We start from the raw sequence: 144179 nt of genomic DNA on the forward strand, positions 1-144179 counted from the left end.
AAATCTTCACAGGAAATCACAACAGGAAAAGGACTGAAATTCTGTCAGATGAAAGAGAATTGTGAGGAATGTGTTCAGAGATGCCAGTGCTGATTGAGTAAGCGCAGCTGCTGCCTTCTAGATTAGTCATCTATACAACTCTCAATATGTTGTTTGTCAGATTGCCAAGTTACGACTCCAGTGAACGAAACTTTTCCTTTGTAGGAGAGGCACATAGTTGGAGACAAGAATAAAATCTGTGCACTATGCCCTTTAAATTGAACCTTATGAACAAACAATTATTCTGTTGCCGAAGTATTTTCCATAATTTTGTACAATAAATCAACACCCCAAAATACAACTCAAAGCACCTGTAGTCACACATGAGAATTTAGATCCAGAAGCTCTTGTGTGATTGCAGTTATCCCTTAATTTGGATACTTAGGCAAACTGAAACTGGAAAACAAAGAAAATTCCTTTCTTTCAAAAAAAACCCCCACACCAACCCCAAAACCACAACCAAACAACACCCCCCTCGCTCTTCTGTTTAGCCTTGTATACAGTGCAATAAGTCAGACTGCGCAGCAGACATCAAAGAAAAAATTGTTGAAATCAAAGAAATGAACACATTTTTCCTTAGCAGTAGGAATCACTCTTTAGGTTATACATGCAAAATGAGTGAGGTTTCACAATCCCTTTCAGCAGCATTTCCTGCTGACAGTCAGAGGTGGGAGAAGAGGCTTCCACAAAGCACTGCAGCTGAGTCCCTGCAGGTAAAGGCAGCAGCAGGCTAACAGGGCTGGCTGCTGAACCTGCTGGGTAAAGGGCATTCAAAAGACACCAGGAAAGGCAGAGGGCAAGGGAACCATGGGTAATGGAGATTTGAAAAAAATTGTTTAAGGTAAATCCTAAACACAGGTTGGTATAAATAGTGAAACAATACGCTTGGTATGATAATTTATAAGAGCATTTTGTGCTGGAAGAGAAATTCAGGTGCTAAAAACAGAAATATTTTAGCTCTAGAATGGATAGTGAAAGAGACTTCAAAGTTTTCCACTTACTCTTTGTTCACTATTGTGCAATTAACAAGAAATTAACCTTTTGCTCCTGCTAAGGCAAGGCTTCCAAACACTGTCAGATTAATAAATAGGGATTTATTTCTGAAGACACCTTGTTTGTAAAGTTCACATATCAACTCTCTTATGGCTGAGTTTCACAGATCATGGGTTTGAGATAGTAATTTCCCATCTTGCAAGCCTTCATACCACTGAAAAAATGGCCTTTCCTTTGTTAATGAGTCTTCAGATGAATCTCTAGATACTATTTTTGCCATAATGTCTATCATTTAAATATGCTGGTTTAATTTGTACTATTAATGGGAGATCAGTAAAAACACAAGGTAGAGCAATGCTCCAGCTGTCTGGCATTCTGCAGACATTAACACCTGTATGCAATGGATAGATACCTTGTATTGTATTAGCTTCAGCTTTTAGCTGCAAAACTATAATTACTTTGGTATGACATAGCAGACTATGTTGGTGATAACATACTGTGAGAAGTGACATTACACAGATGGATACTAAGTGGTATGTCCCAGCTAGATACCACTTGAAAGTCACAACAGCTCCTTTCTCAGAAAGCAATACAATTCTTTTTCAAAACTTAGAAAACTGAGTTTTGTTGTAGGACTAATGCACATAGTTACAATACAGCTCAAGGATAAAATATATTATGAGCTCAGCTGAAAGAGAACTTATTCACTGCCTTGAAACAAAAATGTTAATGCTTTGTGCCATCACTGTTAAATCTAGCTCCTGTCCTTAATAGTTATTAAGATGGGAGGGAAAAACCTTCCTATCAAAGTCTGTAATGTCCCAGATTTTATATCAGATCACTAATAAATCCTTCAAATTAAACCAGCATTATAGACTTCCCTTCTTTTCCAGAATGTATAATTAAATATATATGTTTTGGAATGTGTATATATACATATATATATATTCTTAAACAATTACAGTCCTTTATGGTTGTACTTCAGTATCATTTGTGCAAGATAAAAAAAGAAAAAAATATCGCATGGCCATTGAGAAACTGCAAGAAGTAGATTTCTTCCCCAAAGTGAAGCCATGATTGAAAGGCAAATGATTCCGGTGTGTTTGTCTGCAACTTATTGTATTCAGGAAGTGGATAGACACACACCTAAATTACACATAAATATACAACTTGTGATGTTTTAGACAGCAGAAGGACACATTAAGCAGACGGCATTATTTTTAAGCACAAATGATGAAAGCATTTTTACTTGATAGAACTTCTTCAAGAAAGTAAATATACACTTTATTCCAGACAGTTTTGAAGTAAAAACATAATTAAGACTTACAGCTTTTGATGCATGGTAGTCTCTTCTGTCTCTTTTAAAATAAAACTTGTTTTGGCACTTCTACACATACACTTCATTGGTCACAAAAATGCACAATTTACCTGCTTTTATTACGTAAGTAAACGTAGCAGCTTGAAGTCTCTACTCAAATGAAAGCTGAAATGTCTGAGTATTACTAAAAAAAAAGAACAAGGGTGAAATTAGCATTAGAGCAATCATAATTTCATACTTAAATGGGGCTTGCAAAGGATATTGAGAAGTCCAGCTGAGTTATAGCAACACTACAATACAATCCTATAGTACCTTTCACAAAGAATCCCTAGGTGCTCTTGAACTTAGCACAATTCAAAACACCTTTAAGTAAAATTTTTCTTGGCAGTTCTATTTTGAAATAGCTTTCTGAAAGATGGTAAGACAGAGACTTTTGAATATAAAAATTTAATTCCTTCTGCAGAACAGCAATATTCACTAAAAACTCTAACTCCAAGATGTCCATGGTAGACCCCAAGCAATGAAAAAAATGTTTCCTTTAACAAAGGTTAATTAATAAGCTGAAGATAAGTAGATTGTTTTAGGTAGTAGATAGAATACCTGTAAGAAAAAAACATAATTTCATGAAGAACCAGTGAAAACTGGGAAGAAAAAAAATGTTCCAAGAAACATAGAGCAAGAAGAAGCAAGTGCAGCACTGAGTGTCAGCCTTGATCCCCAAGAACATTATGATGGCAGAAAAGACAACATTGAACTGCAGTAAGAAACACCTGGATTTTTATAACTACTAAAGAACCCTGAGTTTTCTTACTCTCCATTTATTTCCACAATCTGACTGGATATGATGCAGAATAGCAAATAAATCATTTTGGTTTGAAAAGCTCCTACAGCTCAAACAACCTGTAAGCAGTGGTCGGAATTATTGCAGAGATGTCACCAATCAGTTCCTTTCTTCACCCCATTAGTGCTCAGCTTTTGTTGCTCTTAGGTCTTTGTACCTTCCGGCCACCTTTAGCACATTTCTACATTGGCATTGAGGTGAAATATTACCCTGTTCTGCTTCAGTTAGTACCATTATAGCACCACCTCTCTTGAGAGCAGTCTCATTCAGAGGAGGAAAAAGGTAGAAAGACCAGGGTTTTCACCATAATTTTCAGTTCAACCATTTCTACATACAATCTCTGCTCTAGTAGTGCCTTGATAACAGAGGATGGGAAGGTGAATGCCTTTCTTCTTTTTAAAGAAGACCAGAAGATATCCAGCAAGTCATAGGCTGTTAATCCTGGTGTTGGCACTTGATAGAAAACACACTGGAAAATAAAATCAGTGGCCACATAAAGATAACAGTGTGGGAAGGAGCTAACATAGTTTTTTGAGAGGAAAATACTGCCTCAGGTCCCACTGTAATTTTCTAACAAAATCAAGAATCACGTAAGGAAAGGTGGTTGGGCTGACATTGCCTACCCAGATATAAAATGAAGTAAAGTAGTATAACTGTCTTTTTTGTAAAAGAATGAAATACATCCAAAATCATGAATATCTATAATAGGATAGTTTTTTATATTGAAAAATAAAACAATGTTTTTTGAGAACATAAGAAATGAATATTTCTAAATTTTTCATGTGTCTCTGTTTTGTTTGTATTTGGATGCAAGTCAGAATTAAGTAAGTAAAACAAAGGTGTGAAGAATAACACACTTGCATTTCTCAACCTTCAAGTTGAACACTAGAAATAAACTGATGAGAATTCATTACAATAAAAATTGATTCTAGTTTCTCAAAAGTGTCCTTTTATGCATGGACCAACACATTACAATGTGACATTTCTAATGGAAAAAAAAAAGGCACAGAATATTTTGGAAGATTAAATGTTACATCTTTGAGGCCATCTCTGACAACATAAGGAAACAAAGGGTACAGTTCCCATTTTGCTTGCATTTCAAAGGTCAGAAAAGTAAAACATTTTTTGCTAACTTGGAAACAATGAGACAAAGGTCCACAAGATGTGCATAACACCTTTGGAGACCTCTACAAATTGATGGCAAGCACTGCTGTCCAACTCTACTTTCATAAAAGAATGAGTGGCATTGTTTCGCAATAGATATCAAATGCTGCAGAATTAAAAAGAGTAAAGGTATACCATGCCCTTGGAAAGTGCTCTAAAGCACATTCTAAAGAAAGACGTTTTTGCGAAATCAGCAATATGTTTAAAGAGAATAATTATCAGAAGAAATAGGGAAAATTTGCTTTATTCCAGAAAGCAGTGGAATTATCAGTAGCATTACAAACAGCAAAAAATCTAGAAAACTCAATAATTCAGTTAGAAAAAAAGTAGATGAAAACAGCTTAGGCCCTTGCAGAGCATTTTCTGACACGAAGGTTGGATTTACAATTTATTTGTAAATTTAAGCTGGCAACATCACAGTAAGTAAAAGCAGATAAAGAAACAAAGCTTTGAATAGGAGACTCCAGATAAGCCACTCAAAAATGTTTGTCAAACACTGAAGCAAAATGACTTTTACCCTAATGGTGAAGGAACAGACAATAAACTAATTTCAGCTCTTCATCTTGTATGGAGAACGTAAAGTGACCAAACACAGGGTTGTTAAGCTTTGAAAAATAAGTACCTCTCATATTTAGAACCTGTGTAGGAATACAAACATTGAATTTGTGGAATCAGTCTGGAAAGCAAAATTTCTAGGAACAAAATGTCTATCGAGGACTTTCTTGGGTTGTTTAAAGGGAAGTTTTAAAAGAAATTTACAGCCATTACCAGGAGAGGTACCTACAGAAGCCCATATCAAAACAGTCTTTCTCAATTGCAATTTTTGCACCACTCAGAAAAAGCTAAATAGTCATTTATAATACAATAATCCAATGATCACTGGTGAATGTCACTACTTATTTCATCAAAAAGGGAAAGATTTGTTGGTTGCAAAATACTTTTCAGTCTTGACCTCATAGGACATCTGTGTTTCAAGAAGTGGAAAATCAAACGTGTGGCTGTCTTCATTAAAGTTGCAGTGCTACGCAGTCTGGTTTAAACCAGGTACAGTTTGAAAAGGTTTGCTTGTTCATTTTCAGAGAAAACCAGATAAACACTTTTAGGCAGAGTAGTTTTGAAGAGATCAGCATAATCATCAACATTTCTGGAGTGGTGTACGAGATACTTCCTAAAGAATTAAGTACTGCCGAAAAGCTGTCTAACCAGGGCGCTGGAGTAATTGCTACTAGTCATATCACTTTTCATTAATTGCCAGTATTATAAATGTTATAATATACAAGCCATAGGAAATAAAATCTGAACTCTGAAGAGCTTACAGCCTTGAAGCAAGCCACCCTGCTGCAAACAAGTAATAAATGAATATAAAAATAGATATTAAGACTATATATATATTTAGGATAGAAGGCCCACATGTTCTTAGTGTTTTTTTCTATTTGCTGTATCTCTACCCTGAGGCTTCTGAAATATAGTATGCACATACTCTGAAAGATAGATTCCTTCTTCAACAATTTAACAATCAAAACGTGTTTTCTACAGTTCCTCAGCATCCTTCAGCTTGAGGCTAAATATGACAGACTATTTTGTATGGGACTAAACAATATGGATGCTAGCCTCATTTTCATTTCATGTGACAAAATTGACAGCATGCTGTAGAAATAAGATGATGCACAAGTATAAACACACATAAAAATTCAGTAGCTAGAAGATACAAAGCATGCCACATCAGCAAGTTTCTGCTGAGATATGAGAGCATATTTATCTGTCCACTTCCCATTTGCTCACTGCCTTCTACTTACGAGTCATAGTTAAACCTTACCATGGAAAAAGAAAAAAGAAAAAAAAAAAGAGGAATTACTTTGAGAGAGTTCAATTTTATCCAAGCTTATTCTTGTTAAGCGTGAGCACAGTCACACTTAAGGAAAATAGGAAAAAAGTTTCTTTCCCTTAATACCACAGCTAAATCCCATTCTATCCATCTCATTCTATTCCCAAACACATTAAGAAACAAAAACTAAACACGAAACTGGAAAATTAAGAAGAAAGGTAAATATAAAACTGGAGAATCCCCAAGAAAGGACACTTCTTTCGTTGTGGTGTAAGAGTTTCAAATTTTATTATCTACTCAATGATTTTAGAGGCAGTAAGGACCACAGACATCACATCTTCATAAAAAATCATTAACTGTCAGTCCATAACCATGTTTTGTTGTCTTGAAAGTAGAAAAACTGTAGAAAAAAACCACAATAGACTATCTGATATTGGATGTGCGATATACTGCAGGAGTGGAAAGTTATGACTACACAAGTTAATTTTGGTCTTCATATACTATATGAAGTACGTACTACATAAAAAATGTATTAGTCTGAGCAATCTGCAGCCTCATCCTGTTGGAAGGAACAAGTGGAAAACTGGAGAGCAGGGGTGATCCATCATTATCCTTAAATTATACTTCTAGCCAACGACATGGTACCAGTTCCACTTGCTAACAGAGAGTAGAAAGCTGAATAGACGGTGGGAGGACAATCTTTCTCACAGTTCCTATGGTCTTAAACATGAGAAAATGTGTAGACAAAGGAAGCCTGTCTCAGCAGTTACTACTGATAGTCAAAAGAACTCTTCATTTTCATGATTTTCTTTAACGTTAGGCTATTTTACATGGACCGTGAAACTTTCCATGTACTTCTTTACATGGAAACAACTGGAAGAGAATGGAGGAAGAAAGAAATAGTTGTTTTTTGGTAAAATTCAGTAAGAAAAAATCTGATTGGAAAGACTGGTACCAGTATGAGATTTTGCAATCACAGCTCGATGTTAGTTATACTGAAAAATTTAAAAGGAAAAAATGTAAACAAAAGAAAAAAATAGAAAATAAGTTTCCACTTAAACTCCTTAAAGATTAAATGCTTTGACAATTCAGGCATTGCTTTTTCTTCCCCCACTCCCCCCCATTAGCCTTGTGAGTATATATTACTGTCTCAAAATAATCTTGCTGATCAAAATCAAATGCTGAATTGAAAGATGTCTAAGGAACTCTGCTAACATGTGCAGGAGGACTGACTGGTTTGCACTTATTAAATTGGACCAGGCATCCCAGTGCCTTGAGAGCTAGTTTTGCATAACATGTTTTACGGGTTGACTGTACTTCACAAGTCTTATTTAACTTCCTTCTGTGGCATTATTTGGCATTATTTGCATAGAAACCATCTAGGTTTACATCCAAGGTAGACCCTTAACAAGGGTGAACAGGTTAGAATTTTCTTATAATCTGAAAAACATTACAATATAATGATGTATTTGCTATGAAATCATTGATATAATAAAAATAAAAGCTTTATTTGTTCATCACTTATCTGAAAATGTATATGACTAACACTTCTAATATCCAAAAGAAATATTAAGCCATAAGATAAATTTGCTAAACATACATATTCAAGAAAATACAAACAAAAAATCTACTATGAGGAATGTCCGCATAGTAAAATTGTCAGAAAGCATTGAAACAATGTTCAAAAAACTCTTGAATCCACATGAAGTCCAAGAATTAATTAGAAGAGGGATGGACAATTATTTGTTGGGAAGTACAGATACCCATTTCCTTTTATCCACATGAAAATAGTATTTACACTATTTTACTAAGAACAATATCTTCTCTTAATTATCAAAGTGAAAACATATGAAAGGGCATTTCTCACATCAGTATTTGTGGTCAGATTTCTCCATTAATAACATCACAGGACAAGCTATAAAATTTTCTTGTAAAGAACAGGTATATTTTTTCCTTTGCTGTTAGCTGTTCAGATAATTGTGTGCATGTAATTGTCAATAACAAACATATCCCTGATATCAAGTACTTTGAATACTCTCTACCAAATTGATTTAAAATTGAAGTATATCCTTTATGATTTCATTCAGGTTAAATTTACATTACTATTTCTTTGCATTAAAACTAAGCTTCTAGAATTAATGTTTGGAAACAGTTACAAACAAAAATGCACAACTTCAGGATGTAGTTTATAGAAGATGATGTTAGACTGAACTGAAAGCAATTTAATCTTAAATTCACTTTCAAATAGATTAAAGCGCATGGTTTATAACAGAATTTAAATGTTAAACAATTTTTAACATGTATAGGCACTAGAGCTTGAATTTAATTTCAAATTATTTTTTTTTTAATTCACATTTCATGTCGTGGACTTTTCATAACCAATAGAAAACATCTTTATTTATGTCAATCAGCATAAACTTTAGTATTTGAACAGCCTCAGAAAAAGACCACAGTAGCTGCGCAAGAACAGATTGTGGAGCCCATACCCTTCAGCATAGTGTGTCACAATTTCTAAAAGTGGCTTCTACTTGTGTGACCTCAGTTACAAAGAATAAAAATCTTACTATTATGAATTAAACTAACTTCATTGTCTGAATTTGTAACTTTAGTTTTGTTGTCCTGGTAACTACAAAAACAGCCTTGTCATTTAAGTGCTCTATTTTAAGTGGTTATCGTTTATGCCAGTGTGTGGAATATGGCTCATTTCCTACTGTGAGTCCTTCTTACAATGATTGGAGTTACCTGTATTTTAATGTTAGTCCCAAACTTTTATTTCAGTGAATATTTTGCACACACTTAAGTGATTTTACCAGAAAAACTTCGTAAATTTACTTAGCACAATTTAAAGCATTCAAAACAGATGGTATTCAACCGAATGTATATTTCAAAGCTGTCACTACATGACTGATCCTATAGCCTCCATATTTCACTAGACACATCATTTAGGCAATTTTATTTTTATTTCTGAACTGTGATAGCTCTGTTAGAGATGAATGAAGTTGATCCAGGATGAATCCAGAGATGAGCTGGCAGGAAATAAATTTATGTCATCAGGAATTAGTTGATTTTTGTTATGTATTTGACTTGTCATTGATTCCTAAATTTCCCCTATTAAGTCCCATCTTCACCTCTCACATACAGTATGGATTGACACGACAGCTTCTTGCCAGGATATTACTTGAAGTCTCATGCTAGCTTGCTGTTAGGAAAAAGAATGTCAACTTTTCCAACATTCTTCAATGAAGAAACTTATAATTTCTTTGCAAAATTGCAAATCCAAAGGAGATGAAGTAAACCAGAGATTTCTGATGTTCACATTGTGCCATACATTTTTAAGTGTCTAAATGTTGATCTTAAGCTAGATATCCCTTTAAAAACATCCTTATTTAGTCAGTATTGGATAAATATATTTTTAATCTTGCTTGGTTTGTTTCTCGAGGTGTACCCTTCATGTGACACCACAATGTCATTGTTGCTGGTCAAAAACCATTCTTCTTCCATCAGAAAAAGAAAACAGAAGGTAGGAGGAATACCTGCAGTTAGTGTCTTATTTGTAAAACTAAGATTAAACTTCTTTCTTGTCCCAAATGCCACCCGTTTCAAAACAAACATGCACATTTGCCTTGCTGTAAGGTCTGTTATACATGTATCTTACAATACTTCATAGTTATTTAATCATAAAGGATTTTCTGTATTCCTTTGAGAGAGGCACAGGGAAAAAAAAAAGAAAAAATAATTGCTACAGCCTGATACTGAATGATAGTTGGAACAGTGCCTAAGTTTCTGTTCCACTGCTATAGAGCTCTGATTAAAGATAACTACTAGAAAGAGAAAGAAGTTAAATATATATAGTTTTTGGAATCAGGCCCTTACCAAGTCCACATCTCTTCTCCATATCAAATGTCGGAATGCTCAGGCTGAAGTTCTAATACTGAGAATCAAAAACTGGCTGCTGTCAGAGACCCTATCTACTGTATAATGTTGGACATTTATAAAAATTGAGACATTTAAGATACAGAAAAGAAATACCTTTAAACAAATACATGAAAGTTGCAAAACTCTTTACATCAAACTGCTAATTAATTCATGACCACTTCAGTTAAACTGTGTTCTCTTGTGTGTCTACAGTGGGTTACAACAGCAAGACTCAGAAAAACAAACAGAAAGGCCTGCGATGAGCTACACAATAGCAAGTACTTAAGGAAATGGCACTGGCAGTGACTCTATAATGTCTGTTTTGGCAACCTTTGGAGTTAACAGAAGTGATTTTGACAGTGCCATATGCTCAGGAATGAAGGAACTCTCAGGGGATAACAGGTGACACTCTTTCTTAATCTGGAGAAGTTCATTCTTGAGAACTATTCAGTAAGACAGTTACCAAAAGGCTTTTCTGGAGTATCTGAAAAAGTTGGATTTGTGCAGGTGAACATTACAGAGTGGGGAGCATTAGGTAAGCTAGATATGAGATTTTAGAATTCTCCTTGAAAGTCTTTTAATTCACTATACTTGTGTTTCAGAAAGACTGTGAGGTTGCTATAGAATATTTGGTAAGATTTCCTAAAAGAGGGGCTTTGATTTGCTAAACCTAAGTACAGTAAATATCCTGGGCCCCAGTCTAAGGAATGAATAACTTTGAATCTAATGCCCTAATTATTAAGAGAAAGGGATGATTTAGCAATTATCCAGATGAACAACTGCACGAGGAATTATTTTAAATGATGCTAATATACTGGTGTCCTGTAAAAAACAGTCATAATAACATCAAACAAATACTTTAGATTCATTTTCAGCAACATTTCATCAACATTTGAGTAACTCTAGTCAGAGCTGTAAACGAAACTTTTTTCAGTCTGGATGGGAAAACTTGAATCAGTGAATCAATATTTTCATTTTATTTCCTGATATAAGAGAAACCGACAAATCTTTCCTGAAAAAGGTAGCAACCATTTCATATTTCTAAATGTAAAACACTAAGAGTACAATGCATAAGCAGTTGTGTTCGTATTATCACCACATTACTTGGTTTACAGAAGATTCTATAAAATACAATTAAGTTTCAGCAAAAAAATAACTTTTGACTTTATGGGGCAAAGAATCTAGTTCCAACTCAGACTTTACAAAAGGCCAAGCCACTTGAAGTTGAACATTTCAAGTCTCAATAGAAATTGTATCTTTGAACAAGACCAAAACTGAATTTCTATTTTTTGAAATTTAGACACTGTAAAATTCTCAAATGGGGGGGGAAGTTACCTTAAGTTAAATATTGTTGGGGTTTTTTTTTCCTTTAAATTATAGAGCAGGTTCTATCATTATAGCTACTAGAAAATGGCAACCCATATTTATAACAAATATAACAACAGGCATACATGAAAAGTACTTTTCATTTGTTACAAAAAAAAAAAAAAAGAACAATCTTTATTAAGTAAAGTAAATGCAACTGAGAAAACTAGTATACCAGGAACTTGAGGAAATCCTTGGGCATAAACTGAGAAAGGATGAGAGAACACTGAAGGAGCAGTGGAAAGATAACGTTGCTATAATCAAGATTAGGCAATACTTCAGTGAACAAAGCTCCTCACCTGAAATAAGAGGTTTTCTAGTTCTAGCCTACATTTTTTTCTAAGATAAAGATTTTAGCCTCTGCTATGTACACACCCAAATACTGTTCTAAGTGTTTCTACCCAAAGTTGACTTAGGATCTGAGAAATTTTATTTTTATCAGAATGTCTTTCTCCAAAAAGCTTCAGGTAATCTTGTCTGACCAATGTTCAAAGAACATCCTAACCAGCCCTTGTAGCTGGAATTGCTGAGTTACCTCAAAAATAACTCACTTTCACAGTGATAATTTATCTCAGCAGAGTGGTTGAATTAAAAAATATGGAGAAAACTGATTTCATTGAGCATTAACAACTAATCAAAAATGCTACAGTTATAAATGGACAGTCAAAATATGGGCCCACCATGCAAAATCAATCCATGATCACTATATGAATTCAAGTAAATTTCCTGTCAAATTCATTGTTTATAATTCATGTTGTGTATAATTCATATAATTCGTTCATGTATTCAAATACATGAATTCTTCCAGTAAAAAAAAAACCAACAAAACCTGTTCATTTTTGTGACATAAAATAGGTTATGAACAAATTAGCAAGGTTTATGAACCTGACACTTTATTTATGTTATTTTACATTTTTAAAATAACACCTGTATATAAACTAAAAAACCCTGTTACTGAAATGTTAAGATTCACTATCTCCCCACCTCAAAACATTCTGAAAAAGTTGTTTCAATGCTATATTAGTAACTTTCATATAATTTCCATTTTCAGTCACTACATTGTATATTTCTGATCTTTGAGGTAATAGGTTTATTTCTGTAATATGCTGCTGGGAAAGTGTGATCAAAGATTTCTTCTATTATACTACCTACTTTTCAGTTCTCAGAAACCATGGCTTCCTTTTACATAGTTCGATATTGATTATGAGGGTGTGATTTTGCAAAGTAAGCTCAGAACTGCACATTTAATATTTGCTCTTTTGTTTGTACAAGCAGACTTAGAGCACGTTCTTATGCATTCGTGTAAGAACTTCCTTTTGTGTCACCCTATTTGCACATACAATTCAGAAACTGCTAGCTCTATTATATATATTTTTTGGCAGCTGGGTCTATTGTAAATATATATACTGATATATTTATCTTTAAGATCTGTTATACTAATATTTATTATAAAGATTATACTCTCTCAGCCTATAGTCATGAACAAATGCAAGAGTTTGAAAGCACTTCTGAAAAATTCAAAGAAAGGTAAGATGCCATTCAAGTCCATGTGTTTGCACAACAGATAGTTTAAGCTTGCTGAGTCATTCTTAGACACCGTTACATGAAAAAGAACAATTTTCCTTCTTTCACATTCAAATACATCTAGTTCTTTTGGGACTCAGTCATCAAGAACTACACACAGCACAGCTAAACAAGCTATCTATAGGGGTTTTTTGAAGGTTAATCATAGTTTCCACATAGGGATGTTTATAATAATGAAATATGTACTGCATTAAAATCCAAGAAGTAGAAGAATAATGCAGTCTACAGAGTGAGAATAACACATTATTTAGAAAATATCACTGTATCTTATATCTGCATTTTTGGATGCCTACTGCTTACTTGAATATTTTTAAGAGGAGATGCAGAATCACTTGCACTAAATCAATAAAGATTTTTGAGTATTTCACCTCCTCCTGTGCAAGATATTGGATAGTTAGGACACCAGCCACGTAGAACTGCACTCTTTAGCAGTCAGACAGACCCAGTCCATTCCCAAGAGCCAGGTCTGGCAACAGCAGGACAGGGGATCTTAGATGGAAGCAACATACATTGCTTACTCTTCTTGGGATCAGAAATTTTGACCCTGCCACTTCTCTGTCAGGTGACTGCCCACTGAAATGACATCTCAGTCCCTCCAGAGACTGGTTGTGGGGAACAAAGGACTGAGATTTTACTTCATATGTTGTCAGTAAGCTGGAGAAATAGCGTAAGCTTAGCACAGGACTAGAACAACATTCAAAAGCTCTTCAGCACGTTAGTCATCTCAGATATATCACAGCCTACAGTCTGGCCACTTGGTTCTAATTTTCTTCCTACTGAAAACTTTACTACTGCTTCCTTGTTAGTTTCTGAATTTAAGACTTCAGAAGAAGGAAGTTCTCTTTCTTTAAAAGAGACATGAGAAATATGCAAGTCCATATGTCTGATGATGAAGTGGCAGACGGAAGCAGTGCATGGAACCCAGAATCAACAAAAAAGGACTACAAACTGTATGGAGTAAAGAAGGAGTGAACAACAGGAAACTCACGCAGAGCTTCTGCCGTTTCTTGTACATAAGTCTGGAATATTAGTCTCTCTGGAAAAAAAAAAAAGATCTGCCATAAGGCAGTTTGCTGTGCAGTGGCATTGAAAAGGCCAAGATATCCCAACAGGAAGCATCATGAAGTTTATTGGCAATATCTCAATGAGAGCACACACCAGCAAAAACACTTGAGCAACAGCACTGGCAGCTGCCTGCTGAGAGAGAATTCTGCTAACAGAACAGTTGGCTTGGAAAGGGAGAAGGAGGAAAAATAACTTCTGGGACTGGAAGCCAACCATCTCTTTCTCAGAATCAAGCTCACTGAGAGTCACAGTAAGTCAGCATGCTGGGAGACATCACAGAAAACGAAATAACTTGAGCAGCAACAGCAAGAATTTGGAAATTGCTCTTCAACAGGCATGTTAAAAGATCAACAAAGTATAGTGAAATATGGACAAATTTTATCTTCTGGAACTGCAGCCCATATAAGCCAAAGCCAAGAGAGTTACCTATTTTCAAAGTTATTGAAGAATTTAACTACTAAGGTTTTGTGGTTTTAACTGTAATAGTTAACTATATAAGTTTTCACTAGAAATTGTTAGAACCTTTCTTCATTATATATTTGCAGTAAGATAATTGAAGTAAGTTAAGCTTAACCACGAGTAGATAACTAATAATAATACTAAATTATTAATCAAATTAAGTATCTGGGGAGAGAGGAAGTTTACCTGTACTAGGACGTAGATGAGAAAGAAGTTGGGGATCAGCATCCGAAACCAACTAAGGAGTACTGTGTCTCGTCTCAGTCAAATACCAGAAAATATGTATTGCCTATTGCACATTGCCTACTATATCAAAAGAGAGACACAATGGGCTCTTGTTTGAGCTGTATTGCCCAAAAAGTGTACCAGAAGAGGATTAATTTCCCTCATATTCTGATATGGACTCTGGGCTGCATGTTTGAATTCTGAAGCTCACAGGAAGTGTGCCACAGTGGCAAAAAAGTGATAAATGAATGCTCACATCAATCTGTGAAAATAAAAAGTATTGTGCTTACAGAACACATTTATTTTATGTGGTAACTGTTCATGCACAAAGCTTCTCCTGGACCTACCAGAAAGTTATGAAAAACACTACACCATGGATATTGTCCTTGAAAAGAACATGTAGTCACATTGGAATAAAGTCAAGGATCTCTTTTCTATTAGTTCTAAGAGGACACTTGAAAAATTCCACTCTAATTTTTTCTGGCTAGTGAAAATGGAGTATTTTCATTCAGAGCTTTCCTGGGTACTATCACATCTTTTTATATATTTTGAGGTTAGAATATCAATCTTATTATTTTAAACCACAAGGAAAAATTATGACAGAAGGCATCACTACCACTGTGTAGATCATAACAGTAAATGACTTTTTTTTTCTGTTCTATGATTTGTGAATGAATGCACTTTCTCCTGGTTTGACCTCTTCTAGATGCATGTCACTTGGACTTGGGAAAAAATTGGAGATGTTTCCTAATTGTGACCTGGATAAAGGGGAGAGGAAGAAAATATAGTCCAGAGAGTGGCAAATTATTAAATAAGACAATATGCTTATAGGTAAATTTAAAGAGCAAGTCTAGTTTAATTAGTTTTATTGTCTTATTAAAATAATAAATGCCTCTCTTCAGTGAATACTACACAGACATAAATCATTTTTGTTAACTCAGATGTTGTTAACATTCCATGGATAGTAGCAGTTTATGCCACTCATTCCCCCAGGATTAGATTTCACTATGCTTATTCATAGCAGCTAGTGAGTTACTATGCATGAAGATTAAATTATTCTAATGATACCACTCATAAAGAAAAGAACAACCAAAATAAGTGAATGTGGTAGAATTTGACTTCTGATAATAATGGTCATAGTTTAATCCAGCACTTCAAAATTTTCCTCTGCTTGCATTCCATCCCCTTGCAAACTTAGATATCCACTACCATCTTTCGTAGAATCATAGAATCATTTAGGTTGGAAAAGAACTTTAAGATCATCAAGTGCAACCATTACCCTAATATTGCCAAGTCCACCACTAAGCAATGTCCCTAAGCACCACATCTACCTGTCTTTTAAATACCTCCAGGGGTGGTGACTCCACCACTTCCCTGGGCAGCCTGTTCCAATGCTTGATAACCCTGTCAGTGAAGAAATTTTTCCTAACATCCAATCTAAACCTCCTCTGGCACAACTTGAGGCCATTTCCTCTTGTCCTATCACTTGTTACTTGGGAAAAGAGACTGTCACCCACCTCACTACAACCTCCTTTCAGGTAGTTGTAGAGAGCAATAAGGTCTCCTCTAAGCCTCCTTTTCTCCAGACTAAACAACCCCAGTTCCCTCAGCCGCTCCTCATAAGACTTGTTCTCTAACATGAACTGTTCAGGTAGACTGCTTGTTCATTAGCAGTCTACCTTCTACTTGCTTTAATAGAAAATATTCAGACCACTATAAGACATTCTTAAAACAGACTAGAACTTTCTGCCTGAAAAGGAAAGTGTACAGATTTTGGAAGCAAGGACAGGCTACACAGGAGGACTACAGAGATGCTGTTTGCTATCGTAGGGAGAAAATTTATGTGTCCAAAGCTCGAACAGAGCTGGCCATTACTGTGAAGAACAACAAAAAGGGCTTTTTTAAATATGTTAACAGCAAAAGGAGGATCAGCGATAACATTGGTCTGTTACTTGATGAGGTCGGTCACCTCACAAATACAGACGAAGAAAAAGCAGAGAAGTTTAATGCCTTCTTTGCCTCTGTCTTCAACACCAACAATGGGCCCTGGGACCCCCAGAGCCCTGTGTTGGAAGACTGTGACTGAGGGGATGATAAACTCCTAGCTGACTCGGAAGTTGTTTGAGACTTGGTGCTCCAGCTGGATGCACATAAGACTATGGGGCCTGATGGGATTCATCCCAGGGTACTGAAAGAGCTCGCTGATGTTATCGCCGGACCTCTCTCCATTATTTTTCAATGGTCTTGGGAATCTGGAGAGGTCCCAGTCAACTGGAAGCTGGCAAATGCTTTCCCAATTGTCAAGAGGGTAAGAAGGAAGACCCTGGTAATTACAGGCCTGTCAGTCCCACTTCAGTGCTTGGTAAAATTATGGAGAAGGTTATTCTGGAAGTTATTGAAAAACACTTGAGAGACAATGCAGTCATTGGTCACAGCCAGCATGGGTTCATGAGGGGAAAGTCCTGTTTACTAACTGAATTTATTTTTATGACAAGGTCACACCCCTAGTCAACCAAGGGGAGCCAGTAGATGTGGGGGTTTTTTTTATTTTAGCAAAGCTTTTGCTACAGTTTCTCACAGTATCCTTCTGGACAAAATGTCCAGCTCAGAAGTCCATAATACGTTGGGTGAACAGTTGGCTGATGGGTTGGGCTCAAAGAGTTATAGTAAATGGGGTTACATCAGGGTGGCGGCCAGTCACCAGTAGGGTTCCCCAGGGCTCAATTTTAGGGCCAGTGCTCTTTAATGTTTTAATAAATTATCTGGATGCAGGAGTCGAATGTACATTAAGTAAGTTTGCTGATGCTACTAAATTAGGAGGAGCTGTGGACTCCCTCAAGGGTAGAGAGGCCTTACAGGGAGATCTGCATAGTCTAGAGAACTGGACAATCACCAACCATATGACATTTAACAAGAGCAAGTGCCAGATTCTGCACCTGGGATGGGGTAATCCTGGTTATACATACAAACTGGGGGAGAAGAGGCTGGAGAGCAGCCTCATGGAAAGAGGTCTGGGCGTTTGGGTTGATGGCAAGTTGAGTATGAATCAACAGTGTGCCCTGGCAGCCAAAAGGGCCAACTCTGTCCTGGGGTGCATGAAGCACAGCATAGCCAGCCAGTCGAGGGAAGTGGTTGTCCCACTCTACACTGCACTGGTGCGGCCCCACCTCAAGTATTGTGTGCAGTTTTGGACGCCTCAATATAAGGACATAAAACTATTAGAGTATGTCCAGAGGAGGGCAACCAAGGTAGTGAAAGGCCTCGAGGGCAAGACTTACAAGGACCAGCTGACGTCATTTGACTTGTTCAGCTTGGAGAAGAGAAGGCTGAGGGGTGACCTCATTGCAGTCTACAACTTCCTCAAGGGGGGCAGTGGAGGGGGAGGTGCTGATCTCCTCTCTCTGGTGGCCAGTGATAGGACATGAGGAAATGGCATGAAGCTGTGTCAGGTGAAGTTCAGATTGGGCATTAGGAAAAGGTTCTTCACTGAGGGTGGTTGCTCACTGGAACAGGCTCCCCAGGGAAGTGGTAACAGCACCAAGACTGTCAGATTTCAAGGAGTGTCTGGACAATGCTCTTAGTCATATGGTTTAGTTTTAGGTAGTCCTGCAAGGAGCAAGGAGTTGGACCTGATGATCCTTATGGGTTCCTTCTAACTCGAGATATTCTATGATTCACCTAAAACAAATATAGTAGACAAATACTGAAAAATATAGGCAAAAAAAATTGGGATGAAAGACTAGTACAGCTCTCTCATGAATACAGGACTAAATATTCCGGTATGAGAGCCATTTTCACAGTGAAGAAACTTTTACAATTATGCTAGCAAAAGAGCCTTCTGCTCTGGGTAGCAGTTAACTATAGTTCAAACTTAAGTGAGTTTCCTCAGTGCATATGTAAAATTTTTAAGTACATGCAATAATTTCTTTAGTCCCCATATACATGAAAGGCTCTCATTCGCACCAGCCCAGATATTTACACAGGTACCATATCTTCTTGTATAGGCAATGGACAGTGGCAAACTTGGTCTTGCTTGTTCAGTTTTCCCAGTAGCTCTCACTGCTCCTTTTTATAGTTTTCTACATTTAGCTCCCACCAACTGAGGCATTGTGAGCATCAAAACATTTTTGCTGTTGCTTTCCCTCTCTTTCCTTTTACAGATATAGAAAATGGGGCTGCTATATGTTTTATTCCTTTTTGGTTCACTTGTTATTTATGCAGTGCTTTCTTCTCAATAGGGAATAACTCAGTTTATAGTAGCTAGGACTGTGACTCCCAGCAGTATATTCTGGGCTTTTTTTGCAGATGTTGTTCTGCTTTCTTTTTACTCAGTTATTCTGTCTTTTTTCATGTCCAGTATTCTCTCTTTCCAGATTCATAATAGCCTCCATGCCCTGAAATAGCTAGTTTTTAAGCTTACAATATTCTGCTCATAAACTGGTTCACCTCTCTTGTTAACACCATCCTTTTTTTATTAACAGGTATTAATACGTTTACTTTTGTTTTGCCTTATTACCTGTACTAGCTGACAAAAGGTTTGAAGGGCAATCCATTTTCACCTATGGTCTTTCTCATAGGTACCAAGCTATTTTTCTGTAGCTCCTTTGGGTCTTTCATCTCAAATTCAAGTATTTCTTCAGCTATAGAAAAGTACTCTAAGCTTTCAAGCGTACTGGAATGAGTTGGACATTATACCCAAGTCACACTGCTAATACAGTAGCATGACTAAGATTGCTTTTTTATGGGAAGTAGAGGTGGCCTAATAGCTCACGGCTGTCAAAATGAAGAAATTTTCCTCACACTTCTCCCTCCTTCCCCTCACCTTGAACCATATTCTGCACATTTCTGGCCCTTCTGTAAGCTGCTTTAATATTATCTCAACAGAAAACAGTCCAAAATTTTTCCCCTACATAACAGTATATTAAAGCAGCCATGAAAGGATCTAAGATATGAAGAAGCTGGCACAAAGTACAGTAAGAATGCAGGGCTGTTGATAGAGAAAGACTAACTGAAACTCCTCCTTTAGAGCAGCAAGTTGTTAGATTACCTGTCTATAGTTTATGGAAGTGTATTCTCTGTCAAGCGAACTTTTCTTATCAAGGAAATGTACCTAAGGTAGTGTTTCCATAGCAAGATGGCAGACAGAATCTGTTCTATAAATGGCACATTACCTCACTGGATGTGTGACAAGGCTGATCCACCCACGTGGCCTTGAAACCCACAGAAACCTTCACAGGACCAGGAACAACAAAACGGGTTTTTTCCTTCCACAACCTAGAGTTGATATACATCAGCCACCTCTGCATCAACAGAAGTCACTGTCATATCAAGGGACATTACTATAGCGTGGGAACAAAACCTAAACTGTTCAGGTAGGTACATAGTCAGACTTAGTCAGAGAATTTGATTACTGTGAAGTTAGCTTATGCATAACGTAAGAACACGTGATAATGTTAGGAACAAATGTACAATAAAAATGTTTGCAATTAACCATTAAAGAAGTGATTGCTTCCATTTTCCCATTTATTGATTTGAACAAAGACTTTGTTCACAGCCTCTTGCCCTTCAAGAAAACAAATTATGGCCTTTCAATTTAATTTTTTTCTCTGAACATTCACAAATGTACAAATCGCATACTATCATCAGAAACCCCTTTATATTCCCTGTAACTTGATTCCTGTGTGCAGAGTGTCATTAAATTAACACTGGTTTAAAGAATTTTGCCAGTCACCTCTATCATACAATTAAAGTTCTGGCTTTTATTATCTTTTTATTATTATCTTTCAGTTCTTTCAGTCAAAAGTCTAAAACTACATACCAGGGGCATTTTTCTGATCTGACCTCTCTGTTCAGTTAATTGGCTATGCTATTTTTTCAGCATTTTATTCAAAAGCATAAGATGCTTTGTTTTATGATATGGTATGATATGATAAAAAGGTATAAAAATCCATATTTATGCATATTGTCTAATGACATTTTATTTTCTCTCTCAGTCTTTCAAAAACGTATGAAGAAGACAAAGCTGCTGCTGACTGTCTCCATAGAGACACCATGACAGTATCATGAGAAAACATTTTTATTTCAGCACCTAATGGATTTGCCTCCTGAGCAAAACCACTCAATAAGGAAAGTGCCAGGAGTAGAAAAGCCATTCATTACGGTGTGCAGCTCATTGTGATCTGCATTGGCTTGGTCTGTGATAAGTGATTTAGCACAGTGTTTAGAAATGTTGGAGAAATAGATTTTTTTCAGATTTGTTTATTTTGCTGGATTCAGACCTCATTTAAGTCCACTGTCTGGTTTAAATGACACAAAAGAGCAGCCTATTTCTCTCAATACAGGAAAATGAATATTTTGCTTGGCCCTGGAACTAAACTTGGTTAAAAAAAGGAAGATATTTATTTGAGGAGGCATTCTGTATAATTTAACTGATAACTATCAGAAGGCTTTTTTGATTCAGAAAGTAGAACTGGAAATATGTGATGACTGCTTGCAAGACTACCACTTCTAAACTGGAGTTTGCATGTGAAGTCAAGGCTATCCACAAGCTAATATGTCAGAGCTGCAATTTTACATTCTGAAAGACAGAGGCAATACAGAGTCTTAACTTCTTCCAGTACTTTAAATATACAAATGTTTAAAAGAAGTTCATCACCTCTAGATATCTTGCCTATTAAATATTTCTAATTCACCTCCAAAGTAGAGTGTGGAGATATATAGTGCGTATTAATATACAGTGGAGTTTTATAGTACATGTTAAACAAGTCAATTCATCATGTGAACAGAAAAAAAGACCAAAACAAAACAAAATAGACCCCCCTCCAGATAATTTAAGCATCTTAGACCAAAACTGATTCAGTAAGAATATATGCCATTTGGAAATTTTTAACTTCTTACAGTGTTCTAATTTACTTATGCATTTTTTAAAATGTGTAAAATGGATTTTAACTCACTAGATGAATTTTACATCTTCTGAGATATCAATTCATTGTTGCAAGGAATTTCAGGTAAAAAGGTATTTCAGACTGGTATTTCTGTAGTCATAATTTTATCAAGCAACAATGCCACCTGAGTGATCTGCAGCTCTCCTGTTTTTTAACTAAATATACAGTGATTTTGAAAGAGGATATTAACTTTAATTCTGCTGTTAGCACTGAGGTTACATATCACTCTTTTCACTCCCATTCCCTCTCGTGGATATGAACAGACTTCCAGAAACCTCTTACTAAAAAAACCCAACCCATACACCATCATCAATTTAGAAGTGCTGAGATTACTTCCTTACGTCAAGTTCCACTCCTTTTTATAATACTGTAAAATAAATCAGGTTTGGTCAAGATACCTCAGCTGGCAGCTCAAAGACAGAGAAAAAAATCCTCTCCGCACTTTTCCAATTGTTTTAGAATAAAGATAGTTTGCAACATCTACAAAAAATTAAAGCAGAGCACCAAGCATCGCAACCAGATTTCCAGTAGCACTGAACCATTTCTTAAACCTCTAAAAACAAAGAGTGCTGTTACTTGTCATTTTATTATGGTAACACTGGTAAACCCTACTGATTGCAGTATAATTATAAGTAGTCCCATTTATTTTAACAGGGTAAAGCCTCACAATTTGTTGTGAGATGGCAGTAGAAGAAATATTTAGGCTTGAAGCATTGGGTAGAAACTGCAATTTGCTCTGGGAGAAGGGAAGAAGTAAATGAAATATACTCCTGTTTCTTGTGGTATAAGCTAAATGGTTAACTACAGAATTCTTTAGTTGGCCAAGCAGGAGAAGAATAACTCTGTTGTTAGATTGATTCAGACCTGCTTGAGCAAATTATAATAAACTAACAATCCTACTGTTTTTGTGTTTCGAACTGAGTGCTTGGATTCTGAAATTTCCAAGGGACTGTATGAAGTAAGTTGGGTAAGAGTTTTGGGAGTGGACAAGAACAAAAATAAGCTAAGAAGACATACTAGTAGACTTAAAAGAGGAAAAAAGAACCAAAACAGACTGGGCAGGAACATGATAAATACTAGCCACTTAAATAACAAATTCAACTTCATTTCATTGCATTAACCTAATACTTTAGTTATATGGCAAGTTTAAAGGTAAATGGGTGAAACAAAGGTACTAATAATTGACTGAAAAAACATTGTGACAGTTCCATGTTTATCTTAAGTAAAGAAAAGAATGCAGAAGCTTTGAAGAACTACTCAAGAGGAAATGAGCAGTTTGTTTACGCTTACCTTTATTGTGCTGCAATCTGAAGCAGAGAAAGGAGAACACTTCAATAAATCAAGACTGAACTTGTTATAATGGCAAAAAGAAGATTATTTGACCTTGTATTTGGCTTAATGTAAAAACAAACAAACAAAAACTTAAAATGTTTTTTATAAACCCACCAGAACAGTGGACATTAACATATGAATAAACACCCTCCTTCCCTATTTCTTTCCACCAGTTGTTCATCAGCATAGAACCATCAGGAAGAGACTCAGATTCTCTTCTTACTGGTCATTAGTAAGCTTTTTGGATACTAATGGCCAGTAAGGAGAGAATCTGAGTTTCCAAAAGTACCAAAAAATATTATGCAAGACATGCAGAGTTTACTCCTTTTATCCACACATAAATGCGGAGCTGTGGGCTACGGTATGGACACAGAAGATGTAAGAGACCTCAAAACTTTTGACGGCAATGTTGATGACTGTCTTATAAACCATGTTCCAGGTTGGAAAATGGAGCTGCAGCAGCCTCACTTCCATTGGGCTGCTGGATTTGGCCCCTCCTAACATTCATTAAGGATTTGTCTGCATATCAAAGAAAATTTGCTTGCAAAATCGTTTCCTTTTGTCTTAGCTGAGAAAAAGGCTATTGAAAGTGATACTACTACTTAGAATTACAGGTGCTGTTGCCGAGATACCTATTGTCTATATTCTCTTGTGTCATCTATAGATATTCATCCCTTCATCCACCAAAAGTAGACTTTTAAGTTCTCATTTGTTAACTCCAGCAAATAGATGAGTTATGCTAAAGCAGTCCAGTATACCGTCTGGTGTAAACTACTTTTTATTAAATTCTTCCAGTTTATATATACCACTTTGTCTCTTTCATTAGTCCTATCATACATATAACATTGCAGAACATAGCTTTAAAGTACAAGCGATGGAGTTGGACAATAATATTACTATTTTAAGCTAAAAATAACAAGAAGCTATTATTGTCATCTCCCACAGCTCTCTGCGATACTCTCTGTTAAATGAAAAGCCACTACCAAGTTACACTTCAAGTCTGTTAGAAGAGCATCATCCCTATCAATTTATGTCAAAGGCCAAACAGGCATACTTATCTGAGAAATACTAAACAAAATGCAGTACTTGATTGCATTAAAGAGACACTTTTGTTGCTTGAGAGAGTCACTTAGAAATGCAACTATTTTATTTTCTCACAAAGTAGCTCAGATCATGTGCTTCTTTGTTATGCCTATTTTCCATGAAGTTGTCAAGTCAGTGACAGAGTATTTAATGACAATTTTTTATTTCATACTGCAAAATTCAAAACTAATTTGTCTAGTCAGGGAATTACCTTCAGGAACAGACACTTTTTGTCTTAGTTTTCTACATTATTTTTTCTGTATGTCTTTAATTTAAGAATACCTTTGATTTATCCTGTGGTGAGGAAATCTGCAATTCTCAAGTGATGGTACCATAGAAAATTATACAATGTAGTGGTCTAAGACATAAATTTTATAATACCTTACAAACATTTAGAAGGTAAAAACACTTCAGAATAGTACCGATACTGGAAGCAGGAACACTTAGCTCTAACACTTTGCATCAGTTAAGTGCTGCACAGTTACATTTGCAAAATACAATCTCCAACTGTATAACATGTGTTGACCTATATTCCATACTATGTAGTGAAAATATAAATCAAATACGAGGAAAATGCCTTTATCAGACAAGAGAACAATTTTGTAGAATTCCTTAAGGAAGATGTTAGGCATTCACCAGAACAAACTCATAGGTTATAGCTAAAGCTTTGTGATTACATAAAGTATAGAGTAAAAGGTATGAGTATTTCTCTATTCCTCACCAAAACTAAATCCAATAAAATTCAGGTTAGCATCTGCTCAGACATTCAGGTTTTTAATAAGAAGTCTGGCTTATAAATGTAGTCTCCAAGATTTCAAGGAAGAAAGGGGCAAGGGAGGAAAGAACTATTTCCCATTATAAGTTCCAAGTTTCCTTTTAAGAGAGTCAGATTAAGTTTGACCAGTGTTACCAGCTTGGCAAATTCAATGGCAAAGACTCAAACAGGTTTATTGCCTACATGGCATAATCTGAATATGTGCATTACAACAAAGTGTTAATGGAGGTATTCCAGTGGCAAGGCACTGGCACAACACTATGAGGACTCTAATGTTATAATAACAGAATGCTTATACATTTTTTAATTCCTTTTTAAACAGTAATCTACTTATTAAATGATGATCTGGATGCTCTGGATCTGGATGCTGATCCAGATATGGATATCCTGATCTGGATGATATCCTGATCTGGATGCTCATATTGCATACCTATCAGGCCATTTTGTGCTGAATGTCTCCCTTATTACTTTTACCTCTATGTTTTACTTCGCAGGACTGTTCATTTTCCACCATTGTCTCAACTTTATTAGTATATTTTTGTGTAGATAGTATATCTATTGGCCAGATTTTTAAATAGGACCTATTCTGGGTGATGCTTTAGCAAAGCTGTTATACCAGTATACATAGCAATCACTGTTCCTGCCAAGGCCTACAGTACTTAATTAATTTATGGGGAGTTTAGACTGCTGTAACTGTATTCGAGCTAGCTGGTTTTCCAGATCTTGTGGAACTTGTACTTACAAGTAATGACCTGACATTTTGTCTCTGACTAAATCCACGAGACTAAATAAATTTGGGTCCTCAGTCAGTGGCAGTGATCATTCTTTACCTCTATATATTTGATTTTCAGTGGACAGGTGATCCTGGTTATGTACATTTCTTTTAATGTAAAATAATACAGAAAGAGTTCTGATCCAACTATATCAAAAGTCACTCTAAGAAAACAAATCTTTAATCACTTTTTCATCTAGCAGTCTGTAAAGGTCTGCCCAGGACTGTCTGATTAGAAAGGAAGGTAACCAACATTAACTCCCTCTGCTATCTTCCTGAAGGCCAAGGTGCAGGTCTTCATGCATTTGCCAGCATCAGGTTTACTATCATGTTCCATTGTACTAGCTATTCAGGACTCCAGTCATTATAATCCTCCTCCCACCCAACTTAACAGTTTCTTTTTGCTTTCAGATGGAAAACAATAAAGCCATCTTTTCTCAATAACACATTTTATGAAAAATGATCTGAGAAACTTGAAATTAGTGAATCAAACTGTTCAGACATTTCCTGGAAAATTAGTGATTTTGTTCAGATTTTTATGTCCTCTGGAAAAAGTTAAGAGCTGAGAAAAAAAGAAAACTGTGGTCTGGAAAACCTATAATGGAGTATAGAAGGTGATTGGCCAGTGTGCCATTTATAATTTCCATTAGTAATGATTAGATAATAACAAGTCCAGAAAAGTTATCTGGGAAACTGGGAAAGTATCTTTCAAAGCACTTTATTCGTACAGAAAACCATGGTTTTGTCTTTAAAAGTTCTAGTTAGGCCTTTTGTAGATTATTCTCCAAAGAAATTCCTCTTCCATACAAATAAAACATTCAATCTTACCAGGATGAGATAACATTTGAAAATTAAAAAAAAATAAAAAAAATAAAATAATGAAGCACAACTATAAGAAGAAACTATACTATGTGCTAAGAATACACTTGCCTTATATACAATGAAATGCAATAGAAAATTAAAGCAAGATGAAAAAATTAAATAAGCCCAAACTCTAAAGGACAGTAGGGTTTTCTTTCCTCTGGAAGCAAAAAAAATGTTGTCAAATAAATGCCAAAATTTATTTTCCTTCCAGTTCATACAGGAATTTTTGAAAACTCTTTCTACAGCACCTATTATTTTTCAGGTCAAAAATTGGTTGCAGTAGGACTGAAAATTCAAAAGTAGGCAAGAAAAAATATAGCTTAGAACAGTAAAATAATTTTTCAATAAAGAGAAAGCTGTCTTACCAATTTTAGAAATGAGGCAGATGATTTTTCTTTTTTAGATTTCTTCATTATTTCGCCTTCTTTCTTTGCACTGCAAACACAAATAACTCAATAGATGCAGTCTTTTAGTCTATAAACTATACTTATCTAATGTACTATAAACTATACTTATCTAATGTACAGCTACTTTTCTAAAATTTTGACCTTTTTTACATGACCGTCCCCTTTTATCCCCTTATCCCTCTATTTTCCCACATTTGTTACTCTCCAAAGCACCTTAATCCCTCCCTTCCCTTGCCTTTGGTTCCTCCCCTAAACATCCCATAGTCAGTCTTCTGCAATCCTGAAAAGTTCTTTCCCTCCATCCTGCAATGTGTAAGACCCTCTAGGCAATGACTCCCCTCAGTCTGTCAGGCAATCATGACAGCCTCTCCCATTGACTCATGGCGATGGGTGTCGTGCCCAGGCTATGGGACTGATGTCCCTCCTGGGATAGCCCTAGGAGGAGCCAGGACAGCATGCTCGTTGCTCTGACTGGGCTAATGGGTTTCCCCCACCTGCCATTGCGCCTCTGTGCTCCTTTGGGTGTCTGGAGATGGGCCTTTGATGGGGTAGTGGCTCCTGTGATGTGCCTGGGAGGAGCTGGAGCGGTGGATTATTTGGGTTCCCCACATGGCACTATTAGTCTCTGCTCCTTTGTGCGTATGGAAACAATCTTTTTGGCATATAACTTAACACCCTTCACCAGGCTTCTTTCTGATAATTTGTAAAAAGGCCCATGTGAACATATCTCTGCGTATCATTTCAGCATACAATGCTCATAAAGCAAATAATTCTCAGAACTATTTTGCTTTATTGCAATTATGTGCTTAAAAGTATGAGGAAGATTTGAGGTTCTTGGTGTAAATTGTTACCTTTTGTGCTCTTTTAAAATAATAATTGAGATTATTCTCTATGGAAATTCTCTTTACTTTGAAAATATAGTTTTAGAATACAAATGTACACTATGTAACTATTTATATGACCTTAGTGTAAACTGATTACGTGTTAGGTCATGAAGTTATGCATATATAGCAGCGGTTGAAGTGATGATGCTGAAATCATCACTTCATTTTTCTTCTCTGGATGAAAGCAGTTAAATGCCTCTTTTCAATGCTTGGAGTGTGCTTGTGGGAGTTACATGAATGGCAAAGAAATGAAATATTAATGAAACAAATATTGAGTAATCTTGCCCAGACTTATTTCTCTAACTTTGGGTATCCATAGAGGACTTTTACGTATTATTTTTTTGTTCTGTGTTGAGGAAAACTGTGGCTGCAGTGAGAATGTTTTGAAAAACACCGGATATACTACTCACAAAAGCCCTAATAGGAAAGTATACTATGTTTTTTTCCAGGTGGGAAATAAAGTCATCCCAGTAAATTGAATTACAGACTGATTTTCAGGGGCCATCAGAGTGTACACTGCTATGTTTGAAACCTGGAAGTATTGAGAACTTCAACAAAAAAAGCCGGAACTACACACCGAAATAGATGTAACATTTTGCCAGGAGCATGGAACGGTTCCCGCACACTTCAGTGGGGTTTGCTGGAATATAATTTCTGATATATCTATCTGTATCTTTTATGTGCTCAGCCTAGATCTAGTTCTTTAACTTTAGACTCCAATATTTGAAAAAAAAAGAAAGTTATATTCTCAAATAGTTTAAAGTTACCAGTCAGAAGCTGAGTCATTGTCTGAAAAGAAAGGTTTGGTCCAACAGAAATAATTCATTCTAGAAAAAGCTCATGCCAGCCTGAAGATTTCTGTGAAGAAAAACTGCCCAGTACCTATAATGAGACTGAAGCTCTCTCTCTCTAGATAACCAGATGGGGGATCTGAGCTGTGGAGTCCTATTCTGCTATAAATGCAATTTACTGAGTTAGGATTTGAGCATCTTTACTAATAATTCTGTCACTTCAGCTCTTCTTTTCCTTGGACTGTATTATAGGTGGCCAAAAAAGAAATGTTCCATTTTAAGTAAAAGAAAAAATGTTTCTTGAACCAACACGAACTTTGTTTTTCTTCCAAGAATCTATCTATCCCTCAGAACCTATTGTTTTGCAGTTTTTATGACAAATCAGTGTATCACCCGAGAACATTTCTATAGTGCTAGTCTATACGAAATTTCAAATATAGAAAGATGGGAGTAAATCCAAGCTGTTTAATTTAAGATTTTTGGTTTTCATTTTTTAAGTTGGGCAGGCTTAACACCACAAATCACTTTCAGCATATATCTATAAATAGCACAGTAGAAAAATAACTAATCTTTTAATCCACAGATTTCTCCATTTCATCAATAACTAGTAACATCCAATTGAACTGTTAGTGCACTTTTCCAGAACACTTTCAGAATAGTCTTATTTATCCAAAACAGTTTGCACTGAAAGAAGAAAGAAGTAGGGGGAAGGGTGGTGGAGAGAGAAAGCATACAGGCGCATTTCCATAAGAATTCAAACTAGGTTAAAAAGAAACCAATAGCCCCCTAACATCGTTTCAGACTTTCCAGGGAGGGAAAAAAAAAACCCCACTCAAGTATTTCTTGTGCTTGTATAGTAATTCAGCATGGCAACACTATGGATCCAAACTAACTATTTTCTGACATTTAAATACAGCAATTCAGTTCTGTTCAAAGACTTTGCTGCTTGTGTCTGTGTGAGAGAGAGAGATATTGTGTGGATGTATGATGAGAGAGAGAGAAATCTGTCAGGTTATGTATTTAAAAGATGCTCTTTGGCTACACCAGATGCTAGGAAATATGAACCCTGTAACTCTTTTTAGAAGTTAGTAAAACCTTAATCTTTTTTGAGGGTGCTTTTGTTACACTGCTGTTCAATTAGACTCCATCTTGGATGGAGAGGCAATATACATGGTTTATCCACTACTGCTGTATTAACATGTAGGGGAGGAGATAGATGCTATCTCTCTGTCAAACAATACTTGACAAACAGTTATTCCTACAACAGGAAGAGTGGATGACCTTGATAATATATATTTCAGTCACTCCATTATCTCTCCAACTGAGATAAAGAATAAGGTCAGTAAATCAGACCATCATTGTTTACCAGTCAAAGAACAGGATTCTGCACAATTTTCTTTCTCCTGCCTTTACTACTGGGAATGTCAATAACTATATGAACTTACGGTACTTTTTAAAAGCCCATTTTTTAAGCCTAATTCTAACATGTTTTTAAAAATACCTTTTGTTCATTCTAAGGCACAAAGTTAACTTCTTCACTATGCTAAAACAAGCAAAAAACCAAACATACAAACACCCAAAAGACATGCTTACAAAACTGATAAAAAGAACCCAAATTTCTCAGGGCTTTCTAGCACACAGAAGTGTGCTTTTTGAGGTACATTAGAAGTCAGATTAGTACCACCCAAATAATCGATAGATGTGTCATTAAACTAGATGTTTAGTACAGATTATATCATATTTACTCTTCAGTATACATACTGTAAGCAGAAAGGGTATTACTGGTTTGAATAAAGCTAAGTAAAGAATTGCATTCAGTGTGAATAGAGGACAGAAGCCATAATTACAGAAGGTCAGATTTTGCCATGCTTAGTCAGTAATTTTAGTAGTGAACTATCCTTATTCAAGACTAATTACTTCTAAAAGGTAAAGGTTGGAAACACCAGCCAGAAAGCTAGTTCTTTGAAATACAGACTTTGCTACCAGAATAATAGAATTCATCGGATGTTCTGAATATTAAATTTATTCAGGTATATTCACATACCCACTCTCCTGACTTTTTATATTAAGAACTCACATACTTTTGTATGTTTAGATGTGTCGGTAATCCAAACTAAATGGATAAACACAATGACAGCCATGCTATCACTATGTCAATGCAGAAGAAGAAAATTTCTAGGATGGACACAGGCAATAAAGAGGGATGGAAATAGGCAATAAGGAAGATAAGATGTGCAAACACGGAATGACATATTTTCCAAAATGTTTCTGGCTTTGGTTAAATTACAGGAATTACAGTTCTCAGGCATTACATTTTCAACTATGAATGGATTTTTTCAGAAACAGAATTTTCTTCTTTTCCTGCCTGTATGCAAAAAGATTCATTCGAACTGAGCCTTAATTTGTAATTTAGCTATTATAAATATGCCTTATATTAACATTTAAATAAGAATATATCAAAAGTTTCTATGTGGCTATTGCCTCAACTCATAGAAAAATTAATGAATGAAGCAAGAAGACATCAAAAGCATTGGTTGTACTAACTATATATTATCTTCCTTCAGATATATGTCTGTGATAACATTTAGCTATATCATACTCTTCCCGTAAAGTAAGAGCTAAGTCAGTTCTGGTACAAGAATGTAAATAGTAGTCACTTAGGTCACTGAAATTGAAGCCTAAAATGTAAAGGCTTTTTGCAAATGCTGATAATGATAAAAATAATACAAGCAATGAGTACTTGCACCCCCAGCTATTGGGGCATGCCAGTTTTACTCAGTGGCTGGGCAGTAAAACAGCAGATAAAATTTAACATATCTGCCACAGATGGATTGTGAGCTGACCATAACAACTCAAACAGACTTGAGGTTACGTGGCCTGTTGTTCATTTATTGTAAAAAAGTCCCAACACAGCCAACAAACCCCAGGAATTAACAGGAAAGATACATAGAACAAAAGAAAACTTCATTCTGCTATTGCATGAGCCCATGCAATGCTAGTGTCTGGATTTTGTGCACAGTTTGGGTTGACATCACAGAAAGGATGCAGTAGAACTAGTAGATACAGTAGAACTCATAGAAATTAGGGAAAGGTCTATAAGAAATATCAAGTATATGAAATGGCTTCTGCTTTAAGAACAACAAAATAAACTACAAACATTCAGCTTGGAAAAGAAAAAAAAAGAATAAAAGAAATAATACAGATGCTTACTTGTTCATAGGCAGCATAGAGATGAACTGGGGTCAATTTTTCACCTTGTCCTAGGAGGCTGAGGTGCTTTTACCTTGTAGTCCGAAAGGAAAAGAACATCTATTGTGCAAGGAAAAGCAAATTTCAGTTAAACTGAAATACAAGAGAACTTTACAAAGTGGAAATTAACTTATTCTAAACTGTGAATCTGAAGTCATCTTAAAATCAAATAGTTTTTACCTGAAGTCAGAGAATACATAAGATGTGGCAAACGTAACCATATCATTTTCATTATATCTATCAACCTTAGTATTGTATTGGGAATCTAATTATAATAAATCAGAAAAAGGAAAGCAAAGCAGAACTTTTGCCTGTATCTATCAACCCTAAAAGCACATTGTTTCCTTGTAGGTAAGACGTGTGTTTACTAAGTTCCATGATTTTATGGGATCTTTTCATTTGAAATCAACTTCTCTTCTGTTTTATATCAAGATATTTCCCCATATTGAACTTGCCATTAAAGTTAGATATGCAATATAGAGAAAAAGTGTTCTGAAAATGTATTAAAAGGTTGGATTTTTTTAAGATGGTATTTTCAGACCACATTAAATGGAGCAGGCTGGAAAGTACGCCTTAGGCTATTACCATTATCAACCACTGATGTGAAATAGTTGTGTTAGAAATAGCTTATCTTTTTAGATTTTCAATTAATGACACAACTTTTTTATTTCAAAAGGGAAACAACAGCCTTTTAAGAAAATTGCTGGAAACAACTGGTATTCAGAATCTAAGAAAATTGCTGAAAACTACTGATATTCAGCATTTTCTAATAGACTTCCAGCAGTATGGAATATTCTGAATAAAGTTTTAGTTTTCAAACTATAAAAAATGAGACTTTGTTATTAAAAATTTAAGTCATCTATAAGCTATGTCTGTAGTGATCCTTATATAGTATCTCTGAAGCACCTGCTTATTCAGCAATTTTAGTGAAGAAAAAACCCCACCATTTTTGTAATTCAAATGGCACAGAAAACGTGTGGAGGCAAAAAAGTGTCCCAAGTTATTTTGACTAAAATATAAGGGATAAAAGTAGAGCTAGAAAACAGAACTGTTTCCAGGTTTCAGCATATAAGATAGGTAAAGTCTATTTTAAAGTTTTATATTTAATTTCAACATAACTTTAAGTTTTCAGATTTTAGACAATACTGTGGTCCACAGTTAATGACAGTTATGCTGAAACTAACTTCTCAGCTTTTTTCCTGTGCTTTTCATGCTCAAAATATTAACTTTCATAGCTTTTCCCATATTGAAGAGTTGATATTAAATTATGCAGTAGACAAAAGGAAAAATCAGGGAAAAAAGTAAGTGGCATAGGGGAAAGTGCTCCAAATTTTGACTTATTCTCATCACATCATTCACTGGTCAGGAAAAGATAAAAGGAAAAAAGTGCAGAATTTAATTGTTTTTTTTTCTTTTTTAAAGGGGCTTATTCACAGGGGAAAAAAATACCTTTACTGAAAAAGTTTATTTTGAGAAACACCTTTCTGCAATATTATAAAATGTTACTGGTCAGAAATGTAGTACCTTCTCTTCATTAACTCTGCTAAGCAGGAAAAGAAAGGTAGTTTAAACCAGCAGTAAGAATGTCAGAACTTATATATTTATTATACATGTTATATATTATTATCTTATTGACATATATTTATAGTTAAATACTTATTTATTATTTGGTCACATATTTATTAAATATAAACATATATGCATATTTATGTATATCTATGTGTGTGTGTGTATGCATGCATATGCCCTTAACACCTTGAAACTTTCTACTACTCTTCTATGAGACGAAGAAAAACCCACTATCTTCCACTTTTCTGAAGGAAGGACTTATGGAAACACAGGACAGTTTTAGGTTCCACTGAAGTTCTAGATTTGGGAGGATAAACATGTCAGCAGACCTACAGAGATTCTGAAGCTTGGTGTCTGTTTCACCTCCACAGCTCCCACAGATTTGTAGTGTGATGACACACAGGTTCAGTGCCAAACAGAAAATCTGAAAATGTTAAATTTGGGCAGACAACTCACCACTGGAGATACAGATGATACAACAGACAGCATTCAGAGAAACCTGACTCATTATGCAGTTGGCTAGACCTACCAACCTCTTTTGTGCTGCTCAGAAACATCTCTTCAGTAGGATAACTCTAATTAAGACAACTGTCCAGCATCCATTCCATGAAGTGGAACACAAATACAATGGGGCAAGAAATATCAGTATTTTCTATTAGCCTCTAAGCACAGTGAGCCTATATTGAGTTAACTGCACTTCTGAAGCATCCTATGGACACAATGCTGACCCTATACTTATGGTTTAGTAAGTCTACTCTGTTCTGGTCACATATGGGAGAATTGGAGAAGTAGATGAACTGCTGATAACTATTGCTTATGAACTAACAGGAAAATGTTTTCAGAGAGGGTATATATTATTGATATTATAAAGGACTAATTAGAGACTTTACCATAATGATACTGTTTTCATCTCTCATCATGCTAATTTTTTCCTCATTTTGTCAAAAGTACTATGTAAGAATGTCATTGCAAGGAAGGTCATGTTGTGATGAAGATCTTTGTCTAAAAGAAAGAAAAGCCAACCAAAAAAATTGTGAAAGTATCTCCAGAGGGAGGAGTAAATACAGCTGCCTTATGTCCCCTCACAGCAGAATATGGCAAACAGTGCACCCAGCTGCAGTTCAGGAAAGTCAGTTGGATGGAAGGAGACTGCTTTGAAAGAGGCAGATCTAGAATTCAGCTGTCATGAAATGAGGCAGGTGACTGTTCCTATTGTAAAGATGACATCTCTGTTTTGTCTTCATAGTAAGATCCTCGAGATGTAGAGGTGTCCAGAGAGGATATTTCTCTCTGCATCTTGTCACGCTACCAGATGAGATTACACAGTTTCAGACATGCGCAGGGTAGGAGGTACAAAAGAACACAATACTAAACTAGTGGAGACATGCTTAGGCATCAAGTTCAAGTGCCATGAAGTTCCAAACTGAAAACTCATAACTTTATTAGAAATGGAAAGGAAATCTCAGGACATGATCCCACATTTGCCAGTGTAACATACATATTCTATATGCAATGCAGAATACACAATGCTATCAATGAGACTAATGAAAAAGGAAAAAAAAACCCAACATGTTTGCAGTGCATGCCCCAGCTGTAAGCAAGTGAAACATGTCAGATGCTGCCCAGCAATGGGTGCTCGCTGTAATCCCACAGGTTAAGAAATTGACTCCATCTTGAAATGGAGATGATAAAGATGATTCTTCAAGGCAATCTTCCTATGAAGATAACAGCTCCCACTGTACCTGCTGTCATAGTTACCTTTGGTGGCTTACAGGGACTAACAACTTGTTGCAAAGATGCAAAGTCTGTTAAAAAAACCACAAAACACAAAACCACCAAAAAATGCAAGAAAATAAAACCTAATTTATTGTGATCTTTTCGTAGGGTAATGCTTGCATGGGCTATGGTATCTCCCAAACACAATGATCAGTCACTGTCCAGATGGCAACTAGATGTCTTCTTTGCAAGGGTCCTGGCAACAGCATCTTCAGGTGGATCAGACAAGACTCTCCCAAACTGCCATTCTTCTGACTTCTAATATCCATCTGGCCCATGGTCCTTTGGGACCATGCCAACACATGCATGGTCCATTGCTGTTAGAACTATTCCCTTTAAATTGTGTGTAAACCATCTCTTAACTATGTACAAAAGACATGTCCTTATATGACTATTCCTGCATCTGCAGGAACAGTCTGTACTGACTGCTTACAAGAGTCTTATCTATGCACTATTTGGTCAATTCTGCAGCAGGAATCTGTTGGGATGGTCAGATTGTCGACCCAGGATAATGATCAACAGATTGAAGCATATAAATAATGCCTATTATTTGGTTGGGGCATATCAGGAACTTCCTGGGTAACCTCTGTGATTGTCTGAAATTTCAGACTGGGGACCTCCTGCAACAGTTATTAAATGCTTTTCTGTGAAGCCAGTTAGGAGTTCAGTCAGTCCTCTTGTTTGAAGTCAGCCCATTATGTCAAATGAGGCCATTTGTCTCATCTATATGAAGAATAGCTGGGCAATTCATAGACCACCCAGGGAACTGAAGACTAAATGTGCTGCGTGTTACACAATAATTATAACTATAGGACAAACTTGATTCCTATCTTTCTATCACACTTACAGACATAAATTCTATAACTCTTGCCACAAGCTCCTGAAGTTGTTGTTGTTTCCATAGCCCTCTGAAACAGTTTTCAAGCCCTTCCTGTTTTAGGTTCGATAACAACAGCCAGCGCACAACGCAGTAGGTGAAAAACTACCAAGAAAACTTTTCTCTCCAATAGAGTAAATTCTTCTTGCATTCAGGTACCTGAATGGATTTCAGATCTTCATGTTACACACTGTGAAAGGTCACTTCAGTATACAACAGTTGAAACAGAGATGAAGTATCAGCAGAATGCTATTATTTTCAGCTAGATACTTCAGCTCAACAGGGCTGCTGAGAAAAATAAAATGGTGCTACACACATCCTGCTTGAGATGTCCTACACCTGAGCGTGGAGTGAGGAGCTTTGTGAGCAATGAAAAGGAAAACTTCTCTGGTTCCGATTCCTCAGAAGTATGTATATCTGTATTATTAATGTATGCGTGAACCAACATTTGAAATATGAGATTGGTAATAGGTAAATAAAAGTTTTATTTCATTGATACAAGAAAACCTACATTAAGAATGGAGTATTTTCTTTCTGTAGGTACTGAATGTCAAGTTCAGAGCCTTTTCACAGTATGGATCTTAGGCTTTTCAAAGAGAAGTTTAGCTTTTGTGCCCTGGCAGGATCCCTCTGAAACTTTCCTTTTCCACATCTCTTGAATATCTGCTAAATCAGATTTTCTCCTCTCTAGACTTCATCCTTCTCAGTGTCAATATGATCTCAGTTTCCTTGAGTAGGAGGTGGATGATTGGGGGTGATCCCCCAAATAAAAACTTTTCATCTCCTTTAATGACAATATGTTGGGGTTTTTTATTTTACCTTTGTTACTATCCAAAATGGATGTTTCATCATTCTATCATAAAGAGTTCTTATGAATGATAATCCTTTAATGATACTTACTCTAACCAACTAATTATCTCTCCTACTAATATACCAACAAGCACTGCTCAACTGAAAACATTAGTGTGTTATCAGCATTGTTTTAGTCACAGATCCAAAACTCGGCACCATACGGATCAACTCCATCCCAGCCAGACCCAGTACAGATATGAAAGACTTGCCACTGCATAGTTCATGTCTGAATATCGACAATCTGAATATTCAAAAGGCTAACTCAGTAATGAAAAGCTTAATTTTTTGTGTTAGTTTCTGTCCATGTTGAATTCATTCTGAAAGTTTAGTGAAATCATATCACTAATTATTTATTAATTTATTCATCCAAGAAATTGTATTAGTTAACATTAAGAAATTACTCAGTTAAAAAATTCCATTGTTTGATCTCCTACTGCATTGGAACTTTCAGTTGAGATTTAAGTCATCCTCAGAATACACTAGTCATCAGAAATCATGAACGTGGCGTGATTAGTAGGTAACAAAGGTCATAGAACACAGGTCACCTACATAGTTATATAGGTGGTAAAAATAGAGAACTCTCCTGACCTTAAAAAACCCACTCCCTCTACACTAGCTCACTATTTCTTAAAGTTACTAGTCCAAAACCAGACAACTATTCTGAAGCATGCTGTGCAGCTAACAAAACTATTTTATAGTTTTTCTTGCTTAACGGTTTTGATCCCAGTCTTTGATGATGAAAGTCCTCTCCTTCCTTGGACTGCAAACACAACTTAAAAAAAACCCAACAAAACCAAACAGCAAAAAACAAATCTGCTAGTAAAACCTCCATGCCTAAACCAGAATATATACAGGTGGTTTAAGGCAGCATATCATTTTCATTTTGAACTTATCTATTGAGGAGAGCAAGACATCATTCATTATCCCTTGTGAGAAAAAGCCTGAAGGGTTTATACGGTTTCACATAACTTGCAAAAGCTCTGGAATCAACAGGAACTAAGTCAAACAACTCTGCAATATTTGGTAACTTCCCTTCCATTTTTCTTACTCAGCAGAACAAAAGAAAAGTTGGGACCTTGAAATTCCCACCTTCACAAGCATTTATAAATTCTACATAAAATTCATATTAAATCTTGGAAATTGTCATTGTATGTCCATGCCATGTAATATTTTAAAGGTGTTTCTGTACAAAATTTCACCAAAATTACCTGCCAGTCAATTTTAAATAACTTTCTCTCTCCCCCAACCATTTATTGATTTCGCTTTAGACATACCTCCAACGAAATAAAACTGATTTAATAGTTGTCTAGACACACTTGAGTGAGTATTCTGTTTGAGATGAATGCTTCCCTATATACTTGGAAAATGGGATTTCTTTTCCTTTTTTTGCTTCCAGTCATTCTCAAATTTAGAAATTTGAAACAATGGACTTACTCAAAGGTTTCTAGGGGCAATTTCTCACATCTCCTCTCACCATCCAGTGCTGTGCAGTGCTACCTTTTCACAGAGACCACTCAGCTGCACATTCTGAGACCTCTTCTTCCCCCTTCTTCTTCCTGTTCCACCCTCAGGTTTCAGCTGCAGTTTCCCCCAAAATTTTGCCATACTGGTGCATATTCTTTTTAAAAATGTGGAAACACAAATCCTATATGTTGAATTCCAGGTAATCTATTGCTCTTGAGCATAAGAGGCACAAGAACTGTAATTCTTATTTAAGATAATACATCCCACCATAACTGAAGCAACTTGTGGCACCAAAAGTCCACTTTCTCCAGTTAAAGAAGAGTCTTTGTATGGTCCATTCACATTGTTTCAGTTAGTGTAGTACCAGTGATTGAAATGTTATCAGTAACTATTGTCACATAGCTGAATAAGAAGAAATACTAGCATTTTCTGTTTGCCTACAATCTCTCAAATTTGAGAACTTCAGTGTCCAGACAGTTATGCATTTCCAATTTCTCTGTAAGGAGTAAAACTCTAAAAACTTAAAAATTACAGAAGAGATGTTGCAGAAGTAATCTAGCACCTAAATTAAGACTGGAAAGCAGCTCTGCAGAGAAGGACCTTGGGATCCCAGTGGATAGCAAATTAAACATGAGCCAGCAATGTGTCCTTGGGGCAAAGAAAGCTAACAGCATCCTGGTCTGCATTAGGAAGAGTATTGCCAGCAGCTCAAGAGAGGTGATCCTTCTCCTCTACTCAGCACTGATAAGTTCACATCTGGAGTATTGTGTCCAGGGCTGGCCTGGTCTGGTTTCTCCAGCCCAAGAAAGATAGGAGCTTACTGGAGTGAGCCCAACAAAGAGACACAAAGATGATTAAGGGACTGGAGCACCTGTCATATGAGGAGAGGCTGAGACAGCTGGGACTCTTTAGCTTGGAGAAGAGGAGGCTCAGGGGGGATCTTATCAATGTATACAAATACCTGCTTTTGAGGGAAATGAGGGAGCCAGACTCTTCTCGGTGGTGTCCAGCGGCAGGACAAGAGGCAATGGGCACAAACTGAAATACAGGAAATTACATCTGAACACAAGAAAACACTTATACTGTGAGGGTGGTGAAAGGCAGGCACAGGTTTCGTAGAGAAGTGGTAGAGTCTCCATCCCTGGAGATATTAAATACCCAACTCGACACAGAGCTAAGCAACCTGCTTTAGCTGACTCTGCTTGAGCCGGGGGGTTGGCCCAGATGACCTCAAAAGGTCCCTTCCAACCTCAACCATTCTGTCATTCTGTGGTTCTTGCACTGCTTCCTCCAGTGCTTTCCCTTCCCTCCTCCAATACCTGAACTTAGTCCAAACTTTGATTTTCTTCAGGCTGCAGCTAAATCTCACAGAACAAAACTGACAGTATGCTACAGGGAACTCTTTGATTCATATACATGAAGAGGCAATAAACACTTTGACATGAATTTGTGTGTTTTCTTTCAGTTTACTTTTCATAATAAATTGAACTATATCTTATAATTAGCCTCGAAAAGGATGCAGACTAGAACAAGAGCCTGAAAAGACTTGATGTCAAAGGTTGCTGTTGTATAAAGCAATGCAGTTCAGCTCCTCAAATTCCTCAGTGTTTTCTTTTTTTTTCTCACCATTTCTGGACCCTTCCTGAAGCTGACAAGTGATAGTCTTTGAAACAAGTGTCACTGTTGATCTGAGGACTTGCCACCTCTCAGATAAATGAATTCTCCAGCAGCCCAAGTGCACAAAGTCTGCAATTGCTTCAGCCCAGTTCTTGTTCACTTGCCAGAGGCAGGGAAAGTGCTACCACCACTTAATGGGAGAAACGTATCTTACGTTGAACTGTCAAGGAGGCATTGTTTTAAAGTGAACAATTCCAATGCTTTCTTTTACACATACTGCTTAAAGGTGTTGTGGCATAGGAAACGTCTTTTTGCCATCACACACAGCAGTAACACTCTACATTCATCCTGTGCTGCTTCTACAGAATCTGAAGACACTAATAACTGGAAAAACTATGAAGATGAGCCTACCAAATTTAACCAAACACTTGATTTTCAGGAACACCAGGTAGAACAACTTTTAAACCTGTTCTGATCAATAAAATTAAGTTGCATATTCTAAATTTTGTAGGGTGGGTTTTGTTTTTTTTTTTAGTGGTTATTTTAGAATGACTTTATCAAGTCTGGTACTGAGTAGTGCAAACAGGTGCTGAACAGCAAGCTCTATACCTAAATAAGAGCGTGTATCTTAAATAAGTGTTAGATAACATGTGCATTATTATTCTTGATGATAATCAGAACTGAGTTTAATTTGGCAGGCTGTGTGGCAGACCATTCATTCCCATCACCCTCCACATCAATTCCTCTACCCATCTAAATCAAGACCCCCAGAAGATTTCTTAATCAACAGGTTGAGATGCTCGTAAAGTTTTCCCAGAGCAAGCAGTGGAATTGCCAATTAGTGGTGACAGGTATTTTGAAAACTTATTCACATTGGGTAGCATTCGCTCTCACTGCATCTTTCCTACTAGTATCTTAGGAAAAGAAATCTCATTCTGCTGCGATACTATACGATTATTCAGTGTAAATTTTCATAAAACATATACAAAAAACAAACACAGAACTCTACTTAATACTTCAGAAAAGCACAGCCTAAGCATATTGAGTGAGCAAAGGATCATTTTACATTATTTTATTTCTTAATTCCAGCTACAGTGATAATACTGTCACTGAATCTTTGGATCAGAGCAGCTATATTCTTTTAGAGCTCCCAGCTTGTAGCATAGAAGTGTAGTTTGTGTTTCATTCAGTGGGGTTCAGCATATTAATGTGTTGATTCTGTTTAAGAACCTGTAGGGAGACACATTATTGATTATAGTCACTGTTCTTCCATCTCTCTGCTGACTTTTGTCCAAACCAGAGGATCTGGGAAGCAATTATTAGTCTGAGCATAAAGCTGAAAGTCAGAAGTTTTATTGAATGCAGTGAAGGGAGAGGGTAGTTTTCATCTTAATACTTCATCATATGCCTGACTAAGCAGAGCAAATGGATACTTTTTCATGAAATTTCAAGATGTTTCTAGATTAGAAGTCTGAGTAACATGAATAACAGCAGTGGAAGCATGGCCTAATTTCAGTATTATTAGGTACAAACTAATGACAGAAATATAAGTCTTAATTTCATTATAGTAGATTTATGTGTAAAACATGCTTGACATCACACATTTAATCCAATTTCTGTATTTCCCTACTCCTACTTTGGCAAGTTATAATGCAGTTCAGATGAAAATTAAAGTAATTTTAATCTGCAGTAACAACTTCAGTTCAGTTACTATTAACTTAACTGCACTCTTGATCTATTTCTTAACTTCTTAATAGAAATTAAGAACTCAAATATGCAACTATTTAAATTAAATGATACTGAGCTAAGAATCACAGAATCATAGAATGAATCATAGAATCATAGAATCATGGAATGGTTTGGGTTGGAAGAGACCTTAAAGATTATCTAGTTCCAATCCCCCTGACAGGGGCTAGGATACCTTCCGCTAGATCAGGTTGCTCAAAGCCCCATCCAACCTGGTCTTGGACACTTCCAGGGAGAGGGCATCCACAACTTCTCTGGGCAACCTGTTCCAGTGTCTCACAATCCTCATAGTAAAAAATTTCTTCCTTTATCAAATCTAAATCTGCCCTCTTTCAGTTTAAAACCATTGCCCCTTCTCCTGTCACTACAGGCCTTGGTAAAATGTCTCTCTCCATCTTTCTTGTAAGCCTCCATTATACACTGAATGACCACAATAACATCTCTCCGGAGCCTTCTGTTCTCCAGGCTGAACAAGCCAAATTCTCTTAGCCTTTCTCCATAGGAGAGGTGTTCCAGCCCTCTAGCCATTTCCGTGGTCCTTCTCTGGACCAGCTCAAACAGGTATATGTCTGTCTTGTACCCAGAACTGAACTCCAGAACTGGATGCAGTACTCTAGGTGGGGTCTCACCAGAGCAGAGTAGAGGTGGGAGAATTACCTCCCATGACCTGCTGGCCACGCTTCATTTTATGCAGCACAAGATACAATTATCTTTCTGTGCTGCAAGCTCACATTGCTAACTCATGTCAAATTTTTCATCTACCAGTATCCCCAAGTCCTCCGCAGGGCTGCTCTCAATCCATTCATCCCCCAGACTGTACTGATACTGGTGATTTCCTCGACCCAGGTGCAGGACCTCGCACTTGGCCTTGTTGAACTGCATGAGGTTCACAAGCATCCACTCCTCAAGCCTGTCGAGGTCCCTCTGGATGGCATCCCTTCCCTCTAGCGTATCAGTTGCGTCACTCAGCTTGGTGTCACCTGCAAACTTGCTGACTTTGCACTCAGTCCCACTGCCTATGTCATTAATAAGAGAAGTTTTGACCTGTATACTGAATGCCTGGTGAACTGAAAGGAACTTCTTCTCAGAAAAGGCATCAGTTAGGGGAGCCAAGTGGAAAACCACCACTTTTTTGGCACAGCGGAAAGATTCATGCCAGCCCAATATGTCAGCAAGAGAAAGGGGTTAAATCATCTACTCAACAAAAGCTTTTTTGTTGGTGACAAAAAGGCTAAAGAAGAAAAGTAAAGGAAAGAAGTACATCTGAAAATTATATTGCAAATGGATTTTGTTTCTTCTTCCTAATATAGCTCTAAGGATAAATTTTATCAGTAGAAAAGGGCAGTAATACTCACTGAATTTGTTCCTGTTATGATACCAAATACAAATTTAAATTTTTCTCTTGAATAAAAATAAAGATTATATTGTTAATGGGATTTTTTAAAAGTATTTAAGCTAATGACTAGCAAAGAGTTGCCTGAAGCATTTCAAAATTATTTGCAGTGAAAGAGAAACTGGCTTGCTATTTCAACTTTGCATTGTCAGACTTGGAGAGGTTTTGGTCTAGCACATGACTTAGAACTTAAACAGTCTGAGAAGTATTCAGATATTCTTGTACCTTTCTCTCATGAAACTCAATGCTCTTTAAACAAGAACAACTAATTTGGTGTTGCTTGATTATCTTCTCCTGAAGCTTACAAAAAGTCCTTATACAACCTAAGCGTAGGTTCTGTTAGAATTCTTATGCAACCCATTCCTACATAAATGCTCTGCCTTCCCTGGGATGAAACCAGGAATCTGCCTGTTAGTCCTATGCCTTTTCTAAACCTGCTAGTTTTATATTCCTCCATTGAGTGAGATTCTGGCTTGACATCAAGAATTATTTCAAGTCATACTCAGGTATGAAAACTTGTTCTCCACATCCATCCAAACAGACTCATTATGTATAGCAAAAAAAGAATTATGTCACATTTTTGTTAGCTCTCCACAAACTTAAATGAATATTAAGTATACTATCATGAATATTAAAATAAACTTAAAATATACATCTTTGCATTCACTGTAATGAACAGAAGCAGCTTCATCCAGCAGCACAGGAGTACACTAGGACTCAGAAGATGCAGTCTACACATTTAGCAATTCGTTAGAGTTTTCTAACAAGTTGGTACATTTAATCTGTCATGTTTATTCAGTCTAAACTACTCTGGACTATTTTATTATTTATGTGTAAGTTACAGCAAATGAGGCCTGGTAAGAATTTCTAAAGTCATCAGTATTATAAAAAACCTTAAGGGCTAGATGACCTACAGATAGACAGCCAGTGCAAGATTTAGAATTAAATGCGGTCTTCAGTTTCAAAGCTGCTTCCTGAAAAGCCCTTGCCAAGTGCTGCCTAAACCTAGAAACACTTGGACACTTGCACATTATTGTATACTTCCTGTGGGTTGTGATGTCCAGACTGGCGCAAAAACAAAGAGAGAAGATTCCTGAGGATGGAAGTGGAGAAGTCCTTGTGCTCTCGCATGGAAAGGGAGCTTGTTAAACAAAGCAGTGTGACTGAATGATACAGAGTTGACTGTTTAGACTAAAATGGGGATACATTCCCAAGAAACAGCCAAAAAATGCATAGAAACAACCAAGTGTCCACCTAGAAACATGCCTGTAATCCAAATGGTTCCTATTTGTATTTGTAAAGGACCAGGGATAAAGCAAAGTAATGGTGCATAGAGGACCCCAGCGTAGAAGATCAGAAGCAGCACTGAGAGTGTCAGGACTGCACAACTCCTGCCAGACCTCCCTAGGGTCATACAGACCACAGTCCATGAGTAACCTACCATATCAAATAAAGAACAGCAGTACAGGAGAGAAATAGGGAAAAGCGTCCCTGAGAGAGGAGATGTATGTGTGGAGAGAAGAGAGGTATGTGTGCATGTGCGGATGTGTTTAGGCATAAAACCTTGTATATCATGGGCAAGAGGATGGTTGTATTTATAATGGGTTATAAATAACCCTTGCATTTTTTTTAGTTCTGACGTACCTCTATTACCCTTATTTGCTTTCTTGTTATATTGTGAAATAAAAGCTGCATGTTTTGAAATTTTACATCTGTGTCCAGACTTTGTATTTTCCATACAGCGACAAAGGGTGTCCCTCATGCCTCTAGCTTGTGATTTTGAAGTATATGAAAATTTTATGTGCAGTAGCCATGAGAGAGGATTTCATGGGCTATCCACAGACTTTGACACAGGCATGTGGCAACTTGGGCTGAGCAACAAAAAGAGTGCTTAAATATTCTTATCATTGCTCATGAAGAAGATATACTGCTTTTCTGTGTGATTTTGTGCTCTTAAACATCTACTGTGTGCAAAGCCTGCACAAGCAAGCATGCACACGGACGTGTCCAAGCCTACTACAAGATTTTCTGTTGAGATCCCTAGCAATTAAAAACCAATGCAACTGATTATAACTCATCAAAACATTAGGTTCCCTGCTAATCACAGTACCTAGGATTCATACCTATAAGACTGTAACAGCTCAGTGGTTGAAACACTTTGTAAGCTAAGGAAATGAAATAGTTCCGGTATGTGCCAAACCAGATGAGATTCAGTCAAGGTAGTTTTATGTTCTGGTCTCTGTACCACGTTTCCTTTATGTGCTTAATAACAGAAAGAAGTGCATAAATTCCTAGGAATAGAAAGAAAAGTCAAAATCTCTTTCTCATCTGAGTATCCTAACAAAGTCATGCTCCAGTCCTCATCAACGAGCTTTGAATTTTTTATAAATTATGAACTGAGCAAAAGTCCCTTGAAAAACAGGTGTTTGCAAACCAAAGCTGCATGCTAAAATTCTTCAAAGCAGAGCTACCAGTGTCATTTAATTTCTCTCAATAGTTCGATAGCAGCACTTTTATTTTACTGTAGATATCTGAAGCCATTCTTTATAACTAGAACAGCTGGAAAATTTTCAGTAACTCATAATTACATTTTCCAGTGGCTAGCTGTAGGCACCTTTCTCTGTAGTCTAGTGTTTGGTTTAGGTCCTTTTCTGAAATGAAGAATGACTCACAGGTAAGTTTAAGTCACAAGAGAAGCTGCTACTACTCCCAGCTAATCTCTAAACCACCATTCCTTCTCTATGAACCTGCTGTCATTACAGCAGCAATTGCTGAGCCACATGTACACTTGCTGGTAAACTTAGCCTGTAGCTAAGTTGCCACTATTCCCTATCTCTGCTAAGGTAATCTAAAAATCCTCTACAGTTTCTTTTAATAGCCACAGAGGTAAAGCAAAATTGAAAGCAGTGATTAATATTCAGTTTAGCTATCTATTCAACCTCTGAAAGAGGCAACCTAAAGAAAGGCTGGATTGACAGTTCAGGATGCTGTCAGGATGCCTGCTTCAGTTGCCTGACTTGCATTTGCTTGTATTTGAGTTCTCAAAGTATTGTGTTCCTAAATGCACTTCTTAGGCAGTCAGGTCACCCAGACTATAGTTCTGGTCTCCAGGCTGTGCAAGAAACATTCAAGTTGAGCAATGCATGTACTAATCTTCCACTAGCTATACCTATTAATATACATATATCTACCATAAATTCTTGCACAGTCAAACTAGAGAAAAAAGAAGGAAAAAAAAAACCTTCATAAGCCATACTCAGTCCAAACTGCTTAGAGAATATCACCACAATAAAGGAGTATGTCTCAAGAAATTTTGCTAATTCAATTTGGTTTAGCTAACATGCAAAAGAAGATAGTGAACTTAATTAAAAAAGATTTTGAAGTTAGGTTACATTTCTATTTCCATTACTGTCATGGGCAAAACAGTCTTGACTTGTGGAATTTCACTTCATTTGATTTATTGCCGATTAACATAATCTTTTAATTACTGATTCTGATATTGAGGAAAAAAACACATACAATTAAACAGACACCTAGGGTAACACCTTTTCTCTTGGCTTCACAGGCTCAACTTCAGTTCAACATCTGTCCTTCCCCTTTACTAGTCTATATTCCCACGGTTTTCAGCAGTCAGCTCCACCATGGGCTGCAGTACCTCAGGGTTGTCCCTGCTCTGCAGTCTCTCAGAGCTCCTGCAGTCCCTCAGACCTCCTCCAGCATGGACCGTCCCCTTCCAAAAGTATATCTCCAGCTGCATCCCCAGCAATGTCTTTTTCCATGTGCCTCCTGCACTTCCTTCTCTGGTTTCTGCAAAATGTACCTCTTCACATCTCCTCATGTATCTGCTTTTTTGTCTCCTGTGCCTCCTCACGTCTTTCTTTTTATGTCTCCTACTCCCCACAGCTACTGCCCTTTCTTAATGATGTCTGAGCAGTGGTGCCGTGTGCTCGTCAGACTGAAGTTTTGGTGCACAGTGGGCTGTTTCTATCTGTTGCCAAGTCAGCTGGACCTGGCTTGACTGGCACAGGGTAGTTCCTGACCTCTTCCCACACAGGGTATCCTGCAGCCCATGATACCCAAACCCTGACAGTTATGCCCAATAGTTGCCTGCCTGGGAATAAACAAGGAAAAAGCTATCATGTTTTTAAATAACTGGAGAAAAATATTAATCTGCTCTGGAATTATCAGGAAATTAAATATTCCCCAATTACAGGTGCAGGTGACTCCTGGAATACCAGCTCTTCTGACATAATTGAAAAGGTTGTTTATTAATGAACCCTAGTTTAATCATTTTCTCTTCCTAGATTTTTCTATTAACCTCTGAGGAAGGTTACATAAGAAAGAAGAGACCAAAATGTTTTGTACCATAACATCCTTGCATCTTTCAGCTGCCTTTTGAATATATTTCAAGTGAAACCTTCCCAATGGCTTTCCTACAGGTATATTTATCACCAGGCCTTAAACAGTTGATATTATGCATAATTTTTATTGAACATGAAAGACTTCCAAATTAATTAGACAGCTGATTAGTTGGTAAGCCTGTTTGTCATTGCTATCACCCCCAACATTTTTCACTGCATAACTGATAAGTTAAATACCTGATTACACTGAAAGTTAATTGGTTTTTAATAGAGCATCTGCAGAAAAAAAGTAGTAAGCTCTGAGGTACATGCCAATCAAAATGTAATATAGTTTTTAACTGGAGAAGATTAACACATGCCACTTCATAAGGTTCCAGCCTGCCTTCCTCCTCCCTGTGAGTTACTTGAAGAGAAAAAATTCTTGGCCAAGGGTACACAGTGTGAATAAGAAGCATTACTTCTTTCTGCCAGTACAGTTTCTTTAACTTCAGTAGAATTTTACATCAGGGTAAGGTGGTTAAGACTACTCTAAGGCAATTTATTACACACAGATTGTTTACTTCGGTACACCTTTAGAAAGATACCTCAGTCCAACAAGAAAACGGGGAAACGGAAAATTAGCTGCTTATAGCTTGAAAGAGAAGAACAAAAGTCTATGCTAAAGCTGTACTTCTAGTTTCTGCTAAAATGAAGAAAACAACAATAGTGAGCCATTTTTTTCAGGGAGGAATAAAATGCAGACAGAATAGCCTTATTCTCTAAGAATAAGGGGCAGCAGTCATGAGCAGGGTATTTTTTCAATAATTTTTCAAAATTATTACAGATCTTGGGAACTGATAGAAGGAATTCTATACACTTAAAACATTCTTAATCATGACATTTGCAAATTCTTATGAGACTATAATTTTATGATATAATTCTTATAACAACTCATTTCAGTAAGTACAGGTTTTAAAAAGCACGCTTCCTTATGCTGGATAGCATTCCATTGAAACGTGGAATATCATTCCATGATATGATAAGGGCATTAGGGTTAAAGAACATACCAAGAATACAAATCTGAACATGAAATACCCTGTAGGAGCACTGGTTTCCTTCATTCCATTTCTGGATCCACATTCCTACACACACTCTCTAAATCTACTGTGTGCTCTATCCATACTTCTACCCATAGTACAAGAGTTGAAAAATTCTGCATGCTTATATATAAATTCTGCTCTACTCCTGCATTACCAGTTTTAAACTTCTTCTTTAAGGTTCTGTCTGGATCACTGCTTTGCTCTTTTCTCTCTTCTTTTACATTCCAGAGCCCTCCTCTTTCAGTTTCCTTAATTACTGCTGTTCATAGATTTTAAAAATGTCTTTTTACCCTGATCAGTCTTCAGAAAACCAAAATGTTAACTATATGCATTACAACATCAGTACTGCTCTCCTATCTAATTCCAACCCAAGATATTCAGTCTTGGTATTTTTGACGTTATCTTGTTAAAACTCTTCGCAGAAAAAAATCTATTTTCCTGAAGTCTTTCACCTGACCTCAGATATCCCCAGTTAGTCAAAGTTAATTAAGCCTTTAATTATTTTTATATGCTTATGCTTCATTTTCAAATATGCAATATTTTTAGTTGTCCAAATGATCCACTCTTCTGCTCAAAAGAAAAAAAGTGTAGCCTTAAGACTACTCAAGTCTTTTCACTGAGGTATTTTTTCATAGCATGGTGGATCTCTCTACTAAGTTTCATCACCTTAATGGAACAGATATGACAGTGCTAAGATGCATGTTCAAATTCATTCCAGTATTATCATAATAGTCAAAAGAATAGAAATCTATTACTGTAATTTTAATCAGTTTCATAGAATCTCTTGAGCTCTACTAACACTACTGATCTTGTCAGATCAAATTGTCTTAATTGCAAAGTTAAGATTCTGATATTCTGAAAAGGCTGATAGTTTTATAAGTGTATTTTGATGTGCGTGGATAAAAACCTTACATCATAACAGATGTCCTTTCAGAAAAAAAATAAGACAACAGCCTGTTTCTTACAAGCCCTTGCTTCTTTAACTAGTGATTGACAGGGTAGTTACTGACGTTATGTAGCAGTGGCCTCCAAGAGTACAAGCACAAGATGACAGAGAGAGCTTGAGAATACAGGTGATAACAGAGATCCCCAAGGGTATAACCATCGACCACAAAAAAATCAGTTTTACTTTTTATTAAAGGAATGCAACCTTGAAAGCTGGGATGACCGGTTTTAGGGCAATAGGAAAAGAACAAAACCCATGTATCCAACATGCATAAACATCCTCATACAGTGAAAACACAAAGGACATAATCAGAAACAGACGCAGCTCTACCTTAGGGACAATGGTGTCCATCTGCAGCAAAACTTTTTAATGCTTGTTAAAATCTTTTTTTTCTTTCTTGTGCTAAGTATGGATGGCATATGTGCTGGCACTAGGCCCAACACCAGAACAGAAAATGTACAACAGAGCTGGAAGTAATCTGTGCTTACCCTTTGAGATCCCCATCAGCTTAGAGGAATTAGAGCCACCCCAAGAACATACAGACCATCACAACCCCTGTAAGAGCAGACCAAAGGAAGAAGAGAGAGAGAAAAAATTCTGGAGCATTATGTCACTCAGTTGCACCTGATCAATGCCACTACTTAAGCATCAGCAGGTCCCTCTCCTCTTTTTGATAGAGAGAACACCACTTTTTGTTTAGCCATTCACTTTATTTTGCTTCTGCAATCCAGTAATTATTTTCTATTATATAACTGGGATTAGTAGAATAGAACTTTAAAATGCAGAGTGTTTTTTTGTGTTGTGTGTATATGTGTGTACGTGTGTGTGTAATATGTGTATTTCCTGCTCTAGCCTTGCCACACAGTGTCTGATACTGCAGCACCAAGTCAGAGTAAACTCAGATGTAACATAGCTATTTAGTAGAATGATCAGTTAATACATAAAGCTGCAAATTCTCTGATGAATACCCCTACAAATTCTCCAGTTGCCTCAGAGTTGGCATTTATGTAATTATTCATTCTAGCCCATAATCTTTACTGAAAAAACACAACACCTATTTCTTAGATATATGCATTTCATATCTTAAAGTACAGTGTAGAAAGGAAGTCAAAACCAGACAGTAGTAGTCACAGTTTGTAGTCAGTCAATACCTAAAAGTAGCTGATAGGAATTTTTCCAGCAGCATCTGAAATCCGTGTGTTTTCTGGAATTTACACACTTTCAGATTGCAGGAAGGCATTTCCAGAGCCTTGATGACTGTAAGAGCTGGTATCTATTCCTGTTAAAATTGCTGAAATGTACTTATCTTTTTCTTCTGCATTATATCTAGCAGACAATAGGTTGGCTGATTCTTTGTTTAGCCTCTGAATAGTTCAGAAATTCTTCTGTTAAACTTGTGGAACTGTGGACAGACTCCGAAACACAGCTAAGGGAGCCTACAGAATCAAAGAGACAGGCAGCTACGGGGTGGGAGTAGGGGGAGAGTTTCTTCATTGAATAAGAGTGGGACAAAAGCATAACAGTGTTTTCTGATTCCATTTGCAGACTCAGGGACAAGACTTCTATCTCCAGTCTTGTGTTAGGCAGCCTAATTCTTTTTATGGTTTTAGTCGTAATAATCCAGTCCTGCAGATGATACACAAGCACTTCATTTTATACCTCACTATGATATGTGTATGGTAAAGTACCAACATAACTTGTTGTGGGCTCAAATTTGTTTGTGTAAAAAACTTCTTTATAGTGCGGGTGACCAAACACTGGAAAGAGTTGCCCAGAGAGGCTGTGGAGCCTCCATCATTGGTGATATTCAAAACGCAATTGGACACAGCCCTGAGCAACCTGCTCTAGTTGACCCTACTTCAGTAAGAGTATTGGTCTAGATAATCCCCGAACGTCCCTACCAACCTTACCTGTTCTGTGATTTTGTGTGTGATTAACAGGCCTGGTTTAATATGAATTCAAATACACTAGTTCAAACAGAGAAAGCATTGTACCTAGCACAACTAGAGGTATCTACAGAATGTCAATGAAACCTTGGCTACTAGCGGACTTGTGATTTTTTTCCCATTTGAAAAGATGCAATCTAATTTATATAGCGATGTGAACTTCACCACATAAACCTTGTAAAAGATTTGTCATGATATTACTGCGCAGTGCTCTCATGAAGACCTCAGCTTGCAATCAGAAGAGAAAGCTACAGCTGTTGAATCAGTAATTCTCAAAGAAGCTTATTCATTGACTTCAGTCCAGTGAGCAAGAATGAAACAATACATCCAACAAATCAGTGTTTGGATGTCATTCTAACAAGACAGAGGCAGTGAGCTGACAACTTCAGAAACAGCAGAGTAAACCTTGGAGAACCTCTTGGCTTAAAACCAAACATAACTAATCACAACAGCTGTGCAAATAAATTCAGAAGTCCTATTTTTCTTGACATCTCCCAGTAATCAAGAAATGTGTCAAAATGAGCCATCAGAACTGAGATGTGCTCACTGATATCAAACCAGCATTTCAGAATGACTGTCAGGTCTCTTATGCCAATAAGGCTGGAAAAGAAGCTGACATAAGGACAAACAGTTTTGTGCTTTGCCATAGCAAGACAGATTCTAGACAATAAACCAATTAACAGCTAAAAAATTAAAGTGTAAAATTGTAGAGTGTTTTTTTGTTTATTTTGGTTTTGGTTTTTGTTTTACCCCCCAAAATTATGAGCATCAGCCTCCCTCAACACAGGGAACACTTCTCCATTTTTACATTTTGAGCCATGATGTTTCTTTCCCCCTTAAAATTAGAATTTCTCTCTCACTTCCAAATTTTAGAAACAGGTATAGAATTTTTTTTTCTCTCTTTCTGCACAGTGAAATTTAATCTTCTAATTGGAACAAGAGGACTAGTTGCAGAAGGAGGTGAGAGTGCCTGATGGCAATTCAGAAGGCTCCAAACCTTCCTACCAGTAGGTGGAGCAAAAATGTCATTAATATTGAGACAAACTTTGAACTAGGATTCTGCCGTAACCCACAGGTGGTGTTCCTTCTCCGTTCTGTTTTTTAACTGCTCAATCCAAGGAAGACAGCCTAATGCCTCTTTTTTTTTAGCTCACTTTAAGAGTAAAGGGGGGATTGTCTCTGATGCAGCGTTCAGAGACACAACAAAGAAAAAATTGCTCTGCCAGTTCCTGCCCTCTTGCTCACTTGTCTTGTCTGAGTATGTGGGCAGAAGGACTGGGGATGTGGTTCAGCACAGCACTGCTGTGTATGTATATTCATAGACTTCTGTTTAGCTGGCGGTTTCCTTGCTTGTAGCCCTGAGCTCAGTCCAACAGACAATCTCTTTGTCCTTTAGCTCTTCCATGTACGTTGCTTCATTTCCCAGAACAAAGTTGTTTCATGCCACATCAGAGATAACAGGCACTCACTGAAAATAAACTCCTTTTCCTACATTGGTTTTATTTAGTCAGGGATGTGCTTATGCTCATGACAAAAACATGATACAAAATCATACATCTTTCAAATACACAGCCTTAAATCTGAAGTACCTCAAGTGTGCTAAAACGTTGATAGATTTTTCACTCAAGCAGTACTTAAGAAGCTATTAGACAGAGTACCTTATACATTAAAAGATCTTGAAAGCACCTTTCAACTTTGTTATGCTTCTGCAAGCTATGGATTAATGGGAATCAGCATGGGACTTGCTACACAGACAGGAATACCTACAGGAATTAACATTTAAACTGAAAACCTCACAATGAAAAGCCTTGTCATCTCGTGACAGAATCATGCCTGCTGTTTCCATCATTCACAACAAAGCACAGCTTTACATTAAATCACAGCTGAGCACCAGGATGCAAATATTCAAGATGGTCTTTGAAAAGGACATTGCAGCTCATCATCAGAGTATTGAACAAAAATGCAGTTAGAATTTTATTATCAATCGTTAGGAACTTCCTGCCTTTAAACCCAGGTAGCTCTAAACTCAAACATTTCCTGACCAACATTGACTCTTTTACACTGGGATCTTTAGCAAATGACATTATTGTGGTATTTTGTGTCAATTTGGGGTCAGTTTAGAAAGTGTTAATTGAGGAAAATTCACTGAATTTAATAGTGCTTTAGTTACTTCATCAGCTAATATTAATTTCATCTTATAACATGAAATACATTAATTCAATTTTGTTTCAATTGACTGGGCCTATTAACAAAAAAATACCTTTTCACATGGCAGTATTGTGAGGCTTTCTAAATAAAAGGAATTATACTGAAATTCTTTCAGAATTTTAAATAAATGGTGAAAGTTAAAGGATAGTGCTTCTCATTAGAAGAGCAATAAAGGTGGTGAAGGGTCTAGAAAACAAGTTCTACGAGGAGCAGCTGAGGGAACTGGGGTTGTTTAACATGGAGAAAAGGAGGCTGAGGGGAGACTTTAGCACTCTCTGCAACTACCTGGAAGGAGGTTGTAGTGAGGTGGGTGTCAGTCTCTTTTTCCAGGTAGCAAGTGATAGGACAAGAGGAAATAGCCTTATTTTGTGTCAGGGAGGTTTAGATTGGATATTAGGAAAAATTTCTTCACTGAAGGGTTTATCAAGCATTGGAACAGGCTTCCCAGGGAAGTGGTCAAGCCACCACCCCTGGAGGTATTTAAAAGACATGTAGATGTGGTGCTTAGGGACATAAGTTAGTGGTAGATTTGGTAGTGCTAGGTTAATGGTTGGACCTGATGATCTTAAAGGTCTTTTCCAACCTAAATGATTCTATGATTATGGAATTAGGGCACCTAAGACTAAAAATCTGAGCTCCACTGAAGTACTATCCTAGCAAAATGCTAGAAATTTACACAATTTAGATAACCTTCAGTTTTTTAAATTTATTATTTGGAAGCAGTACAGGAGCTACTAGATTTTTAAACATGAACAAGTTGCAAAATGTTTAATACTTTATATATGTTAATACCATATAGAAAAAAGGTGGTCAACACCAACAGAGGCACCTAGGCAGAGTATACAAAGGTATATGTTCTGCAGTCTTTGCCAAAGCACTTCCTACCCTGATAAATTTTACCCTGTAAAATTACACACAGAAAAAGTGTCCCAGATCAGTCTTTTACTGGCACAACAACAACAACAACAAAAATCACTGAGAACTTTGCAAGCTCTCTCCTGTCAAGCCACATGTTTAAGATTCTAAACTTACATACACAGATTTCAAAACCTGGTTCTGTAAAGCTTTGTGATAGTTTCCAGAGCTATAAATGAGGATAGTAAAGGGCCCCCAGGCACACTGAGTTGAAATAAATTGTTAATGTAAGCATTTTGACTTGCAGTGGAGTGGAATGATGCTTCCATAATTTTAATAGCCATTTCATTCCTTATTTTATTTTCTTGTTTCTGTGTCTTGGAATTATATATCTTGCCAGCCTATTGCTCCCACTAGCTCAAAACAGCCGCTGACCATAATGCAACATCAGTCACCTATATTTGACAAAGCAGTGACATTTAGCTTTCCCTGTTCATAAGCAAGTAGAAAGACTTTAAGGGATCATCTAAATACATCCTATACTCAAACTAAAAGAAGCCTCATTTCAAGAGGTTAATAAAGGAAAAAGGAAAGTATGAAATACTGATAAATTCTTTTAGAATAGACGTACAGAGGGCATATTTCTTGCAAATGGCGGTCTCAATATTTCTTTAAAACCTGACTTGCAGTAAGTATCTAGAAGTACTTTATAGTAAAGGGATTCTTTTTCTAATAATTCTTCTTATATTTTCCATAGTTTTCAAAAGCAAAAATGGCCAAAATTTCTCTTCAAATTTAACTGTAAAAATATAAGTTATCGGTTTGCTAAATACAATCCTAATAAAACAGCTAGTTAATATATTTTACTACAGTTAAAATGGTTAATATATTCTATTAATTTTTAACTCTAAAGGGATTTTGTTATGAAGTTATAGAATTTAGCAACTCCAGACACCTTCTATGGCAAAACTAATAATCTTATTACTCCCTGTCATATGTGCCAAAAAATACCAGAATAATACAAAGAAGCCCCTCAACATTTGTAAGAGTAATTATGCCTTGAACTATAAAAGGAAGAACAGGTGCTTGTGGAAGCATGTGAAGGACAAGAAAGTCAGTGGAAAAAGCCAATGTCAATTTATCAAGGTGTGCGGGTTTTGTCTGGGATAGAGTTAATTTTCTTCACAGCAGCTAGTATGGGGCTATGTTTTAGATTTGTGCTGGAAACAATGTTGATGATACAGGGATGTTTCCTTTATTGCTGAGCAGTGCTTACACAGAGTCAAGGCCTTTTCTGCTTCTCACACCACCCCACCAGCAAGTAGGCTGGGGGTGCACAAGAAGTTGGGAGGGGACACGGCTGGGACAGCTGACCCCAACTGGCCAAAGGGATATTCCACACCATATGACATCATGCTCAGCCTATAAAGGTGGGGGAAGAAGAAGGAAGGGGGGGGACACGTTTGGAGTGATGGCATTTGTTTTCCCAAGTAACCGTTACACGTGATGGAGCCCTGCTTTCCTGGAGATGGCTGAACACCTGCCTGCCCATGGGAAGCAGTGAATGAATTCCTTGTTTTGCTTTGCTTGCATGCATGGCTTTTGCTTTCCCTATTAAACTGTCTTTATCTCAACCCCCGAGTTTTCTCACTATTACCCTTCCAATTCTCTCCCCCATCCCATTGTGGGGGGAGTGAGTGAGCAGCTGTGTGAGGCTTAGTTGCTGGCAGGGGTTAAACCACAACCACAAGGGTAAATCCCACTTGACTAATCTGGTTGCTTTCTATGAGGAAACAATTTGCTGAGAGCAGAGGATGTCATTTGCCTTGCTTTTAGCAAGCCTTTTGTCACGGTCTCCCATGACATCCTCCTCACTGACAACCTGGTAAGATCTGAACTGGACAGATGGGCCACAAGATGGGTGGGTATCTGTCTGAGTTGTCAAGCTCAGGGAGTGGTGGTTAATGGCTCAAAGTCAAACTGGCAGCTGGTCAGGAGTGGAGTTCCTCAGGGGCCGATAATGGATCTGATATTGCCCTGGGCTACAAAATGGCAGATGAGGAGGATACTTTAAACAGTCCAAGGGTATAAAAAGATTATTTATGTCTGTTCTCTCTCTCAAACAAGTTTTCAGCTAAAGAACTTTTGTAGGAATGAAAGTATAGCCATGGCAATACTGAGATTGTTACAATCTAGTAGCCTTATTTTTTTTTAGTTTGGTTTTCTTTGGGAACTCCTAAAGGCATAGCAAGCGCCAAATCTGTCATTAACCCACCCAAGCTTGGCTAAATCCACATGAACAGCAGGACAGGCATAGCATATAGTCATGCTAAAATTCTTTCTAAAAAAACTTTAGAGATCACAATTCCTTCTTATCACCCTCAAAGATTATTGACTTAAACTATTAGATCTGATTTCAGCAGGTCAGAAAATCATGCTCATCTATAATTTTAAAACAGTCCAAGGGAGTTGTTCGCATAATAGCAGCAGAGCTAGTGCTTAGAACTATTCAGTTTTATGCCATATTTCAGGGAATTGCCATAGAACAGTAAGACTGATTTCTAAAAATTATAATACACAACTGTAGCAATATTTTAACATTTGCATCTTCTCTTGTTCATCTCTATACATTTCTTTTTCATCAAGTGTAGTTAAACTTGGTGTAATCTCTCAATTCCATCACTGTAAAAAAAAAAATAATCAGCTGGAAAAGGCAGCAAAAACTTAATGACTTGTGCTTGCCTTAGCAGGTGACTGTGAGGATGTGTGATATCTAAATGAACTGTTTGCACTTAATGCTTGCTGCAAGCAGTTAATGTCTGTTCAAGCATCCCAGTATCATGTGTCAGTATGAGGGTAAATGTTACATTTCTAAGGTAGGTAAATGCTTGGTCTCTCTGACATTAATTACTAGTGGCTACTTTTACAGAAGGTTTTGCAGCCCTTTAGAAAGTAATTTGATAGCTTTATCTCATTTGTGCATACATGACCGAGCCCGACAGACAACAGATTACTCAATCTAAGTAAAACAGCTCCTAAATTTAGGAAAGTGTGATTTGAATTGAGACTTAGGGCTTCTGTCCATCAATATTTTCAATCCATTACAGGAATATCAATAGTTCACCAGCAGTGATTCAGAATCTCACTTCAGTTATTTGCTCTGTAGAGTTCTTGGATGGTCTACTTCTGCTTGTCTGTGGTTTTGAATATCTAATTTTAATGTCTCTAACAGTCATTTGTTATTCACTGTAAAAGGTTAGCACAACCTCTATTGAATTTAAAATTTGGTTGCCATGATTTTCTATAAAGGCAATTACTTCCTTTTTTCACTGCTTCTTGCTCTTTTCCACCTTATTCTTCTTGAAGTATATCAAAACTGAACTCTTGGCTCTGCTAACAGTAGTGAACATCCTCTTAATGATGTTCCTCTTAATGATCCTCTTCAGCCTTGTGTGGTTTTTTTGGGTTCCCCCCCAAAAAAAAAAAAATCAAAACCAACCAAAAAAACCCCAAAACCCAAACAAAACCAAACCCAAACTTTTTTAAGAGTCTAACCTGGCGAACCACACAAGCTCATGTTGCTGGAATTTACAGAAGAACATTTAGGAAGGATAGCTTGCTATTTCTTTGGAAGCGTGACTCCCTGGCCATGGAGGGAAAAAAGTCTCAATAGTTTCTATGTTGAAGCAACTGGACTGTTCTTTGTAGTGATTAGTACCATTTTTCTGTAACTCAGTAGAATTCCTTCAACATACTATCACAGCAACAAATGAGTCAGTACATCCTAAAATTTGATAATGTAAATGAACACTTCAGCCATTTTACTGATAAGGATGTTTTGGTTCTGAAATTAAGCAAATAGAGTCTGTGAAGGGGCATGTCTACGAGAGATACTTGGCAAGATGCTGTTTTGAAATATGAAGTACCATATTACCTTAAACTGTTTAATGTGTTGGAAATAATTTATCTGGCCCTTATTTGTTAAGATTGGCTGCATGTTTGGCCTTGCCTAGATGGTAGAAACATAGTTCATCTTTCAGATCTGGAAAGAAAAAAAAACAACCAACAACACCACACCCTTATACTGTAGTGTATATTTGCACCCTGAACACTGGAAGCCTGTCAGTATACTGAAGCACAATTTATTGCGTGAATATTTTACGTATTTCCTTTTAGCATTACAGCAGTTGTGAACCAAATACCTCAGGTACAGTACATGAACCTTCACCTCACTGGGACAGAGTATTATTGTGCCACGGTAAAGTAGCCATGGACAGCATTCTAACACATATGCCCAGGATTTATTAACATATCACTCAAAAATTACTTCAGTATATTCTATTTCTTTCAAATAGGAACCTATTGGATATGGTAAAGTTCTTGGTTTTTGTAGAACCCTGACAGCAAATCAGAATGCTAATTTATAAACCAACTAATATTAACCAAAACTATAACAACTGTAACTAATAGTTTGGTTTATAGCAATGTGAGTAACTTAATCTTTGTCTTTCTCAAGTTTCCAAACCAGTTTGATGGATTTAAAACTCAGTATTTAATACTTTGTTTGTAAAAGCCAATGTAGTTTTACAAAGCTATGAAGCTTGAAGAAATTAATTTTAAACAGATACTGTATAAAGAGACACTTTCTTGTAAGTAGTGAGCTTCTGGAAAGTGTTGCTGCAGGAAGCTATGGAGGCAGATATTATTGGCAGCTTCAAAATGAATTTGTAGTATCTATGATTAGATACTAAAGGGAAGAGGCAAGGAGGTATCCTCTAAAATTCCTTCATGCTCTTTCAGCATCCACAATATTGTAGTAGGGAAGAGATGACAGAAAATGGGCAGATGGTAAAAAATGGAACAGGTCCAAGATATGGCCAGGGACACAGAATTTATTCTAACAGCAGAGGTTGCTGCCCAGCACCAATGGAGAAGGGGATCTCAGCAAGGGATGTTTTTTGCTCACCTTGAATCTCTGTGAGAGACCAGAGCAGTGATAAGTTCTGGTTGTCCACACTCCATGTCATCTTCTCCCAGCTGCTTTTGCCCATCAGCTCTTTCTCACAGGACTGCAAAGATTCCACTCTCTCCTACACACTCTTCTGCTGGCAAGTCACCATGAAACTACTACCATGTTGTTCCTCAGACAATAGATCTGGAGAGATTTTTTAAAAATTGTATTTATTTATTTTTACACCAGGTATTACTTTAACAGGTGATTATTTAAGTGGGAATAGTCAGTGCATTTTCTGTTGGCACTCCTTTCCCAGGAAAAAGGAACACTGGTCACAGAATCACTGGTGGGCAACTCACCCACTTCCAAACTTGAACTCAGGCAATAACCTGTATAATATGAGCTAGGCCCTTTTCTAAAGTGTCAGATGCAACATGCAGGCCCAGCACTTACTTCCTTCACAAGATGATGTTCTCCACGCTATCAGCATGGGCTGACCTGGGCCCGTTGTTACTCCCTCAGAGAAAGTTTGGCAGATGAAGTCCAAGATGAGAGAAAGACAGCTGAGTAGAACAATACCACCTCTGAGCACTGGGAAGCCCTCCACTGAGTACCCACTTACACAGCTGCGGTTAGCAGTGGATTGCCACATACTCCAGGACACACTCAGTCTGGACATTGTCACTACCTGAGCCTAGTTTTTAGACAGCTGGTGCTCATTTTCTTGGGGAAGGAAGAGGATTTCTGTGATCTGGAAAAAAACCCCTCATATTCAGTATTGTGTGTGTGGTACGGCACATTGCCTCCCCCCCCCCATTTTACTTGTAGCTTCTTCTCAGTGCCCTACCAAAGCTGCAGAGTTCCCTTGCCAGATGCCTCCTGACCCTGTCCAGTCCAACTGTTCACAGCACTGTGGGAAAGCATCAAGGTGTAGGGGTAACGAATTATTCTTTCCAGTTGCTTAGCTTGTCATATCTTTGGAAAAAACACTTGGTTCTTCCTTGGCTACTTTTAGGCAGCAACACATGCTGCCAGGAGTGTTTCACTCAATATTTTCCATTGATGCTCTTCCTTATACTTTTAACCATTTAATGCCTTGGGTTTTTGTTGTTGTTGTTAGTGGTCCCTCATTGTAATTTTTCACCTTCATTCTTCTTTTCAGAAAGTGCTTTTTGGTTCTCTCAGGAGAGGTGAATCAATCCAGCTCTAGCAAAACCTAACACTAGTCATAATCAGATGCCCAGTTCCAAAATGGCACTGATATGCATCTGTTCTCTCATAACTCCCTCCAATATTTAGCCCTTTCTATAACAGAATTGCTTTCATGTAACTGGCATACAGCATTAATAATGTCCAGCTAATGTATAAATAGAATGGCAGAACCACAGAAGTCAGCATCGCCAGGGACAGCACTCATATATATGACAGCTTCTATTACCCAAAAATTACTTCAGTATAGTCTATTTCCTTCCTTGCAAATAGGAACCTATTGGGGGGAAAAAAGTTTTATTTCTGAGTCACAGTTGCATTTGACATCCAGTGGCACTTCTGCTTTCCTTTCTTTTAAGGAAATTTGAATCACACAAGGGTCAGTAGAAATTAAGCTATGAGTGTCTAAACCAAATGCAGTTATGATCAAAATACAGAGCATGAGTTCCTGATAGCAATCTGCATCAGGGCCAACCTCCAAAAGCAAACACTTTTCTGTAGTGCATACATATAACGAATTCAAACCTCTTAACATCTGACTATAAACACCACTTTTTAAATAAGCTTAGAGTTCCTTGACGTGATGATGCCTTATTTTGCAAACAGAAGTTTGAAGACAACCAAGAATAGTTATTAGATAACTTTCCCAGAAAAAAAAAAAAATTATACCTGCACATAGGCCTTTAACAATCTACTGCCTTATGATGGCACAGTGGTTTTCTAACTGTGCATGAAACTGTCTAGGTGTGACAGATCAACACGAGTTTGTAATGTGTAGTCTCAAGGCAGTTACTGCACCAAAAAAATTTAACTTTGGGTTAAGAACTTTCATTGTAAACCCACTGAAACCTAAAATATCCATGTTTGTAATTTTTCAGAACTTTCAGCAGTCAATATTGAACAGGACCTCCTTCCATCTCTGTCAATGAGAGCGTAACTTAAGTCATTGCTGATCAGCTGGTCCATGGAAATTAACATGCTGCAAAACAAAACACTTCAAGCTAATACCATTTACTTCTATGGTTAGAATTGAAGCACTATTCAAGTTACCTCTAGTCAGCTGGCAAGTATTAGATCACCAAACTATGACAATATGATTGCATGCTTCTCTGCATGAAAACTATGGGAATTTTGATGGCAATCACAGCAGGCAGAACATGTGTCCTCAGATATCCCTGTTACAGGAGGAAGGAAAATAAAGAAAATCCATCCCCTGCACCTTTTTAAGAGATTTGTACTCAGTATATAACCCACAACCACCTTTGAAAATGTCAGTTAAAACAGAGTAAAAAAAAAATTCAAATACAGGGAGTTAGTAAAGCCTACACAGAACAACCTCTTTCCACTTGCTTTTTAACCATAACATTTACTCATTTTCCTTCATCTACGTTAGTTTAAGTCTCTGCCTCCTTCCACAGGTGTTCAGATTTCTTCTACAGCTTTGCTATACAGGGAGCTATTTAGCCTTACTATGGCTCCAATCCTGTCTGTCCAATCCATTTATGTTTCTAGACAGGTTTCCAGTACCATAAATTTGAAATTTTACTCAGGCTAAAAGTTAACACTAAAACTCCAGAATGTCAAAATGTATTTTCTAGGAATTACTATTGTCAGCTAATTAACCCTGAAACTAAAAAACATTTAGTTCTAAGTGTTGGATCAAACATATACACTCAATATGACTATCTACGTGACTGAATATTCTAACATCATTGCGAAGAAAAGAAACATTGTTGAGAAAAAATACCAATTTTCCTAAGTAATTTATTTAAAATAAATTATCCATGGAGGTTTTTACCTCATTTTTCAGTAGTTCCTTGTATTACTGGGTAGGCCTGCTGGCAGCGGGCTGAAAGCTGGTAAGTAGTGCTGGTCCTGAATACCTGAACCCATGCAAAAGAAATTAATACTAAGATGCCTTAAATCAAACTTGTTTTCCAGCATCTGTATTCATATATTTAAGAACTCTGGGTAATCTGATTTCAGAAGAAAAACAAATCTTTTTAAGGTTTATGATTTGGCATGCCACCATCACACAATGAAGTGGAAGGGACTGAAATATTATAGTAGTTTGTCCAAACACTATTCATACATAAAGGACTTTTCTCCCCCTTCACCTCCCAACCCCCCCTTGTTTGGGAGCGTTGAAAGCAAACCCTCCCTAGGAAACCTGCTGCTCTGTTACTCACTGTTCAATAAGTTCTTTCATTTCTTTAAGCAAGTTATTTTCAGAGGTACTAACTGTCTTAAAAATGAAAGAAAACATACCCAAAAGGTATTTCTCCATCATGCAGAGAGGAATGTCACTTCTGGATTAGTTTTATTGCTCTTCAGAAAAAAACACACATCACCATCAACAACAAAAACCATGATGAGAAAGCAGCATGACAGCTAGAAGTTATTTGGACAGCAATGCCAAAGCTACTTACTGAAGGCTTCCCTGTGGAATTTTTTTATATTAGTTACATGCAAATTTATACAGCCACTGAAAGAAAATTGGCCCTACTGAAAGACAAGGTAAGAAATACAAGGCAAGAAATACAAGGCAGGTAAGTCCCTATGAAATCATGTGCAACAATATGGAACAGATCCCACCTCCATCTTTTACAGTTAATCTAGATGATGAACATTCCCTTACTCCTCAAAAGGTGGATCTGGAAATTCAAAGAGGAGCATAGTTATAATTTCAAGCTATTAGAGAATCCATTGAGACAGGTCAGTTCAGGTTGTCCTATTTAAACCAGTTATAAACTACTGTTAAGAAAACCAAGAATAGCTAGATTGATGGAACCTATTATGCAGTTTCTAGAAATAAACAGGTTAGACTTAACACTTGATAGTTCCCAAGGCAGCCATCCTTACACTCAGAGAACTCCAAGAAATGGCTGCTCACCAAGGGGCAGAGAAATTGAGATATTCCTCATGCACTGAAGGGCAAATTTGGAAGCCTTCACAGTACCACTTTCATAGCTCTGGGCTGACAGACAATTGGTCCCAACAGTCCTTCAAAACAACATGCATTAATCTGGCTTCACCATTTGTGTTACACTCCCCCGCCATAAAGGAGAAGGGCTGTTTTTAATATGCCTATATGAAAGCTTGGAGGCATAAGAATATCCAAATACTACTGCCTTTTTTTTTTTTTGCATGGACATTAGCAGATAGAGGACTTGATGAAAGCAGTTAAGCCTGCTTTATGAATGACAACAAGATTCCTGAATAGGAGGTAATATTCAAGATACAGGAACTTCAAAGATCTTTGCCTTTTTTGGGAAGCAAAATCTAGGAAATGGTCCAATCTAACACCACTATGAGAAGTCCTCATTGAAGCAATCATGAAAAGCAACAGAATGATTTTAAAACAGAAGCTTTGAAGACATGGTGGTGAATTTTTCCAAACTTCCTGAAGATAGAACAGGGGTGATGCATCAGAGGTAGTCTGATCAAGTCACCATTTAACCTTAGCATCTGCTCCCAGACCTGCAAAAAGCATAATTCTGCAAGCTCTGGGATTACCAAGACCTATTTTTCTACAGACACATACTCTAGTTTGACCATGCCCCAGCTTTCCCAGTAATAACTTATTTCTCCTACCTGCCTGGCTGCAACTGTCCGTGAAACCTCTGTTTCCACAGAAGTTCAACATTTGGAGACTGCTATCCTTCCATGTGATTTGGCAGAAGTGGCTTAAGAGCTGTGACAGTTAGAGACACAAATGAATAAATTTGTTTCTCCATGGAAATAGCTGAGAGTTCAGGAGAGACAAAGCTATTCAATGTTGTACAGAAGATAATGTAACAATTCATTACAGAAAGAGTGCTCTTTATAATAACCTAGTCCACATATTTTAATATTTATGGTTGGTATCCGATATGATCAGAAAATGTGACACTTGAGGACCAGTGACTGACTCTACCCTTTTCTAGATTATTTTTCTTCTGTTGAATCTGTCAGATTCTTGGAAGTGCTAGGATGGTTCATTGGATTATATTAATTTAATCCAAGAAACTCATACATCTGTGGCTACATTTGGTACCACTAAATAAGCCAAAAAGCTGTAGGAGCAGATACAGCTTGTTGCTGCTTTGAGAATTGTAACACCCACTAGTTTGTGAAGAGTGGTACCACCTTCCTGGCAGGTGATCAGGAAGGATAGATGCAAGCTTCACTGAGAATCTGTTCCTGCTGCAATCTAATATTTGCTAAATTTAAGTGAAAAAAAGAGAATCATGAACACTGGGAATTAAGGCATTATACAGTAGTTGTACATCTTAAGGATCACTTAATTTTAACTCACAGTTAAGAGTCTTACGGGGGGGGGGGAAGTATGAATATACTAAAAATATAATTATTTTCTTGATATAAGCTAAATTGACATGAACAAAATCTCTGTAAATATAGAGGGCTGGGAACATATAATGAGAACATATAATAAGAATGGAACATATAATAAGAATGGAAAGACTAGTATCAAACCTATAATAAGAAGATTAATTTAATATAATTTCCCCATTTCTTACCCTCTGTCACAAGAAAGGATTAATGTTGAGCCATTTTCTCCCCTCATTAGAATATTTGTCAAGAAAGTGAGATATCACAATTTTAAATGAGTCATTTATTGAAAAAGTCCTGAGCTATTCTACTTTAACCTCTTCATGCTGAAAATTTAATTGGCCAGCAATTCTATTCCTTCTTTTGTTTATAGCTCTACTAACCTACCAAGAATGTCTGGCATTTATCAAAACACAGCATTGCCAGGTCAAAGAGAAAATATGTTATGAATTATAATTCTACGTTAATCTTGTAAATATGATATAGTTTTAATAAGTAAGCATGTTTATAGTGAAATATGATCTGCTATACTTACAAAAGAAATTTCTTGGAATGAAATTGCAGAAATCTTTAGGAAATTAGAAGGAATATACATCTGAAAAATGTATCAATGTCCAGAAGTATTCAGACCAATAATTAGTTTTTAAAACTGTTGTGGTTTAGCCCCAGTCAGCAATTAAGTACCACACAGCCGCTCGCTCACATCCCCCCCCCCCCCGCCCCGTGGGATGGGGGAGAGAATCAGAAGGGTAAAAGTAAGAAAACTCATGGGCTGAGATAAGAACAGTTTAATAATTGGAACAAAATAATAACAACAACAATAAATTGTAATGAGAAGGAAAACAGCAAGAAAGGAACAAAACCTAGGAAAAAAAAATCCAGAAATTTATGTCACTATGTGTACAAGTGTCTTGTATGGTGAGGTTAAGACATTTGCCAGATGGGAAAGGAAAGCAACATTTGAAGTCCTGCATATTGGCCTTTTGTCTTAGAATACATAAGTGAAAAAGATAAATAAATTTACCCAACAATATTGTAGAACATAAAATCGTGTGGTGGGAATTGCACCAGTCTGAGCAAATATGTCGAATTCTCTGATTACATACATGCTCAGATTGCTTACTCTAGATTTATTTATCACTTAGAAAGTATCAAAATGAAGATTAGGTTAACTTGGCTTGCTTCCCCACCCCCATCTGTTACAATATTTTGTCTCCCACTGTACTTATGCATATCTACTCTTAGAAGTGTCAGTACTCATTTAATGTCAGTATTTAGTGTTCCATTGTTTATTGTAGGATATATAGCTTTGTATAATTTTTGTGAAGTCCAGTTTAGTAAGTTGCTTTGTTATTGATATTTCTATACAATGAATCATTAAATAACACACACAAAAAATTATGAAATAGTACCATTGAGACACAAAAAGCAAAAATAGTCCATTTTGGATGCCCAAACAGAGACTAATATGCTTTTTAATACCAGAATCATAACTGACTATTGAAGTAGACATTTCCTTGATAATGTTTCTGCTGACTTCATTTGCAGCTGCATTGCTCATACTGCTGCCAAAGAGATTTCATGAACTGAGGAACACAGCAACGTCCTTCAAAAATCTTTACATGAGCTGCTATACAAAAGGAAGGGAAGAATCCAGATCTCCATAGCAGCCTTTTTCTTAAAAACAAAACAGCCCACACACACACAAAAAATCCACACCAGACCCCACCCCCCAAAACTAACTTCCCCCCTCAAAACCCCCAACTCCCAAAAAACCTGAAACAACAAAACCAAAACCACACACCAAACAAAAAACCCAACCATAGGACATCTCTTCCAGCAGTCTTTAAATATGATCCCTAAACACCTTCTAGGTTGTCAAAGGATCCTACCTCAGTTTAGATTTCTTCACTAAAAACTTGATCCGAGTCAAGAGTGACTGTAGTGTAAATGACACTGATCAAGTCTCTGCACAAAAAGGAAAACATATAAAGTAATGCAACTTGAAATGATATGTTCATTGCACCTGAAGTAAAAGAGAAAATAAGGTACAGGCATTCTGACTTTTTTCTTCTCTTCCTGAAGACACAGGGTTCTTTTTTTAAAGAGCTTTATGGTTCTGAAAGACTATAAGCAAATCAGACTTGTGTGGAGCCTGCAAAGTTTGTAGGAGTTTCAAGACCCATACTGTTCAGGAATTCTGCCTGAAGAGTTGCCTGGATTGGCAATGTACTCACTGTACCCCAAATCTAGCTTTGTTACATGCTTCCTTTTCCTCTGCTGTCACTATGCTGCTATAAGCAAGTGGGTTTTACTTTTTCATTCACTGTATGCCAGGTTTATTAGTAATATAAAGATATAAGGCCAGTTCAAGTGGTTGAAGGAACAAATCCTTTTACCTCAGAAGACACCCTCAGACACTCAAAGCAGTTTAGTCCTGGAGTACCACTCTGCATTTACTTTTATCTTCATGAAAATACATCAGCTTTAAATTAAGATTTCAATATTACTTGTAAACATAGTATCAATGACTCAAGCAAATCTAGGTGATGTTTAATTGTGAGGCTTCTTGTCATGTTTCTGATTTGGTTAAAGAACGAACAGCAGTAAAGTAGACTATTCACCTAAATTAACCTCTGGTGCCTTACAAACAACAGAATCTCTCCCCTAATGATACCTTGATTATTTTATTTTTTATGAACAGGTGTATGCTGCTAATCAGTTGCAAGCAACACTTGTTAATGGATACTGCTCTAGATATTTTACAGATAATTCCTTACTTTATAATAGCTGCTATAAATGAAATATCAATTTTAAATAGGATATCATTTTGACAAGCATCTAAACTTCAGTTCAGCAGCGAAGAGAAACAAGATGATTGTGAGAGGATGCTAGTACACAAGAGGCTATGAAGATATTTCCTGCATAAGTTCAACCTGATGCCTCTCCTCGGTTATGCTGCTACAGCTGGCCTCTGTTTACAGCTTCAGGAGCAGGCATTCTGTTTGTAGCTGACAGAACATTGAACCTTTTTACCAAACATTCATACCTGCTTGTAATTCCAGCTGCTACATGTATGTATTTTGACTGTTGGATTCATAAATTATAAAGTTGTGCTATCAGGATTTGTGCTTTACTCTTAGAAGCAGCCCTTATTAGCTGAAAAATGAACTGGGTTCATTCAGCATGGGTTGAATACACTCCACAATTTTTTTACTGAATGCCTTTTAAAGGGTGCTCCTGATTAACAGAAAAAACTGGATTTCTGCTCTGATGTCATAAAAGTCTCTGAACTTGATGCAAGTTACACAGGATTCCTGTTTTGCAATGATTCTCATACATGGAATCCCTTGGCGGGGGGGGGAGGAAGCCACAGCCAAACACCTCAGCAAAATAAGGAGTTGGCAAAAGTACAATGCCTTCACTGTTTTTCACTCCTATAGAAAAAAATCAAGACTAATTATGTATTTTCAGAAACAAGTATTTTTCAAGCTGACTTCTTAAGAAGTTTCTTATTTTAAGTAATTTCTCATGCAGTTAGGAAGAATAAAGTTTGTTAATAAATTGATATTTAAATGTTGAGGTAAGTGATACCCCCTTTATTATATATATCTGTGCATCAGTTTTAACTTTAAAGCCTTGCCTCAGGCTTTGTTCCTTGCCTTCAGTACTGTTAATAAGAAAAAAGACAAAGTAAGCAATATGTCACTTGCAAAAGGGGATGAAAATAGAAGACCACTTTTCCCCAAATATTTATAAATCCTTATATTGGGGTTGGTGGACTGGAACGGTCATATGGCTGACTTATATAGAACAACTAATTGTAATTTTTCCCAACAAAGATATCCAGAGTTTACTAAGTAATAGCTAAGAAAACTTTGTTTCTTTTCTGCTGAGAACAGATAGAACTACATTTGTGTCCTTACAAAGGGACAAGTTGTCCTGCAGAAATCAATGATGATAGAGTTCTTCATGAACAAGAAAACTAATCACCTAGCTGTTGGGGTTTCTCTCGCATCATCATTTCCAGGTATGTAGTACCAATACTTCATTCTGAGTATTACTAACAGTAAGAACATTTGAAAAAAATAGACATGACAGAATTGTTAATTCATTTGAAGAGTGCACTTTTTGTGTATGAAATGCTCTGTTGCCAGACATTTTCCTATCAAAACTATCAAATGCATGAGATAATCAGACAGGGACTAGCCTAGCCTCTTATTATACTGGATAAGAGGATGCTACATTCTGAACTAAATATACCAGTGAAATAACATTAGCTATCTTCCTTTCACTGTGCCAAGGAGAAATCTGAATTTGTGACTCCATGCATAATAGTTTTCAATATACTGTGAAAAAAGTTACCTCAAATATCACAAGGGAGATAATTATTTTTCTAGAATTTTAGAATGTTTAGTTGGGTAGAGTGGTTGGTGTTTAGTGAGAAAATTAAATTCAGTGCAAAGTCTACTTGGATACTAACTTTTAGTTCCTGTATCCCACAGTCCTGCCTAAGGAGGCATGGGCCTTGCCACCCCACAATACTTGACAATTTGTGGAGAAGTGGGAGTGTGGAGCAGACAGTGAGGGAAGAAGTGGAGGAAAAAAAGAAAAAAAAAACAAAACAAACCACTGACAACAAAAAACACACTAGTCCTGAGTTGCTTTGTGAAGAGCAGAGGCACTAAAATAACTGAGCAATTAGGTATTGTCTTCTATCCTTTACCCTATATATTGACTTTTTTTTTCTGTTTAATAAAATACTGTTTGTCAAGCTAGTTTATTACCATTTATGAGTAAGAAGAACTGAGAACCAAGTTTAACACAGGGAGCGTTCTTTGGAATTTGCTGCTTCCCCCCTGCACTTCACCATTGTGCACAGGAGTTTTGCCACGTAAACCTTTTCCTTGAGTCCCCCAATTCCACAGCAGGTTGCAAAGAAACTACTGTGCTCTATATGCAATCACATAAGCCATAGATTTGCTCTACATTTAGAATTGTCGAGCTTTGAGTCTTTACACATGAGAGTGAATCTGACTTAAGAACCCAGCTCTAGGAAGGAGACATTGCCCTTTTATTGTTATTAAAGCTCTTTCATTATTTGAGAGGTTTTTATTTAGTCCCAGTTTTGACTGATTTGAACCTTTATCTCCAGTCTGAGTTCCCAGGCCACAAAGATACAGAATAGATTTATGCTTTAATTTGCCCCAGATGAGACTGTATCACTTCTTTGCTTAACCCCCCCAAAAAACAACCACTGTGTCGGGCAAATCATTACTATAGAAAGTTACAAACCAAAGAATCTAATATCTTGGACAAAAGAACCCAAGAACTTTGAACTGAAGAAAGTGAATTCCATCCTAAAATTGGATATGAAACTCCATTAAGATATCTGGATTCAGTTTTCTTGCCTAAATTAAGCATGTGAAGATCTGAAACCAGATCTTGCATTGCAAGTTAGCCCTCTGTTCACTAGGGTAGATGTAAGAAAGCAATTTCTAAAAGTTGTCAGGGGATTTGTTGGATTCAGAATCTACTGACTAATGTGGGCTTCACAGAGAATATAATCTGGAAAGTGTCTGTTATTACTCAAATTGGATTAAGGCACTATGCAGTTTAGCAAATGCTTATATGGGACATTTCAGTATAAGGACATGAATTATGTAATTATATATTTCTATGAATATACAAAATGGTTACGACAAATAGCTATCAGTAATGGGCTAGCTGACCTGGCAAAAGCAAGACTTCTGCTACTGGTTCAGTTCAGCTGTTGTGCCCTGCAGAGTTCCAGTTCAATAGGACCAAGGTAACCATTATTTCATTACATGGTAATAGATTAAGTAATAATTAGTAGATTAAGAACTTTGAGGATTGAGCACCATACAAGAACTGTCCGGTTTCTAAATTTGAGTTTCATTTCAGATTCTCTGCAGAAAAAACATCAGAACTTTTAAAAGTAGTTCCCCCCCCTGCATTTTCTTCATTCTGGTTTCGGGTTTTTTGCCCCCCCCCCCCCTTTTTTTTTTGATAACCAGCAGAATTATTTGCATAAGGATTTGTTTTTGGTAATCTTTTCAATAATCTGATATTATAAAATATTAAGAACATAGGAAATTTATGATACAATTCTACACATACTGTATGTCTGTTTAGCAGAGTAACCTTGCACAGTTTGTTACATGACTTTGAGAAACTGAATGCTTTCACTCAAGTGTCAAGACGTTTGCTAAAAATTATCAATAAGCAATATCTTCCATGGGCATATCTAGACTAGCCTGAAAGATTAACCAGACTCATTGACATATAATGATCTTTATCAGGTAATTTAACATACAAAGAGACTGCCTGATGGAATAACTAAGTCTCACCAGACTTTTCCTGGATGAGTAAGTTAAAACTGGCAGCATTCAAGATGTCTCTCCCTTTCTCCCCCCCTTTTTTTTTTTGTAATAAACCCAGTTATTCAAGCTGTTGCCTTGCATGAAAGATCATACATGAAAATGAAGATGCAGTATATACACAACTGAATTTTCTGATAACCTATAAAGCAAGACTTTAATCATATTGTTACAACATTGACTAGAAACAAAGGAGGTGACTTTTACTTACAGTTACTAGAATTTTTTCTGAAGTGTCTTGATGGCTCAGTCCTCTCAGAGAAAGCTTGAGAGTGCCCATTGTAAACTCTTTCAGATGAGGACTGTCTTGCTATGCCTGCTGAAACAGAGCCTTGATCAACATTTCAGCTTTTGTATGACAGTGTTTGTTTTCTGTACTATCTGATGTGCTAAGCTTTGCTAGTTCTTTTACAAGTTTTACAATATGCAAGGTAAGTTTCATTCCTCAATGAAGGAAAAATATTCTTACAAGTTATTTCATAACTCTATATTACCTGGCTTCACAACCATCCAAGACAGTCAGAAGCCAGACAGAAAACCAAAGCAGTTCCTCATTTATATAATTGAAAAGCTAGCTTCCAACAGCAACAAGCAACTGGGGACAGCAACAACTTCAGTGAGATCTGCTGTCAGCTGTCATTCATACAATTGTGCTTTGATGTAATTTTATCTTTGTGCTTCCTCCCACAAGAGATCCTTTGAAGTCTTGCTCAAGTCTACTTTTACTCATGTATGAAATATATCCCATTTTTATTCAAGCAAAGCCTTAAACAGCTGGCTATAATCAAGGCTAGTAGTCAAAGAAATGTGTTGGAGCTACAATACTTTCCAAGATGATGTCTCATGTCAAAGCATGACAACTACTTTTAAAGGAATGCTCTTGAAGCATTACCTGAAATCAAATTTTAACTGTGGAACTGTCAATTGAATAAACAAGATTAAAAAAAAAACAAACTTGTTAAATGTAAGTACTTCAAAGAAAGCTGATAAAGGTACAATTTAGATTTGTAATTTGTATTGAGGTCTCTGCTTTTCTTATAAATGCAGAGACTTAAATTTTCCATCTCAAAGCTACAGATACAGACCTGCTCACAACAGTCCCCAGGAAAAAACAGACCCTGAAATAGGTCACCACATACCATTTGAAATGTGCCAGAGAAAGCTGTCTAAAGGCAAAATACAAGTATTTCTGCCTTCTTTTGTTTTCCCATATATGAAGAAGTTTTATGAAATGTGGACAAGCTCAGAAAGTGACAGAATCTACATAGCTTTTTTTCTTCCTCAGAGAAAACAGGTTAAGAGAACAACTGAAAATGCATACCGCTAGTTATTACTGTGCAATATCTTGAAATATAACAAAGCACTGAAATTAAACTGGATTACAAAGAAACTTCTTTTGCCCTGGAATGTATCAGTGATCCTCTGACTCACAGAGGACAAGTAGACAAAACTGCAAAGCTTTAGGTTGGACTAGTTGCCAGGAGTAGTAAACGATACCATCTAAGTGACCTGAGCTACTTTGAAATACTGTGTTCAAAGTAAAGATTCTGATACAATAATAGAGTAGCACATAATCATGTAGTGGGCTGTGCATGGGACAAGAGAAGGATAAATGGTTTTAAGCTCAAATTCATGAACTTGCTAGCTAAAACACTTTTGAGTTTAGTATGAAGTTGATATATTGAAAATAAAATACACTATCATCTATATACATCTTTTCCTTTTTTAGATTATATTTATCTCAATTACCTCTTAAAAAGTGAAAGCCCATTAACATTAACTTCATTAAACTGAAACAAATGCTGAACACTAAACTGAAACAAGGATCACTAACAAAGAAGAGAAAAGGTTTATACAGATAACATGTATTTCTGTCTATCACCCAGTTAAAACACAGAAATACCATAAAGATAATACACGTATTATACTTAACTGTATGCCAAAACACTTCAGGTACAACTGTAATGTAGCACCAAACCATCTTCATCATCTCAATACCATTATGGTAGAAGTGATCTTCAGTATTTCAAGAGCAGCAAAGAACCAGTAAAAAAGACCAAATAGGAATCAGACCTTTTAAAGAAAAAGTATTTTTCTCCTAAGAGAGGAGAAGGGTGGGATATTGCCTAAGAACAGTCTTGTTTAGACCTTATTTACAATTCTGTGATTTAAAGTAGGAACTGTAATCTATATTTCCACTGGCCACCGTGAAGTTCAGAATCCAGTTGCATTCAACATTCACTGGACTACTTGTATTACATAGCTAAAGTATTTAAACAGCTTGCATTACCATGGATTATGAAAAACACAGATAAGCATACCATACTAAGAAAGCCAGGAATACAGAAACAGACATCTAAAGTAAACAGTAACATCCCATTAGTGGGCCTTGGGGCTTTTTGTATTCCAGGAATTTTTTTGCCTCTTCTGGTCCTTGATTAAGAAACCCTGCTAAAACTTGCCACTTCAAATTCCAGGGAGGAAGACAAAAATCACTTTCTGAATCACTTTTGGATCTGTACTAAGGAAACACTGCGTGTTCTTCCTCATAAGCACAGTGTAGCCTCTTATGGATTTCAATTTAAACAGTCAACATCCTAAAATATTAGTTTCACAGAGTAATAGAACAAGAAATGTTAAAAATAACCAGAAGAAAGAAAATACTACAGAAACACATAAACAGTACTTTAAAAATATTCATTTTTCAAAACACAGTGCCTAAACAAAGTGATCTGAGTATAGTAATCAAGGGGTTTCTAAAGACTCGGACATTTTCATAATACAAAACTAAGTGCATAATTCCTTGTGTGTAATAAACTATAAGAAATGAAAGTAATCATTAAAAAGCATACTACAAGTAAAAGCAGAAGTCAAGCAGAAGCAGCTGCCAACTGTGTTTCTCTAACAGAAACACTTAGCAATGTATTAAAATAAATTAGAAATTAAAGGAGAAACTGAAGAGCCTGACATGACCCTGATAGTCTATTAAAATAGAATGCTATTAAACATTACTAGGTGGAGGCACTTCATTCCAATATTCAGACAAAATAACCTATATTGGCAGCTTAAAAGGTCAAGTTCCATCGACACTAAAAGACTTCAGTAAGATTTTAAATAGCTAGAAGAACTATGTAATGATATGCAGACTCAACAATATATCCAAGTATAAAATTATGGGAATCTAACTAATCAGCTCTTAATACAATCCTTAAGAACTAACACAAAAAAGAAAGGAAAAAAAAAGAAAAGATGTTATCACAAATTCCTTATGAAGGGATGATACTCCTTTTAAAGCAGACACGAGTTTACTGCAGGAAGTGAAGGATATCACCCTCCTAAATAATTTTGCCAACTACAAGTAATTTTGTCAACTACAACTACAATTTTGCCAACTACCTGTGATAGGAGTGGCTCTGCCTCCACCTTGCCGATCTGCTGAAGTGAATCAGCTTTCAAGCAGAAGAGATAGAGAGGGGTTTGAATTTTAATTTCACTGGAAGATTAACTGCTGCTGCTTCAGTTTCAAGTCCAGCTTTGTATGAGAGACAGATTCCTGCTTCAATGTGTAAGCTCAAGTTTTCATCATGTAAATACTTCAGCAAAAGTCTGAATTCACAGAAACAGTTTCCATTAGCTGAACTACTCAAATAGAGATATATCCTTTTCCGTGTCAACAAGATAAAGTCTTGCATCATTACTTCTGCTATATTCCTCTTTAGATCTCCTCATATGGCTCCTGTAACCATGACAGGGTATGTTCAAATGACTGTCACCTGCTCCATTGAAATGACTAACCTTCTTTTATCAGACAAACACTTCAGACTGTTATGTTTTCCCTCTGCTTGTGCCACAGATATATGCTTGATTTGTTCTAATGTAAAATATTAGATGTAATTTTTTGGTGCACATACTGTACAGTAGGAAACAGTGGAAAAATATTTCTGAGAGCTGGACACTTTCCAACAAAACAGTCTGCTAAGTGATTTGAGTTTTTCTAACAAATACTTAAATGTACTTACATTCCACAGGATTAATACAAGTTTGGTGGTTTGTTTTTTTTTTTCTTTTATGTGCTTAGCACACCCATACTAATAGGGAGAAAGGGGAAAAACCTGCAAACCCCCTGTTTTGACATCAGAGTCTGGAAGAGTGAATCCCCCCCCCTGCTTTTGGACAGTGGAAAAAATGCCTAAGTTACGATGAGATTTTTCAGGATCATGGCAGATATAAAACCAGAAATACTTCTTGTTTGTAAAAATCTTGTTTTCTTTCTGTTAAAGTGTGAATAAAAAAAAGAAATTCTTTCTGCACATTTCACGGTATTTCTAAACTGCATTACTTACTCTACTTTTCTTTATGTCTTAAGCTGTACCATCTCACAATGTAACTTCTAAGTGAGAAACAGACATGCCACAGATTATTTTCTTTTCCCCTGGCGAGTGACATTACAATCCAGGAAATTAAGTGTCAGATTAAGTGTCAATTAGCATTGTCATGGTCCCGACTATACAGGTGTATTCATGCCTTTTCAGCTTTAAGACTTAAAATTCACATATCGGAAATCTGCTGATAGTTAGTGTGGCACACAAGATTTCAGACAAGAAACCTAACATTTCTCTGAAATGTGTGTGTATATATATATATTTTTATATATGTTTGTCAGACAGCATAATAAAGTGAACTACAGTTCATTTAAGAGTTATGTGCCAACTTATTTACTTTGGCCTAATTTATGAGATCTAATTACTGCAGAAAGTATTCAAAGCACCTGGTTCTATTGAAACACTGGCTGTTCATCCAGGTACAGAATCAAGGAAGACAACCATTTGTCCTTGAAGCAGATTCCTATTTGCATTTCATATATTTCTCTATTGGAAAGTATAGTCATCAAAATCCAATAATGGGAACAAGTGCCATAAAGACAGTCACAAAGTTGAAGCAAAAAATTGGTAGGGTAAGGATAGCAATGCAGGGACATTCAGACACACAATGCAGGGACATTCAGACACACACAGAAATCAGTGACAAGCTACAACTGTTAGAATTGATAGCTAAAATGGCTAATTAAAGCCTTGAGGCAAGTATAGGAAGGGTTTCAAAATAGTTTTTCAATATATTTTTTTCACCAAACAAGTTTTATAGAGCTATAGACTGTGAAATAGATTGCTTAGATAGCAACTATTATTTGAACATTGGAAAAGCAGTACATCTGTTAAAAATGGCTCCATTTTCTTATTTAGGTACCTAAATTAGTGTGCTTTAATAAAAGAGCATCCAAACACTTCCAGGGAAACAGGTGATTCCTAGAAACGATCATGCAAAGTTAATGAGAACATACTTTCATACCTGTTCCTCAGGTTAGAGACTGAACTGATCCAAGTTTACATAACTACTGAACTGCCAGAAAGTCCAATGTAAGTCATGGCATAAGTTCATATCAAACATCTGTACAGGGAGGAGATCAAACATCTGCAAAATGACTCTTATCTTTTCATCCAATTTCCTTAAACTAAAAGCCTGGCAATTGCAGAAGAATTCTATGGAAGTCTACAGAAAGAAAAATTGGTGCTTCATACTACTTTTAGCTAGACAGATTATGTACCAATAAAAAGAAAAAAAAACAGAGGATGAAGTGGTTGACAAAAAAGCAGAAGAGTGGTACCCAGAAATCTTCTTACCAGTTAGGGAGCAACAAGTGCAGGAATAACAGCTACACATGCAAATTTTGGCATGCTAATTTTGCTTGACACTTGAAACAGAGAACTCAGCCAGGTCAGAGTACTGGAGAAACCTGGCCTTTATTATTTAGTTTATTTGAAATTCTCCTCCATTTACCATTTGAAGACTTGATTCATCCACTGTTTGGAGTTAGAGCTGTCATACAGCACAGACATATAAAGTCAACAACATGGAAAGTTTCATCTGGTATACAAATGTTTGGGTCACTATGCACTATTTGATTATCATACTCCAATTCACTCTGGAGACTACTCTGAACACTCCTGAAGTGCAAGTTTACTTTAACTGTAGAGAAATACAGGGGCATTGAAGTTCTAGGGAGTCTGCTGTTGGTTCAGAAAGAGTGTACTAAATCAACACTGGGAGAAGCACAAGAAGGTACAGTTTGTATTACTCTTCATATTCAGTGTGTTTCCAAAGCAATTGTCTGTTTCATATTCCATGCATTTTCCAAGATACAATGTGATTCTTCCATATAAGCTCTACAGCTGTGGCCCTACTTTGCATTGGACAAATTTAACAGGACATAGCTGGCTGAAGAGCAAGGAGATTGTAGTTTGAAGACCTATACATCTTTTTAAGTGCAAGAAACCACAACCTACTTTGGAAGTTGTAAGCACCAACATTGTTTACCAACAGTCTTGATGTATTTGACAAACTCCTTTATCCTAGTTCTGTACAACCTAGAAATCGTTATGTGTGGATACATACTTTGAAGCAGATCTACTTGTGAGAGACCCTGCTCTGAAGGGAAGGAAAGCATAGCCATTGAGACTGGAATAAGAATCCCTATTGCCTATTTTCTATTTTGAAGATTTACACCTATGTTTTAAGTCTCCATTTACCTCAAAGTAAAAGTGTGGTATTGAACCAAAGCTTATACAAAACAGTCTACTAATTTTACAGTAGATTTTAACAGCAAAAGTATAAGTGCAAATGTTCAATATAACAAACAGAATAAAGACTAGTTATTGCTAGAGATTTCCACATAATTAAAGAATGTCTGTGGAAGGGACATATTACATATCTTGCAACTTGTTTTAAAGACAACCAACACCATTCATGACACAAAAGTAGACCAGCAAGAACACTTTAAATCCTTCTCACTGCTAATTAAGTTTCATGTTAGGTTATGGAGAAGAGAGAGTCCAAATCATCACTTGGATGTAAATGAAATTTACCCTTTTGCTTAAAGGCCCGTGCTTAAAGTAGCTTTGCACAGTTATATCGTTAGTATTATTTACAGTGTTATCAACCATTTCCAGTAAAGTTTGTACTCATAATTAAAGTTACACAATAGGAAACTGTATTATGTCTTTCAAATTACATCTTATTTTTTTGTGTCTTCACTTATGAAGTCTCAGCTCAGATGTGTTACAGTAATTCCTTTTTGGTGACATCAGAATTAACTACGTTACAGTTTAGGAAGTTACATACTTAAAATCTCCAAATACAGTGTGTAACAAGCACTTGTCATTGAAAGACACTCAGTTTTCTTAGTACTGAGGTTTTTCCAGTTGAGAGAACACTATCTATTTCCTTTCAAGGACATACCATCTATCTTTTGTTTCTTCTCTCAGATGTAAAATTACAAATCATTCTGACTGCCAATTAACTTGCCATACGAACATGATTTTCCTTTAAAATGCAAAGGAAGCTGTCTAGAACAGCAGGATTTCAGACACTATTGGGACCCAGTTGAATCAAATAGACTAAAGATGTCTTGAAATATGAAAACCGCATTATATTGAAGTTTGTCATAAGAAAAAATTTGAGCTGAGCATAGTTAAACTCAGTCTAAGAAATATTGCTTGTGGTCTGTGCCTCCCCTCCATTTATTGTCCTATTAGAGAAAGGAGAGTTTACAGCACCTCTCCCCAAAATCCATGCTATAAAGGGTTAACAAGGAGAATACAGTAGTGATAGCTTTCAAGACATATATTAGGAGACAATATCACAAGAATGGTGAAACACTTCAGAACTTTTCAACCCCTTTTCACACACTATACAATAGTTAGTTTTACCCAGAAAGTAATAGAGAATAGTCTGTGGATTCAATCTTCTCTAATTTGTTACCTTTCACCTAAGGAGGCAGCTACTTAATTTTTAGTAAGTACTACTTTAAGAAAAACTGGCATTAATATCTTAAACAACAGAATACGAAGTTTACATTAATATCCTACTGTCGTCCTAAGTGGCACTGACGGCTGCTCAGGCTGTTACACCAGGGTTTTTTTTAAGATTCCTTTCACCACCCACATAGCACTTTGCATTGGCTACAGCTCTTTCTTATTTTCAATCCTTAACTTGAGTTAAGTTTAAAGCACATCCTGGAAGATATCCTACTTACTGTAACACAAAAGAGTACGTCAAGTTCTAATGAAGATTACAGGACAAATAAGCCAGTGTCCCATAATTCAGAATTTGTGTTCCTCCCCTTCAAAAGGAAAACAGTTCCTGAGAGTATTCAACTGCAAAATTACAAAAAAAAAATTTAAAAATTACAAAAGAAAGTTTAAAAAAAAGCCCCACATGTCAGTTGGTGCAGACAGTCCTATATGTGGAGACAAGCATGTCATGCAGTCTTCCACTCTCACAATTCAAGTACAAGAAAGTGGATAACTGATTAGAAGTAGTGTCCTTTCCTCTCCTTTCCAAGAACTGAAAGAATTATTAACCTGTGATTTCCAGCACTGAGTTCTCACACACAAAGCACCTGCAACAGGTAAACATTAATGAATTTTAACCAATGGTATTCACTGATCAAGAGTTATACTACAGATAAGTTTATATTTTTACTTGATGTAACCATAGAGGCAAGTATCAGTTTCTTTAATGGGCTTTAACTGGCTAGGATGACTATGATTCCCTGGAAAAGAGGCAAGGCAGTTTTTGTGGTTAGAACAGACATCTCAAACACTGTCTACACTGTGAGTGCACACAACTACTTTTATAAAGCATTTCAGTTTTGGTTACCACATAAGAAAATGGTTTATTTTAAGAAATGAATGAAGGCTGCCTAGAGAAGGCAATAATCCTTTAAACAGAATCTTATAGGCAAGAGACTGAACTAAAGTGTAGTAGTGCTGAGATTTTAGATTGCCAGATGAGAAAGACTTCTTAAACTCTTAACTGCAGTTATGTGGAATGATTTTGGTTAACTCATCGTGTGCTGAAATACCTACTGAGACACTTCTGAAGATGCATTTTTACCATCTAAAAGGAATGTTATTATCCAGATATATTAATTTCCAAATAACGCATTCAATTAGAATAATCAGATTTGAAAAGTTGGACAAGCAAACTTACTCGGTTGATAAAAAGTTGGGGAAATCCTATGTTATCCTATTACTACACCACTAGAATTCTAGACAGAGGCACTGTCATAGGTTAGTTTTACAGGAACAATATCACTGTTGTATCCCCCACCCCTTTTTACCTGTAATTTCTATTAGTGAAAGGGATAAACAAGATTTTTAAGAGATGTTCAGACATTTCAAAGAAAATGGAAACATCGTTTTCCTTGAATATTTATGACCTTGTTCTTAAACTAAGATAAAAAAAATTCTTGCTTTAACTGCTAATTTAAGCCATAAAAAAATGCAGGTTTATGATAATTATCACGTCAGTGTCAGTTTTCAAAAATGAATCTACTATGCCCGATTCTTCTGGGCTCATTGATTGCTTAGGCAAGAAAGGATAAAACAAGAGAGAATACCAACTGCCTGCAGCTTTTGTTTTAAATTACTTCCTATTCTGCAGATTCAGCTGAGGGATTATCTAACTTAAGTTATAGTAGGATCAGTGAACCATTAAATCAGTAGCACAATGCCACCTTCCACCAAGTATTTGAATAAGAGAAGCAGAGAGGTAGTTGTATGTGGAAAGTAAAGTAGCAGCAAGCCAAAACTTGCCTATTTTTGTATTTCCTATTAGTAAATAGAAAATATTATGAAAAATTAAGAAACTAAAAATATTTAATGAAAATGTATAGGTGTCAAGGTCCACTGTTACACAATACACAGAAGAAAGTAGACATCTGATGATTGAAGGATAGGAAAAAGAAGAAGTTCACACACTGCATTTTGGGGAAAGTTGAAAGGCTGTGATAGGAAAACATACAAAAATGACCCCAAGCAAACTCCAGAATTGAGGAGTATCACCAAGAGTGTCACAGTCCTCCAAAGAAAGACCTCACAGCACTGATGCTTTATGATAACCCTCCCTACCCCAGACTGCGTCAACTAGGACTGAAAAGATTTAGGTTTTACACTAAATGAGAATTACAATTAAATAGATAGGTTAGCCTTTCAAAGAGCAAGATGAAATTACAGATTCAACTGACCAAATTACAAGGCAGTATAAAATTTACTGTTCTAACTGTGGCTATAATATATATTAACATATACATTATAATATTTATATAACAAAAATATTTTTAAAATACAAATTTTGCTAGGTTAGATTTAAGACTTGGAAGAGGAGATTTTCAAAATTCCTATTCCATAGCAACCAAGAACAAATTGTTTTCTGTTTAGCCAATAGAGGAAAAATTTTCAAGTTACAGAACACAATACCTTCATTCCTAACTATAGACAGTTAGGTATAATATAGAGTAGAAAAACATAGTGCTTTCAGAGAATCTCCCCCCTCCCCATGGTTGGTGTAGGTCTGTTTTTCAGTATAGGTCTGTTCTGCTTGGTACACACAATAAATCGATTAAGCTATAAGAATTAGTGCAAGTCAGAGGCAAGCAATACTTTAGTTCTCTATTTTGTTCAGCTTGGCTATAAAAAAACCCCTAGGCATTATGAGCTCTCATTGGCATGACTCAAGAGTTTTCGGTGTTACTTAGGTAAAACCTCATTTGAGGACAGAAGTTTACTAAAATAGTGTACATCAAATTAATAAGTATTTTAGAGTAAGCTACGAATCACATCTTCATAATTGGTTTTATGCAGTTTGTGAGCACTATACATTTTCTTAGAGTACAGAAAAGTTAATTACAATAGCATGCTCTATATGGTAAATAAATACAGAGTAATAAAAACACTAATCATCTGTGTATAGCATAATTCTTGTTTAATACAAAAGATTGTATGGAATTAAGCTCATAAGAACAATGAAGATGTAAGAAAATATTGTACACAGATTATAAGATGCGACCTGTTTGTTACACCATAAATTAAAAACAGGTTGATAACACTGATTCAAGTACAAGTTCACACAGTAAATAGTTACATGTTTATTTCATTGAAATTGTCATAAATCTTTATTTGGATGACTATGAGGTGGTATTTGGCTGCCAAAAGGATCTCACATCTTATTCATGCTGTATGTTGCTAGTCGTCTAATCTTGGAGATACTGAACACGAACTGAATTGCAACTCTATTTTTTTCACCAGTCTTTGAAATCTCCTTGCAAGCAAATTAGCATTGCTCTGGGCTTGTAATCAACAAATGTTTTTATGATTATCTACGTATCCACATTTATAACTTTAATTAGCTCTGGAAGCTGACTCAGCATTCCTAAATAAAGATATTCACAAAAGATATCTAGTTAAATACCTGATAAGCACCATATACATGAACTTTGTTTCATTTTACACAATACTTCCACCATTGCACAATACTTCTATCATATGAATCATTAATGAACTCCCAGGCCCCAATAACAAGCTGTAGAAAAGAATCTTTCTGCAATCCTAGTCTTAACTCAAAGGTCTACATGAGGACTCAACATCACATTTAGAAAGTGTCGGGGGGGGGGGGGGGGGGGGAGTTATTGGCAACATGTGGGCAATGAATTTCTCCTCCCAGTGAGGTGAGCTCTAAACAAAGGACTATCAGATGACAAACTTCTTGTTCTGCTCAGCAAAGAAGAATGTCCTACAGAACGTGGAGACCACTGCTCCTTTTTGAGAGCACCTATTAAATTTGCTGGATACCAATAAGAGAATTTACCAAAGACTAAGAAAGAAAAGGCAGACCAACAAATTTATGTCTTCAGACTGACTCTTTAACTGAAAAGGAGGTGTTGTGAAGATTTGTGTAATACTTAGCTTTGGTATCCTACCATAACATACCTCGAGAGTAGCTGTATGTCCTCATCTCTCTTGCCATTTCCAGTTCAGACAAAACAACACTCACTGCACTGATAAACTTGGCTGCCTTCTGGGGAAAGCTAAAGTATGCTTAACCTTACATTTTCAGTAAATTATTGTAATACTATCAAGAGCAGAAGAGACTTTAGTCTAGAATTTATTTATCCTTAGATATTGATCCCTGCTACTTGTAGCTGAGTATCTTGCAGTACAGATGTTTAACATGACTTGACTTACACAACTTCTTCCATGGAACTGTAAGCATCCACCCTGGTTCTACATGATTGCTTTCAGAAATAAATTTTAAACCAAGCTACTTCTGACTACTGTTTCCTTTAATCAGACCCTTGATGAACTAATAAATAAAATCAAAACAGAAGATCATATTGTTTCCTTAATTACCACACCTCCTTCCCTTCTCAGAAGAAGCCTGAGCACATTGTGCAGTTAGCACTTATACCTGTGGCTAAATGCTGTAGAAAACAACTGAAAGCAATTTAGCTAAAACCAAGAGAAACTAAATATAGAAGGCACTGGTGATCCTGTCTAAACTGACAATGTTTTTGGAGCAGTGAAGAGCCAGGCTCCATCTTAACGACTTACATGTGGCTACTGGCAGCTGCTGTGGGTCCTCCTGAAAGCCTTCTCTCCCTCAGGCTGAACAAGCTCAGCCCCTTAACCTCTCCTCATAGACCAAGTGCTCCAGCCCCCAAACATTTGCTCCAGCCCTGCTCCCCCCCAAACTCTTTCCAGGTTATACATATCAATAACATGATATCATTAATCATTCATAATATTATTCTTTTTTTATAAAGGTTATGATGAAATGCCAAAACGGGACACAATGGTCTGGACAGGGGGGTCTACTGAGTGTTGAGTAGAGGGGAATAATCACTTTCCCCATCTACCAGCTGTGCTCCCTTTAATACAGCACAGCATACCTTTGACCACCTTTGCTGATAGGGCACACCACTGTCTCATGTTCAGCCTGTGTTTGCGAAGGCACCAAGGTCCTTTCCAGAAGAGCAGCCCCACATTCGGTTCCCAGCTTACACCATTGCAGAGAGCTCTCCCTCCCCATGGGCTGCATTTTGCATTTGTCATGTTGAAATTCGTGAGGCTCTTAAAACTTATTCTAGCTATGAGCAGATTAAGATCATTAGCACTCTCATAAAACAGCATAAAGTAATTCCACTCCTGAATGCAGGCTTCTAACCCCTACCTACAAGATAAACAAGGTATTTCAGATATTTACTGCTGCTGTTAGCACTTACCCTTTCAGAACCAGTCACCTCTCAAATACTGCTATAAGACATAAAATGACATTATGAAGTCTTTTTAACAAGATAGAAAACAAGTAAACAGGGATTTAGTTTTGGCAACATATGCCAAACATTTGACTAGTTAATTCACAAGCTTGACAGAGGATTTGCAGATTGCCTCAAACACCACATGCTAGGTACCCTCAAGATTTCAGAAGTAACCCTTGAATATTATTAGGAATTACTTCTACCCTCAACTTCCCACAAGCCACACAACTCCACTATACTTACAAAAATGGCCAGTAACGTGGAGCAGCACTTCAATGGAAAGTTTTTGAATATGCACAGGTTAGCATCAAACAATGATAGATAGTGCCATGATTAAAAAAGAAGTAGTAAAACTATATCTATTGCTAGGACATCAACCAAGTCTTGCAACTTGGTGAGTCAGGGGTGGAAATAAGAGCCTTGGGTAGTGGGTCAGTACTTGCATCCTGCCTCGCTTTGCATTCCCAAGCAGCCACAAGATTACTTCTTAATGGCAGCTTGAGTGGAATCAAAGATGGAAATTATTCACTACCCAATGAGATCCAGAACACTGTATTACTCAATATCTCTAGCAACTAAGCTGTATTTCTTCAGCATTAGTTGCCAAAGCTAGTTGTGCAAAACCTGTCTCAAAGGAATAGATGCATGAACACCTGCATCTGTCACACTGATGGTGTTTATTTCAGATGGTTTGGTTTTTTAAAGAAAAAAAGAATGTTTCAAATAAAACAAAATGTTTCCAGAGAAACAAGCTTCTTAGCTCCCAGAAGTTTCTTTCTCACATTCCTTTTCTTTGAAGACACAGACATATTGACAAAGTATCCTCAGGAAAAAGACTCAGTCCTAAAGTGATGAAAGGTCGAATTCTTACCAGCACTATATAAAAACCATATGCCATCATATACTATGTATTTAGGAGCTGAAAATTAATATGCCATTTTGAAAACAAGTCATCCTAAACATTTTTATTCACAGGAATAAGGTTAAAATAGAGAACAGAAAGAAAAAAGTTTGGTTCAGAATTGAAGGTCACTTGCAACAAATTATACCTATCGAAGTACACCACAACTGGATCTTGCAACTGGCCAGGCTAAGTATCATCTTAATAGCCTTCTAAAAAAAAAAAACCCTTGTAAACAAAGTTATGCCACAACATAACAATATTAAAACAAACTAATAAGCCATGAAGTAGCATTATTTGAGGACCTGGTACAGTGTGGTGATTCACAAGTTTGCTTTCTTTCAAAGGCTTACTGAATTTGAGTAGAGAAAAATACTGTTAAGCAAAACTAAACATCACGGTCATTGTCACACTGATAAGTTTGAGCAAAATAAGGTAATTAAGCACCCAAATATACTATGATCAGGTGCTACATTTACAGATGATCCAAGATACTAGCACAGAGTTTTATTAATCAGACAGCATATACATACAGCAAAGATCACTGTTTCTGAGCTTCACTGTTTCTGGCATATCTTTAACTGTGACAGCTTACAGTTGTACAGTGAAAAGCAAACCTGATGGGTTTTGTAACTTCAGGATGTATCATTATGGTGATATTGCAGAAGCTGAGATGCTCTGGCTAAGTTTAACAATTGACTTCCTGCTCCTTTTGTAGTCTTGCATTATGAGAGACTCCTGAGCCATATAGGAGATCTTGCCAACCCATGGCCCAAAGGCAGTTTTGTTCCTGTGTTAAGATCAAATTACCTCCAGCAGCAAGAGCTGTGCTGCCTATAAGGCTGCTACATAGTTCATGTCCTTACCTTAATTATGGTGCTGCCAAAGCTAACTTTGTACAAAACCCACCTGCCACCCAACCCTCATCTTCTAGGGGAACAGAACAGCAACTGTTTCTGGTCTATGGCCTACTTTTAGCTCTTCCCCAGAGCTTTCTCAGCTGAAGAAAAGGAGATAATACTGAGAATTTATGAATGGAAAAACATGTGAAAAGAGAGAGTCATGTGGCATATAACATCTCTGATTTTTATTACTAAGCTTAAAAGTTTTTATTCTGTAGATGCACCATTTTCCAAATAAAAAGATTAACAAAGCTAATCCTTTCACAAAGGGTTCTTCCTGTCTTGATCTATAAACCATGTTTTTCACTTTCTGAGACACACAAAACATTCCCAGGAACTCTACTAAAACAAAGATTTACATTTCAACTGCACAACCTCTACTATCTTTGCAATGCTGACTCTTAGAAGACAGTAGTATAAGCCACTATTATTGTTACACTATTATTCTAATTCAGTATTAGCCACTATTATTCTTACTTGTATATTGGCAGTGCTTTATGGTAACTTTTAAAAGTATTTTTTACACACAAGAGCAAGACTCCCATCAATTTCCTTCCATATAAAACAAGGCTTCAGAATATGCACATTTGTAAACTTACATCAGTTAAGTTTTAGTGTGCTTTATTCATCCTCATTTGTACAAGATAATTTTATCTACTCAGGCCAAGCTTGCAGCACAATAGAAAGTTTAACTTATTTTCTGCCTTTGGTATGCATACTCTCCAACTTGAAAGTGGCTTTAACAGGTCATGAGTCATATTTTTTTCTGCTTCAATTTCATGAAGAGATTTTGCTTTTGCATAGTATTTAGGAAGTCACAGGTAGGTTTCCTATTTTAAAGTTCTTAAAACAAAGAGTTAGAGCAGATTTAAACAACCTTGAAGACCATTTCTTACAAAGCTTCATCCACTTCAGGACACTGTAAGGGCTTGTTATATTGCTAAGGTATACTCCCATTTCATATAGATTTTAGAGGATTAGCTTCTTCCTCAAGACCCTTTACCAACTGTCTCATCAGAAGAAAAAAAATCATAAGTTAGTTTCCAGTCAAACATTCATACCTTAGTTTATACAGATTCATTTAGCCACGGCCACATTTTCAAACAGCCCTGTCGGCTTCAGTGTCATAGGACAGTCAGGCATTCACATTCAAATATCTTTCAGTTGGACCTGGAGATATTTTTCCATGAAGATGGTGACTCACTGTTCTTCAGCTTCACTTTGAAAACTTGCATCACACCCCAAAGGAATAATCACCACCAGATTCAAATTCAGGCAAGCTCTCATTGCCTTAACACCACCTGTCATAGCTAAAGGAATGAGAGACTTCTGCTTGCTAAGAGAGCATTGGACTTTAAGGCAGACTTTGAAACTGAAGCAAAAAAGAAAATCTGCATGGGAAGTTTTCTCCATACATCCTCTGCTCAGCAAAAAAGACAAGCTAAGAAACAAGAGTTCCTTTCTCTTATGTGAACAGGTAAAATTGTGACTGCTGCTTTCATTTCTATGTGTTTCTTAATCCATTTACCAAAGAAGAAAAACAGCTGATTCATTTTCGTGCTGCTTTCTCTCCTGTAACAGACTTTTTTCCTCCAGTGTTCCTCCAGGGTTTTATCTTTCCAGTTATCCCTTCCTTCCTGAAGTAACAGGTACCAAGCTATACTTTCAAGCACTCACAGGTCTAGTCACCTCTTCAACTGGATCAGATATATTTTTTTAATATTGTGTGAAAGTGATTAATCGCATCCAAATTTCTTTCCACAAACTTTTTGAAGTAGTATAGAAATATGCTGTAGGTATCACTGAAGATAAAAACTGCCTAGCTGAACAGATTTTTAAACTTTATTAGAAGGCCTTAGTTTACATCGTGTCTCTGATTACATGAGGTTTCAAGTGTGAGTTAAGCAGTGCTTCACACACTCTAAAACTGTGCCCCTTTAAGTTGCAAAAATTTAGTGCACTTATGGTTTTTGAGGTATCAGAATGAACTTGCTTCCTGCCTTTGGAAAAAGAGAGCTATACATGTGCAGGCTTGTTTAGTGATCACCACACATGTAGCTTTACCTATGCCAGTTACTTCCAGAGCAGTAACCCAAAATGTTTCTATTCAGAGGAAAAGAATCAAAGCTATTTGGTTAAGTTTGTCCTTCCCATCCATATCCTTTCTCCACCTTTTGTATCACCAGCCAACTCATGTGGGAGGGCTCTCAAATCTCATAAGAGATCTTTCAGTAATGAAAGTCAACAAAACAGTAATTGCTCTTTCACTGTATGCAAATGGAGTTGATATTCAAACCCCACCATCTCAACAGTGGGAGTTTTGATACTGATTGTAAGCAAGAGTTGAATTGGGCACTTTTTCTTCTACCAAATTCTGTAGTATAGACATTTTGGAAATTTCAGTAATCCATACCTGGCAAGCATAAAAGCATCTAGGAGTCTGCATGTATAAACTTTAAACTAGAGAACTGGTAAATATCTCCTACATCCCAATACTTTAGGTCCATTTTGCCAAAATTCTAAACTTATGCAGGTTATGCTATTCAAAAATTGAAGCTACAGGTGACATGCTTAGCAAAGATGTAACATAGCTAGTTTCTAGAGGATATATTCTACCAGGTGGCTATAAAGCTCACTTTCACCATCCCTCTTTTCTTAATATGTATGTAAGAAGGATTACCTGCCAAAACCACAATTTCTTCTGAAAGCTGAGCAGTCTCTTGGCAGAATTATGCTGCCAGTAAGTTTGCTGTTGTTGAAGCTAATTTAAGTATCAGTACCACTAGTCTCATCCGTCTTGAAGGTAAACCTTACATGCACAAGGATTTCCCCCCCCCACCCACACCAGCAGAGCAAAATATGAAGTTACTGTAGATATGGTAGTTACTGTTTTACCTCATTAAAAGAATAACCAAGGGATTAAGCCCAGCCAGCATAGGTTTAAGAAAGGCAGGTCCTGCTTGACCAACCTGATCTCCTTCTATGACAAGGCGACCTGCCTAGTGGATGAGGGGAAGGCTGTGGATGTTGTCTACCTAGACTAAAGCCTTTGACACTGCCTCCCAGAGCATTCTCCTGGAGAAACTGGCTGCTCATGGCTTGAATGGGTGTACTCTTTGCTAGGTAAAGAACTGGCTGGATGTCCAGGCCCAAAGAGTGGTGGTGAATGGAGTTTACTCCAGTTGGCGGCCGGTCACAAGTGGTGTCCCCCAGGGCTCTGTGTTGGGCCCAGTTCTGTTTAATATCTTTATCAATGATCTGGACGAAGGGATTGAGTGCAACCCTCAGTAAGTTTGCAGACGACACCAAATTGGGCAAGAGTGTTAATCTGCTTGAGGGGAGGAAGGCTCTGCAGAGGGGTCCGGACAGGCTGGATCAGTTGGCTGGGGCCAACTGAATGAGGTTCAACAAGGCCCAGTGCAAGGCCCTGCACTTGGGCCACAATCACCCCATGCAATGCTACAGGCTTGGGGAAGAGTGGCTGGAAAGCTGCCCAGCAGAAAAGGACCTGGGGGTGTTGGTTGACAGCCGCCTGAATATGAGCCAGCAGTGTGCCCAGGTGGCCAAGAAAGCCAATGGCATCCTGGCTTGTATCAAAAATAGTGTGGCCAGCAGGACTAGGGAAGTGATTGTCCCCCTGTACTCAGCACTGGTGAGGCCGCACCTCAAATACTGTGTTCAGTTTTGGGACCCTCACTACAAGAGAGACATTGAGGTGCTGAAGCACGTCCAGAGAAGGGCAACGAAGCTGGTGAAGGGTCTAGAGCACAAGTCTTATGAGGAGTGGCTGAGGGAACTGGGGTTGTTTAATCTGGAGAAGAGGAGGCTGAGGGGAGACCTTATTGCTCTCTACAACTACCTGAAAGGAGGTTGTAGAGAGGTGGGGGTCGGTCTCTTCTCCCAGGTAACAAGTGATAGGATGAGAGGAAATGGCCTCAAGTTGTGCCAGGGGAGGTTTAGACTAGATACTAGGAAATTTTACTTCACTGAAAGGGTTCTCCAGCATTGGAACAGGCTGCCCAGGGAAGTGGTTGAGTCACCATCCCTGGAGGTATTTAAAAGACGTTTGGATGAGGTGCTTGGGGACATGGTGTAGTGGTGGTCTTGGTAGTGTTAGGTTTACAGTTGGACTTGATGATCTTAAAGGTCTTTTCCTACCTATACAATTCTGTGATTCTATGAATATTCAGTTCATGACTATCAGCAGTTACAGAAAAAAACCTTGTAAGAAAGTGAGTAAATTCAGATAGGGGCTTCATTTTTAGCCTGTGTAGGGTTCAAGTCAAAAGGAAGACTAGAAGAGTACGTAGATTTTTTTTTTTTTTGTGGCATGCAACTGGCAGAAAAACTCACTGATTTTAAGATCAAACTAACAATATGAATCCCCATCCAAAGAAACAATATCCTGTTACACACTCTTCATAGGGTATGTCTTTCATATTATACTCCATTTTGGAAACCCGTTGAAACCCATTTGGAAACATGAGTGCTATATACTATTTCACATCATAAGTGATTCTCTATTGGAACAACTGCCAACAAGAAGCTAGCAATAATGTCTGGTTTTCAACTTTCAGTGTTGAAAAAAGTTTTTCTTGTGGTTTTCCTTCAGAATTCCGCTCCCCCCCCCCCCCAGTAATATTTTTGGATAACTGTTGTTCTATGCAGCTAAGGTACCACACAGCTGTGTGCACAAAATTGTTACCACATTGGCACATGCATATAGAGAGGTACACATTACACAAACAGAGCTGTGGACACCTGGAATTTAAATATATGTAATTTGAAGATCTTCAATAACATATTTACTCGGTAGAACAGCAAGAACATAAAAAAAAAAATCAGAATTGTTGTAACAGTTTGGAGAGGCGAAGGTTGAAATAGATGTACCGAGATTTATACTTTAGTCAAAATACACTAGTTATCTTCAGAATTGCATTGATTTTCAGATCTTAGTGCACTAAATTTGAGTAATGCATGTAGTAAGAAATTAAACAATTTTATTTATAACTTCAACCTCTAGGTCATGTGTATGAGTGTTTAATCCAATAATGAAAAAAGTTGCTAGTCAAAATGTTGTATACCTCATGATCACTAAAAACACAAAATATGTTCTATATTCACAATCCCAAGGTATAATAATAGTAATAATGAATTATTTTCAGTGATATCAGAAAGTTTGAATACAGTGAATTCCATGCCTGAATAATCAAATATTCCTGCTCTTCTCTTTGACAGATTCCAGCATGATGCAAGTAAAGTTGATTTATTTCTGTCCCATGCATCAGCTTCAATAGGACATTAATATGTTAAATTATAACCCCACTCACCCTTCTACAAGCCCATTAATCAAGTTTCTTCCCCTTTCTTCCATATCAATGAAACAAAAATTAATTTAGAAGTCACCCTAAATCAGGTACAATATCCTACCAAATATCATGCTACACTTTGCTAAGTTATTTCTCTTTCCCTACTGTACATTTCTTATTAACTGGCAGTTTTATTGAGTAAATTTTTCATGTTAGAAAATACTTTCCTGAAGAAAACAAACCAACCATATTAGGGATTCCTTTTTCAGGTCTGTCACCTTTCTTGTACTTACCTGACACTAACTTTATACTTGTGTATGCTTTCTTAGCAACTGTGCATGGGATTTCTTCATCACCATCTTCTATTGTAGAAGTATTAACTTAAGTAAAAGCTAACAGTGATGAAGTTTCCTCTCTGAGATACTTTGCCTTTCATGCAGCTGCACTGAAGCTTCAGTTTAATAATTAGCAAACTAATTAGCTTGGACTCAACAGTTACAGAATGACCATTAACTTACAAAGTTGTCAATAAAAATAAGAGATACATACACAGACATAAACCCCTGACTTTGAACCTATCAACATCTCCCCACTGCTTTATAACAAACATTTAAATGTTAAGAAGACAAAGCAAAATTACTATTTTTCAGACACAGATGCTAAAGTATTTTGTAATTAATTTTTATAACTAGTTTAATATTAAGGTTAGGTAAATAAAACCACCAAAGAACTGAAAATGCATATGGACCAAACAAAAAAAACCCCACACCCAAAAAATTGCAGCCATAGCATTGTTTTCTGAACACATTAAAAACCCCATTCTGTTAAAGTGACTCCAATTGCCTGTATCTTCAGACTTAAATACAATTTAAAAAGTTCAAAAAACCAAAAGCTTGAGACAGAAGAAAGGTAAAATTATTGCTATGCACAAAACCGAGTCCATAACTTTCACAACCTTGTTCCCAATACTATAGAGCATCCTCAAAATCCACTGAGCGTGGATCTTGCTTTCACTAGTGGAAATCGGATACCCTTCAACTTGCACTGTAGTGTGCTTGTGACTGTTTCACACCTTCTGTGGAGCTTTTAGCATCTTGTTGGAATGGAAAACAGCTTAACTAGGAGAAATTATTCCTACCGATACATATTACAGATTAGCTCATTCATGTCTGAATCATAGCCTAATCAGTTCTCTGTATCTTATTAAACAGCAGATTAAAGAATGTAGTACATAATTCCTTTGCCTTTTGACTCCTTCCTTTTGTTACCCTAAGTTTATTGCAGCTGAGTCTATCAGCATAGCATCTGATACTGCTAGAAATACTATTTTATTCATAATAAAGATTTAAAATTTAGCTGCTTCTCCATCTAATGAGGCAGTTCACTTTTGACAGAGACCGTTGTGATTTACCAGCAATCTGAGGTAAATGAGAGAGCTGGAAAAGCAGGCAGTAGTCACAGCAGCAACAGTAATCAGATGTCATAAAAATCTTCCTACAACACATTACTTCACACATTCTCTTTCAGAAAGAGATCAGTGTTGCCCTCGCTATAATCTTTCTTGAACTATCGTCATCCTGTTATGTTCCTCCCCTCCATACCTCCATTGTTTTAAAAGGCGAGAAGGCATCATCATGGTGCTACCCTGCTATGGAAGTTCTTAAATGTTTTAAACATAAATTGGGATTAGACAGGAACCTCAAACCCAATTGTGTAAAGGCAGGTTATTGAGAAAGCCCTCTATTCACTACAACACTCGTTATCAATAAGTTCTTCACAAGAAACTACATAAAGTTTTAGAATATGTCAAACAGTAAAATGGAAGGGGTTTTTGTTGTTATTGAAGTTTTGATTATCCACACCATGAGGAGATAAACAGAGTTTAGGAGTTAAATAAGCAGGAGAATGGCTCCTCTCATTTATTTTTCTCCTCCATAATTTTTTTCACAATGTTTATCCAGCCCAGGTAAAGACCCATAAGACCTGCTTCCCCAAGCCTGTTCAAGGTGCAAGAGATATATTGCACAGAAACCCCATAACTGTAAGAGTTATTGTTTCCCAAAAGCCTCTTTTGCTCCCTCCCAACAGCCAAAGCCATCCCACAAGCATGTTTACCTGAGACTTTTGCAGCTGGACAGAAAGATAACATTCATCCATTTTTTTCTTCTCCTCCCCACCTTTCCCCCCAAACCAGAAGCCTCTCACCAGGAAAGGGATCCCTCAGAAGCACACAGGAGAAAAAAAAAAACAAACCAACCAACCAACAAAACCAGAAAGTGACACCATAAAGCCTCTGTTTTATCTTCCCTGTGGGATGCACAGCATTTCTTTCATACATAGACAATCTAAAGCACTTCAGCTATTTGTGTGTATAGTCACATACTTTAGCAAGTTAAAGACTCACTAAAAACAGACCTTCCCACCATTTTGCACTCCTTATCTATCACAATCAAAAAACATTTGACATAACATTGTATTAGGACCAGAGGACAACAGAACAGATGCATTTATCCCAAAGACAGAAACACACCAGAAGGGGCACCTTAAAAAGGCTGAAAGTCTCAAAATACCTTATAAGACATCAGACAAGACACCAATTCTTACTTAGAAAGTTATCTTTGTTTTTTCACTAGTTCAGACATACCTTGTACATCTTACATTAAAACAAACATCCAATCCCACACCCCTCCTTTCAGATGACTACACTCCCTGCTAGCCTAACCAGCTCCCTAAAGACTGCCTTACTTAAAGAAGCAGAGAGATGAAAATACTTTAGAACACCAAGTGATTTCTTTTAATAACCACACATCCCATGCCCCCATAGCAAAACATCATCATGTAAACAGAAAGCAAATAGGCAAAAAAACTCTCTAGATAAATTTGAAATACCCTTACAATGTCTGTGACATCTACTCTATTTTAGCTATTATAACAACTTTCCCTCTTTTCCAACATCAAAACACAACCCAGCAAAACAACACTCAACTCTTACCAGTCTTACTCCTCAATACCATCTGTCAGAAGAGGAACCCACAGCTTCTCCTCTTTGAGCTCTTCATATACCTTCAAAGCTCATAACCATGAGCTTCAAAGTTTTCCAGATACTTCCCTAACCTCTCACATCTAACCATCTGCAGCTGTTTCCCCAGCTGAAGGCTGATTGCCCCCACTGCCAGCCAGGGAGTGTAGTCTGTGTGCTACATCAAATTTTCCTATCAGGATCAGCTCGATCCTAATGAATTAGACTGCAATTATCATTAATTAGAGTTAGATCAAAATCTATTTTAAGCACTGCATCCATTTTTACTTGGGTATTTTTGGCATTCCTTTCATTTAAAATTGTAATGATGCTGTTCAGAATGTTTTCTGGTGTTGATGAATTGTAATTGTCCAGCCTTGAAATGTGCCCTTTACATAGCTATAAATTGAGTGTACTCCAGAACAAGTTCAGAGGCTTCCCAGGCAGTAGTCAGCATTTAAAAACAAAATCACTCTTAAATCCTGTAGTAAAAAATCATGCTTCATATTTGCTGTTTCCACTTATGCATATTTGTTTTATTTTTTGGCTTAAATCCAGACAGGTGACAGGTATGCTTACCAGGGGTATTTACAGTAGCTCTGGCAGCAGACTCTTCCCAGTGAGGCTGACAAGAAAAGCAAAAGCATTTCAGGCACAGTGGAGGTGTTAATACTCAGGACTCAGTTTCATGAGCTCCAAGAGCAAGCCTTCAAAAGTTTAAAAGACCTCCAGCAGGAGGACAGCTAATAGCAAAAACAGTAGGAGACCCAACTATTACCTTCTGTTCTCTCCCAAAGGCTCTGAAGAGATTCACATTTCATTGTTCCAGAGCAGGAAGAAAGAAGTGATAAAGATAAGGAAAAGCAAACTGGGAACTGCTTTCTTTGATGATTCTCATCTCAGGGAAATAGCAAAGACATGAAAAGCAAAATCCAATTATATATGACTAGCATGTTGTCATGGTTTAACCCCAGCCAGCAACTAAGCCCCACCCACTAAGCTCACTCACTCCCCTTCTGGTGGGATGGGGGACAGAATCAGAAGGGTAAAAGTGAGAAAACTCGTGGGTTGAGATAAAGGCAGTTTAATAGGGAAAGCAACAGCCATGCATGCAAACAAAGCAAAACAAGGAATTCATTCACTACTTCCCATGGGCAGGCAGGTGTTCAGCCATCTCCAGGAAAGCAGGGCTCCATCACACATAACGGTGACTTGGGAAGACAAACGCCATCACTCTGAATATACTCCCCCGCTTTCTTCTTCTTCCCCCAGCTGTATATGCTGAGCATGACGCCATATGGTATGGAATATCCCTTTGGTCAGCTGGGGTCAGCTGTCCCAGCCGTGTCCCCTCCCAGCTTCTTGTGCACCCCCAGCCTACTCGCTGGTGGGGTGGGGTGAGGAGCAGAAAAGGCCTTGACTCTGTGTAAGCACCGCTCAGCAGTAATGAAAACATCCCTGTGTTATCAACACTGTTTCCAGGACAAATCCAAAACACAGCCCCATGCTAGCTACTATGAAGAAAATTAACTCTATCCCAGCCAAAACAAGCACATGTGACAATCACGGCACAATAAACTGAGCAGGGAAAACAAGAACAAAAACCCTGATGTGAACAATTAGAAAGGTATGAATCAAATACAGCTTGTTTCTTTTTGTTTCATATAGTATCTATCACATAGATACTGTTCCACAACTATTTATATGAATGTATATAACACCTACAATGCACACTAGTACATCTAGAGATGAAAGATATACAGGTGGTTTAGACAGTAATTCTTGCATGTTTGTCTCGGGATACGTTAAAAATGTATACTTTGTTTATTTAGTTAAATTTTGCTTTTTTACTGAACGTTCCCATTCGGAGAATGCAGCATAAGACTGCCTATTGCTGGAAAACGTTCTCTAAATGGATCAAATAATATTTCCCCTTGGATTAATAAGTTATTCAAAATTTGACCATTATTCAATTACTAATTAAAAGAAAAGTTGCCCTGATTTTTGGAAATGTATATATTAATAAACATTTTCACTGAAGAGCTTGGACCAATGGTAATCAGGTGGTGGGTTATTCCTGAACTGTTTTAATAAAATTTTGGTTATTTTTTATTTATTATGTAATTTTTCTTGTAAATCACATAACACTGCTTCTGTTCCCTGAGCAGAAATGTTTAAAATGTGAGATTAAGGGCTAACAAATGCACAATAGAAAAAATATACACCAAAGATTTCTTATCTCTCTTTTCCACTTATAGGTACATTTTCACATCATGCAAATTCACTTTAAAGCATGAGATTTGAATCCACTGTTTATTTGTAGTAACCGTTCAGCACTTTTTGCTATTCTATATTTTTGTAAACATAAATTCTCAAATATGTATGGTACTTGCTATTTTTAAATCTAGCTGTCCATTTTCCCAGAAAGCCCTCAGGTTTGAGCTTTCAGGTTTTTTCATTTCTCACCAATATTGTTACTTTCTGCAAACAGCTGAAATTATATGGAATGGGACACCTTCTACTTTGCAGCACAATTTTGAAAATCTTGAGTGACATGAGCTATTGTTCAGCTACAGGACCAACTTTTTTTCATAGCGATAAGGGACAGATTGTAAAGGCACTGAAACAGCTAAGCTTGAAAATAGGATGCCTTGTGAGATTTTTCAAATGCATCTAGACTTATAACTTTTTGGAATTTACTTAGAAAACTCCATTTTTGCCTATTCCTGTTTTCATGCATGATCTTGAGCACATTATTCCGTGTCTCGCGTTCCCCCTCTCTAAAGTGAATACAATAATATAATAGTTCCATCTCAATTGGTAAGGTCAGGACAAAATCATTCATTGTGAAGTCGTCGGGCTAATTCATTAGCAGTGACTTTATCGGGCATATCTGCTATTGTGGAATGAGTGAGTCTGAGCAACATGCACAGAACAAGTATTTTACCATTTAATTGCATAAAATACTAATGGGAAAACTAGAACATTGAAGATGTGTTCACAGTACATCTTTGTGTCCTTGTCACGTATGAATAGTACATTTCTATGCATCCCTTCCTGAGGATGTTGGAGGCAGTCAAATGTATTTTAGCTTTACATGTTTCAAAATATTTACGTTGCTCTCATTTAAGAAGAGATAGTTGCATGTAAAGAACAAACCTCACTTAGTTTGTGCTTCAATTTAACTGCAGAAATAGCACAGTTAAATAGCCCAATGACGAGCTTATATTTTTTTCCCTTAATCCACAATAGCTCTTCCTTTCTGTTATAAAATGCCAGAAATTTTCAGTCATGAACACACTGTTTCTAGGGGAGCAATGTAAAACAGTTCAATCCATTTTCACACTATTGAGGTATGCATCTGAAGAAAACCTATAATAAAACCCAGTAGTTCTCACTTCTGCAGAAATAAGTGCATCTGTGATCACAGGTGTATACTAATCTATAAGTACAGTGAAGATCTTCAGTTACTCGTCATTTTTATCTACATGGGTGACAGAGAAGTGGCACTGCAATGCTGTATTTAAAGTCAAGGTGGCATGAAGAACTTTTTTACCTCCTCTTATCTCAAGACATCTTTTGAGATTCACTAGTTTTGAACCGGTTGCAAAAGAGATAACCAGTTGGCTTACAGAAACATAAAAAGGTCAACAAACAATTTCTTATCCCCCTCTGCATGTTATGCAACTCAGACCTATCATTCCTACAAAGAACTTATTCCTGCAGCTGTTTTGCAAAAAATGTTTAAAAAAAGAAAGCCACAAAAGAAAGCATTAAAATGTAATGCAGGTAGTGGAAATATCAGTGCAAAGAACAGAGGATTTGCTTAGAGCAGTTACAACACACATATGAAACTACAATCCCTCAAACTGTTATTGATTAAAAAATGACCAGCACAAAAGCAATAAAATCCATAAAATCATAGTATATACCTAAGTAAGGGTAGCAACATATGTCATAAGATAGGCTGTAGCATGTTTACCAGACTTTTGACACTGCATTTATTAAAATAATGAATGCTAATTGCATAAGGATTTTGAGGATCCAAGCCTTGCTCTTGAAAACTTAAAATAGCCCAAATTTTCAAAATAAAACCAAATAAAAATCTTCCTCTCTTTTTAGCACACAGCACAAACAAATCTCAGTGAATTTGTACTTTCAGATATTTCCAAAAGTGGACTTTTCTGAAGAAATCACTTGCATAATCTGTCTCAAAAAAATATGTTTCATACTTGTGTGACCTAATGGGGATGAATTGCGTGAACAAAATCTGGTTCCTGTGAAAGTTTTGTGAGAAAGCATGCCACCCCCAGGCCACAGAGCCACCATTGCAGTGGGACGTGGCTGCTGTGGGAGATCCTGGACACCAAGATCAGCAGGTCACATTTAAAAGTACTAGCAGAAATACTTGAAATACTCTGAGAAATGTCTGCTTAAAATTTTCTTTCATCGGAAGCCTAATTATTCCACTGGTTGCTACTTCTCCCTTATCTCCAGTAACATAGTATATGCCTTTTAGAAGACCAGAGTAGAAGTAAGAGATCCTGAGCAGAAAGAAAGCAGGTTCAGTAGTGAGGCTGTAGTCTTGTATATGACCATAAACTCATGCCCATTTTTTTTTCTGAGCATGTGCTTCCAAATTACTTAATCATCCTACCATGAGGCTGATTCCTAAATGCTTTTGTCCTGACTATCGTAATCATGCTCAGATGGCAAGTCTTTAAAAAACCAGCCTGATTCTCATTGCATAGTTAATGCTTTTTCCTATATCCATTATTTTAGAAAGAAACTCATCAGACAAAATACATGACTATAAGCTAAATCAAGTCTCCATTTCATCCTAAAGTAAGCAGAACTAAAGAATATTATTCAATTGCATTGGACTAACTGGAAAATCACAACATATAATTGATATAGTTGTCTAAGTCCTGTCAAACCAGCATGCGTTTCAGACATTTGCATCTTGTTCAGAGAAACAGGAAAGATGCGGATTGCATTTAAGCTTACATTCAAACTTTGTTATTGCCCCAGACTAATAGCCTTATTAGGCTCTTTGTTTGAAAGCTTTATTATTTTCAAAGAAAATACTGTGGGCAAAGAAAGTTATTTGTTAAACAGAGAAAGGTAATTGGAAGCTTACTTTGCTCTGTCATTATAAAATCCTGGTTCTCCTCTGAAAAGAACAGAAACACATTTTTTTTTAATTAAAATTAAGAAGATAACTATTCTTAACTAAATAGTTGAAATATAATTTGTATGCAATCATATCAGTTTCTGTGCTGCAAAATATGTAATTTTGTGTTAAACTGAAAGAAAGTTCATTTCAATATTTCTTAATAGCATCCCTCCAATAGAAAGGCAATTGGCAGGTATTTAATCTAATTTAACTTTGAGAAAATAAAGTATAGGATTTCTTATATTGATAAAAAGTTAAAGTTAAATGACAGTAATTCAGTGTTTGATAGATACAGAGCTGGTACCAATAATTCGTATTATCTTTTTAAGAAATTGATTTGTTTGAAAATAGATGCAAATGTTAGGTATACTAATAATAATGAGAGATGAGGAGAATTCAAACAACTTCTTTACTGAGATTCTGCTTTCATTTGTGTTCTTGATCTAAACCAAGAATAAGCCAAGTAAAGTGAATTAAAATATTCTTCCTGACAGGAAAATAAGGAAGAACAAGATTTTCACCTTTTCCCTTACCCTATACAAGAAGTGGGCACTAGTTTTGGGGCTCAGTTTTGACAAGAGCTGAAAATTCTTCCCACCGTTCAACGAAGTGCGTAGTTGCGGTAGGTATGGACACACAGCTAACATTTTCAGTGGGATGTCTGGTACGCAGCATGGCCAGAAGCCCTCAGGCTGACCTTTACCGGAGCACTCAGCGTGCTGGATGAATGGACTGCAGGGCCAGCCTGCTCTGGGAGTCACTTGTTCCCTCTGATGCCACTCGTGGCTTCTCCATCACCGCCACACAGCTGCTGTGAAAGCACTGCGGGACTGACCACACCGCCAGTCTCAGCGCTGGATTCAGCGTGGTTTTTCTAACATCCTGGAGCAATGTTGGACTTACAAGGAGAACATGGCACAAGACCAGGAGGAAAAAATGGGTTAATGTGACTGAACTGACCAAAATTTATAGAGAGCTGCTGGCCAATGATTAGGGTGACACTTCAAGCATTTCTTATTCTGTAAAAGGTAGTTCTCCATTGCCTTGCCTTTGAGTCTTCTTTAAGCTCCTCACAGAGATCAAATAAAGTTTGTTTGTCAAATCCCTATGTACAAAAACGTGCTCCTATATTAGACCTAAAATTGAGAGTGTGCTAAGCTCTCTAAATCCTGTTAGAAAAATAAACCCCTAAATCTTCTCCACTGTCTCTAACGTCAAGCAACAGCATTTGCTATTCTCTTTGTGTTGTTACTTTCAAGCCTTGACTTGGATAAGTTCAATCTACTTAATAAATACTTTGTTATATGTCCATTCCATCTGAAAATGCACTCTTTCCTAAGTCTGGCATCTTCCATGAAAATTCATAAATACTGCTATATATTAGTACCTCTTAATTAATTTTTCTTTAATGTGGAAATCCACCTGTGCTTTTCTCTGTGTGGAACATGTTCTTTATCAAAATCTGAAAGTAACACTTACCTCAGTATATAATATTTCTTATGTACACTTATATATACTTAGATACTATATATAACTATATATTTATGTTAATATATACTTATATCTATATACTTATATCTATACTTACATATTTCTTATATATACCAGTTTCCCATTTCATACATATCACTGGTACACTCTTTGGAAATTTTAGCCTAGAATGGCCACATAAACTGAACTACAAATCAACAGCTGGGCATATTAAAACAGTGGGAAGTAAAAGGGCAAATATCTGGTTATTAAAGCACCAGTAACTGAGCTACTAAACTTCTGTTGTGTTGATCTAAAATAACTTGTGTTCAAAATATAGTCAAAAGTGCACAAACAGACACACCAGATTTTTCTAACTTTCTGCACAGTACTAAGAGCACATGTGCACACCATCACAGCTTGTGCACTATCAGCTCATTTGAAATCCTCCTTACCTCATACTAGAACCACCAGACTAAACCCATGTTTTTACTGCAGTGTAGGCATGTACTTCTGGGACTAAAGGTTTTTTCCTCTCGTGTTATGTTTCAAGAGCAAGCCAGACTGGTTCACAGATGGGATTTCTAGATACGGTGACACAGAAGCATATTGGCTGAGTTCACACTGAACTAGAACTGTCTGACCTGGGTGCTTCTTCAGCAAGTGGATTTTCTACATACTCTACAGTCTCTGCTAAGAAATCTAACCAGCATTTTCTACAATGTGAGAAAAGGACCAAGAAATCTACAAGGAAAAACAATCTGCAGAAAAAATTGTATCAATAAAAAACTGTAGCAAGGTTTGTGAGGAGAAACTGCATTGTGAACTTTTATATCCTTATAGTGCTACAACACTATTACTACTTTAAACTGTCCCATTTTTCAAACTGATGTAAGGAAGGAAAGGTGTGAGAACTGCAGAAGAAGATTTTATTTTTCCTTGTGGCAGAACCAGCATTGTTGTGGTCACATAGTAATGTCACTTGGAGGAATGGTAGAAGTATACTAATAAAAAACTTTAACAGGGGTTATTTCAGCACGGGGTGTTCACTATTGATATAACTGTCAACCAGTGCTAATTTTCTCCCTACCTTTCCTCACCAAAAGGAGGTTGTTTTTAAAAGCATGTTATTGATTTGTAAGCAATATAAACATGATTTTGCTCATAACTAAATGTTGAATCCTTGTGAAAAGTAAAGGATACATTATTCTAGTATAATAATATTGTTGGATAGACTAATTTTGCCACAACCTCATAGATTCCTAAACATTTAAAAAATTACAAGTGATGCTTTTGTTTAATTTGCATTTTCATGCTTTAAATGCTAATTTAAAGCATGAAAGCTAAATTTCAAACTTGGTTTGAAATAGATAGTTCTGCTTTAGCTTAAAGGTATTTTGCAGTCTTTATTCAATTTAGCAGCCAGAAACAGACAAACAACAATTTAAAACTTGACCAGGAGTAAAGCCTCCAGACTATGGGTTGAGAATTTCAGCCCTGTGGGTCTGCCAGTCTTTATAATTTATCAAAAGCCATTTTTAAGTTCTAGGGCAGTTTACAAATTGTGAGCTCTGTCTTCTTTAGAATTCCCAGTTCCTGTGTTGTTATTTTTTAATCACCATTAACAGTGCTTTGCCAGAATCTAAATTTCATTAAATAGCAATACCATGATGTCTGAATGATCATGAACTTTGCATTGCGCTGTTTACATGGAAAGGTAATTGTACACTAAGTTATTGTTCATTATTAAAATCTTTTTCTTTTTTTTTTCATTCTCTCTGCACTAAACAATAATATTTTGAAGACAAAGGCACAAGAAAATTTTATTAACTTTCCCAACTTGCAGCTACTCCTAACTGCTAGTGATGGAACTAATGTTCCATTCAAAATAAATTTAAAGGAGAAATAATAATAATTAAAAAATCACAGTATTTCAGACTAAAGGTAAAGTAACAACCTCAATTCTCCCTACATTATGACTGTTATGTTACAAGATGAGATTTAAAACCTGCTTTTCGAAGCGGTTCAAACACTGGTCTCATAGTGCAAAAAAGAATAAAGCCATGATTTTAAACAATATGTTTGTATTAAGCAGCAGACTTTAAAATAAAAATAATACAAGTATTGTGAGAATTTGAAGTTGAACTGCTTAGACGCTAGACTAATACTGGCATTATAAATCATGTAGACAGACTTAAAGTTTGGGCCATTTTTTCTAGATATGAAATCCAATATTCTCAGAAAAGACTACTGACTTTTGGATTTCCTATCTGAGTTCTCATCTGGGGGCATGATGTTTAAATAAGTGTGGTCATCCCTTCCTGAAAAACATCTCTTTAAGCCTGCCACAAACTGACACTATCATTAGTCACTTCTGAGCATTTTACTTAGGAAATACTGCAACCTTTTAAGAACCAGAGTTTTGTTAGAATTGCAGTTCTTCTTAGATTGACAATTGTTGATTGTTGATGGACAAAACATGATTAAAAAGAATGACGTGGCTTTGCAAAATCCAAACAATTAACAGAATCATTACAAAAGATCTCCTGAAATATAATTGTTTCAGGTAAGTATTTAAAAATAGAAATCTTGTATCTAGCAATTGCTGAAAAAGGAGACTATGACCCAACCTTCTCTGCTATTAGATTTTAAGAACTATAATAAAATTGATGCCATATACATGTACCATACACATAAAATATCTTCCAGAATTTTACAAGCTTCCAAATTCATAATGCTGTACCAGTGGTCCATGGGTAGCAATACAAATTCTCAATGAAGACAATTCAGTCCTCTAATTGTTCATGAAACAAAGTAATGAAGATAACATAAACAATAATAAAAAGCAAGGTGTATTTGTTGGCTAATATATGCCCATCTACGACTTAAACTATCATTGGTTACGATGGCCTGAGTAGGGACTAGATTTGGAACTGAAGCCACTCCCTCTTGCAAAACTCTACACTAAAGTGCATCCTGGAAGACGCCAGTTTCCAATGGATGCATTATTTTTTGTTTGATCTTTTTAATGAGGGTATAAAAAAAGAAATTTGTTTAAATATGTAAAGTTGAGCTCATTAATATCCTGAAAGAGGTGTGTGCTTATAATCTGGAGGTATTGCTGATGCTGTGAAGAATGCGATAATACTACAAGAATAATTAGACCCTGCTTCCTAGTAGAAAAAGAAATAAAATTCTTAGTACAAAATTTCAAAGTCATGGACTAATGGCATAATAATGAGGAGTTCTGCTATATAGAAGTACATCATTAGTTGAAGCGGATAGAAAATGAGAGAGATCTGAGTATATTTTTTTAGTCATAGGATCATTATAAGCAACAATGTAGGAAAAAACTAAGGGAAAAGTGATACTAAGATCTGTCAGACAAAGTATCTGCAGTAGAGAAAGGCAATAGATAAGTACAGAAGACACAGAGAACATCTCAGTATATTCTGTGTGGTTCTGATTATCTATGTTCAAAACCAAGTTAACTTGCAACAAGGGTAGTAATTGGCTGCTAGGAAGATCAGGGAAGGAGCATCTATTTTAAGGAAAAAAAATAAAAATCTTACCTAGTTCAGCATGAAAATGACCGAGAAAGATATTGAGTCTCTTTAAGTGTGTTTGGGAGTAACAAGAAGGGGGGGGGGGGGCAGGAATCATGTAACTATTCAAATGTGATAGGATGTGTTTTAAGAGCCTAGTGGAAATGATTAGAAATAGGTTGTCAGAGTCCAATACTCAATGTCTGGGCTCTTTTAGATATTCCACATGTGAAGAGTATAATATTTAATACCAAATTTACTTATTTGAAGTTATCTGATATTACATGGGATTTTGATTGAGCAGAATGATACACCAATGTACTTAAATCACAATATGAGTCCAAATCACACTTAGCAGAGTATAGCAGTGCTGTTATTGGTAACATAGGTTCGACAGAACATAAGAACAAAATTTTTTAACCTATGAGTGAGTGGAGTGCTAAAAAGATCATCTGAATGAAATAATAAAAGGAAAGAGTTTAAGATATTTCAAGATGCAGTTTGCCTGTTAGGGAAGGAATTTTATAACAGGACTGGAGTAATTTCAAAGGTGGAACATTAAGTCTGGGAGAAGAGTATCTAGAAGGAAAATTTACTGTAATCTCAAAGAGGTTGCAGGAAAATTCATTAGTGTTTCCTGATTGTTTATTTGCACCGTAATTTTAATGCAACAACTCTGTGCTTTAGGATTCTAGCTGATCAGCTGCAGAAGACAAGGGCTCCCCCACCAGTGCATAAGCTAGGAGTTTGTTTTCTCTCTTGTTATTTTTTGTTTATCTGTGTGATCTGTAACTGCAGTTCTGGAGTCTGTAACTCTCAGATCTGGAGTTTGTTACTTGTGTTAATGTGTTCTGCAGTCTTCAGTGAAGTCAGTGCATGTGAAATAACTATTCTACAGGCTGTTGGGACTACAGCTCTAGCTACCTGCAGCTGTGAGCCAGGGGCCCTACGAACCCTGCCTAAAAATCCTTTGGAGTATTAGAACAATACCCCAGTAGAATAGAATTTTTCTTATTTATTGAAACATTAAATTTTATGCAGAAAAAATATTAGTAGGCCTGTTTATATTATCTAAGTTCATACCTACAGAAATAGAAGTTTTTCCTGTCAATATACTGGAAAAAATTTTAGCTATTTTTAATTTTTTTACCTTAGTAATTGGATTTGCACTCAAGACAGTAGTTCACAAAGATGATAAAAGCAATTGAAAAAGATAATTGTGTGTGTCTAGATGGGAGGAAAAGAGGGAATTTTCCCACCAAATACTTGCATGTGGCTGATGATAGAGAGTCACAGAAGAGGGGGAATAGGAGAGAGTGCAAGTCAGCTTGCTGTGCTATCTTTAGGATCTTGATTCCACCTCATCATTCTTTCTGATCTATATTCATGGGTTTTTCAGAGACCTAGCAGTTACATGTCAGAATGACAGATCTCAACTTTGTTTCAGGATAAAGCATCAATCTGCTTGTGAGCACCATAGCCTGACCTGACAGAGTTCTAGCGATTCTGCAGGCCCTGTGATTCCTGTGCAGAGGGTAATTCTGAGCTCGGAGCGCAGTGATGGACAAGATATTCTATCAAAGTTGCTTCTCAGATTGCAAGCAAGAGCTGTCCCAGGAGTATCTGTTGAAGGTGTTGCCAGTCTATGTTTTTCTGAATGTTAACAGCACTTTTACAACTGATTTTATTCTTTTTTTTTTTTCTTTCTCTGCTGCCTAGTATATAACCTCTTGCCATTTATTCTATTTGCTTTTCTGAAGGCAACAACATAAGACAGGAGCAGGTGTATTCTTCTCCCCAGTATGAGCCTAAAAATACCTTTTCTTCTGTATAATATAAAGATTGCTTTCTGGTAGCCAGGACTTAAACATTTTAGTGTTTGCGTGTCAGGGCAGGGGAAGTAGACAAGAGCTAGCTGCATATTTCATGTTTCATCCCTCCTAAGGTACTGGGATTGCACATCATTAACTCCAGATGTACTCCATCACTCTCTGCAGTGAAATTCACTGAGACTAAAGCTAAACGCAAGAATTCAAGACCTTGAATTTTTATTACCCATATAATTCTGAGAATGTCCCATTCTTTTAAAGTACACTGAGTGCTGATTCAAAAAGAAAATAAATTATTCTAAAGATTAAGAGAACATTATACAGAAAACATCTGTGTCAGTGCAGGATATGCAGCACAGTTCTTAGTATTACTTTTAGTATTTATAGCACACCATCTCAGAAGACAGAAATTGAGGGATGATTTCAAAGGAAGGACTTCTAAAAACTGTGAGGTATTCATTGAATACATTCAAGAGTTACTGTAGTACTGAAGCAACACAATTTAAAATCAAATGTAATCCAATAAAGCACAAGTTTAGTGATGTTGTATAAAATAATTGCACAGAATATACATGCTTTTAACGAAAGGATGTAGTATTAAGCTGACAATACATAAAGAAAACATGACAACAAAATCCTGCTCCAGGAAAATGAATGCAAATTAGCATTATCAGCTTAACTTCATTTATTGAACAAAAATACATTTTTTTTATAATAGTCATTTTTTAGAGATACAATACCTGTTTTTCAATGTCAATGACAACATTGAGATTCAATATAGATTTATGTGACATATTGTATGTGTCCTAAACTAATTTGTTGCCAAATATTTAACTCTAAAATATTTACTGGTATATGGTAAATTCAAAGTAAAATATAATACTCAAATGCCAAATATGTCTTTTCTAGGCAGAAGATTTGTTTTCAGTTCTGACATAAAATAACTTACCTCAGGTTTCTCTCAAGCACTATTGTGACTTCTCTGGGAGTATCAAAACCAGGTTTTGTTTCACCCTTATTTAGGTGGGACGCTCAGAAGAAAATTTTATATATATGCCCATACAGCACTACTGGGATCACCTGCATCTATTGTTTTTTCACTATAGCCTCAGGACAAGCAGTGGTTAAAAGTGGAGAACTTTGAAGATGTGGCTAAAAGCACTATAGACATTTTATAGAAAACTCAGTTGCTTTCACAAAAACTTTTGCATGTTGCAACCCTTAGGTATCTTCATGCAAAACTGTTAACTGACAAAACTTCAGGTAGTTAGGTACTGTTGATTGAAGCCACCATTAATTACAATAGGGAAATGATTCAACCATTAAAGAGGGATCCAATAATTTGAAGACATGTTTCAGAGGTGACACTGTAGGGTAATTTACAATCAAGTCTGAACAACTTCATTTTACTTCTTCTCTAGTTATGTCATCTGCTGGAAACTCTGCTGGAGTATTTTAACATTAGAACTCCAATTATGATTCCTATGACATTCTTAAAGGTTCTCAGTTAAATGTTTACATGAGAAAGCTTAATGTCAAGTAAAACAAAACAAAAAAACCAAATGGAATATCCCACCACAAATGTTAAAGCTTTCTAGAATATGGAGCTTCAGAAAAAAGTTTAGAAAATGACCTGTCTTCACTTTGGTGGCTCAGAGAACAAACTGAAAATAAGGAAATGCAAAGCTTATGAAAACATACATACATATATATATATGTATGTATATATAACTATATATATATATACATATATATATATATATATATAGTTGACCCTGGCCAGCAGCTAAGCACCCCTCTAGCCACTTGGTGTCTCCTCACCCCAGGAGGGATAGGGGAGAGAATCAGAAAAGAAAAAGGAAGAAAACTTGTGAGTTGAGATAGAAATAGTTTAATAAGTGAAGAAAAGCTGTGCACAGAAGCAAAGCAAATTAATGAATTTATTCACTACTTCCCATCAGGAGACATCTACAAATGTTTCTGCTTCCTCCTCCTTTCCCTGAGCTTTTATTGCTGAGCATGACATTATATGGTATTGAATATCCCTTTGGTCAATTCTGGTCAGCTGTTCCTTCCCAACTTTTTGTGCAACCCCAGCCTATTCTCTGGGGTGGCGGGCAGAGTGGGAAAAAGAGGAAGCCTTGATGTTGTGCAAACTCTGCTCAGCAACAGCCAAAACACTGGTGTGTTATCAACACTGCTTTGGTTACAAATCCAAAACACAGCACCAAATGGGCTGCTACGAAGAGTATTAACTCCATTCTAGCCAGACCCATTACAATGTGTATATAGATTTATAATGGTACAGATACAGAAGTAGATGTAGACACAACAATTTTGTGCCAGGCTTTTCTGGCATTCTGCAGTTGGCCACTCTGATTATAAATATTAATAATTTTTAAATATCTATCATTCAGAAAACAAACTTTTTAATTCCAGCTAACAGAAGTGCTTTTTCTTTTTTCCAGTTTGGGGAATGAGGTTTCCTAAGACTTTTGTTGCCACTAGAATGTGCCACCTTGTGTTGGGACAAGTTTTCTGGTTTCATTACAAAAGCTGTGTAGAGTGCAGTTGGTTAAGTGGTCAGTTCTAATTATTGAACAGAGTATTAGATTTGCACAACTCTTTAAACTTCAGATAACTAAAATGTCTTATGTTCCTTCTTTAAAGTGCTCTTGAACTTAAAAACATTTTATTAGTTGGCAAATGAGGACTTGTTTGAGTAAGCGAGCTAATAATAACTTAAAGAGCCCATTCAAAAGGAAATAAATAATCAAATAATTAAATTAAATTAAATTACTAAATCATAAATCATTGTGATAGTGTAACTCAAGAATTCCCACCAACCGATGCATTGGAAATCTTATTCCACATACGTTACTCTGGAAGTAGTTAAATTTCTACAGACATCTGAAGTTCATCAGGTGATTATTGGGCTATGTTAGGTTAAAAATCACTCCATGAATTTCTAAGTTGTTAAGTAGTGACAAAAGTGGGGCTGCTCCTCAAGGGTCGGTGAGCTGGGAGCTGAGGGTGGCTGCGACGTGGATGGGCAATGCCCTCACCAATGGGCTCAGCCAGGGGAGCAGAGTTGGGATGAAAGCAATGCGTCCTGTTGGCAGGCCAAGGAGCATTGGGCAATGGTGGGGGATCAAGCCAGGACCAAGACTGAGGCAGGAAATCCAAACGATGAGCCAGAAACAGGGCTGGGGACCTGCGCTGCTGCAGCATCTCTGGGGCAGGGACTGAAGGCCCCAAGCTGAGCTGAAATGGGGTCCTGGGCAATGGTAGGGGGTGAAAGACCCCAGGGGAGGCTAGGCAGGGACAGAAAGGGCTAACAGTGCCCTCAGGGCCCTGACATAAAACTTCCAAATCCACATTTTAAAATATTTTTGAAAGTGTAACCTGATTTCCAATTAAGGAGTAAAAAACCCCAGTATTTTAAACTATTGTATGAAATCAGCCATACTTTTTCTAAGTAACTATTGGACAATATTTCTTTGTTGCTTGTCCAAAAATACAGTAACATTTCCTGAAGTTGTTAAACATTTTTCTGTATATGCTAAAACACTTAGTTGATATAAACCTATTAATATACAAATATATTTCAGAGATGTAATTATCTGACAGCTTCCTAGATGTATTACTTTTTCACCTTAGTTTTTCCCTCAGTATTCAGCTTTAGAATGAACTCAGAAAAATCAATAATTATTCTCTTCAATAATTTAATCCATTGGATCAAGACTTAGATTTTTTTATAAAAAATATTGATTTAAATGTAAGAAAAAATATTAGCAAGACAACTGTTATCTCAGGAAATATCAATCATTTTCCATCTCTAACATGTCTCATGCCAGCTTTTACATATTTAGCTATTTTGGAGGGGGAGGGGGAATAACAGGTGGTTGTGCATTCTGAAAGACTCACAAGGGATATGAAATATAAGATCATCAGGTATACAGCAAGAAATTTTCCCTGGAACAAAATAAACCTCTCTTTCTTTTAGCTCTTGCCAGGTATGACTGATGTGAATCAGGATAGATGCGTTAGCCATGGAGTTGAAAAATCATGAATGATATGTGGTAATTTTATCCAAAACTACTAAAGCTCCATTGAAGTGCTAAAGCATCAATTTTCTTCAAAGCTTCTCGAAACATTAGTATTAATCTGTGACTGTTCTGAAGCATTTAAAATGTGCTGAAGGTGGATAATGAGCAATATGCTTAGACTCAAGCATAACCAATTCAGTCAAAAAATTTTAGAGCTAGTGTTTTCAGAAATTAATGCTATCTGACAAAAGCTGGCTGTTAATATTTATGTATTATGTCTTATTATTCTGTGCTAGGAAAAAGGCAAAGCAAAACAAACTAAACCAAAAAACATTCAAAAATCACTCTTATTCACTAAGAATAAAATAACTTTTGTACTACTACTGAATAGTAGTATCTGAGGTGCCTAAATACTTCTGTGGATCTGAACCTATGCACCTAACTCCAAGCTCAGGAACACTTAATTAAATTATTCACAAGTATTCTAAGTCAGCTAAGGCTGACACTGTCACTCCAATGGGATCAAATCCACTTCACTTTTAGGTATGCTTTCATATTACTTTTAAAGGAAAAATTATGGTAAGTGACAATGCCTCAAAGTTTCAAATACTACTCCATACTGTTCAGAACAATGAAAGTTCAGCACCTGTATTGTTCATGGGAAAACAAAGGCACTCTTAAATGCTCTCTTTAATCTAGTATGGCACTAACAACTCTTAAGACCACCAACAAAGTTTAGTGTGGCATTAGAAGCTGGCTGCCAGTCATGGATCACTTCTTCCTGTTCTTGGCACAATCTTGTCATAAGGAAGTAAGAAGTCAGTATTTCCTACAATAAAGAATGTTTCAAAGGGCTGTGAAGTCATTCTCTAACCACTTAGCACTTCTTTAAATTAATTTTTACTCCATTTTTAAACTGCCAACATCATGTCAGTGCAAAGAATGATAACCACATTAAAGTTGTGTGCTATCTTAGACTCCCAGGAATCATTGCAATGAACAGCTTCTTAACGAATGACAGAAGATCCCAAATCTAGTTATCATCCTCACTAGTGATAGATGTCTGAAGTGTCCAAAGCAAGAGACAAAAGGGCAATGATAAGGTTTGATGTGTTGAGTCAGCTTTTCAGTCTCTCAGTTCTTGCCCAGTTCATACCTGTAGCATAACATTCCGTATGACCCTCAAAAAACTTTTGTTCAGACTGAGAGCCTGAACCTAGTAGAGTTTTGCAAATATAATTGCAGTGTGCTGACCAGAAGAATGATTCGAACTACTTGAATTTTTCATGTGCATTTCCTATTATAGTACTATGATATACTTGTTTGGTGCCTCAACTCCCTCATTCTTGCATATCACTTTGATACCCTTTACCTCACCCCTTTAAAATAATGTTGCACAGAAACATAGATTTTAATACACTGCATAGAAATTGTGGTTCTCTGTCGGGAGAATGGAGTTTGGTTGGGTCCTTTGCCTTCTCTTATCAATGGGATGCACTGTCATCATTACCTTCATGTAAGACCTAGACAAAACTAGTCAAAAAATGGAAGCTGTAACTAGAACTGTCACACACTTAAGTAACTTTAGAAACGTTTTAAAATGAATCCGCAGGATCATCATTATAAACCAAGCTGTTTATATATAAGTGAACACTGTAGTATTGTGTGGCACAAATGTCTGCTTGAGATGCTGTGTTGTTAAACCAGATGTCTTCTCTTCCCACAAAAAAGTATGTCATGTCCAATTTAGGCTAGAAGGGACCTCCGCAGATCATCTGGTACACCCTCTGCTCAAACCAGGCCTACCTTCAATGGCATATCCGATTGCTCAGGATGTTCTTCAGGTGAGTTTTGAGACCCTCCAGGAATGGAGTTTTTACAGCTTTCCAAGGCAACATTTTCCAGCAGTTAAGTGCTTCTTTCATTAAGAATTTTTGTCTTACATCCAGTTGGAAGTTTTCCTTGTTGCAGCTTGTGATTGTTGCCACTGTCTTATTAAGGTGAACTATGAAGAAGAGCCAGGCTCTGCCTTCATTATAACTTCTCTTTAGGTAGATGAGGATTGCAAACAGACCTTTCCTTAGCTTTCTCTTCTACAGGCTAAACAAATCCAGTTCCCTCAGTTTCTCCTGGTATGTCACATGCTCAAGTTACCAAGCCATTCAATGACCTTTCTCTGGACTATGCAGTTTGTTGATATCCTGTACACAGGGGCCAAAAGTGGTCATTGTATCCCATCTGTAGGCACACAAGGGCTGCAGATCTTTGATGTAAGCTGATAGTAAGTTATTCATAATGCTACTTGACTTTGTATCTTGCTAGTTAGCGTAGTACCTTACCTCCTTGTTTGCTACATAACTCCTCGGGAGCTTACATCCAGGCATCAGAACCTTTCTAGTGAAGAAATACTATTTTGATAGCAATCATACTAGTATCACCTAAGCAAAATCTCTGAAATATTGGTGATTGACTCTTTGCAGTAATAGTATTACAGCTGTGTATCATGTTCAAACTAAAGATTCCTTTATAAATAAAAATTAGTGCAGAGATGTTATGTGTGAATGATGCTGCCTGACAATGGAAATAATGAAAAAACATAATGACGGTGGTGCACAATCTTAGTGTAACAGCTGAAAGAGTAAGCTGCATTTGCATGAACAGCTGGAACTGGAAATATCAGCAGTGAAGCTGTTGTGTTTATTTTGTGTCCTCCAGTTTGTCAGGAAATTTGTTACTTTTTTTCAAGTGACTTCTCATGCAGATTGCATATTTTGTGTCAGGACTCCTCGATTATAATGACTTAATATTTAAATCTTTTTAAAAGAACTTGCCAGTGTCTCATCCCACTCGGTGTGTTGCGAGAGGGGTGAATCTTTTTGATTCCCCGATGGTTTGTGTACCGACAAAAGCCGATCTCTGCTCGACAGAGCTGCGTGGTTGGTAGAGTCACAACAATGACTCAGAGGAACAGCCTATCCCACTTCTGGTACCGACAAAGGCCGATCTCTGCTCGGCAGAGCCGCGTGGTCGGTAGAGTCACAACAATGACTCAGAAGAACAGGCTGGCCAGCAACTTTATTAACTGGCGAATTCCACAAACAGACAAACTTAATGAACTGGCTAACTTAATGAATGAACAGAGGCAATTTGGCAATGGAGCTATTTTCCAGGCAACCTGTTACAATTTATCCCAAACTTGCATATATTGGAAGAGTAGAGGGAGAGAGAAGCGAGAAAAGGAAAGGAGAAGAGAGGAGGAAAGAGAAAGAAAAAGCATTACCACCCTTGGATCCCACGATGACGATGACAGACGTGGCAATCCTCCAGTGGTGGGCGCGCACGTGGTTCCCTGGGGGGCATGTCTTTTATAAGCTAATCCCCACCTCCAGGTACGCCCTTTCAGGACTTACATGGTTCTTGTTCCAGAAAGTTCTCAATCTTCTGTGCAGGCGCTGGGGGAGGGGGATGGTCACGAGGGGTCTCTCGGGCGGTTGCAAGCCCCTTCCTCAGATCAACTCTGTGTGACCTCTGGCCATACATGGTAAGGTCCGTTGGAACCCGGAACCGCGCATCCTTTGACGTGCTCTCCACGTCCTGCACGTCCCGCTCTCGCTCTCCCCCACCCCGTGCTCGCTGACCTGCCATGGCCATGCAAATAGCACCTCAAGTCGCCACAATGTTTGAGACATTAACTCTTTCAGTCTCTCACAGCCAGTAATCTCATTCTGTTTGTGAATTCTTCCTTAGATCTTACCTTCTTTTTTTTTCCCCCCATTTGATCAAGAAACTTCTGACAGCAAAAACTTTTGACTTCAAAAGTTTGAAACTTTAAGGTGAGATATTGTATATATAACCTCCAGTAGCCATCTTTAATTTCTCATCCCTACAAGTCTTTGAACTTAGTAACGAAACAAAACAAAACAAAACAAACAAACCAACCCCCAAACTGACTTTCTTATCATATACAAATTAAATTTTTAGTTTGTTATATGGATCCTAATGGTATGTACTTTGAAGGACCTCATACTGGCCTATCTACCAAGCAGGGATTTTCCCTTCAAATACATCAACTGCTTGGAAGAGGTATGAACAACTTTTGGAAGTGACAATGTCTTTTGTGAAGCAATTGAATGGATGGAGTACACAATTAGGTAATATGAATAGAATGATCTTGCTTAGAGTTTGTAGGGTTGAGTGAAGAACTATGATTGCATTCAAGGCAACATCTCACACCAGTTCTAAAATAAATAATGTTTTTGTGCATTTAAAAGAGTACTTAGTCTCACTTGGGCACTGTCTGTCTTCCTTGCATTTTCATCTAGTTATAATGCTGCTCTTTCTTTACTCCCTATTTATACATTACTTCCATCAATCTTTTAAATTGCAAAACTCCTCAAAAAGTTTACAAAGATTAAAATTTTAGAAATGCCAATATCAACTGCTCTACATTCTCTGTGGATTTGCCTTCTTAATAGCAATTTAAATTGAGAAGAAACAATTACTCAGCCCAAAATCCTCACTTTTAGCTTTTTTCTTTTTAATGTTGTTCGATTGTCTTTTGAGAGTAGGGCCATCAGATATACCACTCTGCTACAAAATATTGATACAAATATGTGCTCTGTACCTCTTGTAATCATCGTGCTAAATGAAAAAAGACTAATGAGTTGTTTATGAAACTCCTTAAACCTGTAGGAGCTTTAAATAATGTTAATGATTTATATCTTTATATGGTAACATTACCTTCAATAACTTTACCACAGTTTTCTAAATTATTAAATTGGTAAAGTTATTAAAATTTAGAAAAATTAATTCTATAAATTGGACATGGTTCCACATTTGTACAGGTATTACTTATAATGGCTGTAGAGGTTTCTTTTTCCACAGACTTCACAGGCACATGTTGCATGTATGTGGTAAACCTGTTGAGCATTGTTTGTAGCACTAAAAAATCTCCTGTAGTCCATAATGATGGTACATTCTAAGACCCTTATTTTACTTGATGTCTAGTGGCAGATAATGCCCTCTAATTTAATGCCCTCCAAGTTAATCAAAAGATTAGTGCTCAGAGTTTTTCACTGATTTATTTTGTCAGAATAATTAACTCAATAAAACAATGTGTGTGTGAGTGTGTGTGTGGTGCACGCACATGTGCATTAGCACACGCATGTTCGTGTGCTGGGCAGGTTTTCAGAATGGAACTAGAAGTAAAACAAGGTTGCAAGCAAGAGCAAGGGTATAGCTTAGCTTGCTAGTGAGGGAAAACAAAATAAATAATTAGTTCCAAGTCTACAGGCCATTCAAATGGCACTGAAACAATAAATTTACGTTTGTCTCCTGAGAGGATTAAATGGTTTTGTAGGAATTTTGCTGTCATATTCATTCTCTCTCTAAATGATACTTAGGCAGTATTAAGCACAAAAGTATATTTCAAATATCTTACTGTTTTCTTTTTCCCTTCTCTTCTAGTTCCTACATGGGTTCAATGACAAGGGTTGTGCAGGGCCAACTAACAATCATTAGATGAGTCTAGTTTTTCAGAGCAGTTTCTAATGTTCCTGGGATTATAAACAATTAATTCAATACAACAGTGTGCACAAGTTGTTCATGACAGACAGGATGTGTAAGTGGTTAATGATAGTTTGTCATCATTCAATTACCAGTGGATATTTAATCCAGAAAGTAAAGTTAACAAGGAAACTATGGAGATGAAGATGAAAACAGTACCTAGACGTGTTCTGTGTACATATGTATCTATGCATGAAAGTGAATATAATGAAGTTGAATATCCCATGCTTAATACTATGTAATCTGGATTCTAAATTTACCTTTCTGTACATGAAAGTGTACAAATGAGAAAAAAAAAAACCAAAAACTGAGCATAACATTAATGCCAGAGCACCAGTTTAAGATGATAGAGCTCAAAGTACGGGCTTTTATATTTCATACTTCCATGAGAGATGGCAAGTATTACGTAAGTAACTCTTTTAAGACACTAGTTTACAGTCCTACAATGCTTTCCAATACCTTATTGTAAAGTAAAACCAATGCCTAATTTGAGATTTAGTTAATCTTTCCCCATTGAAGGATTCTTTTGTTTGTTTAGATTCTTTTGCTTGTTTGTCACAGAGTGATGAGTCCAAGCTGAAAATTATGAAGAAGCTGTCTGCAATCATTTCAATTTTTTATTTTTTTTAATACTGTTTTCTTGGCGGGGTATAGTTAGTATAGATTTTGTATACTGCTATGTATCTAAATATATCTCTGTATTGCAAAGTTTTGGCATGCTGTCTGTAGCATTATAGGGTAAAACCTAGTACTTCTTTTCTGTAAACAAATAGATATCTCAGTGGCCTTTTTGTTTGTTCAGTTGCTAGTGAATTTAACCTTCATGCAGCAATACTGCTCTTTTCAACCCGCTTGATGAAGTTTGGTGGGAGGAGAGGCTTGGTAACCTACAAAACTGCCTGAAGACTTATTAAGATGTTGAATTATGCAGACTCTATGGATCAAGCCATGAGAACTGAGATGGGGAATATATCAGCCTTACTGACAGACTATAGAAATAAGCTGAACAACGTAGCTTAGCTGCTTGGTGAATACACTGGTGTTTGTTTAGTTCAGGTTGGGATAGCTTCTTGTTTGGAGAAAACTTAACAGGGCTTTGAAGTGTTAAAGCTACTGAGATGCCTCAAAATTTCACACAGCCCCCATGCTGTCTTACTCCATGCCAGACAGCTTGTGAATGTTGGTCACAGGAGGCTTTTTCCATATTACCTGTGTTTCCATTCAAAATGAAAATCTAGCAACAGGAACTTTCAGACAGGATATTAAATGCTTTTTTTTTTTTTGTTGGTTTTTTTTTGTTCCCTAAGTGTTATATCCCATTCCTACTACTACTGAAGAATGCTTATACCTTTTGGGGATGCCCAGGTGTAACCCTCATCTACTCAGACAGTAATCAGCACCTGCTAGTGATTATCTAAATATTTAAATGAACAATCTGTTTATCACTTCTCCCTGTTAGGAAAACACTCTTTCATTTAGTAGGTATAGTTTGTCTTTCTTTTTATGCCTAAATTTGTTTTTTTTGTCAACATGCAAGTACATTAATATATATATACATTGTATGAACCTAAATTACTTTAATGGACATGGTTTATGCTTAGCTCTGGTTTACAGATTTACTAATCTGAAAGCACTTTGCAGTGGCAGAACATTTGAAGAGTGTGATTCTAACTTGCCTTACAAGAATACCAGAAGAAGTGCTAATGTGTTTTAATATTTTGAGTAGCTGCAGCCAAGATGTTTTTATCGGAAAGTGCTGCAGGCATCATTTTCACTGCTTTTCCACCTCCAAACTGAAAGAGTTTAAAGGTGGGGTTTTTAATCACCTCACCCTGGGATCTAGTTGGACCAAAAGTGTTGTTGGAGTCAGTGAGTCTAGTCCCCTGCTATTTCTAGGCATCATGTCACAATTTTGATAAATGTGTTTTAAGATGAACTGCAATACTGCTGGTCACATACTCTCCAAGAAACTGGTGTCCTGGAAGCATCATCAGTAATAAATCTAAAAGTATTAAATGCACAGCTGTAGGGAAGAAAAATAACCTGGGAGAAACAAACAAAAACCACTTCAGTCAGAAGGTACCGTGTGGCATGATCATTTTCTTAAATGTAACCACATTTGCTGTTTTGTCTTCTTTTCTTCCCCATCCTTGAACAGAAGAGTAAGCAAGCCCTGCCACTAATACGCTTACTCCAGTTCCACTGTTTACAGGCTTAGACTTTCTTTCCTATATCTAGCACTCTTGCCTACTTTGTGAAATGAGTAAGCGTATCAAGTAATCTTCTACCATTTCATAAAACATTCAAAGCAGTGACACTTCTAAGATTCAGACACCTCTCTGGTTGAGATGTTAAACAAAACACAGCCACAGAGCTGCCCATGAAAGACAGTGCCTGTGGTGCTGACTTAACTTTTCATGATACATTTCTAACTGGACGTTTCTCCTGTTGCTTTCAAATGATTTGGAATCACAAGCAACTATATTTTAGAGACAGAGAAGAGGAAGTGAAGTCTCTGCTTTCCTAATACCCAGCCCACTATTAAAAGAGAAAAAGAAGCAGCTGAGCTTTGAAAAATGATGTTCATAATGTAGTCACTCAGGAGCTGGTGGAAGGCCAGGACTTACACGAGTTGATAAGGGGGATTCAGACTGGAATGTGGACCATCTAATCAAAAATTATTGTCCTTGGGAGTGAAACACATCCTGGAGAAATATGTAAGCTAATTAAGATGTTTTGGGAACAATCTGAAACTACTAGTAGAAGTATGATAAGAAGTACCCTCGCATGAACTATCCTTATTATAATCACATATAAACCAAAAATCACACTCCTTGAGCTGGAGACCCCGGCCCAAGCAGAGACCCCTCACCTCTGGGCAAGTGGAGAATATTAAAGTAGTCCTGTAGCTTTAAGAGTAAGGCAATAAAATGTAGACCAATAGAAAAACTGCGTAATGTAATTACTTATGTATATGTATAACTAGACAGTATAAATACAGCATCTGTATGAACGAGCGGTGTGCTAGCTTTGTGGAGCTACCACCTAGCACCTGGTCTTGCACAAAACTTGAAATAAACTGATATCTTGGCTCTGTGTGCGTATTGGGTGTTGCACACCGAGTAATGAACTCCACTTGTGAGACAACAATAATCCTGCAAACCTTAACTCTCCTTACAAAATAGCGAAGTAATTGATAGCTATGAACTACAACAGTGCCGTTAACTAGTTGCACTAAAACTTGAGAAACTTTCTTTTTAAAATTATTCATTTTATTGTTTCAGGTTTCAGTAACACTAGTTTAAGACAAAGTATATTTTTTTGTTTCCTTTCAGCCTGTGGAGAAACATTGTAGAAAACCTTCTTTCTTGTAAGAATCACAGCTGCTGGCAGCCAGTTGCAATAAAATTAGTATTCTAGTTGAAATCTGGCAACTGGGAGTCCCTTGACAGTGTTTTCCAGCTACAGACTTTGTAGCTTGTCCTCTCATGCAGAGAGAGAAGAAACATTACTCTCACTTTCAAATAGCTGCTGTGTTAAAAGCCAGAAGTATTTCACCCAGCACTGAAATGTAGCAGAGTCCATTGTTCTTACTGAGATGCCTCTTGCTGAACCTCCATTAAAGTACCTGGGATTGTGCAGGCTGCAGGATCTGGCATGGTGTCCTGGTTTCAGCTGAGATAGAGTTAATTTTCTTTATAGTAGCTGGTATGTGGCTATGTTTTGGATTTGTGCTGAAAACAGTGTTGATAATACAGAGATGTTTTAGTTGTTGCTGCACTAGTCAAGGACTTGTCAGCTTCCCGTGCTCTGCCAGGTGCACAAGAAGCTGGGAGGGGACACAGCCAGGATAGTTGACCCAAACTGACCAAAGGGCTATTCCATACCACATGACGTCATGCTCAGTATATAAAGCTGGGGAAGAAGAAGGAAGGGGGGACATTTGGAGTGATGGCGTTTGTCTTCCCAAGTAACCATTACGCATCATAGAGCCCTGCTTTCCTGGAGATGGCTGAACACCTGCCTGCCCATGGGAAGTAGTGAATGAATTCCTTGCTTTGCTTTGCTTGCGTGCGCAGCTTTTGTTTTACCTATTAAACTGTTTTTATCTCAACCCTCGAGTTTTCTTACTTTTGCTCTTCCGATTCTCTCCCCCATCCCACCAGGGGGGAGTGAGCAAGCGGCTGCATGGTGCTTAGCTGCCGGCTGGGGCTAAACCACGACACATGGATAGGTTACCTGGAAGTATGAAGGCCACTATGCTTAAATCGGTGTTACAGCTACTACTGGATGTGTACAACTAATTAAAAACAAAGAAAAACAAAAACAGTGGGGATTGTAAAGCACTTGAAAAGCCTTTTGAATCCCTTTAAGTTTAGAATTTGATTGCTAAGTCCATGAAACAGAGTTTTATACACTTGCTGTGTTAACTTCTATGCAGATCTAATTAATTCTTCAAAGCGAACTATTATTTGATGGAAAAAAAGTATAATGATCTCACTAAAGTAAGTGGAAGCATTATTCTATTACCCATTCACTTATTGTCACTTCAAGTGTGTGTAGTATCCTGTGAAGGGCTAAAGTTTTGAATTTTTTTTCTCTGATTTGATTTTTCAAAATGACATACATATGCCATTACTTTTCCTCTTTCTTCCCTGAGATTCTATTTATTTATTTTACTTTGTCAAAATGACAAGAATACACTAGCGCGGGGAGAGGTGAAGCCTTCCATCCATCGGTTTGCTTTCTGGAGAGTAATCTGCTCTGATTTCCTTTATGACAAGAGCTCATCTCCCAGTAGTCTAGAAATATACTTGTTAATTACTTTACCTACACTGATGGATGGTAGCTGGCTAAGTCAGTTGATGGTACAAATTAATCTGACAATTGTCTTCAAATCCATACTGGTTTTGAAAAGTAGTTCATTTGGAGACTATGCAAGGTCAACTCCAATGTAGTACAAAGCTCTTCCCGTGACCAAAGCCAATTACCAAAACTTAAATATGACAAAATAGAAAATAATAAGCTACCACTTTGAGTATCTGCTGTTTTTCTGAAAGAAAGATGATGAAAATACAGGATGAAAACAGGCATAAGAAAAAAAAATATTTTTAAGAGAGAAAATCACTCTGTTTTGTGTATGCTGGTTTGTCCATCAGGTACTTCACATGTTCCATGTAGATTAGACTCCTGGAGGACAACAGAGTGCATGTGTTGTGCTCCTGGGCATTCAGAAATCTTTGACACATAGATAAATACTTTCTGCCTTGCCCAAATTTGAGGCTGAAGAAGACAGCATCAGAAACTCAATTGTTTAGTATGCAAAATTCAAGCCTTGTGTGTTCTCTGAATTACTGAGGCTCCCTATGTGTAAGTCTAGAACTCCTGTGCTCAGGAGATTTCAACATGTTCCTAACTACTTATAAGGATAAAGCCTGCAGTACAGTTATTTAGTGTTGAAGGAAATACATAAACCCAGGCCTCTTAAACAATACTTTTTGTGATGTTAAATGGTTTTTCTGTTCTAAGTTCTTGAGAAATGGTCAAACCTATAATTTCTTACAAACCTTTGAAGTATAACAGCAAAAGAATTCCTGGAAGAGCTGAGAGTTTGAAATATAAATAATGCAATGCAGATTTAAAATTGGGCTTTATGGTTCTGAATCAGTATTGTTAAAGCTGTACAAAATGTCAGGGTTTTTTTTTTCACATCATTCTGTAGAATATCTAAAAGATTAAAGATGTTGCAAAATAAGTTTCCAAATTAAGTAGTCAAATGAACACGTGACAGAAAAAGTCCTAATGACTTAAGCTTAGCAATCATATGAAATCCAGTAAAGACAATAGATCAGATGTTATTAAAAGTAATGTTATAATGCTAAATACTTTATTCCAATGGGAAACTATTTGGGTAACTCTGAAGTTATGACTACTGAAGAAGCTAGTGATATCCTTGGCACTTTCTGAATTCTTTTGATGCTGGTAAACTGTATATGTACAGCATGTGTGAGCAAACCCAGGGTGCCAGCACAAAGTACGTTAAAAGTCCTTAACCCTGAGTCTCACATTGACAGCTGCTGGCATGGCTAGAGATGCCCAATCAGTCAGATAGGCTGGTACTCAGGTGTCCTGGTTTCAGCTGAGATGGAGTTAATTTTCTTTATAGTGGCTGGTATGGGGCTATGTTTTGGATTTGTGCTGAAAACAGTGTTGATAATACAGAGATGTTTTAGTTGTTGCTGCACTAGTCAAGGACTTCTCAGCTTCCCATGCTCTGCCAGGTGCACAAGAAGTTGGGAGGGGACACAGCTGGGACAGCTGACCCCAACTGACCAAAGGGCTATTCCATACCACATGATGTCATGCTCAGTATATAAAGCTGGGGAAGAAGAAGGAAGTGGGGATGTTTGGAGTGATGGTGTTTGTCTTCCCAAGTAACTGTTATGCATGATAGAGCCCTGCTTTCCTGGAGATGGCTGAACACCTGCCTGCCCATGGGAAGTAGTGAATGAATTCCTTGCTTTGCTTTGCTTGTGTGCGTGGCTTTTGCTTTCCCTATTAAACTGTTTTTATCTCAACCCTTGAGTTTTCTTACTTTTGCTCTTCCGATTCTCTCTCCCATCTCACTGGGGGGGGAGTGAGCGAGTGGCTGCGTGGTGCTTAGTTGCCAGCTGGGGCTAAACCACAACATCAGGATAGTAATAGTGATGTTGGAAATTGTAAGACACAGTTCATTTTAATAAACCAAATTCTTGAAAAGTCAGTAAATTGCAACTGGGGTTGATTCCTGACTAAGGGGATCACTTAGGAGTTTTTCTATCAGGCCCAGAGATTGTTAGCTTAATAAGTGTACAGTTTGTAAAATAATTTGTCTGCTGGTTAGAAACCCACACAGGAATCAGTACTCTCTCAGGGTCTTTGAGTATGTCTGGCTTAAGAATAAATTTTACTTGGCTGTATATATCCTCTGTCAAGCTCGGGGATTCCCATGTAATTTTTCATGGTTTGTTGAAGTTCTTTAACCCTAGTAGATGATTTTACTGTTTTTTCTTAAAGTGTTTAACCCTGTTCATAACAAGCAAGCAGCATTTTCTCTTTCTACCATAGTGTAGTTATATATTTCTATATATTTTCTGTGTGTATACACACACACACACATATTTAGTCTCTCTATACATGGTATATATGCATTGTATATATATACAATGACCTGAATTTCAGTAAGACAGGCAGAAAGAAAGAGGGAAGGTAGCTGAGCCTGGGGGGTTGAGAAGGTGATATTATTTTATACACACACACACACACACATATATAGCCCTGTTGAGCTTGTGCTACTGAAAGAGCAAGTACTGGGGAAAAAAAAAAAGGGACACGAAAGGTAACTCAAGAAACCATCTTTTAGGAAGTCATTCAAGAAAAAAAAATATATAACTAACAATGGATACAAAGATCTACTCTGTTATCCATTACAGGTTAAGAGAAAGGAAGGAGCAGCATATTCAAATAAAATATTTGTACTTGGTATCAGCCTTAAAGAAAAAATATATTACAATATTTCACAGTAAATAACTTCATTTAAAATGTTTTGGGCTAATATTAGACCTCATACAAGCATGCATGGCCTCTAAAAAAATAGTATTAGAGAAAAAATCCTGGGTTGGAGGCTGTTATGGAAGGCTGCTATATGCTATTTCAAGTTTCACTGCGGCTCACAATAAGCTACCCAGTTTCATAGCATTTCTCAGTATCTCCATAATTCCTTACCCATAAAGATCTCAATTAAAATTCATTTATGAATCTCTACAAGAATTACTTTAGGCTAAGAATATTTCTTATACGCAAAGAAGAATATGGTTAATTGCATCCCTCCCTCACCCCCATACTTTTAAATCAATTCAAGTAATGTGTACTTTTCAAAAGCAAGCATCTCTTACTGCACCACATGTTGTTCCATTGCTTTGGTGCCAGTGGTAGGTGACCAGCACTTTACAAAGCACTGTGTCTGTAATACAGTTGTGTTATTCACACAATTGCTTTTAATGAGCTGGCTCCGAGCCAATGGTATCAGTATCTCTGTTTGTGCTAGCTCTGTGGTGTACACAATGACATAATTGTTTCTTGACTAATAAGCTATAATGTGAACCACATGGACTGTGGAAATCCAATTTACAAGCTAAGTGGTCGTTTTGACCATGAATTTAAGATGCCACCACACAGAAACCAAAGATCTGAACTACACGGTAGTGACATGCTCTCCACCAGTAAAAAGCGTGAGCTGCTGACAAATGGAAGTGCTTCTGGGAGACCATTACAGAAGAACAATATAGGATTAATACTGTATGTCTCCTTAGCACAGAAGCCATTTATCAGTGACTGTGACAAGATAAACTCAAATTTTATGACTGTTTGCATGCTGTTCAGGCCAGATGAATAAGTTAAGCAAAATAAAGAAAACAGCTGTTTTAAAATGTGAAACATATCATGAAATACTGAATTGCTTTCAGTGTTACTCCTAAGTATACTCAATTTAAGTCTGCTAAATTATTGGAGACTTTTAGATTGTATGAGCTTTTTTCCAGCTTCATGAAGAACATAAAAGTGAAGATGCAGTTGGATATTTAAGATGCACAATTTTTATTTTTTTTTTAGACACTTGGAGTTTTTGTTTCACTTAACAGTATAGAAGAACTACCTTTTCTTGTACTGCCTTTTAAAAGATGGCTAAACATGTAAGAGTATATCTTTCCAAGCACCTCCAGGCAAAATGGGAAGTGTAACTCAACAAGATTTTACACACTGAATGTCATCACTGCTCAAGTGAATCAAAAGTTAAGTAGTTTTTTTTTACTAGGCAATATCGTGTTTTACAAGAGATTAGCACTGACTATTAAAAAACGTGCGCTAATTGCATTTTCTGCAAATTGCAGATTTGTTAACTTCGGAAGAAATATTAACAATATTTAATTAAAACACTGATACATTTTTAACATTTTTAAGTTTGGTTTTTTTTAAGAAGATAGTGTAGTCAAAGGTATTATGTTGCTTTTGCAGCTAGTTCTTTTGCTTGGCAAACAGGAAAAAAGTCAGGTTGCCTGCCCGTTGTGGATGTCCAACATGAAACTAAAGAACAAACGCTGGAGATTGTGTGACTTTCTGGACCTAAAAATGTGATGAATCTTAACCAGTAAGTATGCTGCCTAACAGCCTGCACAGAATCTTTCTGCAGTTTCTAACAAGGGAGACAGGGGAGAGATGGCCCCTTGTGTTGCGCAGTTTCTTGCCAAATTAACTGTACTTGTACTGAGAGATGGTACAGACTGGCATACTCTGCAGAGTTTACCTATCAGACTGCACACAAAGGAAAAACTTTTTTGGGGTTGGTCTCTCCAGAGAGGTGTGAGAGATAGAAACTGAGTTTCCTATCACAGGAGAACTTCAGTAAGTCTTCATTTCTATTTCCAAATGAAAAATCCGGTTTGTTTGTTTTATTTTGAAGGGAGAGGGAGAAAAACACAGTGAGTTAACAGTCTGGGGCATCATTTTTGTGTGTCACGCTCTTTGAGTAGAATATATTTTTCAGTGGCTAGAGACCTCACAATACTTTGCTGCTTCTCCTGCAGTAGAAGGTCTTTGATAGTAGTATCATTCAACAGGATTTTGCTACATACAGAAAAATTGAAGCATAAGGAAGCCCATCCAAATTCTTATTCTGACATTTTTAACAAATCTTGGTTGAAAATTTTTTTCAGTAATGTTGACTTTTTTCTTTTTTAAATGATGTAACTATGTGGAAATGCTTTGGTTTGTTCTATAAGCTGCTATAGTTATCCTAGCACTAATAAGTGGAATGTTACCTGGAGATTCAACACTGTAAATCTCCTTACCTGTACTGTAAATCTCTGACCTAACTCTGCTTCTTGTTAGTTTCCTGATACAGAGCTGATATGGCAGATTTTTGTTTTAAACTCTTTGTCACCATCATTCTGAGATCATTCTGAGATCATAGCAATTATTCTGCTATAACAACTATTAAGTCAGAATAAATATTTAATTGAAGACACACACAACATGAGTCCTTAATGTAGTTCCATGAAGAAGTCACGGTGTGGCAAAAGACTGTTGCATGCTTCAGTTAAAACACAGGTTTATGGGTCAGTGAAGAAAACAGTTGACAATAGGAATTACAAAAGTATTCTAGGGAATATTTTTAAAAAAGGTGTTTTTTAGTGGGTGGCTTTTGGGAACAGATTACTGTTCTGAAAGATCTCATCTTCTTTATCTAGGAGTCCAAACAGACAGCTATTGACCCGTTTTTTCTGTTTTTCACTCATATAAGTTGCTAGCTTTTGATTTACCTGAAAAAGATGATGATAATGAAAAAAAGCAACAATAATGCTCACAGCAGCAGACTTAGGTCAGGTCTTCAGCTTCTCACATCAAGCAGGTAACAGAATACAGAATGGTTAAGATTGGCAGGGACCTCTGGAGGACATCTGGTCAAAACCCCCTGCTCAAGTAGAGTCACTTAGAGCAGGCTGCCCAGGACTACGTCCAGATGGCTTTTGAATATCTCCAAGGAGGGAGACTCCACAACCTCTCTGGGCAACCTTGTGCCAGTGCTCAATCGCCAACAAAGTGTTTCCCAATGTTCAGAGGGAACCTCCTGTGCTTCAGTTTGTACCCATTGCCTCTGGTCCTGTCCCTGAGCACTGCTGAAAAGAGCCTGGCTCTGTCCTCTTTGCACCCTCCCTTCAGGTATTTGTACATACTGATGATATCCCCCTGAGACATCTCTTCTCCAGAGCCCCAGCTCTCTCAGCCTTTCTTCATAGGAGAGGTGTTCCAGTCCTTTAATCATCTTTGCGGCCCTTCATTGGACTCTTGCTAGTATGTTCATGTCCGTCTTGTACTGGGGAGCCCAAACCTGGACACAGAACTCCAGAGACAGAACTGTCTGAGGATGCTGTTAGCCTTCATTTTCTGCAAGGGCACATTGCTGGCTTATGTTCAACTTTGTGTCCACTAGGACCGCCAGCTCCTTTTCTGCAAAGCTGCTTTGCTGCCAGTCAGCCCTCAGCATGTACTGGTGCATGGGATTGTTCCTCCCCAGGTACAGGCCTTTGCCCTTACCCTTGTTGAACTTCATGAGGTTCCTGTTAGCCCATTTCTCCAGCCTGTCGAGGTCCCTCTGGATGGCAGCACGACTCACTGGCATATCAACACCTCCTCCTAGTTTTGTGTCGTCTGCAGATTTGCTGAGGATACACTCTGCCCCATCATCCATATCATTAATGAAGTGTTGAACAGGTTTGAACCCGGTACTGACACCAGGGTTACACTGTTAGTTACTGGTCTCCAACTAGACTTTGAGCCACTTATCACCATCCTCTGGGCCCTGCAGTTCACCCAGTTTTCAATCTACCTCACTGTCTGCGCATCCAGCCGATACTTCATCAACTTATCTAGGCAGAAGGTAGAAAATGCCTAGTTCTCTCCTCTCATCTGCCAAGCCAGTCATTTCATTGTAGAAGTTTATTAAGTTGGTCATGCATTGTCTCTGGGTCCTTGGATTTCTGAAGGCTGGTCTTATTTATCAAACATATATAAAATTATCCATGTTCCTTTTCCAGGTTAAGTAAAAGTGGCTCATCCACCTAGGTAAAGACCAGTGATTAATGTCTTTTGGCAGGATAGATAACGCATCATGATTCCAAGCTTGTAACATCCCTACAAACTATCAATACCCTAACACAAGCTTTTGTCACCCTTGGCAGCTTTTGGCACCATTTTTGTCACCATTGGCACTCCTGGGGGGGGGTCCGGCTCCCACCTTAGATAGATAGAAAGAATCAGCTTATTAACAATTCATTAAATGATACAATTACAATTCAATAATTCATTAAGATCTTACAATAGTCCGTGATTGACTAACAAATATATGCACAATGTCCACTGAAAAAAATAGAGCCTAATTCAATAAATGATGAGCAACTTTATCCTGTCGGGAAGAGGAGAGTCCCAATTCTGTTAACAGCTTGTAATTGCCTTGATACCATTTCCCACATGCCCCTAACGGAAATCTCATACATTTGATAATATTGGTATTCATCAGTTCTTGAATTTGACCTTTTAGGTGTTGATATTTCTTAACTTTCTCTGCCGCTGCGTAAGGCTGGTCTTACTACTAAAGACTGAGGTGAAGAAGGTATTTGGTACCTCAGATTTTTTTTATGTCCTGGGTCACCAGGGCTCCTGACCCATTCAGCAACTGGCCCACAGTTTCCCTAGTCTTCCTTTTGCTACTTATGTACTTATAGAAGCCCTTCTTGTTGCCTTTGACATCCCTCACCACATTCAACTCCAGGTGGGTGTTTGCTTTCCTAACTGTGTCTCTCCATGCTCTGACAGTGTCTCTATAGTCCATACCTGTCGTTGCTTCTACCTCCTGTATACTTCCTTTTAATGTTCGAATTTTGCCAGGAGCTCCTTGCTTATTCATGCAGGCCTCCTGGCATTTTTTACCTTTCCTCATTGGAATGGACTGCTCATGAGCCTGTAGGAGCTGATCCTTCAATTTTACCCAGTTTCCTTGGACCCCTCTTCCCTCCAGGGCCTTATCCCACAGGACACTTTCAAGCACATCCCTGAAGAGGCCAGAGTCTGCTCTCCTTAAGTCCAGGGTTGTGATCTTGCTTTTTGCCCTCCTCTTTCTTATCAGGATCCTGAACTCTACCATCTCATGGAAACTGCAGCCAAGGCTGCTTTCAACCTTCACATCCCCAACCAGACCACCTTTGTTTATAAGCTGAGATCTTTCAGAACAGAGATCTGCTCCAAAAAAGTCAGCATCTCCTCTGGCTGGCAAACCAGAATATGCTGGGTTTTCCTCTGTGTCCTCTGAACCATATATATTGTTAATGTATATAACTCTGTGTACATTTTAATCTCTGGCACATGTTCCACTTGTATGATATCAAGTCCTGCATAAAAATTGTTTTGTTACTCAGAGGCTTACTTCTCATTATGGATATGGGTTTTTTGTTGTATGAATTTTACAGGGTGATGTGTCTGAGGCACAACAGAAAGTGAAGAGAGAGTGGAAGGAACACAAAATTATAATGGCTGCTCTACCTGTAGAAGTAACAAAGTACCAAATTCAAGGATATGGACAACCTGGTCTATTTCTGGTTTATACTTTTCCCCCAGTGAGAAATATTGTTGGTATGATAGGGATGCCGAAAACACCATCCTTTGGGTTTTGTTGTTTTGTTTTGCTTTTTTCTAAAAAGAGTATTAATCAGAAATCTTCTATATGCGTACAGAATGAAATGTATATCAAGGTGTGTCTGTGGTGACCTAACTATTCTCCGCATAGTGTTTGATACTGGGCTATTTTATCATCCCGTCATCCTGTTTCCTGAGAGTCTTCTGAAGTGTTGCACCCTTGGTGTCTTTCTTTCACATGGGCCCAAATTATTGAGTATTCACGTGTATCTGTGAAGCATTTTGTTTTATCTTGTGTTTGATATGGGCAAGAAGTAAGAAAAGTGTAGAATTCCTGCGGTCCTCCAGATTTCCTGTGCCTTAAGACTGTGTGTTCAGGAACAAGGCTTACGTCTACTTCCTCTCCTTCATCCTCATGTAGAATGGAAACCAACCTCAATTGGTTATCAACCTACTTCCAGAATACATAACGTAATAAATGTTTACCTTCAAACAAAAATCAAGTGCCAAGAAGTCATAAAACAAACCATCAGAGCTCAGTTTCCACTATTTTGTAGTTGAAAAAAAACCAAAGAAACAACAAACCCCACAAAACCCAACCTTCATTTTAATGTAACACCTTTGAAGACTGGACATTCAATAGTCAGCTTGCAAACTATAAAGACATGTCTGCCTGAAGGACTGAAAAGATCTTTTATAAGGCTATGAAGGGAGGAGGTTTCCTCATGAAAGGTGCCAAGAGAGCTGTCCAAGCAGATCACCTGGATGAACTACTTGAAAGAACCTGCTAAGCATATGAACTCTCTTTAAATCCAGTCTTGATTTGAAGACATCAAGGCAAAACAACAACATACTTAGGAAGAGTGTTGAGTGTCTTACTTCGATTGCTGAGCTTGTAAGATTCACTGACTGAATCTCACTATAACTGTGTTATCTAAATAGTAAATTTATCTACTGGATGTATTTTTGTGTAGGTAAAAAAATCAAGAGTTATGATCAAATGAGCTTTTTCTATTTTGATTTAACTCTTAATTTCTTCATGTGAGAAGGTCATGTTTGTGAGTTTACTGTATAGAGCAAACTTGCTGTTCATGTGCTACTCCTTTTCACTTCTATTCATTGCTTACGCTGCACCGTAACTTTGTATGTTTCTATCTAGTATAGAAGTTCACTTCCACGAGCAGTGACTATGTTCTGTTACCTAAATACCTTCTAAACAAAATATATCTGCTATTTCTCTGATGTGCAATATTAAAGATAGAGGTGGATTTCCATATATGGGGCAATGGAATGAATCCACAGGAATTCATGAGACTGCTATATTACTGTTATTCAGTTGGAAATTGCTAACTTTGACAAAGCATTACAAAGTTCCTTTTGCTACAAAAAAATAAAGAGTTCTTCACTGGAGACATTTTAATTCATACTGAGTTTCCTAGTCAGCAACAATGATTGTGATTCTAATTATAATCAGTTATATCAGTTATTAGTGTGTAACATATTTGTAAATTGACCTATCAAAGGTAAAATTTTCACTGATAAATCACTGATGGGTATTTTTTTTGGATGATAAATTAAGGCTTTTATGTATGAAAGAAAAACCTTCAAATGTCTAAATCTTAACTGATGAAATCTAGCCTTAATATGTCTGTTTATACTTGATTTCTCTCATCCTGCTTAATATCTCAATATGCTTTCAGTGCACAACATGACAGATGCTCTTAGACGATGGTTCTCTTTGTGATCAATAAAGAGGAATTATAAGCATGCAAGTCCCTGTAAATGAAAGCTGGTTCAAGTTTCATGCTAAATGCTTTAAGTAATACATTACTTCCTGAAGAACCTAATAGGATAAATTAGTCTCTAAAGGGACCATACAAGGAAACTCTATGAAAGGGCCAGTTCTCACAAGGCTGAGAGAAACGCTGATGCAAGAGGTTTTGTGGGTATATGCTACCATTAAAATAGCTGGACATGACTCCAGCCGTCTCCAAGAGGCCAACAGTTCAATATGGTGTCTTTTCCAAGTCATAGAAGAGCTATTTCTAGTTTGAAGATCATTAAATGCCTCAGTTGGCTTCTAGATTAGTTATTCCTTAGTTTAGTCTTAAACCTAACTGTGTTCTAATTTTACACACAATTAGTTTGCAATAATGTGAAACGTTGATTTTATTTTCTTTAAGGATCAAGGACCGGAACATCTGCTGAACAGAATTTTCTTCTTTTTAATGCCATAACTGATGGAGAAAAAACTGCTATCCATCTTGGAAATATTAGAAATAAACTTTCAAGTACTTGCCCCCTGGAGAGTTTTTAAAAGCCTGGTCTTGCAAATCTGTCAGCCTCATAGCTCTGTCTTTGTCTCTGCTTCTTGTTCCTACTCTAATCTCCTGTTGCAGTGGGAGCTGCTTCTTTCTCTCTCTCTTCCTCTTTCTCTTTCTCCTTCTCTAGTCACTGCTTTCCAGAAACTTATCCCAGATGTGTTTGCTTAATGCCTCATATAGAAATTGCTGTTCCTTCCCTGTAGAGAAGTCTGTATGATCCAAGGAATCAGACAGACAGTTCTCTCTGTTGGCTAGCCATAAATTTTTAACAAAACAGAACATATAATAGATGCATCATAAGTGATAAACAGACAAACAAGAATGCATCAGCATTAATATCTAATAAGGATGCCTTTAAGAAGCATGAGAAACCCTAATGAGAAAAAACTTGCCTGCTAGAAAGAAGGCCACTCAGCTTTGTAGGAAATAGGACTTACACAGTTAGTCCTTATTATAGAATCTCTGCATGGGTGAGTATACTACTTCTGCATGAAATGCATATTGGTTTGACAACCTAGGCTAAAACAAATTATGTTGTCTGCGTCATTGTTAATTCTTAGAACAAAATGATCTACCTGCAAAGCCCCATGTAATATGGCTGTTGCTCAGTTAGCAATGGACCATATTTATTCTTATGTCATTTTTAGTATAAAAATTATTGGGGTTATTAGGTGCCTCCTCTGTTAACAGATCAGAAGCCTGTGCAATCAGTTTATTCTTTATATGGGTCAGCATTTTTACACCTGATTTTATTCCTACAAGGATAAAAATTACGTGGACTGTGTAATTGTATAGGGCTTCAAACACCTCATCACAATTAATGGGATGTGACATATTACCTTGACAAGCAGGTTGTTTGTCTCATCATCTTCTGCAAACTCGCCCATCACTTTTCTTTCTAGTTAACATTTCAGCTGTTAGGAGTAGCACAATTGAGGCTTCTCCATGCGTGCTCTCACCCAAATGTACAGATTCTCCCTTGACAATATCTATTGGATATCTTCATGTTTTGTCTTCCCTAACTCCATCTCAGTTCCTGTATGTGAATTTGTGTTTCTTTAGACCTGACGTGAGGTCTATGTGCTTGCAGACTGGCAATTCCTCTTTGGTGTTCCTATCTGAAATTTTTATTTTGCAGCCTTCTTTTCCTTAAGGTGCTTGAAAAACAACTTCTTCTGAGAATCCCCTTCTGCATGTGCTTGTTTTTGTGACTTCCTAACATTCATTATTCTCATGTCAGTTTATTTCTCTGCAAATGACCTGACCAAGACTCTTTTTCAGAAATTCATAGACAATTAAGGCCAAAGTTTATGCCTCCTTTCACTGTCATTTTTGTTTGTCCTTTATTCCCTACCTGTCCATTCCCTAATACTTCCTTCTCTGAGGCAGCATACATCTCCTGTTACTTGTTATCTGTTGCTCTTGAAAAAGATTTTGCCCAAAAGCATGAGTTTCAAGATCTGTTTGGTTTTTTGTGAAATCGTATTGTATCTCTGGGTTGAATGTATATATATAAGCTAGAATCTGCAGTAGCTGGCATAAAAGACGGTTTATATTTGATAAAAAACCAAAAAGTCCCTGAATTCTACCTTTAACCCACATCCCTGGGATCAATGTGAGATTATCAAGGTCTGGTGGGGATGTTTCTTCAGGATCTTATCCCATGTACTTATAGGAGTAATCAAAGCAAAAGGCTGGAAGGCATTTCTCCCAAAACAGGCACCCTGAGAAATATCTCCTTGCCTAAGCTATGCAGCTGTCAAACTTCAGAATGTGGTAAGGATAGCTGAAACCTTGTTTTCTCTTAAATCTTTTGCACCAACTATTACTGTGATAGCTGTGCTCCACATTGACAAAGGAAAGAAAAAAGTCTAAGAAGAATATATTATATTGCTTTATGCCTGCCCTCACTAGTACCACAGAAACAGAAGTTGTCACAGTGCTTTTCGCATTCTGCCATGGTACAAAGTTCCTTTGTACAAGTCCTGTTCAATGAAATATTTTCCAAAGATTTGAGGAATTTGATCTAGGTAACAGCTAGAATTGCCTCAGATTTGTTGTTAAGATGGAACCAGGAAGAAATGCATATTCCACTTCAAGATTTCACATTCCCATCAACTTTTATTTTGTCCCTCAGAACTTCCTCTAGATAATCTGAAAGAGTCCTGTCATGGAAAGTCATCCCTAGACAGTGTTCAGGCTAATTCTTCAACTATGATGCCAGCTGTATCTCTCCTGCCTCCAATTATCTAACAGATATAAACTCAAGTAGCAGTTGATTTGTCTTTGGGACCCGCAAGGTCTGTGTAGATGTATTATCAATAGCAAGAATGATGAATGTGTCCATGAGGCTTCTTCAGCCTTAATTTCTAGCACTGATACTCAAATTTTGAGTGAATATTTAAGAAAGAGGTTTTCATAGAGTCAACGTCTCACATTTTACTGGCCTGAAGAGCTGTATCTTTACTGCTGGACTGAAAATATATTCATACTGCATTATAGTCAGCTGAAAACTGAAGAATAAAGATCTTGATATGTATGCCCTCACTTAGATCTCAGGGGCAGGTCTATAAAAAAGAAAATACACTGTCTAAGGATGGACTTTTTTGATGGGCTAAGAAAAAAAGTATTCTTTAAAAATCTATGTGTAGAGCTCAGCATAACATGAATCCATCTTAGCCATTTTATTACACTATATGTTGCCTTTTCTTTTTTTTTTAATAACTTAGTCTCCTCATTTATTATGCAGGAAGCCTTTGCAGGGTGAGGAACTGTTTATAAAAGTGTAACCCATGGGTGCAATTCCACTACCTGGGTCAGCACCACAGGCTCTCTGTGGGAATGCAAATCACTAAATGGGGTTTGATTTTTTTGTTTTCAACCAAAAGTTGTTTTACACTCCAGGGGATGTACTGTGATGCTACTTGTAGTTTTTAATTTCTTTTAATGTTTATATGGTAGAGATTCTACCTAGGTTTGAATGTCTAGGCTATTCTGTCAAACTGAACTTTGCTGTACTGACTTGACCTTTTTTAGATTTCTGCTGTTACTCCCAGGTTCATGCAATTGTAAAGAAGAACAGAGATGGTTGTCCAAATCACAGAATACTGAAAAGGTCAAAGTAGCAATGCAGGCTTCACTGTTTCTCCACGTATAAGGTGCTGAAACTGTATCCACGTAATTCTCATGACTAGACTTGAAATAAGCCTGGAAAATGGTCTATGTGAACTCTTGGTTTTGATGGTGAGAGTGATGAAAATGCTAAATGTTAAGAATGCTGTTATTCTGAAGAGGGTCTTAAGATTTTGATCAAAAATTTTAACTCCTGACATTCCAAAATAAGGTTATAAGCAATGTTTCAGTATAGACATTTTGGTCTTTCATATAGGTTTCCCACAGCTGAACCATGCAATACATGTTTCCCAGGTGATGGTTATGTCTTGCAGTCTGTATTGTGTAAGACCCATCAAAAGGATATTATTCTTTTTCAATCTACCATGCTACCATAGAATTAGAATGTGTGGGTTTGGTTTTTGATTTTTCTTTTTTTCTGTATTACAACAAGCTTTCTCATCCTAAGAAAACTTTATTAAAAAAATTCAATACTCCAGAAAACTTTATTAAAAAAATTCAATACTCCTGCAGCCTTATGTGTGAGTATTGACTAGTATACAGCAAATAGAGTCATTATTTTACACATTTGGCACTCCATTTTACACTCCTGGTAACACAATTGTTACCACCACTAAAGCAAGCTAAAACTGTCTCTGGCCAAGATAGACCTCATCAAGTCCTGCAACTTTGCACTGTGAGGTCAGTACGAAGCCTGTGACCTTTTTCTAGGAATAGGAAAAGTTGTACCTGTGGGCTACAGTAAATATTAATGGATTTTTTTTTTAAGAAACAAAAGATGCATAATTCCATCTGAACTTTCACCAGAAGAAAAATAAGGACTTATCTGCTGTGAAATTAGCCTTAATAAGTAGGAAGATAGTTCCCCTTTCAAACCCCAGGATAGTGTCTCTCTTTACACAGTATATGTGTGTGGCTACAACGTGGATCTCCTCTGATGTTCTAATTTGGTGACAAGAGAACCATAGTTAATTAGAAAACTGAGCAATACTTTTTCTATGCCTGGTGGAGGGACAGAAACATGAGATAAAGTTTTGGCTTCAGCTATCTCAAAACTGCCTTTAGGACTATTACTCTAAAGCCTTGCTTTCTACTGAAGGTCAGAGCCAGATTAACGAAATGAATTAACAGCACCCACCACTTTTCCCAGCAGCCAGGCTTTTAAGAAAGTCTCTCTTTGCCTTTTCTCTCTTTTCTTTGCCTTTCTTGTTGCCTTATTTTTAGCTGTAGAGTAGGTACTAACTGTCATTCATTCAATCTGAGGTTAAAATTTTTCTTTGATCAAGGAAGACTGTAGAGTTTTATGATTCTAAATAATTTTAAGGAGTTTTTTGTTCAGTAGTTGAACCAAATATTATATGTCTGTAGTCAACCAAAATTTACTTGCCAGCAATTTCCACTAAGAAATATTAGCAACAGATGCACATTAAAAATATTGATGAAGTCTTTAATCTTGAAGATAGAACAAAATCTAGTGGCACAAATCACTAAAGCATTAATGGAGTATGGTTCTATTGATTTTTACCCAACCCTGTCTTTTTCTCACATTTTTGGTTGGATCTGCCAAATTGGGATTTCAGAGCCAAAGATGAGAAGTCAAGTCTTCCATACTGAAGGATATTCCAAACAGAATTTGGCTTATCTTTATCACTGTTTAAAATGGGGGTTTTGCTTGGGCAGAAGCTTCTTTTAATATATTGATAGATTTCTATTCTTTTTGCTGTTCTGGAGAAGGTTAGTGAATCTGTCAAGACCAGTCTCCACATTGTCATGGTGTGGGGATTTTTTTCTTTTCCTGCTTAATGAAAGTCACTGGTGGTCACTCAATGTTCACAGTCTAAGTTCAGTTGCTGCAAGCTGAAGAAGCTTGAAGAAACTAAATACAGGGAAAAAAAGAGCATAGGTAAGTTTAAAAAACCTCTTTCTTAATATAGAAACAGTTGGATACTTCATAGAGTATTGCTAATCATATATGAATTTCAAAATGTTTGGAAGGTCTCATGTTCTTGTGAACCAAAAAAGAGAAGAGACTTATACAAGGAATATATCATTCAATTCTGTGCAAGTGAAACCTGAATAGCTGAAGTTTCCATTAAAACATTTTTGGCACTTAGACTTTTAAAGTCTAATTATATTTTTTTGAAGCTGAAATATCTGGTGAAATGAACAAAAGAACAACAGGCAAAAAAAATCAAGCTATTGTTTCATTTTGACCAGAAAAAGTGCTAAACTAGTTAGTCATATGGATATGACATTTTTGCCCCACCATACAAATACACAAGGTAATGTGTAAAACAATATTTTGAGAGTGAGCATAGATGTTTTCAACATTAAAAATAAGAGTTAATTGGTGCCAAAAAGGAATACTCAGAAAACTGTAATTACATTAAGATTATAGGCAGGATAAATACTTAGGGTTTTTTTTTTCCCTTTGAAAAAGCAGTAAAGGAAGGTGTTTTTTTTATACAGAGAGGCAGAAATTTTATTTTTGTGGATACATGGATTACAAAATCAAAAGAAAAAAAAACATGACAAAGCACTTCAGTCTCAATTATTTTTATGGAAGGATGACTTGGATATATCCAAGGCTTTCTCTTGAGGCTTACTAATACAGGTCCCTTTCCCCCAACATTCTGCCAGTGCATGGTATGACTTACCCCAGGAATACTTGATCTCAGCTGCCATCTTGATCTTAGCATTCATGTATATATAAAAGAGCTACAATATTATTGGTATAAATGAGACTTGGTGGAATGAGTCCCACAATTGGAGTGCTGGGATGGAGGGCTATAGGCTGTTCAGGAGGGATAGGCAGGGCAGGCGATGTAGAGGTGTCGCACTATATGTAAGGGAGACGTTTGATTGTACAGCCCTTACAGTTAGTGATGATGTGGTTGAGAGCCTCTGTGTGAGGATTAGGGGGATGGAAAACAAAGGATATGTGGTAGTGGGTGTCTACTACTGATCGCCCAGCCAGGATGTAAGCACTGATGAGTTATTCTATAGGCAATTAAGAGAAATTTCAGGATCAGTAGCCCTTGTCTTTATGGGAGATTTCAACTTCCCAGACATCAGCTGGGAATATCACACTGCTGTGACAAGCAGGTCTTTGAAATTCTTGAAGTTTGTAGGAGATAACTTCTTGTCACATGTACTCAGTGAGCCAACTAGGAAAGATGCCCTCCTAGACTTGCTATTTGTGAATAGAGAAGGACTTGTGGGGGATGTGATGTAAGTGGCTGTCTTGGCCACAGTGATCATGAAATGGTTCAGTTTAAAATTTTCATTGTAAGGAGAAAAAAGGACAGCAGAGTTGCTACCCTGGACTTCAGGAGAGCAAACTTTAAGCTATTCAGGGAGCTATTTAGCAGAGTGCCCTGGAAATCTGCTTTTGAGGGCTTAGGAGTCCCCGACTGCTGGTCAGTCTTTAAAAACCACATTTTAGAAACACAGGAGCAGGCAATTCCACTGTGTCCTAAGTCAAGCAAGTGGGACAGAAGACCACCTTGGCTGAACAGGGAACTCCTCATGGAGCTCAAGAGGAAAAAGAAATTGTATAATCTCTGGAAGCGAGGTCAGGCTTTGCAGGAAGAGTACAGAGCTGTGGTTTGTATATGCAGGGAGAAGACATGGAAGGCCAAAGCTGAATTAGACTTGAAACTGGCCAGTGTTGTTTCAGATAACAAGAGGGGCTTTTTTAAGTACGTTAATAGCAAGAGGAGGTCTAAAGAAAACGTTGGACAGATACTTGTTGAAGATGGTCATCTGACTAATAGGGATGAAGAAAAAGTGGAGGCATTCAATGCTTTTCTTGCCTCAGTCTTTAATAATACTGATAGACCTTGGGCTGCCCAGTCCCCTGAGTCAGAGGACCATGAGTGTGGGAACAGTGACTTTCCATTTGCGGACGCTGAAATTGTAAGGGGCCAGCTGTATCATCTGAATGTTCCTAAGTCCATGGGGCCTGATGGGATTCATCCCAGAGTACTGAAGGAGCTCGTGGATGTTATGGCAGGACCCCTCTCGATCACCTACCAAAGGTCCTGGGAGTCTGGGGAGGTCCTTGTTGACTGGAAGCTAGCCAATGTTATTCCAATCTACAAAAAGGGTGTGAGGGAAGACCCAGAGAACTACAGACCTGTTAGTCTAACCTCATTTCCTGGAAAAATTATGGAGAGGATCATACTAGGTACTACTGAAAGGCATTTAAAGAATAATGCAATCATCAGGCACAGTCAACATGGGTTCACGAAGGGAAAGTCCTGTTTAACTAATTTGATATCCTTCTATGATAAGTTTACCTACCTAGTGGATGAAGGGAAGGCGGTGGATGTAGTTTTTCTGGATTTTAGTAAGGCTTTTGATACTGTCCCTCACAGCATCCTTCTGGACAAGTTGTCCAACTGTGGGATGAGTGGGTTTATGGTGCACTGGGTGAAGAACTGGCTGAAGGGCAGAGCTCAAGGGGTTGTAGCAAATGGGTTTACATCTGGCTGATGACTGGTCACCAGCAGTGTTCCTCAGGGTTCAATTCTAGGGCCAGTCCTGTTCAATATATTTATCAACAATCCAGATGCATTAGCAAGTTTGCTGATGATACCAAACTGGAAGGTGCTGTTGACTCTTTTGAGGGAAAGGAGGCCTTGCAGAGGGATCTAGATATATGGGAGCATTGGACTATGATTAATGGGATGAAATTTAACAGGTCCAACTTCTGGATTCTGCACCTAGGATGGCGTAACACCAGGCACAAATATAAATTGGGAGAGGAGTGGCTGGAGAGCAGCTCTGCAGAAAGGGATCTGGAGGTGCTGGTTGACAGCAGGCTCACTATGAGTCAGCAGTGTGCCTTGGCAGCCAAGAGGGCAAACTGCATCCTGGGGTGCATCAAACAGTATAACCAGCCGGTCAAAAGAGATGATTATCTCACTGTATTCAGCATTAGTGCGGCCTCACCTTGAGTACTGTGTGCAGTTCTGGGTCCCACAATTTAAGAAGGATGTGAAGGTCCTTGAATATGTCCAGAGGAGGCCAACAAAGCTGGTGAAAGGGCTGGAAGGAATGTTCTATGAGGAGCGGCTAAGGATTTTGGGCTTGTCTAGTTTGGAGAAACAGAGGCTGAGGAGCGACCTCATTGCTCTCTACAGCTCCCAGAGGAGGGGAAGTGGAGAGGGAGCTGGTGATCTCTTCTCCCTGGTATCCAGTGATAGGACGTGTAGGAATGGTTCAAAGCTGTGCCAGGGAGGTTTAGACTGGACATTAGGAAGCATTTCTTTACCAAGAGGGTGGTCAAACACTGGAACAGGCTTCCTAGAGAGGTGGTCAATGCTCCAAGCCTGTCAGTGTTTAAGAGGCATTTGGACAATGCCCTTAACAAGATGCTTTAACTTGGCCAGCCCTGAATTGGTCAGGCAGGTGGACTAGATGATCGTTGTAGGTCCCTTCCAACTGAAATAGTCTATTTTATTATGTTCCATTCTGTTCTGTTCTATTCTATTCTATTCTATTCTGTTCTAAAAAAAAAACCTCAGAAAAATTATTTTAGCTGTTTTGGTTTCCCAGGGATATTTTCATACTTCATTGATGTCTACGTTAGCTGAATAGGCACAGGATGCTTTCTTTTTTAACAATCAGTATTATCCACAGAATTGTAGGGAAAGGAAAATCTATTGTTAGTGTAAGTGTTGGATCTTCTTAGCTCTTAGCAACAACATGGAGGAGGGACAGCTAAAAGTATTCTTGTCTTCTCTTATGATGGTGTAATTACATTAACTCTTAATTGCTTTACACCTATTGTCTCCTGATTGTGAAATCGAGCATGTTTATATGTGCTGTAATGAAGCTATTCTAAAATTACACTAATAAGAAATACTGTTTTTAAAATATCTGAGTGGAGATTCAAGTACTCAATGTTCAGGCAGTGTAGTGATTTGGTTTCCCAAAGAAAACATGACTAATTGTCTTGTGTATATACCTTACTGTAATATTCAACTGTTTTTCACAAAAGATCCATGCTTCTATTAGTGGAAAGGATAGATCTCCTTAGAAAATGAACTTGAAGCGTGCTTTAAAAGTAACTCTCTTTTTCACAAACTTTGCACCTTTTGTTGCAAAAATCACAAGGTGAAGGAAACAATCCCTGGTCAACTGTGTTTTATTATAGCTGTTCCTGTAGTAGCTGATGGATTCCTTAGGGGAACTGCTTTCTGTATGTCTCTATAAAATCTCATGTTTATGTTCTGGTTGCATTCATTCAGAGATACATATTGGTTCTTGGTCTCTGCTTTGTGTGGATTTTTCTGGAGTGAGGAAAGTTTTGTGAGATCTTATGTTCAAATTTTGTGGAAGCTGGAGAAGTTTCAGGAGATAAGTGTTTTTCAGGTTTGTGCTAGAACAGGTGACTTGCACTGTGAGGGAAAAGGAATTGGTTGAGAAATGCATTTTCTACATTTGTTCTTTTTGGAAAGGGTTCCTGAAAGTACAGGATGACTTCCTGTACTTCAGCCATGGTTGGAATTTTTAATATACATGAAAGGTAAGGGTAACAACTCAGCAAAATTACTTCTGCCTACAACTTTTCTTTTCTAGATATGTGGGCTATACTAAGGCTCATATCTTGAAGGTATTAGAAGCTTCTCTTGCTTCTTGATTTTCAATAGAAACACTTACTTTCCTGTAATTCTTGTCCTTAATTCTGTTTGTATCACAGAAGTTCCAAACTAGTCTGTCCTTTGTCTCTTACTTCTGAGTCTGTTCTACATCTCCCTTAATCCCCAAGAAGAAGAAGGAAAATCTTTATTATCTGATTTTTATTTATTTTCCTAAATAGTATAATTAGAATGATGTTGTGGAAGAATTAACTAAGTAAAATTACGAAGACACTGAGACAATCCAAGGAAACAAACAAACAAAAACTTTCAAGATATTTCTAGATGGATTAGCATTTTGGTTGTGACAGTTTTTCATGGTGAAATGAAAAAAACTTAACTTTAATTAGAGATAGTTATTTTCAAACTATGCCACTGAGACTGTCAGAGCAATATATATTGGGATTTCTGAGACAAAGTTGGGAAAGAGAATATTTAATAAGATTGAATGGGAATATCTTTTTTTCTTCAAGTTAATTCAACATAATAATTTTGTTGGACTTGGAATTATCTCCATTTTGGTTTGACCTGACTGAACTTTTTCAGTTAGCTACAGAACTAGATAGGGAATTATTATCAAGTAAAGCCTTGCTCAACTGAAAAACGTCCTTTTCTTTAAGCCCCTCTTGGAAACCCTTCACTGGAAATATGTCTCATTTCTTCTGTTGTAATATTTCCTGTCTTGTTTCTTCTATTGTAATATCTTCTGATTCTCTCAGTTAAGTGAGGTGCTGCTTTATCAGTATGTAATTTGCCTTCTGTACCTGAACTCTTTTAGGTATAGAATACATCTCTAGTTGTAAAACACTGTACAAATTTATGATGCTTTATAAATTATTAATAGCAATAATACAGCTGAGTAAATAGAGATGACTTTTTTGAGGTTGGAAAATGCTGCTGCTTTATTAGAGAACAAAATTAAAAATAAACATTCTGGTGTAACTGCACTGACTTTGGAGACAGTTTGCATGAAGGTCACCAATGTTTGTCTGTCTTGCCATTTTGAAGAACACTTCGCTTCATTCTCATTCTCTTTATGCTTATTTCAACATGGTCATCTGTTCTGCTATCCTCTTTCCAAGCTTTGTATAAACAGAACTTTCATTCCTGGCAGATCATTTTAAGATCTGGTTTTAAAGTAAAGTAGGGAGAAATAGGAGTAAAGGAGAAGGGAAAAAACATTGGAAACAAGGTTGGAATGAAGTCCCTGTATTATAGTAGTCATTACTAAGTCACAAAGTTTTTTTCTTTTACAGCAACCCTCCCTTTCTCTGTAAGGGTCCAGCACACCTGCTTACTAGTTTCTGCCTCTTTAAGCCTCTGGTGATAATTCTTGGAGGGATCTAAGGTTAGAAGATAGCTGGCTACAAAAGCCAGCTCATAAAATCATAGAATCATTTAGGTTGGAAAACACCTTTAAGATCATCAAGTCCAACCATTAACCTAGCACTGCCAAGTCCACCACTAAACCATGTCCCTAAGCAACACATCTACATGACTTTTAAATACCTCCAGGGATGGTGACTCAACCACTTCCCTGGGAAGCCTGTTCCAGTGCTTGACAACGCTTTTGGTGAAGAAATTTTTCCTAATATCCAACCAAAACCTCTTCTGGTGCAACCTGAGGCCATTTCCTCTCGTCCTATCACTAGTTACTTGGGAAAAGAGACCGACGCCCACCTCGCTACAACCTACTTTCAGGTAGTTGTAGAGAGCAATAAGGTCTCCCCTCAGCCTCCTTTTCTCCAGGCTAAACAACCCCAGTTCCCTCAGCTGCTCCTCATAAGACTTGTGCTCTAGACCCTTCACCAGCTTCGTTGCCCTTCTCTGGACACGCTCCAGCACCTCAATGTCTCTCTTGTAGCGAGGGTCCCGAAACTGAACACAGTATTCGAGGTGCAGTCTCACCAGTGCCAAGTAGAGGGGCACAATCACTTCCCTCCTCCTGCTGGCCACACTATTTTTGATACAAGCCAGGATGCTATTGACCTTCTTGGCCACCTGGGCACACTGCCGGCTCATATTCAGCCGGCTATTGACCAATACCCCCAGGTCCTTTTCCACTGGGCAGCTTTCCAGCCACTCTTCCCCAAGCCTGTAGTGTTGCATGGGGTTGTTGTGACCCAAGTGCAGGACCCAGCACTTGGCCTTGTTGAACCTCATACAATTGGCCTTGGCCCATCGATCCAGCCTGTCCAGGTCCCTCTGCAGAGCCTTCCTACCCTCCAGCAGATCAACACTCCCACCCAACTTGGCAAACTTACTAAGGGCGCACTTGACCCCCTTGTCCAGATCATTGATAAGGATATTAAACAGGACTGGCCCCAACACAGAGCCCTGGGGAACACCACTTGTGACCAGCTGCCAACTAGATTTAACTCCATTCACCACAACTCTTTGGGCCTGGCCATCCAGCCAGTTTTTTACCCAGCAAAGAGTAAAGTTATCCAAGCAA

This window comes from Ciconia boyciana, chromosome 2 (assembly GCF_034638445.1).
Source record: "Ciconia boyciana chromosome 2, ASM3463844v1, whole genome shotgun sequence".
NCBI lineage: Eukaryota > Metazoa > Chordata > Aves > Ciconiiformes > Ciconiidae > Ciconia > Ciconia boyciana.